General features: G+C 41.8%; 2 protein-coding genes across 2 annotated transcripts; both read left to right on the forward strand.

Moving 5' to 3' along the window:
• The first annotated feature begins 5,145 nt into the window (after positions 1-5,145).
• On the forward strand, positions 5,146-80,830 carry TEKT5 (tektin 5). Its single transcript, XM_043978465.1, has 7 exons — positions 5,146-5,712; positions 11,722-11,805; positions 15,122-15,192; positions 18,877-19,020; positions 27,745-27,967; positions 76,133-76,287; positions 80,614-80,830. Exons 1-7 carry the CDS (start codon positions 5,146-5,148, stop codon positions 80,828-80,830), a joined length of 1,461 nt encoding a protein of 486 aa, XP_043834400.1.
• Positions 69,929-70,561, forward strand: LOC122736325 (ER membrane protein complex subunit 8-like). Its single transcript, XM_043978467.1, has one exon. The coding sequence runs from the start codon at positions 69,929-69,931 to the stop codon at positions 70,559-70,561; it is 633 nt and encodes a 210-aa protein (XP_043834402.1).
• Positions 80,831-144,179: the final 63,349 nt, after the last annotated feature.

A 144,179-nucleotide genomic window follows, 5' to 3' on the forward strand; every position in this document is an offset into this window, starting at 1 on the left:
GAAAGAAAGGGAGGATGAATAATGAAAAGAATGAAAGAAATCCTTTTTGGAAAGGGGCACAAATCCATCAGATTCCATTTTTTTCTTTGATAGTTTTTTTATAGCTAGATTTCCTTTTCTGAGATAGGGTTATTTAAGGTTTCTATCTGGTCTTCTAATAATTTGGGTATGATATATTTTTGAAGGTATTCCTTTATTTTTGTTGTGTTCTCAGTTTTGTTAGCATGAACATGTGCATAATATATTCTGATTATTCTTTTTATGTATTCTGGTTTTTCTATTTACTATTTTATTTACTGGATTTTCTGCTCTTCCTTTTTATTAGGGTTTATCAGATTTGTTAGTCTAAGGGTTGGTGAACCTATATAGTCTAAGGCTTTATCAAATTTATTAGTCTTTTTTTAAAGAACCAGCTGTTAATTTTATTTATTATTTCTATAGGGTTTTTGTTTCCAACTTATCTATTTCCCCTCTAAATCTTAATATCTCCTCTTTTGTGCTAATTTTAGATTATTTTGTTGGCTTTCAAATTTATTTTTTTTTATTTTTTATTTTTTGTGAGGCAACTGGGGTTAAGTGACTTGCCCAGGGTCACACAGCTAGGAAGTGTCAAGTGTCTGAGGTTGGATCCAAACTCAGGTCCTCCTGACTCCAGGGCCAGTGCTCTATCCACTGCACCACCTAGCTGCCCCTTAAATTTTTAAAATGTATATTCAGTTCATTCATCTTCCCTTTTATTAATATTATGATAGGTAAAAGATGAAAAAATTGGGGAAAACAAAGGTTTTGTCTTCTGAGCATATTAATTTATTAAGCAATGTGTACCAATTGCTCAACAAACCAAGACATGATCTCCTCTGCTTTTAATTAGAGCCTCATCTCCATTTAATTAAAAAACATTTACATTACATCTTTGTCTAATTAATTTGTCTAATTCTTCATTTAACATTTACTGTCCCCACTCCCAACATGGAAAGTCCTAATTTTTCATCCAATTACCTAATGTATTGTTTTCTTTTTAATTAATTGGCCTTCTTTGATTAATTGCTTTTAATGTATAAAAGTCTGTCTCCCCCTGTATTCAGGGTCCAGCCTTAAGCTGAGGAGATCTGGTCCTGGTTTGTTGGACAATTGGCATGCATCGCTTTAATAAATCAATATTCTTGGAAGACCAAACCTTTGTTTTTGTTTCATTTCGTTTCATTTCGTTTCATTTCGTTTCATTTCGTTTCATTTCATTTCATTTCATTTCATTTCATTTCATTTCATTTCATTTCATTTCATTTCATTTCAACTTTCACCCATCACAATGTATGTTTATAAGACTATGATATTTTCCCCATGAGGACTAATTTCGTTGAATCCCAGAAATTTTGTTATGATGTTTTATTATAATTTTTCTTTTACATACTTATCAATTGTTTCTCTCATCTGTTCTTTGACCCCCTCATAATTTAGGATTTCAATGTTTGTCTCCGTTTGGGGCTATATATTTTCCTTGTAAAGGTTCCTAAACCAATTTTAATTTTACTGCATTGTGATGTGTAAATAATGTATTTACTGTTTCTTCCTGTTTACATTTGTTCCCAAGCACATGTTTAATTTTTGTAAAAGTTCCATGTGGTGCTGGAAATGTGCATATTCTTTGGCTGTCCCATTTGGAAGAGACCATATTTCTTTAAACTTTAGTTTCTCCAGCAATGTGTACAGTTACATATTTTTCCTTTTGTTTATCATTCTTTTAGACTTATCCAAAACTGAAAGAGGGATATTGAAGTCTCCTGTCACTATTGTGTAACTGCAACTGTCCACGTGTTCTTGAAGTTGAGGTAATATTTCCTCTATGAATTTGAATGCTATGGTATTTGAAACATATAAGTTTATTGTTGATATTGGTTTGCTATTGATGGTTCTATTGTTATTGTTGAGTTATTTCATTTGTGTCTGACTCTTCATGACCCCATTTGGGGTTTTCTTGGCAAAAATACTGTAGCAGTTTGGCATTTCCTTATCTAGCTCATTTTACAGATGAGGAAATGGAGGTAAAAGGGGTTAAGTGATTTTCCCAGGGTCACATAACTAGCAAGAGTCTGAGGCCAGATTTGAACTCAGGAAGACGAGTCTTCCTGATTCCAAGCCCCATGCTCTAGCCATTGTGCCACCTAGTTGCCCTATGGTTCCTTTAAGTATAATAGAATTTTAAAGTTTAGAATGTTTTTTGCTTTATCTGATAGAATGATGACAACATCTGGTTTTTTGGATTCACTTGGTGCATAGTAAATTTCCCCTCATCTCAGTTTTATTTTCTGTATGTCTTTGTTTTTAAAATGTGTTTCTTGTAAGCAATAGATTGTAGTTGTTTTTTCTTATCCAATCTCTCATTCTTTTTCATTTTATTGGATTGTTTAACACTTTTGCATTTAAAGTTATTAGAGTAAGGCTTATATTTTCCTCCATCTGTGTCTAATATTGGGGGTTTTTTCCAAGCTATGTTTTTCCTCTTCCACTGTAAACAAAAATAGTAAGTTCCTTAATTTACTTTATGTTAATCTTTTTTTAAGGTGGTCCTGTTTCCACCAGCTCTCATCACCTCATCCCTGATTCCTTTCTCTCATTTTTGACTTTTCCCTTTGGGGTTTTGATTATTAGTTCATTTTTTCCTCTTGCTTTTATAGGATTACATAATTCTTCCCCCCCCGCCCAAATAACTATGAAATTTATAAAATATCTGTGGATCAACCTCTCAAACCACACAAAAAACTATATGGATTCAATTGCAAAGTACTCCTTAAAGAAAATTTTTTAAAAACAGGTGGAGGAATACTTAGTGATCATGGTTAGGTCATGCCAACATAGTAAAATAACAATACTACCAAAATTAATTTACATTTTAATGCTATACCAATCACATTATCAAGGGGATACTTTATATAACTTGATAAAATAGTAGCAGAATTCATTTGTAAAAACAAAAGATTTAGAATATCAGGGGAAATGATGAAAAGAAATAGGATTGAAAGGGAATAACACTTTTAAACCTCAAACTATATTATAAAGTAGTAATCATTAAAACCCCTTGGGTATTGGTTAAAAAATAGAGAGATAGATCAATGGAACAGAATAGACATTGTAGAATCAAAAACAACAGAACTCAATAACTCTGTGTTTGATAAACTAGAAAACCTAAATCACCTGGGTAAAAACTCCTTATTTGATTAAAAAAAAACTGTTGGGAAAACTGGAAAGCAGTTTGATAGATATTAGATTTAGACCAGCACCTTACATAATACATTCCAAATGGATGTGACCTTAATGTTAAAGAGCATATTACCCCCCAAAATTAGAAGCAAAACAGATCATATATTTCCCATAGTAGGAAAAAATATTTTTAAACAAAGAAGAGATAGATGCAATTAGAAAAGATAAAATAGATAACTGATTATTTGAAACCCAATTTTGCATACAAAATTAAAATACTTAAGATAAAGGAAATGGTTAAATGGAAAAAATCTTTGTATAAAAATAAAAGATTTTTATCCAAAGGATATGAAAAAATAGTTCTCAAAAGAATTGTGAAATATTCACAACCACATAAAAGAATATTCCAAATCATTAATAAGAGAAATATGAATCAAGACAATCCTGAAGCTTTACCTCACATCCTACAAATTGGCAAAATGGACAAAAAATGAAAATAGTCAACGTTGAAGGGATTATGGAATGATAGTCACTCTAATATATTGTTGGTGGAACTGTGAAATGGTACAACCATTTTGTAAAGCCATTCAGAATTATGCAAATAAAGTTCATACTCCATTACTGGGCCCATATGCTAAGAAAGTCATTGATAAGAAAGTCCCTATATACTCCAAAATATTTATAGTGATAATTTTTGTGATAGCTAAGAATTGGAAATAAAATAGATAACCATAATTGGGGAAAAATTAATCAAATTGTGTTTCATGAATGTAAAGGGATATTACTATGCTGTAAGAAATGATATGTGTGATAAGTATAGAGAAGCATGGAAAGAGATATGTGAATGGATACAGAGTGACGTAAGCATAGCCAAGAAAACTATCTATATATGGATCTATATCTATATCTATATATCTATAGCTATATCATCTATAGCTATATCTATATATCTACATCTATACCTATACCTATATCTATATATACATACATATAGTAACTACAACAATGGAAATGGAAATAACAACTACACACCAAAAAAATCAAAAGTAAATGTAAATGTCATACATTGCATACATTTTTAGACTTTTTTCAATGTTGTGCTGTTGTGCTGACATTTTTTCCTCTCTAAAAAATATTGTTTGTCATATAGAATGACTCGATGGGAGGGGGAGGGAGAAGAGGTGGAACATATCGGGTATTATGCTAATGTCAGAAACAGAAAATATCAATTAAAATCTATTTTAAAAGTAAGCGTAGGGGGAAGCTAGGTGGTGCAATGGATAGAGCACCGGCCCTGGAATCAGGAGTACCTGAGTTCAAATCTGGCCTCAGACACTTAACACTAGCTGTGTGACCCTGGGCAAGTCACTTAACCCCAATTGCCTCACTAAATAAAAAAAAAAAAGTAAGTGTAACAAAATCATAAAAATCAAGCAGGATTTGAATGAAGAGATATGAAAGGACACTGACATGACAATCCATCCATTTATGGAAAAGGAGGTTCACAGGTGTTACACATTGCACATGTTTTCAGAATTTTTCAGATGCACTGAGTTTTTCTCTTTCTAAAAATGCTATTTGTCATATGGGATGGCTTTCTGGGAGGAGGAGGAAGAGAGATATTTGGGATAACTATTTAAGAAACAGAAGATATCAATAAAAAAAACCCCTTACTTTAAAAAAATACTTATTGACCAAATAAAATGGCTTGAAAGGTCTAGTCAGTCTTGTTCTTAAGTAGGGAAGTCATGGGGTTAGCCTGTTGAAAGCTCAATGAATGGAGAGGGTAAGCCTCCTCCACTAGGGCTTTATGACAACAGCTCTGAGTCATAGAGGTTCTTTCAGCTCCTACAATAGAAAAAACCCTTATCTTATGGAACCAAGCCCAATAATTCCAGATGCCTGTGACTTCTGCAGAGTTTGGTTGAGTGGAGCTGATGGAAGAAGATGGAGTTTCTTGGAACGACTCAGACTGCCAGTTACTGCGGCCCAAAAAAGTCTTGTGCTTTGTCTGAGTTGCCTCCTGCAACTATCACCCAGGAGAGTTACCAACCTTACTATCTGCCAGGATACCGATACCTTAACTCATGGCGGCCTAGCTTATTTTATAAAGTCTCCTCCAACCAGAGCTGTCCAGATGAAGGGTCTGTAGGCCGGAATCCCTTGAGGCCTCCCACTATCCTTCCTGCCCTGCGCACTGCCCTGTTCTCCCGGTATAGCCGCCATGACTGGGACCAGGCAACCATGGCCCAGATCCGGGGGGCTGAAACCTCCCGGCATTGGGCCAACAGGATGACAGCTGACTCTGTGAGGTTGATGCAGGACAAAGACCAGCTGACCCGACAGATGCAGGAGGGCACCTGCCGAAACCTTGGCCAGAGGCTGTCTGACATTGGCTTCTGGAAATCAGAGCTGACCTATGAACTAGACAGGCTATTGACTGAGAGCCATGCACTGGACACTGCCAAGAAGCGACTAGAGTGTGCAGCTGATGAGCTAGAATGTCCACTGCAGGTGAGTACATGGAAGTGTGTGGGGGTGACCAGACTATGCCAAACAGACATAAAATAGGGCATTTTTTCTTTGTATCCAATGCCAGCTGGTAGGTTTCTGAGCCAACTTAGTCACTGTCTTGGTAGGACAGAGGTAGAAGAGCTTTGAAAAGACAGTAGAGAATGTTATGAAATAATCAAAGACCCAGGCTGGTCTTTTTGCGTATAAAGTTCAATTCGAATCAGGAAACATTAATCGAGTGACTACTATTTACCAGACTTTAGACAAAAATGAAAAGGTGCCTTCCCTCCAGGAGTTTACATTCTGTCTAGGTTCCTGAAACTGTTCATTAATCTAGCACTGTTCATTGAGATTCCTACCTCTTCCAAAATGAACTGAACATCTCAAAAGAGAATTCACATAGCTGGCTAGCTAATTCCTTATGTGAAGTTTGGCATCTGAGAAGTGTGTCTGAGTGCTTTATAGGGTCAAAGTTTGGGTTGAGCCATATGAGTGTCGATCAGATCCACACTCTTCCTACAATTCTTTGTCCCATCTCCCCTTATTCTCTCCCCACTTCAAAGCCTTCACCTGAATGGTGAAGTCATATCACTAACATCTACCTTCTAGTAGTCCTTGTGACATCACAGGTAAGTGAACCAATCAGCAATTATTCTTTCAAAACCATTATTCTCTTTTGCCCCTTCTTTCAGAAACTTTTCTAATAGTCCCCATTCCCTTTTTTAGTCTTGTTACTAAAAAAAAAAAAAAAATCCTAGTTATTATTTTGGTGTTGGTAGAGAGAAACGTGATCATGAGTTTCACCGAGGTTTAAGTGAGCTCTGACTGAAAACAGGGTTTTCCTCCATGAAGAAGCACGTGTCAACAGTTTGCTGAGTGTAGCTTGGTGGTTAATTGTTTTCAGGAATGTTTCTTCAGTTTGGTAACTTCAAAGTCTGGCCTTCTTTCAGTGGGTGGTTGGCAGGCCTCTCTTTAAACCTACTGCACATGGCTGATCCCTGTCTGGCCTTCTAAGGCTTAATGAATGAATACCTCCTTCATCTCTCGTTCAGGGGCCTAGTCTTGTCCGCCTCTTCTCTGCAGCTCTTTCTGTCCAAGCAAACATTGTGGAGAGGACCATGTGGCCTTAATTCCAGGCATAGTCTTGTGAAGATTGCCTGGGAAGAGACTGGAAGGGTTTCTAGGTGTCTGCTTACACTACTTCTGACCGTCTCCTCCTTTGGGAAGCCTCTGGCATGGGGCTGAGTCTAAGGGTATCCAAATGAGGTGGCTGTCTATGTTATGACAAGCAGAGATGTGGGGAGGGATCAATAAGGAACACTTTTTAAAAGTTATTTTAATAAATGCATACGTTCTCAAATGTGCCATGTCATTAAGGCACACACATTTTGTGAGAGATCAGCATGTATTACAAGACTCAAGTCTTGGTCTCACAAAGGGAGCACAATTTCCAAACTTCCCTTAGGGTCCAAAGCTGCCTTATCCCATCTCTGAGATGCTCTGGAAATGTGTTCTTCTGTAAGCAGGAGAGACAGCCAATCAGGAAAATACCAAAGCATCAGACTGCATTTCTCCACAACTACTTCTTTTAAAAAAATATTATTTTATTATTTTCCAGTTACATATAAAGATAGTTTTCAACAATTGTTTTTATAATATTTTGAGTTCCATTTTTTTCCTCCTTCCCTTCCCAAGACAGCAAGCAATCTGATATAGGTTATATATGTACATTAAACATATTTCTGCATTAGTCATGCACAACCACTTCTAACCTCCTTCTTTGCCTCCTACCACAAACACTCTCTCATCACATCTCTTTTCTGAGACATTAAAAGCAATATTCATTCTTTGTCCACATTATACTGGATCAGGGGATCATGACTTTTTGGTATATCACGGACCCCTTTGACAGTCTAGTGAAATCTATGAACTTTTTCTCAAAATAATGTTTTGAAATGCATAAAACAACAAAATTCAAAACATTTTAAAGGAAACTGATTTTATTGAAATGCAGTTATCCATCCATCCATCTGTCTTTTTAGGGCAGGGTAATGAGGGTTAAGTGACTTGCCCAGGGTCACACAGCTAGTAAGTGTCAAGTGTCTGAGGCAGGATTTGAACTCAGGTCTTCCTGAATCCAGGGCTGATGCTTTATCCACTGCGCCACCTAGCTGCCCCCTATCTATTTTATTTTATTTTATTTTATTTATTTATTTATCTAGTGAGGTAATTGGGGTTAAGTGACTTGCCCAGGGTCACACGGCTAGTAAGTGTTAAGTGTCTAAGGCCGCATTTGAACTCAGGTACTCCTGACTCCAGGGCCGATGCTCTATCCACTGCGCCATCTCATCTAGCTGCCCCTCCCTATCTATTTTTTAAAAGCAAGTTTCAGACTCTAGGCCAAGTATGCCTGTTGATTGATCTCTGATACCATACTCAGTTCTTGCATTTCATGGTTCTGCACACAAACTCCTTCATAACACAGCTGTTGTAGGAATATGAATTTAATTCAGTCATGAACATATAAGGCCATTGCTCTAGGTGGTGGGGATACAAACAAAAATAGCTCCTCCCCTCAATGAGCTTATATTCTACTGGGGGGATAGAACATGTACAAAGATAAATATAATGGAAAAGCAGCATGATGCAGTGGAAAGAATCCTGGATCCAGAGTCATAGGACCTTGATTCAAATCCTTCCTCTGAGGTTTAATTATCTTTGTGACTTTGGGCAAGTCACTTAAAGTGCTAGAGCCTCAGTTGTCCTCTGAGGTGCCTTACAGCTTGTAAGTTCTCTATGACTCTATAGCGTGTGACAGGGACAAAGAAGTCAAGACACAAAATTCCTGGGAGAATTTTGAGGAAGAGAACAAAGGGAATATTGTCACTGGGCCATCAGAAAAGCCTTTTCAGAGGTCCCAGCTGCTAAACTAAGCCCTGGAGGAAGAGAATGAATTTCCAAAGGCAGAGGAGAGGGAGTGCATTCCAGGCGAGGGATTTATTCAGATGGAGAGAAGCAAAAGAGGGCAGAATGAAATTGGAAAATAGTTTTGCTAGAACACAGGATGCATGGAGATAAAATGGAATAAAGCAGGAGAGGGAAGTTGGGACCAGATTGTGGAGGGCCTTAGATGGAAGGCCAGAGATTTATATTTTATCCTAGAATCAGCGGGGTGTCACTGAAGATTTGTGTGTGTGTGAGAAAAAAACCTTATACACACAAAGGTATGTAATATATGTACACATATAGACATATCTATATTTCAAAAGTTTGGGATTTATGTTCTTACATATTATATATCATATGCATAATGCATATTATTATCCTCATTTTATAGATGGGGAAACTGAGGCATGTGGATTAATGACTTGCCCAGAGTCAGGCAGCTTCTGTCAGAGGCAGCATTTTAACTTGGACCTCTAGTTAACTAGTTAATTATGCCTCTAATTAACTATGAAACCCTGCTATTTTCAGCAAACATCCCCATGTCTTCCAACCCTCTCAGACATTTATTAGCTGTGTAACTCTGGCTAAGTCACTTAATCTATCTGCCTCAGTTGTGAGAATAAAAATGAGATAATATAAAGTTCTTTGCCAATCTTAAAGCACATATAAATGCATGTTATAATAGTTATCATTAATAATTAATGGAATGAGTAACAGAGAGGTCATGGAATTGTCCTTTCTGGACACCTTTCAAAGTAGTAGGGCCTTGGGGGCAGCTAGGTAGCAGTGGATAAAGCACCAGCTCTGGATTCAGGAGGACCTGAGTTCAAATCCAGCCTCAGACATTTGACACTTAATAGTTGTGTGACCCTGGGCAAGTCATTTAACCCTCATTACCCCACAAAACCAAATCAAAACAAACAAACAAAAAAAAACAACTGCCACCACCACCAACAAAAATAAACCCAAAGTAGTAGGGCCTTAATTTATTGAGGATGACTTAAGAGCTCCAAAGACAGAGGAACAAACTAAATGTCCTTTCAATATCCCTTCCAGCTTTAAAAGTCCTTCATTTCATGCAGAATTAAGTGGCCGGACTAGATGGTTAAAGACAATTCACAAGCAGTTGTTTTCCAAAGATCTTATATTTGTGTGTTCTCAAGTGATTGTTAGCATCACTAGTGGAAAATCAGGGTCTCTCAATGGAAGAAGGGCTCAGACACTCAATTTTCTTTCAAGGGGTTTTGTGATCAGGTCTAATTAATCTTAAAATTGGGAGGCTGAGGGGGCAGCTAGATGGCGCAGTGGTTAAAACACTGGCCCTGGATTCAGGAGTACCTGAGTTCAAAGCCGGCCTCAGACACTTGACACTTACTAGCTGTGTGACCCTGGGCAAGTCACTTAACCCCCATTGCCCCGCAAAAAAAAAAAAAAAGTCAAAAAAAAAATTGGGAGGATGGAGGGAAAGAGGGAAAAAAGAGAATTCTAGTTAGCAATCCTGCCTACCAGTGAGTTTAAGCAAGTCACTTGACCTGTTTGGCTCACAGTTTCCTTCCTTAGGTTTAACAGAGGAAGTCAGACTGGATGGTTTCTAAAGTCTCTTCTAGCTGTAAGTCCATCATCCTATGATTCATGTCTGGGCTGCTCTTGGGGATAGCTGGCCATTTGCCCATTTGACAACAATGACAACTGGATATCAAGCTGACACCTCAAATTCAACAAGTGCGAAACAGAACTTGTCTTCTCTTTTGTCTTCACACCCTTCCCTATTTTCATTCATCCAGTCACCTTCTCAGCCTTATCACAAGTTCTCTTCCCTTTCATGCATTCTACAATCCAGTCAAACTAGCTTTCTTATTGTTCTGCATACAAAGCGCTCTACCTCCTGTTTATAAGCCCTGTCATGGGCTGTCACCCCATCCCTGGAATGTACTTTCTCTTTACCACCATGTCATAGACCACCTCAAGGTTTTCTACCTGAAGACCTTTCAGATCCTTTCCTATGCTATAGCTTCTCTCCCAAGTTAGTTTGTAGCTATTTTTCTGTGTTTTATATATAGCCATATATACAAAAGCCACATTGTGCTTTTCCCCCCAATAGTGTATAAGCTCCTCAAAAGCAGGGACTATTTGATTCTTGTCTTTGTATTCTCAGCACATAAATGGTGCTTATCAAATGTTTATTGATTATAACTTTATACTTCAGCCACAGGGTCAATTATCTTGACAGAAAGGAGAACAAGATAAACAGGTAATGCCTCAACGTGGTAAGATTATGTGGCCATGGGGAGCCTGTTTTACTGGGTCTGTGACCATGATCCCCCCAGAGTTGTGTTTGTATCCCTAGGAGTTTTGTAAGCTATCTGGGGTATTATCATGCACAGAATGTTCCAAAGGGCTGGGAAATTGTGACTCAAGTCAAAATGCCAGGGACACAGCTGAACCCCTCACGATACTGTCTGAGTCCTTCCCTATTCCACTGAGTATACCTGTATTGGGGTCATGGGACCATAATGGTACTGGATCCTATGAGGGATACAAAGAAGTATAAGATACAGTCCCTGCCCTCAAGGAATTTGCAAGCTCATTGGGAATAAAAGATATACAACTAATGAAAAATAATATCAGAAGAACTATCGTTTGCATTTCGTAAGTGTCAAATGGAAATGGAAATGCAAAAAGGGAGGGATCTCAGGGTGAGCTGAGATGGTCAAGAAAGACTTCCTGAAAGAGGTGGAAGATAAGCTGGGCTTTGAAAGATGGAAAGGATCTGGTTAAAGAGATGGTCCTTAAATGCCCCAAGATATACATTCTATTTGGAGGAGTCAGATTGGGTAACAAGCTTCAAAGTGAGAAGGAGAAAGGGTAGTGTTCAAATCCAAAGGCACAGCTACAAAACCCAGTGAAGCCAAAGGTACAAACCCCCAACTCAAAGTACAACTTTCTAAGTGAAAAGAGCAAATGCCGGCAGAGGTAGATATGAGTCATCCCTGTGCAACACTGATCTAAATATAGCCAGAGAGAGAACACACTGTCTTATTTCTCCCTCTTCCTTCTTTTCAGGTGGCCCTTGAATGTTTGTACCATCGTGAAAAACGGATAGGTGTTGATTTAGTCCATGACAGTGTTGAAAAAAACCTTATCCAGGTATGAAGTCTCATCCATCCATCCACCCTCCCCAGAAGGTTATGTATGGGGTGACAGACAGCTCAGAGTAACTGGGGCTGGGCAATGTAGTTTCCTAGGATAGGGTGGACAATCTTGCTTGGTTAGGTGCAGCTGATGGGTTAAAGGAGAAGGCAGGAATAAAACAGAGGGATAGTTGAAAAAAAAGAAAATTCTGAGCACTTCTCTAGGAATAAAGGCATTGCATTTCTTCCTCAGGATATGCCGAGCTTAAGAAAGGCATAAGAAGGGGCAGCTAGGTGGTACAGTGGATAGAGCACCGGCCCTGGATTCAGGAGGACCTGAGTTCAAATATGGCCTCAGACATTTGACACTTACTAGCTGTGTGATCCTGTGCAAGTCACTTAACCCTCATTTCCCTGCAAAAAAAAAAAAGAGAGAGAGAGAGAGAGAGAAAGGCATAAGATAGTCATTCAGACTGCAGATCTGTGGCTGTGTGATATAGTTAAAACCCTAGATTGCTAACCAGAAATTCTGGCTTTTGAGATCTTGTAATACAACCAAATAACTGTGTGACTTTCAGAAAATTGCTTTGCCTCTCTGGGCCTCAATTTTCTCATCATTCCTAGATGAGATTGGGTGAAAAGAATGCTGGATTGAGAGTCAGAGGACTAACTTCCAATTCCTCACCTATGAAACAAAGGCGTTGGGTATAATAAGAAGAGCACTGACCCAGGAATCAGTTCAAAGGTTCAAAGGTCATCTGTGACCGTCCTTGCCTTTGTGACATTTTCAAGTCACTTTTTCATCCTCAAAATGAAGGGTTTTGACTAGAAGGCCTCTCAAGTCCCTTCCATGTCTGATCCTATGACCTATAAGATTTCTTTAGCTACAAATCCTTATCTAATGAATTCCATGATCTTTGAGAAAGATAGGTGGATAAAAAGTTCTTGTGTAAGCAGAATTTAAGACAAGGTTCAAAAGAAGTCTGTTGGGCTGCCAAAAAAAACAAAAAACAAAAAAAACCCCAAACCCAAAAAACTATGTCACTCAAGGGAAGCTGTAACAGATGGCAGGAACATCAGTTCTAACATTAAAAAGAAGAGTATGAAGGTAAGTTAGCTTGTTTTTGGTCTTTACTGAAATTCTCAATTGCCTTGCTTTCTTTTAGACTCAGTCTCATTTTCTTTCTGGCCTTCCCTCCATATATTCATAGAATGCATTCATATAATGAAGGCTTCCACAATTCCTTAGTCTTGTGTGACCTTACTGGGGTTAAGCACTGCCTGGAACATGTGGGAGGTGTGGAGAAAGAAGAGGGGAAATGTATAAGGCATGGATGGGCAAGAAAAAAGAGAAAATAGTCATAATAAGGCACATATTTTTACAATGCTTTTAAGATGCACAAAGTGCTCTCCTGAGAGTAAACTTGCGGGGTAGTATACTACTAGTATACTATTTTTTTTTTCTAATTTTTTTTTCGGGGCAATGAGGGTTAAGTGACTTGCCCAGGGTCACACAGCTAGTAAGTGTTGAGTGTCTGAGGCCGGACTGTACCACCTAGCTGCCCCTCGGGGTAGTATACTATTGAACCAGTTTTACAGATGAGAAAACCAAGACAAAGAGAAGGTAAAGAAGACTGCTTTAGAAGTTTACTAGCTATGTGACCCTGGGCAAGTCGCTTAACCTCTCTCAGCCTCAGTTTCTTCATCTTTAAAAATGAGAATATGTTTTTACATGTAATTAGAAAAAATATCAGATTAAAAACAAAAAAGATGAGCATAACAATTGCATCTACTTCTTAGGGTTGTTGGAAAAATCATGTAATATAATATACAGTAAATAAAGTGATTTGCAAGCCTATAAGTGCTATATAATTCTTGTTTGTTGTTCAGTCATGTCTGATTCTTTGTGACCCCATTTGGGGTTTTCTTGGCAAAGTTAGTGGAGTGGTTTGCCATTTCCTTCTCCAGCTCATTTTATAGATGAGGAAACTGAGGCAAACAGGGTTAAGCAACATATCCAGGGACACATAGCTAAGTAAGTATCTAAGGTGAAATTCGAACTCAAGTCTTCCTGAGTTTAGGCCCAGTGTTTTATCCACTGCATCACCTAGCTACCCATATATAAATGTTAGCTATGATTATTGTCATTTCTACTACTATGATTGGGAGACTTGCCCAGGGTCCAACAGTCAATAAACATCAGAGCTCGCAGCTCCTGACTCGAGTTCAGAATTCCTTTCACTATAATAGACTTGTATCAGAGGCTAGAGAGCATTTGGTGGGCAGGCACCAGACTGGGAGTCAGGAGACTGGGTTTTACTTACAGTTCTGCTATTGTCTTGCTCAGCAACACTGGACAAGTCACCAGACCTTTCTGGATCTCAGTTTCCTTTAAAATGGAGATAAGGGACAGTTAGGTGGCGCAGTGGATAAAGCACTGGCCCTGGATTCAGGAGTACCTGAGTTCAGATCCAGCCTCAGACACTTGACACTTACTAGCTGTATGACCCTGGGCAAGTCACTTAACCCCCACTGCCTTGCAAAAATAAATAAACAAACAAACAAATATATAAGTGAATGAATGAATGAATAAATGAATAAATAAATAAAAATCAAATAAATAAACAAATGAATAAATGAATGAATAGATAGATAGATAGATAGATAGATAGATAGATAGATAGATAGATAGATAGATAGATAGATAGATAGAATGGAGATAAGTATTCTTCTCAGCCCATCTCACAGTGTGATCATAGGAGCAAATGAATTCATGTAAGTGAAAGGGTTTAGTACACCAATAGAAGGGATTGTCTTGCTCAGTTTCCTACCATGTCATTGTTATATTTCTATGGTATGGATTCCTATGAGGTATATAGAAGACTTTATGCATATACAAAGAAATTGTTCTATTAAACACAGAAAAATATGCAAACACAGAAATGTACTAAAGTGAAAACCCAACAAGATAGAGTTTCTCCAGTCACTTCAATTTTGTGACAGTTCTATTTTCAGGTTCTTTGCAGGAATTTTATTTGGCTTGTGGGTAGGTCCATTTTTCCACTCATTCAAAAGGGAAATAGATCAGGTGGGTTTCCATGAACTCATCGGGCTCACATCATCTAATTGCTTTGCTGTTAATAAGCTTCCATTTGCTGGCCCACTAAAGGAAATAAAAGTGGATTTCAGATGCCAGTGTTCTCTGTTTCCTCTCTCAAGTTCTACCTCAAGGAAGCTCAGTGAGAGGGGCACTGAGACTAGACCAGGAAAGAGAATATTCAGTTTCTGAAAATTTGCTGCCCTTTCTGACTGGCAGACATTTTGCATTGCAGGAGGTTGATTTGCTAAAATGTTCTCAAGATCAAATGAAAAAACTGGCAGAGAGATGTGATGTTCAGCTTCGGTAAGTATTTGCTTTTTGTGTATTTGTTTCTCTCCCTGCTTTCCTTTTATGTTTTCTGGTTAGTATAATTTCCTCAGGTTGGACAAATCTGGCATGAATGACACCCTTTCTTTCCCCTACCCCACCCCTTTAATTTCTTTTTCTTTTCTTTTCTTTTCTTTTCTTTTCTTTTCTTTTCTTTTCTTTTTTTTTTGCAGGGCAATGGGGTTTAAGTGACTTGCCCAGGGTCACACAGCTAGTAAGTGTCTGAGGCTGGGTTTGAACTCAGGTCCTCCTGAATCCAAGGCTAGTGCCTTATCCATTGCGCCACCTAGCTGCCCCCCTTTAATTTCTTATGATTATCTAATTATTATTCTTTTTATAAAGAGATAAGGGGATGCTCTCTGTGGAGAGCATATATGAATTATAACTCTGCAGACGTGGCGAAATGGAATATTATGAAACAGGACTCCGTGATTTCTGGGAGGATTGACTGGAATGGTGCCAAGGGGTAGTCAGTAGAGGCCTGGAGTCAGGAGTCTGAAAAAGAAATCACCTTTTTGTTCTCTGATGCTCAGATGATTATATAACTGGCATCATGACAAGTTAGGAAGCTACTCATGACACAATTAAAGTGAGAATCAAGCTTTACAGGTCGCTGTAGCTGCAGTTGCTGCAGCCCTGTGTGGCTCCTACTCAGTGAAGTAGCCTGGCCCCATCCTTTATAGTGGGCAGTTGACATTCGACTATTTCAGGAAAAGTATTGAAATATTGAAAATATTGAAAAAAAAATTGAACATGGGGCCAGAAATTTCCATACTCAGAAGGAATGGCTATCAGCCCACGGAGCCTACACACTGTTTTTGTATATTTGGGTCTTAGCAGTGATAGCAGGCAGAACAAATATTACAGAAAGACCCAGAATCTTTAAAAGGACATGGACATGGTCTAGTGCCTTAGTCTCAAAGCCAGTATCATCCCTGGAAAACAAGGTTAGGATTCAGGGCCAGTTGTATTACATTTCCTCTACCATTTCTCCCTTACCCCAACATTTGTTTGTTTTGTTTTTTGTTTTTTGGCACGGGGCAATGAGGGTTAAGTGACTTGCCCAGGGTCACACAGCTAGTAAGTGTCAAGTGTCAAAGGCCAGATTTGAACTCAGGTCCTCCTGAATCCAGGGCTGGTGCTTTATCTACTGCGCCACCTTCAACATTTGGATTTAGGTCAAAGCAGATTAGAATGACCATGGCAGGCAACTTCAAAGGAGATAAAAGTCACAAAGGTTACAAGTATGCAGCCTGGGGTGAGATATAGGAAGGAGAGTGATATTCACTTTGCCTAGTTGTTAGCAGAGGTGAGGTATAGATGGACTAATTATACTGACATGCCATGACTATAAAGAGACTTACTTGTGAGTGGCTTAAGGGAGAGCAATCAGTAGGGGTAGGTGATTAGGACCTCAAGGTGCCAAACTTTAAAGGCTACTGAGAGATTTTGCCATACTTCAACAGATATAGAAACAATTGAATTTAGCACCTATAAAATAGGAAGCCTCAGGGGCGGCTAGGTGGCGCAGTGGATAAGCACTGGCTGTGGATTCAGGAGTTCCTGAGCTCAAATCCGGCCTCAGACACTTGACACTTACTAGCTGTGTGACCTTGGGCAAGTCACTTAACCCCCACTGCCCCGCAAAACCAAAAAAAAAAAAAAAAAATAGGAAGCCTCAGACGCTTCCTCTCCCTGGAGGCTACTCCCCAAGAGGCCCAGCCCTAATAACAACCTCCATGTCAGCAGTGGTCAGGAGTTCCCCTCCAACTTCTACCCCAACCAGTCCCCCAATCCCCTTCCACACACAGAACACAAGCTTCATCCCACTTTCTCTAGGTACAAAAATTGCAGATTATGGCTCTGGCTTGTGGAAGTAGCCTTACTACTGTATTATACCTTCGTTATAAACCTTAGGGAAAATGTTTTCTTAGCACCAGCTAATGGTGCCAACCCTTTTCCACGTTGCCCATTACTTCCATGAGTGTGAGAGTCCCTCAGAAGCATAAGGCCTAGATCACCCAAATTGCCATGCTTCTGATTTCATTTCTGAGTGTTGTTTTTGCATGTGCATCCTTCTGATGCAATTTGGAGACAGCCAGCAGGGGGAGAGAATAGACAGGAAAGGATCAGGCAGTCCCCACAATGCTTAATTCAATTATTCCAACTTGGATCTGGGGAGCTAGACAGATTGTGAAATGGGCTTCTAGAGGTCAGGGGGAAAGATGAGAGTGGGCCCCCCAAGAACGGAGGAATGGAAGAGTGGAAAGTGCCCCTGATTTTGGAGTAAATGGACCTGGGTTCAGGAATTCCGTTATTTAACACTTCTCTGTCCTTGGGGCCCATTTTATAACATCCCTGAAGCTCAGTTTCCACAACTTAAAACAAATGGGGTTGGATAAGGTGATCCCTAAGGTTCCTTTTGGTTCTAGATTATGTGGTTCTGGTGTGAAATATTGGGGAGGAGAGAGAACCTTTAAGGTCTCTTCTGATTCTAAATATATGAGCCATCTATCAGAAAGACAGTTCCTTGGGGGTTGGAGGTGGGAGGGATGACATTTCCCTCCATTTGAAATCTGAGGTAGATCCCCCTGAACAAAAGCAATTTAAATTTTCAGGTGAAAGCCCATGTGTCAGAAGAAGGTTGTCATCGTCAAGTGATTATCTCTTGCTTTCAGAGATATCTTGGGGGAACTTAATTAGTGCAGAGCCAGAGTCCAATTAAGGCAACAGAATGCAATCTTTCCTCATCCCCAGTGTGGGAAGCACTGCTGCCAACCCATTCTAGCCGTTGGCACGTGGAAGAGAGTGGGAACTTTGAAGGTATTTTCGGCAAATCCTGGGGCCTCCCATCTGGATGGGGAAGTGTCCCTACCAAAGGTTGACATTCCCTCATTTCTTCCAGTGGAGCAGAAAGTTCAGTTTGTGATTGTAGGAGAGTTAAATTTGGGTTTCCCCTGGTCAGCAGGACCCCAGAATGTGTTTTCTGGCCATCAATATAGGACTGAGTGGGAAGTTAGTTAAGGTCTTTCTCCATGTCCCCAAGAGCAAAGTGAAAAGGGCAGGATTGGTTGGCTAATAGAAGTGTTGCAGGCGTCTAGATGAATTTCCCTTTTCTCCCTTCTGTTAAATAGACTGGCCAAGGTCAAGGGTATCACTGAAGAATTAAGAATATAATGATGAAGATTCCATCCCCTGCAGAGATTCAGGGATAAGTTAGGTGAAAGGATTCTTTCAGGAATACCCTAATGAGGGCTATGATATAGGGGGTACCAAAGGTCTCCCCCATCCCCCATTATTTCTTATTATCCTGACTCTGATAATCAAAATTCTGCCATTAGAAATGTATTCCTTTGATTTGAGAGATTGTCTTCTATTGAAATGGAAACATCACTTGGAGAAGGAACACTTTAAACTCTTATCAGTCATATACACCTTAGCAAGAATTAGTATCAACATCTTTCTAAGCCAAGACTAACTAACTCGGAGTGGGTTCTAACAAGAAAAGAGGCGAGATAGTGTACCATTGTGAATGGTAGGGAGTTGCTACAATGGAGAAGTGAGGCTATTTGGAGAGATGGAAGACAGACCAGAGATTTCATCCTTTTGCCCAGGGCTGGCTGTAAGAAGCCCCTTGTGAGATAATCTTTGTTTCCCCAGGGATAACCGAGATGCCCAACATGCCCTGGAGAGAGATTTAGCTGACAAAAATTCTGCACAGTTTATTGATGAGAAGTGCTTCAACCTGAGAAATACATCAGACACCATCAACTTCTTCCATGGAGTGGAGAAAATAGATGGCACGTAAGTGTGTAACTCTTTCTTATCTGGCCAGGCATAGGAGATTTCCAATTTCCACAGAAAAGTATTTGTTTGGGGTGGGGGGCATGTCACAGTGGGATCAGAAGGATGTGGAAACCTGTGGTGAAGTTGTTTTATTGATGATGGTGAAATTGGCAATGGCAAGGTCCCCATGTCTCCCTTTCCCAACCTTCAACTTGCACTTAAAATCTCGTTTTCCACAGACCCTCTGCTCCAGTAAGGTCCTGGTTAAGTATAGGACTCTTTCCATACCACTCCCTTAGTAAGTAGTGTGGAAGTAGAAAATGTAAGTTGTGAGAGGAAGGACCGTTTCATTTGTGCTGTTGTATATACCAAGTGCCTAGCTTGGTACCTTGCACATAATAGGCACTTAATAAATGTTGCCCTGAATTGTTGTGAGCTGCCCAGGTATTAGTTCACTGAGCATAGTGTCCAAGGACTCAGGTCATTGCTCTGCCCTCTTCTTTCTCAGCAAGTGCACATACAAGTGCCTTTCACTGCTCTTGGCTCACCTAATGACCCTACTGATTGTAGGATTGAGTCTGTTGTGATCACAGAGCCCGGCCCAAGTTAGAACTTCTCTACTGCTCCGACATCCTCAGAGTATAGGAACGTGCACACACCATCTCTAGTTCATTGTCTCCAGATCTTTAAATACTTAAAGGAAATACAAGCCTTCCCATAGGCCCTCCCTCCCCTCGGGGTGGGGGTGGGTGGGTGGGGAACCTTATCTTCAGAAAGTTGTCATATAATCCAGGCTCTTCTTTTTAAAACTTTCCCTAAGGGCTCTGGGAAATCAGCTTCTCCCAGGATGTGGATTCAAAACCCCTATGTGCCAGTTACTTCCTGTGTGACTTTGGGCAAGTCTCTCTGGCCCTCACTTTCCTCCTATGTAGGGGAAAAGGGGAAGAAATTGAATATTTCTATATCACCTTTGTGCCAGGAACTTTGCTAAATGCTTTTACAAATATTGTCTCATTTGTAAAGTGAGAGGGTTGGATTGAGGTCCCTCCCAGCTCTAAATTTATAATTCTAAAATCCTAGGGCAAGAATTATGCTGTCTGTGGTCTGTGAATTTTTTTTTTAAGATTTTTTTTTTGTAACTATTTTAACTGGTTTCCTTTGAAATCCTGTGTGTTTTATTTTATGCATTTAAAAACATTATTCTGAGAAGGGGTCCATGAACCCCTTTATTATTGGTCCAATGACTGCCAATGGAGTTTCTCTCTCTCTCTCTCTCTCTCTCTCTCTCTCTCTCTCTCTCTCTCTCTCTCTCTCTGTCACACACACACACACACACACACACACACACACACACACAGATTAAGAACTGCTAACCAGGGATCTTTTATTTTTCTTTCTTTTTTCTTGTTCATTCCTATAGTGGATAAAAGAAAATACCAAAAAAGAAGGGAAAGGGGGGAAATACTGGTATAATGAAAACTGCCCTGGATTTAAAGTTGGAATATTTGGGTGGGTCACCAGCTCAGCTACCGCTAGCTGCGTGACCTTGAGCGGTCTGAACCACAATATGTAAAATGAAGATAATACTTTCTATGCTTAATACCTCATCTGTAAAATACAGCTTTAATACTTCTAAAAACTACATTACGAGGCTTAAGAAGTTCCTAAGAGATATTGTATGTAAAACATTTTGTGAGTGGTCAAGTATTATATGAATGAGAATCATTAACATCTGGGCCTCTCAATAAGGATAATAGAGTTAAGCTTAAAGTCAGCTCCTGAAAAACCAAGACCTGCGTTTTAAAAAGCCAAACTACAGCAATTCACTTGGGCTACAGAGGGCACTGTTTGCCGCTAGTCCTGGCAGGCGGGGTGGGAGCTGCCAGTTAGTTGGCTCCGGGGCTGCAAAGCTGTGGGTGATGGGTCGGAGAAGAAATGGGCAGCGCGAAGTGCTGAGGTCGGCACTCTGGGGGCCAGGGCTCGTGATTATGGCCCGCAGTCGTCAGTGAGCAGCCTAATGTCTGCTGCCGGACCTCGGAGGAGGCGTCCCAGGGGCGCCCCGAATTCCACGCTGCCGTGCAGGCTTGCTGGGCGGCCTGGTGGGAATCCCACTGCCTCCACCCAGTCCCGAGGCAGCCTCATAACTCTGAGGGACGGGAAATGGGCGATCGGGCTTAGGATGGGCAGCCTTCATCAAGACCCAGGGCTTGGGGGGGGGGGTGGGGGGTCGAGCAGGAGCAGTAATGGTGTTGGGCCCTCTCCTCTTCCCCAACGCCTGCAATTCACCACTGTCCCTGCGTCTTTAACTGCATAGGGCTGCCTCTGCCTTCCCCAAGACGGCCCCAGGGTGTTGGGGACCACAGGTCTAGGGTGATTGAACAAAGCGGGAAGAGGCGGCTGGGCCCTTAAGGAGGCGCTGGTCAAGCTCAAACTCCCAGGAGCCTGCGAAGAGCCCGGGGAGTTTCGGGTTAGGGAGCAGAGCCGGAGAACCAAAGGGCAGCCCGCTGCCATCTGTCCCGGTCCCACCAGGGAGAGCGCAGCCTGGGCGCTCCAGGCGCCCGGGCTCCGCAGGCGGGGTGGGCTGGGACGGGCAGAGACAGGGCAGGGCACGCCCTTCGCCCAGAGCCGCTGCCAGGCCTCAGCTCGCACCTGGGGATTCCCAGGACCTGCCCCCAAAGGCGGGCTGCCAGGGAGTTGGGAGTTTTGGAGGGAAACCGTGGCACCGCGGAAGGAGGATTCAATGACCTCCCGCAGCTCTGCAGTGTAGGAGTTCCCCGCAGTCCCAGATAGCAGGGCGAGGGGCTTGGGGGAAGGGCTAGGCCCTCCTAGGGAGCCCACATCGCAGGAGGACCCCTCCCTTTTCTTGGGACTTTGTAGTTCGACTTTTCCTGAGTTTGGTGGAAGAAAAGAAATTCCAAGACGAGTTTGAAATCCGCGTGACATGTTATAAACAGTTTTAAGGCAACCACAGAAGCCAGAGAATACTAGCATAACGGAAGAAGTGCTGGGGGGAATGTGACTTCTTCTAGTGGAAGATAGTGTGGCGAAAATAGTGCTGGCTGTAGGACCTGAGTTCCAATCTTGGTTTGCTATTTAGGCCATCCATTACAACTATGGAGAGCTGGAAAGGATCTTACGGGTCATTTAGTCCAGTCAACAAGCATTTATTAATCACCTACTGTATGCAAGGCACTAGGAATACAAGGAAAGGCCCCAAACGGTCCCTACTCTCAAAGAGCTCAAAGAGTCGGATACCTTCATTTTTTAGGCAAATAAACTGAAACCCAAAGAGATTGCCACAGGTCTGCTGACTAAATCCTCTGACTCTAAGCTCCTCTGATTGACCTTAGACAAGTCAATTATTCTCTGAGCCTCTGGTTTCCTTGTTCTGTAAAATGAGGAAGATCTATGATTCTAGCCTCTACCAGCTCCTGCTACCTGTTAGCTGTGTGATTTAGGACAAATCACATATCTTCTCTGGAGTTGCCTTTTTCCTCACTTGTGAAAGGAGAGACTAGGGGTAGATGTTTGCTGGGGACCTTTGTGGCTCTATCATTCTAATTACTGAGAAGTGGCCAGTGGGATGGGGCCTTTCAGTCCCTGGGAAGCCTCTGTGCAAACCTGCCATTGTGAGTTTCTGAATCACACAGTTAAAAAGCCTGTGTTAGAATGGCAGCTGGGGATTTATGGCAAAGACCATCTCGCAGGGACTTTGATAAGATTTCAAGATCTCTGGGAAAAATGTTCTCTTCCCCCCACACCCAGTTCGCCCAAGATCAAAGAGACCTTTGTTATCATTTCCCCATAGCAACCTTTCAAACTTCCCGGCCCCTTTGGGCTACTATTGACAAACAATCCCCCTCAAACAAGGGAAGAACAGAGGAGGGTAATTTGGTTACTAGTGAACAACTCTTGGGAAGACGTGCTTCGTAGAAATTGGTTGAACCTACTGTTATTTCCTTATTTCTCACCTGACAGAATCTGTACTTCAAGGATCTCTAATTTCATAGGTGTGGCTACTTCCCCCTCTATAATTCAAGTAGGCTTCCAACTAAATGTTGCTGTGGGGTCGGAAAGCATCACCTTGCTAGCAAAGTGGACAAGTTTCTTGTATCCTGCAGCCCAACCATCACTGGGTGAATCTTCAATGCTTCTCTACAAGGGTAGAGCCTTATCAGAATGTGAACTCCATTGGTCTAGCCTTTTTTTTAAAATCCAGGGTCACTTCCTCTCCACAATTAGGCATTAGAACAGGATTTCATTGAAGCACAGAAGAGATGTGTTCTGCAAAGATGATGTATCAAATTCAGTTTCAGTAATCCTGTTTTAAATGTACAGGGTAAGCTTGCCTGGAGGTTAAGTGACTTGCCCAGGGTCACACAGCTAGTAAATGTCAAGTAAATGTCAAATCTGGCTGAGGCCAGATTTGAACTTGGGTCCTCCTGAATCCAGGGCCAGTGCTTTATCCACTGGGCCACCTAGCTGTGGCACCCCCCTCCCCAGGATTAAAAAAATAAAATAAAATAAAATGACAATTTTGATGTGAATAATGGAAGTGGCCGTGTGGTGTGTGGATTTAGCATCAATATACTGGATTTAGCATCATGGGATCTGGGTTCAAATCCCAACTCTGCTACTTACTATGTGACCTTGAGTAAGTCACTTAACTTCTCTGGTCTGAGTTCTCTTACCTGTAAAATGAGTGAGCTAGATTATAGATGTCTTCAAATGGCATCTTTTAACCTGAGATCTATGACAATAGTTGTATTCAAATTTAGTGTGTACTTTGCAAACAACCTTATGAAAAAATATTAATTTTTATTAATTTAAAAAATCAATCAACAAGCATTTATAAAGTGCCTACTATGTGCCAGATGCTATATTACACTATAGTGCCAAACACTATACTAGAAAGTTTTTTAAAAAGAAAAAATCATCCTCAAAAGCTTATATTCTATGAGGAAACTGAAGCAGAGAGACTAATAATAATGATGGTTAATATTTATAAAGTAGCATTTTAAGGTTTGTAGAGTCCTTTACATATATTATCTCATTTGGTTTTCCCAACAACCTTGTTAAGTAGATACTATTTCCCCAATTTTGTGGATGAGGAAACTGAGGCTAGAGAGGGTTCAGTGCTTTGCCTACAATCACATAGGTTGTAAGTAACAGAGAAAATTTTGAAGGCTGGTCTTTTTTACTCCAAATCCAGCATGTTATCCACTATGTTACACAGCCTCTTTCCTGTTACCCACATTCACTTGCTTTATCTAAAGTTCAGATTTTTTTTTAATCATAAAAGTATTTTATTATTTCCCAGTTACATGTAAAGATAGTTTTCAACATTTGTTTTCATAGGATTTTTAGTTCCAAAATTTTCTCCCATCCTCCTTTCCCTCGCCCCTCCCCAAAACAGACAGCAATCTGATATAGGTTATATATGTACAATCACATTAAACATATTTCTGCATTAGTCAGATTGTAAAAGAAGAATCAGAACACAAAGTAAAAACCTAAAAAAAGAAAAGAAACAGCCAAAAAGTAGCAACAGTATGGTTCAATCTGCATTCAGAATCCACAGTTCTCTTTTTCTGGATGTGGAGAACATTTTCTGTCATGAGTTCTTTGAAATTGTTTTGGATCATTGCACTGCTGAGAAAAGACAAGTCTATCTAAAATTCGGATTTTTGTGTATTGGGTTTTCTCAAAATGAGGCACACCTATCCAGAGGATCATCAGATACCTTGAACTGCATTTTCTTTGTATTCACCCAGTTCCGAATTACCATTGATAATGAGAATTTATCTTCATCATTTCTTGTCTTGCAAACTTTTTGCCTGCCATCCTCTTTTCCATCTTTAGGGGACACATGCCCAGGAAGCAAATCAGGCTTTTGGAGCCTCTATGCTTTAAAAGGAAAACAAAAACAAAAACGCCAAAACCCTCATATTGAGTTCTGCATTCATAATAATAACAGGTACTTTATAGAGTTCTTCATGGTTTGCAAAATATTTTCCTTACAACAATCCTATATGACAGATGGAGCAAATATTATTTATTACCTTAGTCTTAGATGAGATGAGAAACGTTGAAAGGTACCTAAAAAGTGACTTGCCCAATGTTATGTAGCTAATAAATTCTGTAGCCAGGACTTCAAATCATATCTTCTAGGATTCCCAATTGAGTGTTGTTTCCACATTTTTTTTATTTTCTATGATACTGTGCCATATACAATGCCTCCAATTCCTGGGAACCCAATGGCAAAATGAAGTAATGGAAAGTTTTTTACCCAGAGATGGTCAGCTAATTTGGGCCAAGAGGAGAGGAAGATACACTCATTGCAATTTACTTCAGACCTTTATTAATAATTTTTACTGTGAGCAAGACATTATGTAAAGTGCTTGACATAAAGTTATAAGGGAGGAAAAATAAACCTTTTAGGAGCTTGTAGGCCAGGGGCGGGGATGGGTTGATGTGCGGAAGGGGGAAATGGAAGGTGCATAGACAAGTAAACAATCTAATCGGAGGGAGGTGAGAGTTATTAGTAGAATGTAAGTTGCTTGGGGGCAGAAACTTTTGCCTTTCACTTAAATTAATAAAGGCTTGTTGGTTGGTTGTTGATTGAATGTTAGTTCATTGATATCAGGTAAAGCTTCCAGTAGGAGGTGGAAAAATGAAAAAAAAAAAAAAAGGATTCTAGGGGCAGCTAGGTGGCAGTGAATAGAGAAGAACTTGGAATCTAGAAGACATCTTCCTGAGTTCAAATCTGTTCTCTGACATTTACTAGTTGTGTGACCCTGGGCAAGTCACTTAATCCTGCTTGCCTCAGTTTCCTCTAATGTAAAATGAGCTGGAGAAAGAAATGGCAAACCAGTCCAGCATCTTTGCCAAGAAAACCCCAAATGGGGTCATGAAGAGTCAGACATGACTGAAAAATGACTCAACAACAACAACAACAAAGGATTCTAAGAAGGAGAAGTAAAGAAAGAATACATTCCAGGAATGTGGAAGAGCAAAGGCAAGGAAATCTGGGGATGGAATGCTGCATTCAGGAAATAGCAAAGAAACCCTAGAGTGTGTGATGAGGAGAGATAAGAAATCAAGTTGGGGAAGTAAGGCTGGGGCCAGACTGTGAAGGACTTTCAATGCCAAGCTCAGGAGTTTCTGTTTTATCCTAGAAACAACATGGAGTCATAGAAGATTCTTGAACAGGACAGGAACATAGTCCGACCCGGTTTTGTCTGTCTGTCTGTCTGTTTGTTTGTTTGTTTGTTAGATTGGTTGGCTGGTTGGTTATTTTGGAAGCTCTGTGGAAGACAAATTAGAGAGGTGAGAGAGACTTGGAAGCAGGGAGGCCAATTAGGCGTCGGTTGCAATAACACTGCTGTTCATTGACCTTGTAAATGGCCCCAAAGCAACCACAAATTTATTAGTCTGTTCATCAGCCTTGAAGACAGATTAAAAAGAAATCCACCCTATAAACTTTTTGTCTGGCCCTTCACACTCCTTTCAATGGCATGGTGTCATTGCAGAGCTCTGTGGTCTAGGAGAAATGGCCTTATCTCTCTGGGCATCAGTTTTTCCTCATCAATAAAATATGATGGTGGGGCTACAAGATCTCTAAGGTCTCTTCTAAGTCACTGAGCAGCCTATAAGTGTCTCTTTAGAAGGCCAGTGACAGAGCGTGCTGCTACTCTATGATGACCACTGAATGAGCCTAACAATGCAATCCTGGGTATATTTCAATTTCTACTTGCTGAGAAACATAAATAAGCTCTAGGAACTCCGGAAAAACCAGCCTTCTCCTGCAATAGAGTTTCAGGAAATTAAATCCCCTTTCCTTTTCCTCCTTAGAATGGAAATCAGCTTTTATTTATGAACTAAAGACTCCTTGGGCTGAAAGGAAGCTTGGGAGGGCACCTAAATCAGCTTAAACATATGTGGGTCTGTCCCTTTCCTGAAGACCACTAGAGAAGGAAACTCCATTGCTGCTTCTGCCTATTTATTCATTCTGATTGCTGACTATTCTCTTTGTTAGCTAATTTGTATTTATGCTACCTTGGGTAGATCATCTAACCTCTCTGAGCCTAATTTATAACATGATCTGGGTAGGCTAAATAAGGGTTTCTTAAACTTTTTCCACTCCTGACCCCTTTTTGCCAGATAAATTTTTACGCAACCCTGTGATGGTATACTCAGTGTAAAGTGTGCAATGTTGTCTATTCAGAACCAAGGCTGCAGTGACTCCCCCGATTCAGTTTTACAATCCCATATGGGGTCACAACCCACATTTTAAGAAGTTAGGGGCTAGATTATTTCCAATATCCTTTCTACCTCTAAATTCTTGGAAGTTTAAAACCATTTTCTCTTGTTTTGCCTAATGTAGAGAGCATTTGTCACCTTTATGTCCTTAAAGGTTATATTTAAATTGTTCTAATTTTCCCCCTAATTTGAGGTATCCTAGTTTATTCCTTTTTTTCCTCATGGGTTAAGAAGAATAGAAGTTTTTAAAGAGTAATCATTCAATAAACATTTCTCAGTTTGAGCAAAATCATATAGTTGATGGTAAACCCTATCTTTGTGATTTCAGAAAGGCAGGCCCAAGATATCATGGTCATTTTCCTTCCATTCCTGAAAAACAAAACAAAACAAAACCAAAACCAAAAACAAGGTGAAAGGAAGACCCATAGTGACATGTGACTGTTCAACTTCATTTTAATTTCTTGTGTATTTTTCTTCCAGGGTCTCAGTGCCTGAGACATGGGCCAAGTTTAGTGATGATAATATTAGGCACTCTCAGAACATGAGAGCCAACTCTATCCGGCTCCGGGAAGAAGCTGAGAACCTACTGGATGGTTCATCAGATCAAATATGGAAGCAGTTTACTAATACCAACCTGGCCTTCAGTGCCCGAATTTCTGAGGTGACAGATGTGAAAAATAAAATTCAGTTGCAGCTGGCAAAGGTAAGCAAGCCACCATCAGGGCCATTAAGGAGTTCTTTCAGAATGGGACAAACCTTGCTCCCTATCTCTCTACTTCCATCTTGATCATTGAGTTAGGAGAAAGCCTGCCCAGAGGTAGGAGAATGTAGGAGATAACCCAACTAGCCCATGAGTCTGTGATTCTAGTCCAACATCTAGAACATGGTGGGTGGTAACCCAGAGCCAGATAAGAACTTCCTGGTGGGTACAGATCGGCTTACCCCCTAGGCCTAAGCCTTATTTGCAAATTTTTCATGGCTTCCTAATGTGCTTCATGTAAGGTAGCAAACTAGACACTGGCGTTTTGGGGCGAAGATATCAAAGAGATTGTTGGTGAGTTCCTAACTCTATTCTACTTCTTCATTTGATGTCCTCATTTGATGTTTATGAGGATAAAAGTGAAGAGATCTATGATCTCCCAAGCCATAGCTTCCATGATCTGGACTGAGCAGACCTACTTTGCCCATGTGGGTACCCTAGCAAACATAACTTTGTGGATTTAAAGGTTCCAGGAGATGACTATGATTCCCTGTTTTGGTTGATGGATTTTTGGGAAATTTTGAGATCAAGGAACAGGAGGGAAATTGGGAATCATGTTTTGTTTTTGTTTTTTACATTTATATATATATATATATATATACATACATACATTTATATATATATATATATATACATACATACATATATATATGTATGTATATATATGTATATATGTATATATGTGTATATATATATATATATATATATATATATTGGCAGGGCAATGGGGGTTAAGTGACTTGCCCAAGGTCACACAGCCAGTAAGTGTCAAGTGTCTGAGGCCGGATTTGAACTCAGGAACTCCTGAATCCAAGGCCGGTGCTTTATCTACTGCGCCACCTAGCCGCCCACATTTATACTTTTTAAAGACAACATGTTAATAAAAATAAAGGCAGCATGGCGTAGTGGGTAGGGAACATTCACAGAATAAGAAAGACTGTTTCAAATCACATCTTTGGTACAGACTGGCCCTGTGATCCCGGGCAGGTCACATAATTTCTTTGAAGCCTGAGACAACTTTAAATTTCATGGTTATTGAAGCTCTGCATTGGTAAAGGGGGTTTTCTCAGCAGAAATTCCTTACACCACTGAAATCACAGGTCTGGACCCCACCCTACCCCCTTGCCAAAGATGACAATAAAACCCCGGTGCTTTTTGTTTTAATAAGCATTTAGTTTGATACATCAAACGCGGTTTAATATATTATATTTATTACCACAGCACAAAGTTCATGGACTGGGTGGGGTTTTTAATGTCTAATCTATTTGACTTGGTTGGTTGTATAGCTGCAGTCAATCTTTAATGGAGAGAATAGAGATATTTTGAATCAAGCCTTTTTTTTTCTTCTTTAAGATTTCCACCAGTTCAATTCCAAATGCAATTTCAAATTCCCATCTCCCGCCACTCAGAGTTTCCCATTGCCTCATGGGTCTGATATTAATCTCAATTACTTAATCACCAGCTGTTTTGCTAATAAGTCAGTGCCTAGAGTGAATAAATTAAGCTCTAACAAGACCTGTTTGCCATTTACCAAAGAAAGAAACAAGATAAGGTTCAGGCCTCAGCTTGGCATTCTCTTGATGATTATCAGTTTTGTGCTCTTCTAGATAAGAAAATCAGATACTGAAGGAGGGTGGGTGGGCGGAGAATGCATCCAGTATTTCAACATCTCTACAATTCATTGTTATTGTGTCATTTTTAAGTGCCCCCTTTTAACATGTATCTTATTAAGGTTGGCACCTATTCCTTTCCCATTGATCTGAAATGCTGGCCACATTTTGAAAATAGAGACTCTCAAACCTCCACTGCCCTGGAAAGTAATTAATAGCTTCTAACTGGTCATGTGAACATTATTTTCAAGGCCATGTTATATAGAATGGAAACTATGAGTTTCTTAGGGATTTGGTGTTGTGTCAGATCTGGAACTAGCTGGGAGCAGGCAGGGCTTTGAACTAGGCTACAATTTAGGCAGCTAGGTAGCAAAGTGGATAGAGTGCTGGGCCTGACGACAGGAAGACTCATGTTCATTAGTTCAAATCCAGCCTCAGACACTTATTAGCTGTGTGACCCTAGGCAAGTCACTTAACCCTGTTTGCCTCAGTTCCTCTTCTATAAAATGATCGGAGAAGGAAATGGCAAACCACTCCAGTATCTTTGCCAAGAAAATCCCAAATGGGGTCACACACAGTCAGACATGACTGAACAACACAACTCAGGAGGAACTCCTAGACCACCCCCGACCCTCCCTAGTTCATTTCCTTGGGCTTTAACCCACAGCCCAGCATCAGTAATTAATCATATTCTTCTGGGGCTGCCTGTTTACAGATGGACTGCTCCTGATTTATCACCTGGCAAGGAAAAGGACACAGGATAGACAGGATACTGAGGATCAGAATGTGGGCAAGGGATTAACATTTGCTACCTGACAGCCTTGCATCCTCTTCCTGTTCTGTTTCCATAGTATACACAACCCTTGCGCTCCTCATTCCCCATTCTCCTCTTCCATCTTGCTGTCCTTTCTATTACACCCCCAGCCCCAGCCCCATCCTCAGTCCTCCTCTATTGCTAACAAACTCCATACATCTCACCTTAACCACTTCTTCTTACATCCCTTCCTCCTCAGGTGCTTATTGAAACCTAGCTTTCTTCAGATTATACCACACCCCTTGGTCCTCTCTCCAAGGCTGGCTGCTCCCTTTCTTATACTTCCTCACACATACTTTGCTACCATTATTCCACAGTCAACTCTCCTCTAAAAGTTCACTCAGTGCTGTCAGATCCTTGTTGTTGCTCTCTCTGCACATCTGGCTCATTACTCCTCTTTCCCAATAAGTCTGATCTCTGCTTCAAAGTCTTCTTCACCCTAACTCCCTGCTCCTTTTCAACATCCTGGCCTCTCAGTTGCACAACCTCATCAACTTGCATAACCCCAGTCCCCATTCTACCTCATATGTCCACAAAAGTGGTCATACTTTATTTAAATCACCCAATTACCTCCCTCAACTGAATTTGTGCCCCCCCCCCCCCAAACAGTGCTAGAATGACTGTTTACTGCACTGCCTGAATTGCATAGGCACCTACAGGGCACATTTAGAACTACACTTTTGGCTATCTAAGCAGGCCAGTGCTAGAAGACATTTGGCCTTTAACAATTCCTCTATCTGTGGTCTCTAGCAAAGCCAAGGCCAAGCAGTATTTCCCACTCCTAGAGCCTCTCTGCCTCAGATTTCAGAGTGTATTTTATTAATGTTAGAAAAGGACTGATAAGTGGCTAGGCTAAAATAGCCCAGAACTACAAAGTATGTAACCAGAGCTGCTGCCTTTGAGGAGAGTGGCTGACCTGAAAATCAGGGCTTGTGGGGACTACAGATGTACATCTGTGAGAGCTCCTTCCACATGCATCTAATTACCCGGTCTGGATCCTCTGCTGAAAGGCCCTTTGGCACAGAGGAGGGCATGTAAGGTTGGCATCCCCAACAACGTTCTAGTTATCCACACAGCCATTAGCCTGGGTTGGCATTAACCAACATTTGAACACAATGTAGAGTTTTCTCTAACCCTCCTGTCTCATATTCAGATTATTCAGAGAACAAAGTTCCCTCCAAGAGGCAAATCACAGTCATCTAATTCCAAAGATATTTTATCTAATTTGAGTTTGGTTTCCAAACTCACACGCCTAACAGGAAGCTTACTCCATATATGTGTATATATATATATATGCTTACTCCATATATGTATATATATATATACATATATGTAAAATATAAAACATTCCCGATCTCGGTAAATGCAAACTCTTTCCCCATTTCTGCTACAACTCAGCAGCTCTTACTTCTAAGCCTCAACATAATTTTCCTACCTTTGTTATTAGCAATATGAAGCCCTGACAGCATGCATAGGGGAATCATAACAAACCACACATTACTGAAATGTCGTTAACATCCTGTCATCAAATACATCAATCTAGTTTCTCCTCTTTGAAAATTCTCCACCTCCTAAGTGATTTGAGATTCCAAGTAGTCAGAAACAACAGAAGAGAGAAGATAGGATGCAGACAGAACTTATATCCATTTTCAAGAAGGACCACAGGGCTGCCAGGGAAAGGGCCAAAATGTTTTCCTTCTTTTATTCTTTATCATCCACAACTCATATTTGACTCACATCCATTCAGGGATTAGCATAGGCATTGGTTCTTCTAAAATGGAAGAAATCCTAGATTCTGCTCTTGAAACTCATTTTTCCCCCAGTGGTATTGGGAAAAGCTGGCTATGTTAAATACTTATTGATGGTTGTTTATATTACAAATAAAATGTCTATTAATTTATAGCTTTTTACTGTTGAGTTCTCTCACATTTAATCTTGTCACAATAACACTGTCAGACTAATAGCATAAATTCTGCTTTCTCCATCTTACAAGGAAGAAAACAATGGCTCGGAGAGGTGGTGACTTGCTGGAGATTACATAGGGAATCAGCAAATGATAGGATTGAATTTGAATCCATTTCCTCTGATTCCAGTGGTGAAGAGCATAGAGTGCTAGACTCGGTCAGAAAAACTTGAGTTCTAAGCCTGCCTTACACACTTACCAGCTGTGTAACCCTGGGCAGATCACATAACTTCTGTTTGCTTCAATTTCCTCATCTATAGAATGGGGATAATAATAGCACTTTTCCTCCCTGGTTTGTTGTGTATCAAGTAAGATAACAGATAAAAAGCACATTGGATACCTCAACACACTATATATGTAGAAGTTATTTCAAGTCTAGTGATATCACACAGTTGTGGTATCATAGATTGGGAGCCGGAAGATCCCTTAACTGAAAGCTAGAAGACTTCTTGAGTTCTAAAGTCTTATAGACACTCTCTCCACAGCATATCTCATGTCTGTCTCCAATAATTTGGGGCAAACTGTACTCTAGATAGCTTAGCATTGCACGGATGGATGCCACAGGAGCATGCAGAATATCCATTAAATTATCCCATCCTCTCACTACAGGATCAGCCCTTCTCTTTTTCTGGTCCTTCATCTCTCTGATGATATTCCTTTGACTCCTTCTCCTGGACAATTCTTCACTGGTAATACATTACAGCCTCCTCACACCCATTATCCACATCTCCACTGTCCTTTGAATGATTCGTGGTTTTGGTTTGCTGGAGATTGTGATATTGCATAACTTTACGGTATTGCTGGTCGAACACTGATGTTAAGACGATGGTTGGATTTTGTTTCTGGAGAAAGTTCAGGGCCATGAAAGCACCACTCAGTTCTAAATGTAATCCAGATCTCTTTCATTATCCAATTCTGGGTCAACCTTCTTACCTACCTGCAAGTCTATCCAAGATAGATATACTGATGGATGTTACAGTCTGTAGAATAGTCATTCTTCATGTACTTGTTTTTTCCCTTCTGGATCCCTGCCCTCCCATAAATCCTCCCTAGAGGATCCATCCACAAAATTGGAGACTCATAATATTTTATGGGTGCCACTGCAGCATATGGATTTTCTATATGTTATCCCTTGACCTTTCTATGTGACAAGTTCACTTTCTTCCCCTGTCATACATTTTTTTGGGGGGTGAGACAATTGGCGTTAAGTGGCTTGCCCACAGCCAGTAAGTGTTAAGTGTTTGAGGCCAGGTTTGAACTCGGGTCCTCCTGACTCCAGGGCTGGTGCTCTATCCACTGTACCACCTAGCTGCCCCCCTGTCATACATTTTTTGATGACGTATTGCTATTTCTTTTGCTCAAGTCACCACTGGTAATGTGCTGTAGGTAGCCTACTTATACATATCATGAGTCTCTCCATTGACATGAAATCTTGATTCTTTCTTGATTATGATGTTCCAAGATTGATAACCATATAGAATTGTATCTTGATATTCTAATGGACCTGTCATCTCACTGATGCAAGTCTTCCCTCCATTAGTACACATTACAGCCATCCATACCTTTTTATCCTATGTATCTCTTGTCCATGTTCCCACATAAATCCTTCCCACAATATCCAGATACATGATGAAGGTCTTCCTCTAGATCTCTCTCTTGATGTTGTGTAGATTCTAATGGAGAGTGCACTCTAAGATAATATCACTTTGCGTAGTGCTCCAAACATGGTAGATGCTTATAAATAATTGGTCCCTTCTTCCCACCGCTCCTCCCTCTACTTGGTCAATGATCTCTCACTCTTGCTATATGATTGACCCACCTTTCCCAATCATATATCTCTCTGGTGACTTTCTTTACACTTCTGTGCATTTTTTGTTTGTTTTTGTTTCTTTGCTGGGCAATGAGGGTTAAATGACTTGCCTAGGGTCACACAGGTAGTAAGTATCAAGTGTCTGAGGCTGGATTTGAATTCAGGTCCTCCTGAATCCAGGGCTGGTGCTTTATCCATTGCACCACCTAGCTGCCTGCTCTGTGCATGTTTTTGATGTGAGCAGGAAGATGGCCAAATAGTTGCTTTCTACAAACTTCAACTTCAAATCTTCAAAAGAAAAGGATGATGTAACAGATATAATTGCAGTTGTGTAATCCACAAGATAAGAATATAGGACCCACAGACAAGGTAAAAGTCTCATGAATTAATACTGGAAAACTTTTCATTCAGAGTTCCTACCCCTAAGCAACTTTGCACCTTTCCTCCCCCAGTTTTCACAAACAAACTCATAGGCTTATGACTCATGGTATGGCTATAGGACTGTCCCACAATAATGATTCCACCTGAACTCTGTGAGAGGTAGCAGATACTGATTCTTTCTAGCCACTATTAGCAAAGGAGAAGGGAGGGGATAGGCAGACAGAAGTTTCAGGGAAAGCAGAACATTAACAGCGATCAGTGGGGGCAGCTAGGTGGCGCAGTGGATAAAGCACCAGCCCTGGAGTCAGGAGGACCTGAGTTCAAATTTGGCCTCAGACACTTGACACTTACTAGCTGTGTGACCCTGGGCAAGTCACTTAACCCTAATTGCCCTGCAAAAAACAAAAACAAAAACAGTGAATGATGCCCAGAACTACCAGCTAATGAAGAACATTGTGATGGGCTGGATGAAAATGGGACTGGAAAGCTGATTGGGGACTGTCCTCTACCCTTGGAGGTTACTTGGGGTATAGATCCGGGCCCATCCAACCCCAATATCCCCTAAAATGGGGAAGATGACCCTGCCCAGGAGCACTTATGTGAGTCCATTTGGTGGAAGGAGGAAAGACAAAAGAATGAGGAGGATTGTCAATGGTGAGTGACTATCAGTGAATACAAGAAAAAAGCTGAAATTCCAAAAGCTCCAGAGAGAAAGCCTAAATAAAAAAACCAAAAACAGCGCAACAGCAGATAAACCAACAGAAAGGCTGATAGAGACAGAAGAGTGGATAAAGCCTCATAAGAAACCAGAGTATGTTGAACAAATATTATAATATTAACAAGGAAAGATTCAATATTACCCAATGAAAGAGATAAATCCTATGGACTTCCTTGAGATCAAGGGACAATAGCAAGAAATTTAAAAAATAGTTTTAAAGAGAAAGCTCTTAAAAGAAAAACCTACTGGCAGCTTGGTGGTGTAGTGGATAGAGCACTAGCCCTGGATTCAGGAGGACCTGAGTTCAAATCTGACCTCAGACATTTAACACTTACTAGCTGTGTGACCCTGGGCAAGTCACTTAACCCCAATTGCCTCACCAAAAAAAAAAAAAAAGAAAGAAAAAAAAAAAAGAAAAACCTAGAAGTGGATTTAAGAGAGAAATTAGAGCTCTTAATACTGAATTAAAAATAAACTAGCAGACATCAGGGTAGAAAAAAATTGAATACATGATGGAAAAGTAGGAACTCTAAAAGAAAGAATAATTGATTTAGAATTTAAAGATACTAAAGTGGAGGAAAATTTGACAAAAGACACACAACCTTAGTTTTTTAGAGACTGTAGTATTCCATAATTAGCAGACATATCAAATAACCAGGAGAATATTGGTGTTAAAAAGATCTTTTTTTTGAGTCAGCAGTAGCTTATTCTTTTTTTTTTTTTTTTTGGGCGGGGCAATGAGGGTTAAGTGACTTGGCCAGGATCACACAGCTAGTAAATGTCAATTGTCTGAGACCGGATTTGAACTCAGGTACTTCTGAATCCAGGGCCAGTGCTCCATCCACTGCGCCACCTAGCTGCCCCAGCAGTAGCTTATGATTCTTGTAAATCTAGAAATTCAACAAATGCAATACAATATGCTCTGCTTCTGCGCATTGATGGTTCCAGTTTATCATCCATCTATAGTGTTTGTACTGAAGGACTAAGGACTAATTCAGTAGGCTTCCCATTGAATTGCATACCATGATCTAGGCAATAGTCTTTTTTTTTTGGTGAGGCAAGTGACTTATCTAGGGTCACACAGCTAGTAAGTGTTAAGTGTCTGAGACCGGATTTGAACTCCAAGGCCAGGGCTCTATCCACTGCACCACCTAGCTGCCCGATAGTAATTTTTTATTAGGGCGAAAATAGTTCAATGTAAACAATGTTAAATCCTATGAAAAGAACCCAACAACTGTGAATGCTTTAATAGGTAAATTCCAACACCCACCCTTGACTAGTTCAGGAAATTTTCCTGGAAGAGGGAAAATAGATAAAATAATATTATTTAAAACTCGAGAACTCTTGGATCATCAAAGTCAAAATCTAAAAGTTATTGATGATTTTGATGAGCAAATTAAGACTAGGGTGTATAAAGAGATTGCAGGAGAACATAACGTTTTTTTTTCATTTAATAGTATTTTTTCCAATTACATGTAAAGATAGCTTTCAACATTCTTTTTTGTAAGATTTTGAGTTCCAAATTTTTCTTTTCCCCTCCCTTCCCTCCCCACTCCCCAAGACAGCAATCAATCTGTTATGGGTTATGTATGTACAATCATGTTAAACATATTTCCACATTAGTCATGTTGTGAAAGAAGGAAGAACAAAAGGGGAAAACCACAAGAAAGAAAAAACGAAAAATCAAAGTGAAAATAGGATGCTTCGATTTGCATTGAAACTCCATAGTTCTTTTTCTGGGTGTGGAGAGCATTTTCCACCATGAGTCTTTTGGAATTGTCTTGGATTGCTGAGAAGAGCTAAGTCTAATGCAGTTGATCATTGAACAATGTTTCTGTTACTGTGTACAATGTTCTCCTGGTTCTACACACCTCACTCAGCATCAATTCATGAAAGTCTTTTCAGGTTTTCTGAAATCTGCCTGCTCATCATTTCTTATAGCATAATAGTATTCTATTAATTCATATACCGCAACTTGTTCAGCCATTCCCCAATTGATGGACATCCCCTCAATTTCCAATTCTTTGCCACCACAAAAACAGCTGCTATAAATATTTTTGTTCTCTATAGATGTACAAAAATATTTATAGAGAACATAACATTTAAAATGAGGAGAGGAAAGAAAGTTATAAGAATTCCTAAATGAGATTCAGAGTTCAAAAGTGCATGAATTTTAACCTTAAAAGGAGTCACTTTGTTTTTATTTGGAGGTTCATTTTGGCTTTTGATTTTTAAATGACCATCAGCACCAGGAAAAACTTCACTTTCCCTTGAAGACCAAATTCCTCAGTAATTAACCAGGCAAACTGCCTGAGAAGGCAAGGGGCCCAAGTCCTCAGACTCAGTTTGCTCCCTCAAAGCCAACCCAGGCTATTTATTTAATTCAGTCTGGAACCCATTTCTGAATGAGGAATTCTTTTCTGATCTGCAAACAACCAGATCTCTTCCAGAACAACATGAGTATAGCCAATTCACTTCAACCAATCTTTCAAAAAATGAGGTATCCCCCCAGAGAAAGGCACAATAAATAACCCTTAGGAAAGAGGTTTGGGGAATATCCTGCTAGTAGGGTCCTTCATGTTGTCTCAAGTGTCAGACAGATTAATTTAGTCACGTGAGCATTCACTTTGACTTAGGAACAGTCACATCCTGAAAAAAACACAAAACTCTTCATCGAGCCTTTCTCCTGGCTAGATACTTTCCTCTTCCTTCAACATTCCTAGGCCTGCTTAGTGCTTGTTACCACACCATTTCCACTGAAAGAGTTCAGTTTCTACATCTGATGAGCTTTGCACAGTGCCATTGAGGATCTAGCTGGGTTTGCTTTGTAAAATGGTTGAACGTAGGAATTGTCCCATAGTTGGTTCTTCCCATGTTCAGTCATGTCCAACTCTTCATTATTCTATAGACCATACCGTCCATGGGGTTTTCTTGGCAAACATACTGGAATAGTTTGCCATTTCCTTCTCCAGGGAATGAATTAAGGCAGACAAAAGTTAAGTGACTTGCCTGGGTCTAGTAAGTGTCTGAGGCCACATTTGAACTCAGGCCTTTCTGACTCCAGGCCCAGTGCTCACTGAACCACCTAGCTACCTCCAGGCTATTCCCTACCACTATTTTTCTTTTTCATCGATAAATAAGACTAAATGTCCAAATTAGCATTGCTATCATGTGTATTTTTTCTTCCACTAAGGGGTATCCCCTTCCTGCCTTCTCCATCCCTATCTTGTCTCCAAGTATCTGCTACTATCCTCAGACTCTCCCTATCCTGCTCTGAGTACTCTTTCACTTTGTTGTCTCTCATTCATAATTAGGATGGTGTGGAGTCAGGAAGACCTGAGTTCGAATCCTACCTCAGATACTCATCTTCTGTGTGACCTTCAATATAGTATGAGTCCCATTTTCCTCATTTGTAAAACAGAGGTAGTAAAGCACTTACCTCATAGTATTATGGGAAAGGGGCAGCTAGGGAGCGCAGTAGACAAAGCACTAGCCTTGGATTCAGGACAACCTGAGTTCAAATCCGGTCTCAGACACTTGACATTTGCTAGCAGTGTGACCATGGGCAAGTCACTTAACCCTCATTGCCCCCCCCCAAAAAAAACAAAAACAAAAAAACAAAAAAAAAAACAAGAAAAAAGAACCCCCCCAAGTATTATGGGAAGACCAATGAGAGAATATATGTAAAGAGTTTAACACATTTAATTTTTTACTTTGTAAAAAACCATTTTTTTTTCTTTCTAAGTGTTCTTAAGCATGTGACCTATATGAAATTGAATTAGCTAGGTTCCCCAAATGATTTACCTTTTTAGGTACTTATTTCTCATCTACCAATTTACTTTTCTTCTTTTTCAAGGCAAATTAATTGGTATCCTCCATACAAAACTGGCTCCTTCTCTTTGCCTTTAAGACTCAGTCCCATGGGGCAGCTAGGTGGCACAGTGGATAGAGTACCAGCCCTGGACTCAGGAGTACCTGAGTTCAAATCTGGATTCAGACACTTGACATTTACTGGCTGTGTGGCCCTGGGCAAGTCACTTCACCCCAATTGCCTCTCAAAAAAAAAAAAAAAGACTCAGTCCCAGGGGCAGCTAGGTGGTGCAGCAGATAGAACACTGGCCCTAAAGTCAGGAGGACCTGAATTCAAATCTCACCTCAGATCCTTACTAGATGTGTGACCCTGGATAAATCACTTAACATCAATTGCTATAAACATCTGTGGCCATTTCCAATCATCCTAACATATATCTTGCCACTGGACCCAAATGGCTCTGGAGGAGAGATCCCTCACTTAAAATCCAGTTCAGTGCAGGTCATGGTCATGATCCTTTTTGAAAATGAAGGACAAACAACAATTCTGTCCCTGTTATACCTTACATCTATAATATCCTTTCCTTTTCTCCCATTTGGCACCCATACAGGAAGTATTCTCTGACTAACCCCACCTGAATCTATTTATAGGCTCACAGATGCCTAGAAAGGCAGCCTTGGGGTAGTGGTTACCAAGGTGACCTTGAAGGAATGACAAGCATGGGTTAAATCCTGCTTCTCTGGTTGTGTAACCTTGGATAAGTCACCCTCTCAGTGCTACCTGGCTGCCCCTAGGTGCCACATCTTAAAAAGGACAATGACAAGCTAGAGTGTGTTTAAGGATCAACAACTGTGTATCAGTGTTGTTGTTTAGTAATTTCAGTCACATTCTACTCTTTGGGACCCCACTTGGGGTTTTCTTGGCAGAGATACTGGAGTGATTTGCCATTTCCTTTTGTCAGATCTTTTTACAGATGAGTAAACTGAGGCCAACAAGGTTAAGTGACCTGTCCAAGGGTCATATAGCTACTAAGTGTCTGAGGCAGGATTTGAATTCAGGAAAATGAGTCTTTGAGGAGAGAAAAAAGGGAGAAGATACATATTTGCTGTAAGACCACACATCCCTGGTTCTGGCATATCACTACCCTTTACTAAATCTTTCTACCACGTCTTTGCCATATGGGAGGATGTAAACCACCCCCAATATCATCTGTGGTAGTTCCCAAAGCTGTTTCTGCCTCTATAGTCACTTTCTGACCTTACTTGCCATTATAGTAGTCTTCAGAAGAGTCATAGACTCCACTGCAGTTGCCATTGAGTCTACCACTTAACATCTCCTTATGAAGAAGCCATACCTAGGGTAGGACCACTAGGGCTCTTCCCCAAGATGGGGACATCTTGTGCTTCTTTGCCTCTATGATACTTTACACAGAAAAGGAGCGTGGGTGGTTATTGAGGTAGGGGAGAGAGAGAAAAGAGGGGAAAAAGGAAAGAAGGGAGAGGAAATATAAGTGTAATGAGGAAGGCCGGACAGTAGAGCCGTGAGAGCGGGAGGCAGAAGTAATTGCTGGCAATACTGAGAGGTATATAAGCTTCTCCAACATTGTCTCTAAAAGCTAAGAACTACTTTTTGTTTTACCTTGTTGTAAAGCTAATTTTCTTGCAAGAATTATAAGATTGTAAGTCAGATAAGACTTCTTCCTAGCAAAATAATTGCATCTATTTGAGGAATCTAGTTAACTGGGTGGTTTCACTTGTATTTCTTGCATTCCATGTGGTACTTGGAAGTCTTGTATGCTGTGTTGGCTGAGCTGCCCAAGATTCTGAGTGCAGCGAACCCTTAAAAGTGTGATGTGGCAAATTCATGTCACATGACCAGCGACACATAGGTTGTTGACAGCATCTTTTGAGTCTTTAGTAGTCGATCTTCTTGAGTGTACCTCCTCTGTTACAGGCTGGAGTATCTTAACAAAACAGTTTCAATACAGGATGAGGGTGATTTGGCCGGCATCAGTCAATGTGTAAAAGACCTGGGGTTGGGTTCCGTAGAAACACCAGGTTTACTATGAGTCAACAGTGTGATGTAGCAGCCAAGGAAAGCTAATGCCATTTTAGGCTACATGAATGGAAACAATGTACAGCTTGAAGGAGGCAATATTGTCACAGTCCTTTGTCTTAGTCAAATCCCGTCCAGGGAATTATGTCTGCTTTCTGGATGCCACATTTACAGAGGGCATTCACCAGCTGGAGGGTGTCCAGAAGAGGAGAACTATCCCATAGAAGAATCAGTTTAAGAACACAGGGATATTTAGCTTAGAGAAAAGAAGACAAGAGGAAGGACTGGAAATTACCACTGTCTTCAATTATTTGAAGGCCAGTTAAGTAGAAGGGTTGGGTTTGTTCTATATGGCCTTATAGGGCAGAACTAAAAGCAATACTGGGAGAGCAGGGTGGGTAGTAAAGTACATTTTAGTTCAATATAAGGAAAACCTTTCTTTCTTTCTTTTTGTTTGTTTTTATTTTTGGTGAGGCAATTGGGGTTAAGTGACTTGCCCAGGGTCACACAACTAGTAAGTGTTAAGTGTCTGAGGTTGGATTTGAACTCAGGTCCTCCTGAATCCAGGGCCTGTGCTCTATCCACTGCACCACTTAGCTGCCTAGGAAAACCTTTCTAACAATTGGAGCTAATCTAAAGTGGAATAAGAGCTGAGTTCCTATAGCTATAGACCTTCAGGAACAGACTACAAAGAAAGGTAGACTATGAAGGAAGGAAACAAACATTTATTAAATTCTTACTGTGTGCCAGACACTGCTAAGCACTTAACAAATACTATCTCATTTGATCCTCCCAACAACGGTGGGAAGGAGGTATTATTATTATTATACCCATTTTAGCAGTGAGGAAACTAAGGCCAACAGATGTTAAATGATTTGCACATGGTCACATAGCTACTAAGTGTCTTAGGCCTGATTTGAACCCAGGTGATCCTGACTCCAGGCCCATTGCTCTATCCACTATACTACCTAGCTACTATCTTTAGAGTGGTTGACTGTTTACTATGGATGCCATAAAAGGAATTCCCTGTTTAGGTATTGTTTGGACCAGATGACAATATTAATTTACATTTATGTAGAGTGCTTTAAAGTTTACAAAGTTTTTTTTTTCCCTCACAACAATGCTAAGATGCAGGTAGTTCAAGTATTATTACTCTCATTTTGCAAATGAGGGAACTAAAGTCTAGTCAATTGCATTGGATGACCTGCCTAAGATAATGAGTTGGCAGAGCTGGGATATAGGACTTTCAATTTCAAATCTAGTGTTTTCTTAAATATACCATGTCTTCATATATTAGGTGGCTTCTAATGTTCTTTCCATCTCTGAGATTCTGGGATTCTGTGGCAAAAAGATTGCCTTGAAGTTAAGATCTCTCCGGGACTGATGCCTTGAATATATTCATTCTCATTCTCTCTCTCTCTCTCTCTCTCTCTCTCTCTCTCTCTCTCTCTCTCTCTCTCTCTCTCTCTCTCTCTCTCTCTCTCTCTCCAGGGAAATGAGGGTTAAGTGACTTGCCCAGAGTCACACAGCTAGTAAGTGTCAAGTATCTGAGGCTGAATATATTCTCTTGCCCATTTTGCCCTATCCTTTCTCTTCTTGTATCTCCTGGTTCCTTATCCTCTTGACCAACCTTTTGACCATTGCCTATACCTTGTCTTTCTTCACTTGGATTATCTTCCTGTCCACTTTCCTGGTTTCTGATGCATTCATGGCCTGCCCAGTTATCCCATATATGTCCTCATTTTTATATGCTGCCTAGTTTCTGATTCCCCACTTCATCTTGCCATCTAGATTCATACCTGCCTGCCTGAGGTTGTCAACCTGCTCATTAGCCTCGAGTAGACCCTAACTTTGGCATGTTCAAAAGTTCTTCGGCTCTCAATGTCCTGTTATGGCTCTCTGCCCTATCATTATCCATGGCTCAGTGGTGGGGTTTTTTTTGTTTGTTTTTTGTTTTTTGTGGGGCAATGAGGTTTAAGTGACTTACCCAGGGTCACACAGCTAGTGTCAAGTGTCTGAGGACAGATTTGAACTCAGGTCCTTCTGAATCCAGGGCCAGTGCTTTATCCACTGTGCCACCTAGCTGCCCCCTGGCTCAGTGTTAATAACCTTATAGAAGGGCAAGCAAAGAGTATTCAGTTTGCTCCCTTAGCTTCCTTCCCTTCTCTACCTCTCTATCACAGCCAAGTGTAGCAGAAAGAACACTAGTCTTAGAGTCAGGGAACCTGGCTTCAAATCCTGGCTCTGCTTATTGGTTATGTGAGCCTGGGCTAATCTTTCTGCTTCCTTATCTATGAAATGAGTACCTTAATGACTTCTGAGGAGCCTCCCAAACTATGTTCCCAATGTCTGGGAAGGGAGAAGTCCCTTTCTTTCTTCCTTTCTTTCTCCCTTCTTTTCTTTCTTTCTTCCTTCCTTTCTTTCTTTCTTCCTTCCTTCCTTCCTTTTTGTGGGGCAATGAGGGTTAAGTGACTTTCCCAGGGTTACATAGCTAGTGTCAAGTGTCTGAGGCCAGATTTGAACTCAGGTCCTCCTGAATCCAGGGCCGATCCACTGTGCCACCTAGCTGCCCCTGAGAAGTCGCTTCTTTCAAATGCAGAGTAGATCCTTCCTACCCTAGACCAGGCTTCTCTAAACATTTTCTACTAGTGACTCCTTTTCACCCAAGAAATTTCTATGAGATCCTGGGTACATGGGTATATAAAATAGGTATACATAACCTTTTACTGTTGCCAAATTTTTCATGACCCCCACATTCAGTTATGCGACTCCATATGGGGTTGTGACCCACAGTATAAGATACTTTGCCCTAGACAGTTTTTCCATTTGAGAAGTCAGAGAGGGGAGTGAGAAAGTGTCTTCTCAAGCAACCATGGTCCTGAACATATCTCCCTCTGGAGATAGGTGGGGCATCTCTGAGGAGGAACCACCAAGATGATCTTGATGTCTCTTGGCATTTGACCAGAAGTTCCAACTTAGTGAGGTCTCTGGCTTTTGTTCCTCTTCTCTGAAGCTCTGTTTCCCAACCCTCCCTAGACCTACACCCACATTTACTGTTTCCTGATACTACACCATCCTCCAGCATTTGATCTACTGAAAAGAACTCAGACTTCCAAATTGGTCTTTTCCGGCATCAAAGAAGCTCCCGGGAAAGTGATGCTGAGCCAGGCATCTCCTTGGAAACCTCTTGGCATTAAGCATTTTTGGAAAACAATAAATATGCAAGATTGCACAAAGAATCCAGAAGTCTAAACCCTGCTGGCACCACTCTGTCCTTTTTTCCACATCAAAAATAATTCAGCGGCATTAAGGGCTCTCAATCTTTAGTCACAAGACAACACGTAGGCAGATTGTTTTACAGGGCACATAACTCTGCCAGCACATTTTTTCCTTATAAAACCTTTAGGCTAATTTCTATTCCATCCAGGCAATGATCTGGAATATCCAAAGATCTTTTCTGCTGAGCCGAGATCAATTTCATCTGAAGCAAATCTGGAAATTGCTTCCCTCTCTTTCCTTCCCCCTCCTTCCTTCCCCCGTATGTCAACGGGTACAGAGTAGACACTTCACAGCCCTGACTTTCTGGCTTACCCTTTCCCCAGGAGGTACAGGTTTGTTCTCTGTTAACCAGCTGCAGTAAGGACCATTGACTGAAAAAAGATTTTGACTTAGCCCCCTCCCCCAACTATGCAACCCACGGACACTTGAAGCAGCTTGCTAGACAGTCACCACCCAACCTGATTATACTACTAATGTGTGCAGAGTCTCGACTGGACACTGTTGATGGAGAGAGGAGGAGGAAGAGGAGGAAAAGGAGGTTACAGTACAAGGAGAAGTCCATGACAGCAGGGAGCTCCAATCCTAGAAAAAGAAACAAGAATTTCAGCCTCTCTAAGCTCCCAGGCATACTTCTCTTCAGAAAGTGAAATAAGTGAAATCAACCATCTGCCTACAATTTACCTTTAAGGTTCAGAAGAAAAGAAGTTGCCTTAATTCTTGGATGAGAGAATGATCTCTAAGCTTCCTTCTGTCTCTCTAACATTCTAGGAGTCTTTTTGTTTTTTTTTGCCATTGGGTTTTTTCTTTTCTTAATCTCCATCCATCCATCATCTATCTATCTATCTATCTATCTATCTATCTATCTATCTATCTATCTATCTATCTATCTATCTATCTATCATCATGTTGGGGCAGGTTTGTGGATAGAGTGCTAGCCCTGTAGTCAGGAAGACCTAAGTTCAAATTTGGCCTTGGACACTTACTAGCTGTATGACCCTGGGGAAGGCACTTGACCTTGTTTGCCTCAGTTTCCTCATTTGTAAAATGATCTGGAGAAGAAAATGGCAAACACTCCTGTATGTTTGCCAAGAAAACCCCATGGAGTCATGAAGAGTCTGAAACAACTAAACAATAAAAGCAAACTTTGAGATTTTATTACTGTAAAGATTCTGAGAGATGCCCTACCCAAAGCCCCAATAACTTTCCAGTAGACCAGGAGAATCTCCCTCTATCACTTGACTCTCTCAGTCTATGATCACCCACTAAAACCTCTCCTCTTTCCTCCTTCTTCAATGATTTTCTCATCTTCTACACCAAGGGTTTTCAACTTTGTGTCATGGTGGTTTGGTCTCTTCTCAGAAGAATATCTTTAAATACATAAGATAAAATATATTTATTTACAAAGAAAATCTATTATGTCAAAATAAAGATATAATTTTTTCCATTTAAGTTTAACAATGCTCTGAAACTCATCCACAGACTCCCTGGAGGCCTATGGACCCCAAGTTAAAAATCCCAACCCTTCTTTCTCTACATAGTTACCTCTTCCCTATGCTTCAGATCAAAGAGGAGCAGTTGGCTTGTGTGAGATGAGTCTGCCTCAGAGGAATTATAACTTTATCTCTTATTGTAATGGTCTCTTGCCTCTCTAAGAGCAAAACAATATTTTCCTGAAATGGAGAAAGAGAAGATGAGAGCTTTTACGAAATTGAAGATTCTTAGGTTGAAGGCCTTACAGGGGGAAAAAAATCTGTCTTCACTTCACTGGACGAAGGCAGAGGGTTTCTTACATTGGGAGTGAGTGGTGGAATGACCTCTGACATCTGTAGAATGCTTTTAACTCTTATTTCATTTGTCTCTCAAAGCATCCTTGTGATGTAGGGAAGACAGGCTTTATGATTAAGGAGTTATGGAAGAGTGCAAACAAGAGAGACCCAAATGGAGACTTTAAAGTGAAATCCTACATAATGACTGGGTTAAAGAACAATTCATAGACACAATTAACAATTATGTGAAAGAAAATGATAATGATTAAGCAAAATATCGAAATTTCTGGGATGCAGCTAAAGCAGTGCTCTGGAGAAAACTCATATGCTTACAAATGTATGTTAACAAAATGGAAAAGGAATTTATGAGAGAATATGCATTTTTAAAAATTAGAAAGCTAAGAAGTTGTGGAAGAACAAGGAGGGGGAGAAAAAGAAGGTGGAGGAAAAAAAGGTGGATGAGGAGAAGGAGGAGGAGCAGAAGAAGTTAGACTTACCAAGTTTGTCCCAGAAGAAGAGATGAGAAAAGATACTTCCTTCCTTTCTTTGCAATCATAAGGGACTACAAGTGTGGAATATTGATTGCCTATATCATCAGACTCCAGTGATATGTTAGTTTTGTTGAACTGATTTGTTTTACCCCTTCTCTTTAAAAATTTTTATTACAAATAATGGCTCATTGGGCAAGGAAAGGGGCAGGGATGTACTCAGAAACAAAGATGATGTGAAAGCAAAAGATATAGTTAAAATTAAGCATTTTTAAAAGCAGTCACAGTCACACAGAGTTTCAGAGCTAGAAGTGGAACTCGTGCCTTCTGATTCTCTGAAGGGGAATTTCTTCTGGGAAAAAGAAATTTCCTACTTCACTAAGTTACCTCTAGGATTAGATGCACAGGGTCTGGTCAGATGGGAAGCTGACAAAGGCCTCATTCTAACTCAGGACAGGGATGGTTGTCTGGTCAGGGACTAAGTGAGTTGCTGCTGCCAACTGTGCCAGATTTTGGAGGATAGGAAGAGGAAAATTAACTGTCTCTTCCAACCCTGGTCTCAACTCCCTTCAAGGAGAACCTCAAGTGTCATAAGTAAGTACTAACCCTACTAAGGGGACCTGTCAGGTCAAAAGGACAATAGAGTGGGGTCATAGAACAGATCTGGGCCCCATCTTTCACTTCAGCCCCGTTTTTTCGTTGGCCATCCTCCTTAATAGATCCAGTAGACAGTTGTAGACCATTTAAAAATGGTCCCAAATAATTTATAGGTATATAAAGTTACCTTTTAATGTTAGACTTGGAGTCAGGACAAATCTGGATTTAAGTACTCTCTCTGACACTTACTGCTTGATCCTTTTTAATTCACTTGACTTTTATGAACCCCAGTTTCCTAATCTATAAAAAGCAGGTAAAAGAATACACCACCTGCTTCACAAGGTTGTTTTGAGGAAAGGGCTTTGTAAGCCTTCAATTTCTATATAAGTGTGAGGTGTTATAATGACTACTGGTGTACCTCATTTTCTACAGCAGATGTCTTAAAAAGTTGGAGGGAGATCAGATTTTTATAATTCTCATAGTTTCAAGTTTCTTAGCTATCTAGTAAAGGGAATAATGAGATAATAAATGATAAATGAAATAATCTCTAATAGTTCCAGGAGGTACTCTTAAAATTATCCAACTATTACTTTAGATTATTTTCCCATTCATCTTGGTTCTCATTCCTAATATAATTTCAGTACTAGCATTGGGAGTCAAAGGACCTGGATTTAATCCCTGCCCCCAACACTTCCTAGCTGGATGATTCTGGGTAAGCCACCCAGCTCACATCTCTGAGCCTCAGAACCTTATCTGTAAAATGGGTTTATTATTTGTACACAGGGTTATTGTAAAAAAAAAAAAAAGCTTTTGAAGACTTTAAAGCATTACAGAGAGTATTATGATTCATTACTGACCAGTCTTCAATTGCCCCTGGCTCTTAATACTTGAACTTAAGGTTTCTCTGTCTCTGTCCCTTAGTAAAGAAATCCATCAACAGATATATATTGAGTGCTTAAGGCTCTATGGTACCTATTCTGCCAAGAAGTTAATGGTCTGTAGGAACACAGCTGTGGTGGGAAAATTGCTATTTGAAACTAAGTCATTTCCTGAAGAAGACTCTCTTTAATATGAATAATTGCTTGTGGTTTGTTTTTTTTAAAGTTTGGATTGTTTATATTTGGGTTTTCTCAAAATAATGTTCATTGTTAGCTGCTGACCCTGAAGGATTAACACAGAAAAAAATGATGGGAAGTTGAGATTCTCTGGGAGAGCAACCATGATGTTCTGCAGAGGGCACTGAGTTGCCACTTAATACTTATGTGATGTCGGACAAGTCATTTCATCTGTCTAGGCCTTGGTTTCTTCACTTGTAAAATTAGACAATTAGACCAGATTACGTCCAAGGTCCCTTCTGTGATCCTGTGATCTTTATCTGTACACAGAGTACATCCCAGCTCTGGAAGCCTCCCTATTAAGTCTATCCTAGGGGTGGCTGAGCCAATCAAGATGGACCAAATCTCACCAGTAGGCTCTAGGTGGGCCCAGCCCTAATGAACAGTCAGTAATACTCTTGTCCCCTTTAATTCTTTTTTTTTTTTTTTGGTGGGGCAATTGGGGTTATGTGACTTGCCCAAGGTCACACAGCTAGTAAGTGTTAAGTGTTTGAGGCCGGTGCTCTATCCACTGCACCACCTAGCTGCCCCTTGTCCCCTTTAATTCTAACAAACGTTTCCAAAGTCCTTTTCTTTTTCAAAGAATATTCATATCATCAGAACATTCCTGCATAAGGTAGGCCTCTTATAGTAGAAATAACTCTAAACTAAGAAGACCAGTGTTTCAGCATTGCTTTTATTAGCTGTGTGACCTCTGGGAAGTCACCGACCCTCTCTGTGTCTCAATTTCTCCATCTGTATGATAATAATAATATTGTACTACACAGCTCACAACAGGGTTGTGAAATACCATGTATACAGAAAACGTTTTGTAACCACAAGGCACTATACTCATATGAGTGATTGCTATGTTAGATGTCCCATTTTACAGAGAAGGGCACAGTTCTTAGAGAGTGACTTGCCCAGAGTTACTCAGTACATTAGTGACCTGTCCAAGCTTCATCATGCTTTTGGAACATGACATGTTAGATTATCTGTCAAAATCACAGCCCTCAGGTCACTGAAACAGAGGTGGCATCAGTCTTAGACACAGTTTATTAAAAGGTAGTGTAGGGGGGGGGCGGCTAGGTGGCGTAGTGGATGAAGCACCGGCCCTGGATTCAGGAGTACCTGAGTTCAAATCTGGTCTCAGACACTTAACACTTACTAGCTGTGTGACCCTGGGCAAGTCACTTAACCCTTATTGCCCTGAAAAAAAAAGTAGTGTGGTACAGGGGGAGGGGAGGAAGCACACTGTGTGGAGTCAGAGGACCTGAGTTTGAATCCCACCTTTGAAGTTTGCTACCTATGTTACCCTGGAAAAATTGCTTAACCTAGAAACTCACTTCTATAAAATGATGAGGTTAGATTAGATGGTCTCTGAGGTCTCTCCTAGCTCTAGGTTCATAATCCCATGATACTTTGATAGATCTGTGATCTGACTGAAAAGGATATTTCTTCCACTGTTGTAGATCCCATCTCAGACCTCAATTTTCTCATTTATAAAATGGGAATAATTATAAAACCTCCTTCACAAGGTTGTTAGGAGGATCAAATAAGATTAATGTAAGTTAGTATTTATATAGTGCTTTAAGATTTATAAAGTGCTTTACATTTATTATTTTATTGAGCCCACAGCAACTCTGTGAGATAGGCTTATTATCCCCATTTTGCAGATAAGGAAACTGAAGCTGGGAGAGTTAAGTGACTTGCTCAGGACTACTGGCTCTAGTAACTATCTGTGGCAGCATTTGAATTGAGGTCTTCTTGACTCCAAGTCCAATATTCTATACATTTTCCCACGTAGCTAGTTTTGAACATGTTGCCTTTGAGGTGTCTCCAGGACATTCAACTTGAGATGACCAGTAGGCAGTTGGTGATATGATGTTCCTGTGAATCTCATAGTACTATCTCTAAATGTAAGCTATTATTTTTGTGTCAGGGAACTGCCTGGGATAATTCCAAGTACTGCAAGATTCCCCAAAAGCCGTCTAGCCAGCTCGTTTCCTCTGAATCAATTCTGGACCTATATCATTGTCCATCTATATTGTCCATCTTCAAGATACATGTATACCTGACAGATTAACTCAGAAACTACCTGTCCAACTACATGCCATAGTCTGGGAAATAGACCTTTTTATGTGTCTCAGAATCAGTTGTAAGAGAACTTAGAGGCCATTTAGTCTAACCTAGGCCTGGGTAAAAATTCCTCCTAAAACATTCCTAATGAATGATCATCCATCCTTCTCTGAAGACCTGAAGCAAGGAGGAACATACTGCTTCTGGTCATAAGGTAATCTGCAACTAGGGATAATTTTTTTTGTCTTGTTTTTGCTAATGTTTATGCTTTTAATGTCTCTCTTTTAGCTAGCATTTGTAGAGTTATGTCAAGTAATAGTGGGAAGAAGATCTTCCTTCCTTTATCCCTATTTCTACTAGGAAAGCTTCCAGTGTTTCTTTATTGCAAATAGACAATAACTCTTAGTTTTAGATATTTTGAATGTATTAAATGTATTTGAATGTATTAAAGATAGGCTTTGGAAAAACATTAAAAAAATTTTTTTTCCTCTTTGACAATTCCTCAATCTGAAGTTTTGGAGGGTTTTTTTGACTGTTTTCTCTCACAACATAGCTAATGTGGGAATGTTTTCCATGACTACTCATGTATAACTTATTTTGAAATGCTTGAGTTCTAGTGGGTAGGGGTGGGAATGGAGGAGGAAGAGAAGTTGGAACACAAATTTTTTAAAAATTGATGTTAAAATTTGTTTTTACATACATTTTGGAAAATAAAATTCTATTCAATAAAAATTTTTTTTAAAAAAGATAGGCTTTTCTATGCCAATACCTTTTAGGGTTCTTTAATGTAAGTAAGTATTGTGTTTTGTCAAAGACTTTTGTGTATCTATTGACAAATGTGGGTTTTGTGGTTTATATAATTAATGAGGCAGCATAACAGTGGATATAGCAGTGATCTCAGAATTAAGACACCTCAAGTTCAAGTTCTGCCACATACTGTATGTGTGATCTTAGACAGCTCTCTAAGGTCATATATTATAGAGAAGATGCCATTTGGCTTTGGTAGAAGAATTCTTTCATTGGGTATTTCATATGCCATTGAAATCAGAGTTCTAATTACACCAGATGATTAATGGTGTTAATTATTTTCCTAATATTGAGCTGTTGCGTTCCTGGTATGAATCTACCTTGATTACAGTGATTTTTGTTTTTGTTTTTTTATTTTTTTCGGGGCAATGAGGGTTAAGTGACTTGCCCAGGATCACACAGCTAATAAGTATCAAGTGTCTGAGGTCAGATTTGAACTCAGGTCCTCCTGAGTTTATTTACTTTATCCACTGTGCCACCTAGCTACCCCAATTACAGTGATTTAAAAATATATAATTGTATTCTCTTTGCTAAGATCTTATTTTTAATTTTTTTTTTTTTTTTTTTGCTGAGCAATGGGGGTTAAGTGACTTGCCCAGGGTCACACAGCTAGTAAATGTCAAGTGTCTGAGGCTGGATTTGAACTCAGGTCCTCCTGAATCCAGGGCCGGTGCTTTATCCACTGCGCCACCTAGCTGCCCCCTAAAATGTTTTTTAATCAATATTCATTGGTAAAACTGGTCTACAGAAAACTGTGTTTTTCCCTCTCTAGACTGAGTATCAGGACCATAGTTGGCTCATAAAATGAGTTTGATAGTGTCTTCTTTCTCTATTTTTGAGATGTTTTGTGGCACAAGTATTAATAGCTCTTTAAATATTTCCCAGTATCCACTAGTATTCACATCTGTCCCAAGGATTTTTTATTTGGTAATTCCTTTATGGTTTACTTGATTTCCATTTCTTAAAAAATAATAAACATTTTTGTTTATAGTTTTGAGTTCCAAATTTTATTTGTCCTTCCCTCCTTCCCCTTCTCCCTCCCTGAGGTGGTAAGCAATCAGATATGGATTATACATGTGAAATGATGTGAAACATTACCATATTAGTCATTTTGTACAAAAAAATTGAATAAAAGAAAAAATGAAAGAAAGTGAAAAATAGCATGCTTCAGTCTGTATTCAATCAATATCAATTCTTTCTTTGGATGTGGATAGTATGTTTCATCAATAGTCCTTTGGGATTGTCTTGGATCATTATATTGCTGAGAATAGTTAAAGTCATTCACAGTTCTTCATCAAACAAAATTTCTGTCTCTGTGCACAATGTTCTTTTGGTTCTGCTCACTTCACTATACATCAGTTAATACAAGTCTTTCCAGGTCTTTCTGAAATCATCCTACTTGTCATTTCTTATAGCACAATAATATTCAATCTGTAAAAAAACCCTAATGATTAATAATCTAACCTGGAAAAATTATAATATTGAATTTATGAAAAATTATAAGTTTGGAAAAATTATAATTGGGCTGTAAGTCCCTTTGTGGTCGCCATTCAAATGTAAAAATATTTTATTAACTAGGCTTAATTTGGGGGGCTAAAGCTGACTGAGTGACTAATCTGGGGACTTTTGACTAAACTGCTTTCTGACTGCTATTAACTTAGCATGGGCCATTTATAAAGTTCCACCACACTGCTCCACTCCCAAATTGATAAGCAAAATATTAAGAAGCTTCTTGCCTAAATAATCAAAGCAGAGTTTATTTATGAGATACTATTTAAAATTAAGAATACAGGGAAATAAAATGTACAACCTGACTGCATTGCAGCACATCTCTTTCCCACCTGCTGTGCCTCGAACTTTTTTAATACAATAAGGGCCTTAGCCACCTCTGCCTCAGGGTATTTTCACTTGCTCAGCTACTTTCACTAACTCTGCCTGTACCCTTTCACTTTGTAAATCCCCCTGCTTCTAACTTTCCTCTCCTTACTGCCACCACTGAACCCCTGTGTTTCTCTCTCACCGACCTTCTGTCTGTCTGCTCCGTCAGTCTGCCCTTCGGCCTCTCTTTTCCCTGCTCCTAGTCCTTCTCATCTTCTCCTGCGTCCTTGTAGCCCTGTCTCTAGTCTGCAGCGCTCCAACCTTTCTAATCTTGTTAGCCGCTTGACCTCTTCTCTGACCATCTCCTTGACCGCCCTCCTGAGTCTAACTCCCAGGTCTATATATACCTTTTCTTCTCTCCACTCAAATCTCAGGGCTTCCTGCACCCACTCGCAGACCAAGCTAATCCGCCAGCCAGGGCTGCGGCTGGTGGGGGAGGGGGGGAAGTACGCTCGAGCCTCACCTGCCTCAAGCTAAACCAGAGCCCAGCATCTCTCAGATACCTCCGCTCAGGGCGAGGGAGCTGGGGGCTTCCCCCCCCCCCCAGCTGTCTGACCTAGGGTCTTGTACAGCTCACGGGGCTTTTGGGCTCAGCTGAAGCAGAGGGGGAGGGGCACCAGCACCTCCCACACAGAAGAGACCCTGAGGGCCTGAGGCTTTCTAATCTCAGCCTAAAGGTAGGGTCCCCAAATCAAAATAAATTTGCACACATCACCATCATATGCCACAGCTTGTTTAGCCATTCCCCAATTGATGGGCATTCCTTTGATTTCCAATTCTTAGACACCACAAAAAGAGCTGCTATAAATATTTTTGTACAAATAGGTCTTTTTCTCTTTTTGAGAATGTCTTTCAGATGTAAACCTTTCAGTGGTATTGCTGGATCAAAGGGTATGCACGATTCTATAACCCTTTGGGCATAGTTCCAAATTTCTCTCCAGAATGGTTGGATCTTTTCACAACTCCACAACAGTGGATTAGCACCCCAGCTTTTCCATATCCCCTCCAAGATCCAGTATTTTATGTTTTTGTTATATTTGCCACTCTGATAGGTGTGAGGTAATACCTCAGAGTTGTTTTAATTTTCCTTTCTCTGATCAATAGTGATCTAGTGAATTTTCCCATATGATTGTAGATAGCTTTGATTTCTATGTCTGAAAACTGCCTGTTCATGTCCTTTGACCATTTATCAATTGGGGAATGATTTGTATTTTTAGAAATTTGACTCAGTTCTCTATATATCTGAGAAATGAGGCCTTTATGAGAGAAATGTGTTTCAAAAATTCCCAGTTTTCTGATTCCCTTATAATCTTGGTTACATTATATTTGTCTGTACAAAAGCCTTTTAATTTCATATAATCAAAATTATCTATTTTACATTTTCTATTGCTCTCTGTATCTTCTTTGGTCCTAAATTTTTCTTCTGTTCATAAATCTGACAGATAAACTATTCATGCTCTCTTAATTTGCTTATGGTATCACCCTTTATGTATAAGTCATATACTTTTTTTACCTTATTTTAGTATATGTTGTGAGATGTTGGTTTATACCTATTTTCTGCTATACTGTTTTCCAGTTTTCCCAGCAATTTTTGTCAAATAATGTAATGATTGGAATGCCGCCACCTGCTGGAGACTTACTGTAGCAAAGTGCCACCATGAGGTAAAGGCCTCTGAGGGCACCACATGGTCAAGGTCCTTAGTATCAGGAAGTGACGATTGCTTGTGGGTACTGTCTATCAAGGCTACCAGCCAATCAACTTGAGGAGCCTGCGGTTTCTGGGAGGAGGACGCGAAGTAGGAAGCTGACACTGGTGGAGGGGTTCTGTCTCTTTTGGTTCCTGACCTCTCCATGGTGGGTTGGATGATAGGGTCTCAGAAATAGTTAGATTTTTACCTTTCTCTCTGATACTAATGCTCTTTAATAAATACTTAAACATTTAAATAGTCTTGCTAAAGCTTATAATTTATTGGTGACCACTCATTAGATTTTAGCTAGTTTAGCTAGAATTTTAGACCCTTACAATAATGAGTTTTTGGTTGCTTTACATTTTTCATATTGAATTTTTCTATCCTTGACTCTTCCCTCTCCCTCATTTCCCATCCCCAGTCAGTTCCAAGTCATCCATTCTATCTCCACAATATTTCTCCCATCTGTCTCCTTCTCTCCTCTCCCATCTCTCCCATCTCCCATGGTTTAGGCCTTCCTCACCTCTTTCCTGAACCATTGCAATAGCCTTCCAATTGTCTCTCTGATTCTAATCTCAGCTCTCTATAATCCATCTGTCACAAGATGCCAAATTATATTCCTAAAAAATACCATGTTAACTTCCTGTTAAAAAAACAAAACAAAACAAAACTTCAGTTGTAGGCCAATATTTTGCACCATATAACAAAATAGATTATTCAAATGGATATATTACCTAAACATTAAAGGTCATGCCATATACAAAAAATATTAGAGCAGATTGAACAAAGGTACAAGATAAACCACTGGACCTGGAGTCAGGAAAACCTGAGTTCAAATTTGACCTCAGGATCTTCCAGATTGTGTACCCATGGCAAATCACTTAACCTCTACTTGCCTCAGGCTCTTCAACTATAAAGTGGAGATAATAATAACACCTAACTTCCAGAATTGTTTTGAAGATCAAATGACATAATACAGTTGATCCTCCATTCACAGATTTCATATTTGTGAATTCACCTACTCACTAAAATTTATCTGTAACCCCATGCATGGTGCTTGGTGATTTCATAGTGATTCAGTAATGAGAAATGTGAGTCTCTTGATACACGCATTCCCAGTGGGAAACAAGTGTCCTTTTGGCAGTCTTCTTAGTGCCACATTTTTCACATTTTTGGGTTTTTTGTTGGTGTAGTGTGGTGTCATGCTGAAGTGCTACTTGGTGTTCCTAAGCCCAAGAAGGCAGAAAAACACTTGTTAGATAAGCTTCCTTCAGGCATGAGTTATAGTGCTGTTGGTCATGAGAGCAGTGTTAATCAATCTACAATATGTTACATCCAGAAAGAGAGAGAGGAAATCCACCTTTCTGTACAGAAAACCACTGCGGGAAGGGCCAAAGTAAATGTGACCAGAGGCCCACAAGAATCTAAGCCTGTATTTTCCTAAGGAGTTAGGGGTTCAGCATCCACTAATTCATTGTTCTTCAGACTTTATAGGATGCAACTACTGTGAATGACAAGAATCAACTGTAATTGTAAAGTATTTAGCACAGAGCCTAGCACATAGGAGAGGCTTAAGAAATGGTTATTTCCTTCATTCATTCCTATACAGCATTGGCTAAGGGGAAGAAATCTTAACTAAGAAAGGTATAAAATAGACAATTCCAATTAGATAAAATCTTTGGAATAAAAGAAAATCAACATTCCTAGAATAAGAAAAGAAGCTGTTAAGAGGAAAAATGTTCATAGCAAATATCTCTGATAAAGTTCTGATAACTAAGATTGATAGGAATGTGAAATAGGAATAAGAGCCATTCCTTTAAAAAATATGAACACTTTTCAGGAGAAGAAATACAAATAAGCAACAACCATATAAAAGAATCCTCTGAACTGCTAATACTTAGAAATAAGTGAAAACAACTTGAATTTTCACTTTCACATCCATCAAATTAACAAAGATGTCAAGAGATAAAAATGTTAAATGTTAGAGAAGCTGTCAGAATATAGGCTCAATAATGCTGTGTTCAATGAGAAGAAAATTGGCCCAGCCATTCCAAAAAAACTACAATTAAAATTAAAATTAAAAACTACAATTTAAAAAAATCAGCAAACTTTACATATTCTCTTTGACCTGTTGTTGCAACTATTGGCACATACACCAAGGAGGTCAAAGACATAAGGAAAGGTCCTGTATAAACAAAAATGTTTAGAGTGGTACTTTTTGTGTTAGAACTGTAAATAATGTAGGTACTCATTGACTGGGGAATGGCTGAACAAATTGCTGTGTATGAATGCAATGCAATATTATTTCATTAAAAACAATAACAATGGGGGGTGGGCAGCTAGGTGGTACAGTGGATAAAGCACCGACTCTGGATTCAGGAGGACCTGAGTTCAAATCCAGCCTCAGACACTTGACACTTACTAGCTGTGTGACCCTGGGCAAGTCACTTAACCCCCACTGCCCTACAAAACAAACAAACAAACAAACAAACAAAACCCCAATGGTTATGGAGAACCTGAATTCCATCTGTGTTCTGCCTCTTAACTAGCTGTGGGACCTTGGGCAAGTCACTAAGTGTCTTGGGCCTCAGTCTTCGTGTCTAAAATGAGGAGGTTGTACTAGATGACCTTTGAGGCCCCTTCCAACTTTAAGTCCTGTGACTATGAAGAATTTGGGGAGAGGAATCATCTGATGTGGAGTGAAGGCAACAAAACTAGGAGAACAATATGTACAATCAACCAAATAATGTGGAAAAAAAGCAATATTGAACAACATCATAACTCAGAGGAGGATGGAGACAAATCCTGACTTCAGGGAATAGACAGTGATGTATGCATGACTTTCTCCTTTTGGTGGAGAAGTGTTGGTCTCTAAGTGTAGAAATGAGGCATTGTCAGACAGGTCTGATATGTAGATTTGTTTTTGTTTTGCTTATCTGTACTTTATTGCCCAAAGTAGGACATCTCACCTTGTTGGAATCTGGCAGGAGGCCCATACAAAGCCTGTCAGGTCCCATCAAACCCCACCTATACATGACCCCCTACCACTTTTCAGCGGGACATGGAGAACCAGGACCTATGGTCCAGTCAGCCTTTTCTGACACTTGGGGTCAGAAATAGTACGGCACCAGGTTGGAGTAGAAACAGAAATCATTTGCCAACCTTTCATAGTAGTACTATACTGCCACACCTCTTATCTTTTGCAGATGAAGCGGTCGATCAGTTAATAAATATTTTTGAAGTGCCAGTAGGCATGTACCAGGCCATGGGCTAAGTGCTGGATAAGTTTCGGGCTTGGTAGGGAAGAATGCTAGACCAAGGAATAAAAGGGATACTTGCTTTGTGGAATTGGCGCATTCCAACAAAGTTGGATGCCTATTTGTTCTTCGGACATTTATTATAAAAAGGGGAAATAAGATCCTGTAGGAAAGAAAAAAACAACACATGAGCAAGAAAAAAACAACACATGAGCAAGAAAAATAGGTTAAAGTATTGTCCAGCTCCATGGTATTTTAAACGTTGTAGTATTAAAATGACTTTTGCAGCACTCCCAGGATTTAACTGTATCTTGCTACTGTTTTTTTTTTTTAGTGAGGCAATTGGGGTTAAGTGACTTGCCCAGGGTCACACAGCTAGTAAGTGTTAAGTGTCTGAGGCCGGATTTGAACTCAGGGACTCCTGAATCCAGGGCTGGTGCTTTATCCTCTGCGCCACCTAGCCGCCCATCTTGCTACTTTTGACTAAAGCTCTTGATCATCTCTGAGTTTCTGTGCCGATTCTCATAATTTTGCCATGTCATCACCTGGCACCCCTCATTGCCTCCTGTCCTTACCCCTCACTATAAGAATTTCTCCATGCTCACGGTTCTTAAAAATGAACTCCCCTGCTCCATCTGTTTATAATGTCTAATAGATCTGGGTTGCACTATCACATATAGCCATTACATTACTTATCTGTCACTGGGTTTGACAACCTTTAAAAAATGGCATTATCTTTACCTAAAATTCCTTTCTTCCTCTCTTTGCTTGTTGAATGTGTAGCCATGTCTTAAAACTGAACTCAAATGCTCTCTACTCACAGAAAGTCTTCTTTGATTCCCGCTCCCAGCCCATGGCCAGTGGTAAACCTCCCCCTCCAAGCTTCACATAATGTTTTGTATTTCACCTCTCCAATACATTTAGCATGTTTTATTATATATTACAGTTATCTGTGTTTGGGTTTTATTTCCTTACCAGACCGTAATTTCTTTGAAGGCAGGGACTATGTTTTGTCTAAATGTGTATTTTTTTTTTTGCTCTGTATGCAAGAAGCATTTAATAAATATTGGTTTAAAAGTCAAATGAAAGTGAAGGTTACAACCTTTTTACTTCCTATCAAATTTGGCACATAGGGAGGAAAGAAGCAGTAAGACACTTGCTGGTTATCCCTGATCTATATGTGAGGGACACTGCCGAACCTGTCCTGATTCTTAAAAGGGGGACTTGATGGCCCCCATAAAAGGGAGGGAGGTGTTTTCTCTCTCTTCTTCCAATCCATTCCCAGCACAGCTGTCAAATCAATGGCCTTAAAGCACAGCTCTAACCAATTACTCCCTTCCCCCAAAAGCTTCAGGAATACTCCATTGCCCTTAGGAGAAAACCCAGGCTCCTTTGGCTGACATTTCAAGCACTTCACAGTTTGGCTCCAGCCTATCTTTACAATCTGATGATGCATTAATTCATCTCACACTCTGCTATGCACCAGCCAAACTGGCCGACCTACTGCTATTCCCCGACAGGACCCTCTGCCTCCTGCCTTTGCCCAGGCCGTCTCCTAGGTGGGGAATGCTCTCCCTGTCCATCTCAGTTTCCTTCTAAGATCAGTTCAAGTGCCTCTGCCTCCTTCAATATGTCTTTCTTGATTTCCCCAGGTACTAGTACCTTCATTATTGTGTATTTTAAAAAAGATATTTTGCATAACTTTTCTGTGAACAAGTTGTATTTACACCCCCCGCCCCAACTCTCTCCTTCCATAGAATGTAAGGCTTTTAAAATTCTTACCACATAGCACAAAGCCTGGCACACAGTAGGTGCTTAATAACTGCTTACCAATCAGCAAGCATTTCTTTATTTAGGAGTTTAATCCAGGTATGGAGCTAAGAGCGAGGGATAGAAGGAAAGGTAAAGACACTGCTTATGCACTGATTTTGGTGACTGCACTGGCTTCTGACCCTTCGCTAGCACAAGAAATACAAGAAAATGCATTTACTTACAAGGGACAAGCTGGATGGATTGAAAAAAGGGAGAAACATGCCCTCTATACATAAACTTATTCCTAAAACACACTAGATCAAGGGTTCTTAACCTTTTTAGGGTCATGGAGCTCTTTGGGATTCTGGTGAAGCCTATGAACCACTTCTCAGAATGGTGCTTTAAAATACATAAAACAAAGTACATAGGATTACAAAGGAAACCTATTAGATTGAAAAGAACATTTATCAAATTACAGGTTCACAGACCCCAGTTTAAAGACCCCTGCCCTAGACCCTAGCTTCCTTTTTTTTTTTTTTAGTGAGGCATTTGGGGTTAAGTGACTTGCCCAGGGTCACACAGCTAGTAAGTGAGTAAGTGTTAAGTGTCTGAGGTACTCAGGTACTCCTGACTCCAGGGCCGGTGCTCTATCCACTGCACCACCTAGCTGCCCCGACCCTAGCTTCTTAAACTGGTTGTGTAAATGAATGTGGGGGTCATGAAAAATTTGGCAACAGTAAAAGGTCATGTATGCCTTTACATACCTACATAGCTGGGGTCGTGTAAAAAGTTCATGGGTGAAAAGGGGTGGCCAGTGGAAAAAGTTTAAGAAGCCCTGCCCTAGACTATGCTGCCGGTCAGTGGTTATGACCTTTTGCCGGATGCAGACTCTATAGCCTGCTGAGCTCAGAGATCTGCAGCCGTTTGAGGCTGAAGATTTGGGGAAGACGAACAGAAAACAAATTCCACACTCCTCAGTAGGAACAGACTGGTCTCCTAAGAGCTTTGGTGTCTGACCAACGGGGAAGGTCTTTCCTCCTCTCATAAATTATCACTGGGGCTGGAATGGAAGGTGGAGCTGTTTGTTTTAAGGCAGCCTGCCTATTTGCTAGGGGGAAAGAGCATCGTGCATGGGGAGAGAGGAAGTAAGATTAAAAAAAAATGGAAAAAAAATTAAGTCATTCCAGAGGTTTATTTTAACACAGTGTAACATAACCCTAGGAAAAGGGTTAAGGCTGGTGGGATACCCTCTCCCGGAGTTAGAGAGTATCCTCTCTGCTTGGGCAGGGCCAGGCAAATGGAGAAAAGCAGGTGGTACAAACTCCTGTCTGTTTCCTGGCAGGGCAGGGTGCCAATGTTGGCTAAGGGCCTCCCTTAGATGTCCCTGTCTCTCAGTTCCAGGAGCCCCGGGCCTTCACACCGCGTGTACTTCTCCCAGGCCAGCTCCTGGTCTCTGTCTGTGAGGGAGTCTGCTGTGGGTGAGGGCAGTGCTCCTCCCATCGGATGATCCCCTCTACCAATCCAGGCCCAACATCCCCAGCACGGGCCTGCCCCTGCCAGCCAGGAAGGAGCACGTGCCAGGGGCACGACTGACTTATAAAAAGGTTTCTGCTCTGCCTCCCCTGGAGGCTTTGCTTTCTTTCTTTTTTAAAAAATCCTCATCTTCTTTGTATGTCCCTGAAAGACAGTGTTTCAAAAGAAATGGGGACCTGAGCCAGGACGACAGAATTAGCTTAACCACATCCCTGGAAACACATCACCTGAGGTCTGGGGGAGGGTTGGGCAGTGTACTCCCAGGTGGAAACCTGCATTCAAGAGTGGACAGTAGGTTATCCAAAACAGAAGGGGTGTATTTGTGTGTGCGTGTGTGTACGCGCATGTGTATGTGAAGTCAACTAATAGTCATTAAGCTATTACTCTGTTCCATGAGCTGTGCTAAATGCTGAGCATACAAAGGCTAGAAACTTGGTCCCTGCCCATAAGGTCTAATGAGGCGCATGACAGGCAAACAGCTCTGGAAAAGTGAGATTTGCACGGCAAAAATGGGGAGGGAAGGACTAGCATTAAAGGGGGTGCCTGCTGTGTTGGGGTTGGGGCAGATGTCGTGGAGTCTGTGTGTGTGTGTGTGTGTGTGTGTGTGTGTGTGTGTGTGTGTGTGTGTGTGTGTGTATAAAGGGCACGTGAAATAGGCAAACAGCAACAGCTCTGAACCGGCTTGTGTGTATGCTGGGCGTGTGTGCACTTGTTTGGAACCACAGCCCTTCAGACCTCTCTGTGCACAACCTGGTGCAGCCAGGGCTGCTTCTGAGGCACAGAGCAGTGCCCTGGCTGGCCATCTTAGGAGTGGGAAGAGAAGGGGGTAGCTTTTGGCCTTGGAGCTGGAGCAATGGTGAAAGATTTCAACACTTTGAGAACCACAGCTTTCCCCTGACTCAAGGCTTTTTGACCAATACAATACCAAGACACCCCCCTACACACACACACACAGCTTTGCATTTTCTTCTCCCTTCTGAAGTTTCATGTTCTCTGATTTGAACTGTTTACTTGTGTTCCCCTCCCTGACCAAATCTAGTTCTTTCAAGTTATGTTGTCTCTCTCCCCACCCCCCAAGGCCAAGAGTATGTTCAGGATCAAAGATCTTGGAAAGGACCTCAGAGATAATCTACCCAGGGTCATAGACTTAGAGCTGGAAGGGACCCCAAAGATCATCTACCCAGGGTCGTAGGCTTAGAACTGGAAGAGATCCCAGGGGTCTAATCCCTTCATTATTTTATTTTATTTTATTTTATTATTTTTTGCGGGGCAACTGGGGTTAAGTGACTTGCCCAGGGTCACACAACTAGTAAGTGTTAAGTGTCTGAGGCCGGATTTGAACTCAGGTCCTCCTGACTCCAGGGCCGGTGCTCTATCCACTGCGCCACCTAGCTGCCCCTAATCCCTTCATTTTTACAGAAAAGGAAACTGAGGCCCAAGGGGTGAAATAACTTATCCAAGATCACTGAAATGTGAATTCAGGTCTTCTAACCCAGTGCTGTCAAACTCAAGATCTCTGCAGCCACATATCTGTGTTTTATTGTATTTTTATTTTAATTATAATTTCATTTCTATATTTCCCAATGACATTTTAATCTTGTTCCAGTGCACTAGGGAGTGTTGTGGGACGTATGCAGCTGTGGTTGATACCTCCGTTTTAATCCAAATCCAATTCTCTTTCCACTATAATATAATGTTTCCCATTGACTAAGACAAAGCCCCAAATATTTCTTGTTGTTTTTCAATTGTGTCCAACTGGGGCAGCTAGGTGGTGCAGTGGATAGAGCACCGGCCCTGGAGTCAGGAGGACCTGAGTTCAAATCTGACCTCAGACCCTTAACACTTACTAGCTGTGTGACCCTGGGCAAGTCACTTAACCCCAATTGCCTCACTAAAAAAACAAAACAAAACTGTGTTCAACTCTTTGTGACCCCATTTGGGGTTTTCTTGGCAAAGATACTGGAGTGGTTTGCCATTTCCTTCACCAGCTCATTTTACAGATGAGGAAACTGAGGCAAACAGGATTAAGTGACTTGCTCAGGGTCACTCAGCTAGTAAGTGTCTGAGACTGAATTTGAACTCAGGAAGATGAGTCTTTCTGATTTCAAGCCCAGTACTCTATCCCGTGGATAGAGCCACTTAGCTGCCCCCAAATCCTCAGCCTGGTTTTAACGGTCCTCCACAATCTAGGCCCAATCTATCTTTCCAACTTTATCTCCCCCTACTCCCCTCAACAAAGCACTTCACTAACAATGCCTGTAACATACCTTATATTTTGTCATTCCTGCTCCTATGCTATTCCTGTTTCCTTTGTCTGAAGAATGTTCTCCTTTCTTCACTTATTGAAATCCCACCCAGTTTTCACAACCATCTTAAAGTATTCCTTCTCTGTGAAGTCAGGTGATTCTAGCCTTGGAGTCAGGAAGATCTGAGTTCAGATCCAGTCCCAGACACTTACTAGCTGTGTGACCTTGGGCAAGTCATTTAACCCTGTTTGCCTCAGGTCCCTTATCTGTAAAATGAGCTGGAAAAGGAAATGGAAAACCACTCTAGTATTTTTACCAAGAAAATCCCACATGGCGTCATGTAGAGTTGGACATCACTGAAACGATTTAACGACAATTTTTTTTTTGTAACCTATCTCATTTGCCCATGTGTTGTAGCTGGAAGGAACTTCGGAGGCCGCTGACTCCAACCCCTCATTTTACACATGAGGAAGTTGAGGGATATAGCGATTAAGTGACTTGCTGTGCCCTCAATTTCCTCATTCATGAAATAGGAATAATAAATAGCCATTAGGGTTGTTGTAACTATGTAATGAAATAATATTTGTAAAGTGCTTTGCAAACCTCAAAGTGCTACATAAAATGTTAGCTATTATTATTAATGTTATTATCCTTATTACTCAGGGTCATCCAAGCTAATCAGTATTTGAGGCAGGATTTAAAACTTGTCCTTTCCCCCATTAGATTGTAATCTCCTTGAGGGCAGGGTCTGGATCATATTGATCTCTGTATCACCTAGTACTAGTAACTACTCAGCCTGACATGATGAGAAAAGCACTTAATTTGAAGCCAAATGACATAGACTGAGTCCTGGCTCTACTATTAGTGATCTGTGTGACCTTGGACATTTCAGTTTATCTCTCTGATTTCAGTTTCCTCATCTGTAAAATGAGAACATTGAGCATGACCTCTAAGGACCCTTCCAGTTCCAGATCTCTGATTCTGTTTGCTCTCCTGGCTCTATATTTCATGAGAATTCCCTATGAGAATTTTATTTTTGCTGTGTTTGCCATCAAAACATCAACGAAAGAGAGAGACATGTCACTTGGAGAGCCAGGTTGTTCTGGAAATCCAACGACAGTCCTCCTACCCTTAAAACTCGAACCTTTTGGACCCAAAAGACCCAGAGAAAAGGATTCCAGATAAGGGTTTGTTTGCCAAGATCAAAACTTGAGGTTGGCCAGATTGGAGCTTAGAATTTTTATGTTCTTTGAACTAATTATCTGCTCCTTCAAATTGAGATCAAATGCTAACCCGTTCTCCCAGGCCTTCCCATCCTGCCTATTATCAGTGGACAGCCCTTTGTGTTGGGCTCTGTGTGGCAAGCACTTGGGAATAGCATTCCACACACTTCCAGGGACTGAATCATAGTATTCATCGTCAAGGAGAACAAATAGGCTGGCAAAAGTTAGGGGGAGGAGAAAGTATGAGAAGGTGGAGTGAAGTTGGGCGTCAGGGGTATGGGCACCATGGTAACAGCCCTTGGAGTTGACTTGTTTAGTGTCCCGAGGTCTGAAAGTGAGTCATTCTGATAACCGCCCAAGCCAAGAGGGCATCTCATTGTGAGAGTCAGCATAGTGGAGTGAAAGGAGGGCAAGAAGAGACATCAGGAGACCTAGGTTTACTACTGGCTCCATCACTTACTAGTTGTGTGAGCCCGGGAAGGTCAATTTCATTCTCTGAGCCTCGGTTTCATCATCTGTGAAATGGAAAGGATCATGTTTCCTGTCCCAATATTTATAAGCTCTACTTGTTCTGAGCTTGCAGTCTGGTTGGGCGCTCTCTCTAAATATATATAATGTGTGTATGTATATATGCATGTATATGTGTACAAATATGTATATATGCATGTATATCTGTGCATACATACATATACTCATACATATATATTTTATTAGATAAATATAATCTATATTAGAAAATGGTGATTATATAAGAAGCATTCAGAGTGTGATGAGATCACATAATGGTTGGGAGGATGAGGTTCAATAAAGTTGTAATATACAATGCTTTGGAAACATCGAAGCCTTATCTAAAGGGTCAGGTGCTAATGAAAGAAAGAAAGGAAGGAAGGAAGGAAGGAAGGAAGGAAGGAAGAAGAAGAAGAAGGAGAAGGAGAAGAAGAAGAAGAAGAAGAAGAAGAAGAAGAAGGAACGAAGGAAGAAGGAAGAGAAAAAAGGGAGGGAGGGAGGAAGAAAGGCTGAACAAATGAATAAGTGCCATTTCTTTAGTTCCATATTTCCCATTGGGACATCTTGTCTGCCTTGTTCTCCAGTCCAGATGCTAGAAAGCTCCAGGTAATGAAGCCACCGACCCATCTAACCCTGAGAATTTCTGAGGGGACTGAGCAATCAGGAGAAGGCCTAAGGCTGGGTAAGCTAAGACAGAAAAAAGAAGGGAGTGAGAGAAGAAAGAGAAGGGAAAGGAGAGGTCATTCACCGTTACTAATTCCCTTCATGCCTATCCAACCTTTGCCCCCAAATTACTTTGCATTTATTCTGTATATGTTTTCTATTTATTTCTGTGCAAATAGGACAGTGCCTGGCAGATAGTGTTTAATAAGTATTTTTTTTTGTAAGATTGTTGAATTGAGAGAAGAGAGAATGGGCCACTGATAGTGGCACTACTGTAGTTGCTCAGGGCCCAGCTTCTGTGACATCCATCATTTATTAGAACTGGGGCTCACTGGATTTCCCCAGGTGGCCCTGCCCACTTCTGTGGGGAGAAGCAAACTTAGCCTTATCACAAGCCATGGCCTTAAGCAGCTCTTCAGGAGCGATTCTTTCCCCCAAAATGTCAATATCACTTTTTTCTGTCTTCCAGGTGGGGAACACTTTGGTGTCCCAGCCAAGGGTTTGCTCTCCTGTTGACAGAACAAACACTGGACAACAACACACAGACAGACACATATTTCTTCTATATTAGGGCTGTTGGGTAGGAGGGGTGCTTTCTGCTGACTGAGCCTCATGCCCCCTCCCCTCCCCTCGAGTTTTTTCTAGGGAGACTTCTTGGGGAATGTGAGGGTGTTCCCACTGAGTATTTGCCCATCCACCTAGCATCCTTGACACAGGCATTCTTGACTTAGAAATCTTTAACCATCAGACTGTGCTCCAAGTGGCATGAGTTCAGTCTTGTTTGTGCAAGGGTGGAATAATAGGAACTCAGTGGCCATCCTAATGGTCAGTTAATAATCTGAAAGGGCCTAAGAAAGATCTCTCCCATCTCTCAACCCCAAAGGAAAAAAATCTAGCCCACATACCTTCTACAGGACTCAGAATTTCCTTTGAGTTAAAATCTGTTCTCTTCAGATGCCTCTTTTTGAAAGAAATATTACATTAATTTAATTATTTAATCCAATTGATCAATTAATTTAGAAGCAGCTAGGTGGTACAGTTGATAACACTCTAATCCTGGAACCAGAAATACCTGAGTTCAACTAGTGCATCAGACACTTACTTAGCTGTGTGACTCTGGGTGAGTCACTTAACCTCTATCTGGCTCAGTTTCTTTAACTGTAAAACAGGGATAATAATAGCATCTAACTCCCAGGGTTATTTTTACCCTGGGGTATTGTTTCTAAATTGAGATTTTCTTTTCCTTTGTAAATAAGTCAGACCACCGGAAAGTTTTCTGATCCACTCTGGTGACCCACAGTATGTATTACACAGGGGTAAGGAGAGAAGGAGGGAGCAGATCTCTACCTCTTAGACTCCTTGACTTAACTCAGGTGCCAACTTTTCTATGTAGCTTGCACTAACATTTCCAGCTTTGGTGGCGCTTTCGCTCTCCTTGAAATACCTTGTATTTATTTATCTATGTGTATAACGTGTCTCCCAGCAGAGAATGTAAACTTCCTGAGTGCAAAGGCTGTCTCTCTTTTTTTTTTTTAACTTTGTTTCCTCAATGCCTTATATACAGTAAGTGCTTAATAAAGTTTTTATTTTATTTTATTGATTGCTTATGCCAGTCTCAGGCATCAAGTTACTATGGTGAAGGGGAAAAAAGACAAATGATTAGAGATCTCTTGTAGCGAATCATCAAACCCAGGAAGCCAAAGAAGCTGACGAATCAAGAAGGGCTTTGAATTGAAGTTCAGTCAGTGATCAGTGATTTGGAAAGTAATAAAAGATGACCAAAGATTAGTTCCAGGTCTCAGTGGCTGCCTGACAGAGATCAGTAATGCCTAGGGTCCAGGACTGAATTTTTCAGAGCATAAGCATTCCCCAGGAAGGGCTGGGTGATTGTTGTAGGACTGATAAGGCCTCTGGGAAGTGGGCAAGAGGCATAGAGGAAAAGAGAGGTACAAAAAGGTCTCAGGAGGGCCCCCGAAAATAAACTTTACTTAAAATAATATTAGTGGAAATATTAGCCTGGGAGTCAGGAGCTCTGAGTTATCTAGTCCTGGATCTTCCAATGACTTGGGATAAATCACATCCCCTCTCTAAGCCTCCCCAATCCTGTTTGCCATATCTATACTTTGGCAGAAGACTTGAATCTATACAGTTTCTAAAGTCTTCAACTGGAGGTTTCAGCCTTGATTGGGATGCTCCAGATTTCTGATTCCTTCCACTCCATGGTGGTCTTTCTCTTCGGATGCTAAGCTAGAGTAGAAGCATGTGGACAGATTTAGATGTCTTCATTACCGACTCTCTTCTACTTTCTTAAAAGAGAGTAAATGATCTTTCCCCCCAAACCTACCACACTAATGTAAACTTCTGTATTTCCATCAAGGGTAAAACCATCCTTCCAAGACATCGAGGTTCACAACCTTAGCATTATCCTTGACTTTTTATTTTTTTGTGGGGCAATGAGGGTTAAGTGACTTGCCCAGGGTCACACAGGGTCACTAAGTGTCAAGTGTCTGAGGCTGGATTTGAACTCAGGTCCTCCTGAATCCAGGGCCGGTGCTTTATCCACTGTGCCACCTAGCTGCCCCTATCCTTGACTCTTCATTCTCCTTCAGCTCAGGCATCCAAGTTGCCAATCTTATCTTTCCCAGTCCTCCCAAATTCTCTTGTATCCACCCCAGTTCAGGCTCTGATCACCTCTTGCCTGGATTATTGCAATAGCCTCCTAATTGGCTTTCCTACCTTCAGTCTTGCCTCATTCTAACCCATCCTCTGCACATGTGCCATTGTGCTTTTCCTAAAACTCGGTTCTTGACCATACCACTGTCTTTCTCAATAAACTCTGACTCCCTATTGACATTAGGATCAAATACAGACTCCCCTGTTTGGTTTTTAAAGCCTACCCAAACCAGGACTTGATCTATTTTTCCAACCTCATCATATATTGCTCCTCTTTCTGTACTCTACAGACCAGCTGGACTGGTTTTCTTGATGTTCCTCACAGTATACTACATGTCCCATCTCTGTGGCTGGCTACACGAGCTATTTCTCAAGTCAGTAATTCACTCTTTCCTCACATGTGCAATTTGGAATACCCAATTTCTTGCAAAATTTAGCTCAACTCCATCTTTGACATGAAACCTTTTCTCATCCCTCCATATTTCCATGGTATCTTTTTGTGTATACTAATATTTGTATAGGTTGTCTCCCCTAAATTCCCAATAGAATGTAAGCTTGGACTATTTCAGTTTTGCCTTTGTATCCCCAATACCTAATATAGTGCTTGGCACATGGTAGTCACTTACTAAATGCTTGTTGATTAACCGATTGATTGATTGATTGATTGATTCTCATTGTCCAAACTAGCATCTCCAGTGCCTCTCACCTCCCAAACTCTCACATTAGCAACAAAATACCTCCATCCTAGCTGGAAAGGATCTAGCTTCTGGACCATGTTGGGATGGATAGGTGGGGGAACATCTCCAGACTCCCTGTTGTCCTTCTCTGATGCTGGGATGAATTAGAGGTCTGTTTAATCTCATCGCCACCACCCTTCCCCGCAGTAGATTCTGGGACAGTCGTTTTGTGTTGTTCTTCAGCCAATACTGAACTATCATAGATTGTTCTCCATTCTTTCCATGGAGAGCCGCTGAGGCCCCATCAAAAAGCACCCATGGCCGAGCGCTTCCCCACCTCTGGACGGGAGCTGACAGCTCGAGGTCCGGCCGACGCCGGCAGACGAGAGGAGGCGGTGGGAGCGCCTCGGACGGGTGGGGGGGGGGGGCTGCGGGGCCGGAGCGGACCAACGCCGCCGCAGTGGGGGCTGAGCCGCGCCGGGCTTGGGACGCTGGCCGGCCGCCGTTGTAGCGGGCCTCGGGCCCGGGCCTCACCATGCTAGGCGTGAGGTTGACCACCCAGGCCTACTGCAAGAGGGTGCTGCACGGGGCCAAGTACCCCCACTTCGCCGTCAACGGGCTTCTGGTGGCCGAGAAGCAGAAGCCCCGCAAGGAGCAGCCCTCGCACAGCGGCCCCCACCCGCACCAGACCCTCTTAGTGGACTGCATCCCCCTGTTCCACGGCACCCTGGCGCTGGCCCCCATGCTGGAGGTGGCCCTCACCTTGATTGATTCATGGTGCAAAGATAATAGCTATGTGATTGCTGGTTATTATCAAGCTAATGAACGTGTAAAGGATGTCAGTCCAAACCAGGTTGCTGAGAAGGTAGCTTCCAGAATTGCCGAGGGCTTCAATGACGCTGCGCTCATCATGGTAGACAACACGAAGTTTACAATGGAGTGCATAGAACCCACCATCCATGTGTACGAGCATCCTGAAAATAAATGGCGGTGCAGAGACCCACACTATGATTATTTTGAAGACTGGCCAGAAGCCCAGAGGATCTCGCCATCTCTCTTGGACAACAAGTCCTATGAAACCCTTGTGGATTTTGATAACCACCTGGACGGCATCCGAAATGACTGGACAAATCTAGAGATCAATAAAGCTGTTCTACACCTATGTTAGGGAGGGATTTCACTGACTGATTTATGGGCATTTCCACTACACTGAAGAGGAAAAAAGAAATATTTTTAAATGTAAATAGAATAATTCTCCTACCTTACGTGGAAAGGCAACAGTTTTAAGAAATGGCACGTGGCTCAAAAGAGTCAGTGTGTCTAAGTGGTCACCTTTTTAAAACAAAGATCTCTAGGGGAGATATAAGCTGTCATGTCTAGCTGTCCGTATGGATTCTTTCCCACTTGTATGTTGCTCTAATCTTCAAAATCAAAGCAATTTCTGCTTGTCCAAGATTGTTCTATTAAATGATTTTGACCAAAAGAAAAAAAAAAAAGGGCACTCATATGCCTGAGGGTATTGGTGATGTATGAAGAGAAGACAGAAAGCAAGGAGCAGTGACCAGACTCATGTCTCACTGAGTCATCCTGCTCCTTTCTCTGCTATCCTTTCTTCTTTGTCTCATCCCTTATATGTGGGTATTCCTCCAAGGCTCTGTTCTGGGTCCTCTTTCCTTCTCTCACAACACTCTCTCTTGGCAATCTCATCAACTCTTGCAGCTTCATGTATCACCTCTATGTAGATGACTCCCAGCTTTCTGTTTCCAGCCTTAACCTTGGTCCTTTGCTCACAGAATCTTAGGACTGGAAGAGACCTCAGAGATGATCCTTCTTGATCAATAAATCATACCTGACAAATGGCCTGTGTAGCCAATGATAGGAAATACTATTGCACAAAGTAACCCTTTCCATTATGGGAACAATTCTCTTTGTTGGGATGTTCTTCCCTCATATTGAGCTGGAATCTGATTTGCTCTCATTTCCACCCACTGGTCCTGATTTCTTTCTCCTAGGGTCATGGTGATGATGATAGCTAGCATTTATGTAGTACTTTAAGGTTTTCAAAGCACTTTACCAGTATCTCATTTGATTTTCATAACAATCTTGAGAGATAGGTGCTGTTATTATTGCCATTTAACAGATGAGAAAATTGAGGCAGAGGTGAAGTGACTTGCCCAGGGTCACACAGCTGGTGTCTGAGGCCAGATCAGAACTCAAATCTTTCTGATTCCAGGTCCAGCACTCTATCCACTATATTCCCCAATTGCCTGAAGGGTCACAACAACCCTTCCATACAACGACCCTTACTATATTAGAATACATTTATCATGTCTTGTCTAAATCTTCTCCAGGCTAAATAATCCTAGTTTCTACAGATTACATGGTTTTGGATTTAACCTCTACTTTGGTCACCTTCCTCTGTATGTATTCCAGGCTGCCACTATTTTTAAGCCCATATTTCTACTTCCTTCTTGAGAATTTATGCCTGTATGTTCTGCCAGCATCTCAAACTTATTACATGTCCAAAATAGAACTATTCCTCATCGCTTCAAAAGTTGCTCCTTCTGCTAAATGTCCTTTTTCCATTAATGACCAGCCACTACCCTAGTCAAACTGTACTATTCTGTCATTCTACAAAGAAAATAAAAAAAGAGAGAAAGAAAAAAAAGAAATTCAATAAGTTGTTGTCCATCCTTTGTTTCAAAGAGGACCAATGACATCACAGGTGATGTTTTGACTTACAAGTGAATTGGATTTAGGTAAAGCAGAATTGTGCAAAGTCATCAGCCCCACTCTCTCTTCCAGAGTTGTTGAAGTCCAATGGCAAGATAAAAGTCAAGACAACTTGGCCTTGGATTCAGTGGATGATCTTGGCATCTTCAATGTCTTTTTGAGCTCTAAGCTCTCCACAGTGCCTGCTTCAGCAACCTTGGTGCCTGTTGAAACAAATGTTTCTTATCCACCCATCCTGCTAGTGAAAGTCAGTCAGGCAATAGGTACCTACCATGTTATGTGCCAAGCACTATGCTAAGTGCTACAAAGAAAGGCAGAAAACAGTCCCTGCTCTCAAGAAGGTCACAGTTTAATAGATGAGACAAGATGAAAACAACGATTTGCCAATAAAATACATACAGGATAAATTGGAGATAATCACAGAGGAAAGGTGCCAGCCTTATAGAAGATGGGGGAAAAGCTTCCTGTAGAAGGTGGAACTTTAGGTGGGACTTGAAGGAAGCTAGCTAGGGACATCAGGAAGTGAGGGAATGAGGAGGGAGAGTATTCCAGTTTTGGGAGACAAAGTGAAAATGTGTGGAGTTTAAAGATGGAGTGACTGCGTGAGGAACAGCAAGGAGTCAGTGTCTCTGGATCACAGAGTACTTGGAGGAGTAGTAAAGTGTGAGAAGACTGGAAAGACTGGTTTTTTGAAGGGCTTTGAATACCAGAGAGATGATTTTATATTTGATTTTGGAGGCGATAGGGACCACTAGAGTTTACTGCGTAGGGAGGAATGCCTCTCATTAACATTGAGTTGTTCAGTCATATCCAACTCTTTGTGACCCCCATGAACCATAGCACACCAGGTCCTTCTTCTGTACTCCACTATCTCTTGAAGTCTGTCCAAATTCATGTTCATTGTTTCCATGACACTGTCTATTCATCTCATCCTATGCCGTCCCCTTTTCCTTTTGCCTTCAATCTTTCCCAGCATCAGGGTCTTTTCCAATGAGTCCTGTCTTCTCCTTATGTGGCCAAAGCTTCAGTTTCAGCATTTGACCTTCTAGTGAATAGCCTGAATTAATTTAAGTATTGAGGAATGCCTCTCCTTGCCTTTGTTTGTCTGTTGATATCCTTCTAGCTATTCACGATGGTTCAGGAGACTTAGCACTGGCTCTGCAGTCAAAGGACCTGGGTTCAAATCCTTAACTCCCTGTGTAACTTTGGGCAAATTACCTAACCTCCCTTGGTCTCTGTTTCCACAACTATAAACTGAAAAGGTGGGACCAGATGAGGTCCTGACCAGCTCCACATCTGTAATCCTTTAGGACTTAATTAAAATGCTATCTCCTTCACGAAGCTTTCCATGGTGCCGCTAACAAGAAGGGACTTTTAAAAATCTCTCCTAGTATTTTGTACCTATCTTAAACACTTATCGCATTCTATCAAGTATTATAGTTATTTTTGTACATTGTCTTTCTCTCCAACTAGATTATAGGATCTTTGAGGGCAGGGATCTTGCCTTATTATTTATCTTAGCATCTGTCCCCTTCACAGACTGCTATTTGGTCTTACACCTAGTAGATTCTCAGTAAGTGCGAAGTGTTTTTGGACTCTTTTATTATTTTTTTCAGGGCAATGGGGGTTAAGTGACTTGCCCAGGGTCACACAGCTAATAAGTGTCTGAGGCTGGGTTTGAACTCAGGTTCTCCTGAATCCAAGGCTGGTGCCTTATCCACTGCGCCACCTAGCTTCCCCCATGTGAAGTGTTTTTAATTGCATGCAAATCCAGCTATATACCCAGGTATGATTTGAAGAAGACTAGAAAGGCCCCTTATCCAGAACATATTTTCCCTGCTGGCCTGAAATTCCATTATTAAAGATTCACTCATTTGAGATAAGGTATTAGGATTGTAAAAATGTAAATGCCCTAGAGAGGGGAAGTTTATTAGAATGCTTTGTGGTAAATGAATTTATTAGATTTTTTTGTGGCATCATAGTTTCTTAGATTTAGAGGTAGATGGGACCCAAGAGGCCACTGAGTCCAACACCCCCATTTTACAGATGAGGAAAATGAGGTGAAGGACATTTCAATGACTTGAACAAGATCTCACAGCTAGTAAGTATCTAAGCGGGGATTACATCCTGAGTCCTTCTGACTAAGTTCTTTGCCCTATCATTTATGGGAAAGGGACAGTAAAGGTTTTCTAGTCTAGTGATCCCTAACCATTTTGTGTCATGGACCCCTTTGGTAGTTTGATGAAGCCTATGGACCCCTTTTAGAATTATATTGCAATACAATTATAAAAGAAAAATGTTAAGTTCATAGATTCCACTTGCCCTAGTCTAACTCTTCAATTTATAGAAGAGAAAACTCAAGACCAGAGTTGGAAAACTAAGTGAAACCTAGAATAGGGCATTTTAATGGGCACAGGAAGGGGAAAGAAGTTGAGATATAGGGCATTGCCCAGGGAAAGGTATGGGCCTCATACAACCATCATCTTGGGAATCTATTGGTAGAATTCATAGAAAAAAGGGAAGAGAGAAAGGCAGGGATAACTGAAGATTAATTACACAAATTTGCCTTTTATGCTGGCAGGGCTTCGGCATCCCTGCTCCTCCTACTCATTGGTAAAACCAGTTCTTGCTTCTTTCTGGCCAGTTCTTCCCTGACAACCCCTTGTGTGAGATCCTCAACAGCACCACTTCTGGTTGGAAGCTATCATTTCAGTTTCCATTCATCACTCTCCTGAAATGGTGTTGGGAAACATTTTGGTTCCTCTCCCACACTGTCTCAGTGGCTGTTTGTTTCTAGGAAACTTCCTAATTTCTCCCCCAACTCCTCAGCATCGTCCTCACAAGGAAAGGTCCTGATCAGATGGGCAAGGCTTGTGACCAGGGAGAGAAAAATCTGAGGCCATTTCTAGAGGTCCCGGTCTGAACTGGGACAGGCCAAGGGGTTTTACTGCAGGATGAGACAATTCCTGGTGTGGATATAAATAATAGATTTTGTTTCTTTCCCTTACTTAAATGCTTCACATTTGCACAGTATTTTTACCTTTTCAAAAAACCTTCATGTCTATTATCTTGTTTTATTTTTAATGGATCTCAATGAGATCTGATTCATAGATAAAGGTCACGGAGGAATGCAATTGCCCCATGAAGTCTTTCTTTCTTTCCTGGGGTCTCATATGTCTTTCTCTGTGTAGTCACAGAAGATAATCCTATTATCACCTTCATATCAGTTGTGATATTGTTTCAAAATAGCAGAATGACTCACAAGTCAAATGTTTGGAGTAACTACTCCTAGGGGAGAAAATTAAATCAAAATTAGTTAACTGTTTCAAAAATAACTATGGAATGATTACAATAATGGAAACAAAAAAAGAAAAAATAAAACAAAGTTCAATGGTTGTTTAAGTATAATGGCTAATCTTAGCTCCAGGAAAAATAGGAAATGTATCACCCTCTTTTTGTTGGAAAGGTGGAGGCCCATGGGTGTGGAATGGGGCATATGTGGTCATACAGAAGTGAGGCGGCTGTTGCTTTTGTTACAAGTGAAGGAGCACTTGGGGAAAGAGGGGTATTGTTTGTCCCTCATTCTCAAAGAAGACCAATGATATCAGGAGGGTGATGTCTTGACTTGCAAGTAATTTGGATTTAAGTGAGGCAGATCTGTACAAAGTCATCAGCCTCTTTCTCACCTCCAGAGTCATCCGGGTCCAGTGGCAAGACATGGATCAGGACAACTGGCAATGGCCCTCAGAGAGTGGAGTAGGAGTGGGGAGATGGGTATATCCAGAAATTACCAGTGGGGGAAAAAGATATCAATAAAAACTTTAAAAATTAATTGCAGAGAAAACAAAAACCATTTAACAGTGAAATATGTTGTGAAAAAAAAAGACCTAAAGGTTTTTATTTATTATCCTCTCCATGTTTAGGGGCAAAGGAGAGGTGAAAGATGAGAAGTAAAATGAGGTGGGGGGAGGCTGCCGCTGCTAACCAGTTTTTGTTGGTTGTCCAGACACTGCAAGAAATCTTCCAGACTGAGAATACCATCATGCTTTTGGAGAGGGCCATCATGGCCAAGGAGTGTCCATTGAAGGTGGCTCAGACGAGGCTTGAGCATAGAACCCGGCGCCCCAACGTGGAGCTCTGCCGGGATATTGCTCATTTCAAGTGAGTAGCAGTGGGTGGCTGTGGGGACTGCCTGGATGGATGAGAAGAAGCAGTGTACATATGGGAAGAGGAGCATGGGCCAGCATTGGAAAAGACAGAGAACCGCTAGGTTTCCTGGGAACCCAAAGTCAGGTGATAACTTTCGTCAGGGGTGGTGAGTCCCTGGGGGGACTCCATAGAGAGTGAGATTCTTCAGGATGAGATCAGAGTATCTGTCTGCTGAACTTCTGATTTCTGCTGGCAATTTTCAGGCCCACAAAAATGTGAATGTTTATAATTGCGAGTGCTTCAAATAATCCAAATATTTCCCCAATGGGTGTGCCCCCCTCCCTGCTAGAGAAAGGCTATTTTTATTGATGGAAGGACTTTACAAGAAAGCTGCTACTAACCTGAAAAAAGGATTGAGAGAACTGGGTGGGGCGGAGGGCAGGAGTGCAGGTAGGGGACAAAGGAAATGAGAAGTCAGGCTTCTGGATCCTTCTCTCATTCCTCACCAGTGGAATCAATCCTGCTGACCCAACCTGGGGATAAAGTGTTGTGGCTTTAAAAGAACAAACGTTCTGTAGCACCTTAATTTCTTCGAGCTCTTGTGAGCTCTGTATAGACACCTTCTTTGGGCACATGGGAGAAATCGAGATCCAGAGAGGTGGAGAGCATTTCAGGGGAATGAGTGGGACTTTGGGATTCATGGGGTCTGGGTTCGGATCCCCACTGCCCTTGGGGGTACCTCCCTCCCTCTGACTGGAGAAGGTGGAGGATGGATAGTTAAGGAGCTCCCCCCAGATCTCCCATTTACCAAGGGTCGCCATGTTACCATCTCCCACTTCCTTGATTGTGCACCTCTAGACTTCATCACATCATCATCCCCTCACCACGGACCCTTGACCCCTGCATTTCAGCTTTTTTAATGCGTTGTAAAAAACCCACCATATTTGTATATGTTATAGTCTCACTAGACTGGGTGGTCTTTGAGGGTCTTAAGCCTTTCCTTTGCATTCTCAGGGCTTAGCACAGTGCTTGGCACAGAAAAGGTACTTGATAAACATTTGTTGATTGACTGATTACACCGGACCTTGGATCCCTCATGTGTAGAATGAGGGAGTTGGATCCTCTAAGGGCCCCTCCAGCTCTATGATCTGTGATCTGTGATTTATGATCTGGACTCTGGATCCTGCAGTACGGAGCCAGGATCAGACTTGGGCCAAGAGCTCAGAAGGACGGTTCCGTCTAGAACTCCACTTAGTAATTCTTTGTGCAGATTCCAGGCTCCTACACTCTGGGCCATTCTCATTCTAGACCGTTCTGCTCGTAAGCTCACAGATCCCAGGAGATCAAGTTCACGGTACTTCTTTTCCCCATCCTGTAGATTTCAGGACAGGAACAAGAATGGCAGGAATGAGGCAGGATGGGAGGGAGCCAGAGAACAGGGAGAGTCACAGAGGAGAGCTAAAGAGAAACAAATGAGGCCACGCAGAGAGACTCTGAAAGAAAATACTCTGTGCTGCCCTGATAGTGACGATGCCCAGAGAGATAACCCTTAGCAAAGTTTCTGCTATTTCCTGTCAAAGGTTTAATCACATTGGGAAATGGAAAAGTCTTGACATTTAAGGGGGTGGTGTGTACCTGCCCAGATGGGAAGCTGCAAAGCCTGTGAGGGAGAGGTCTCCCCGGGCCCTTTGGATTAGTGTCTGATCTGATCTTGCTGCTCTCCTCCCTCCCATGGCGCAGTCAGGGTGGGGCCAGTGGTCTGGCCTCCTGAGGGTAAGTGCCCAGGGCACCCCCTCTTAACTAGATGCACATAGAAGTAAAGTTGTGGGAGTGAAGAGCGGTCATCCCTCCCTGAGCTATCTTCCATTGCCCCATGATCTCAATTCCAGTCCCTGCAGTCCTCTGTGTTGCCTGCTGGCATAGTTCAATGCCTACTGTGCAAGAAAATGGAGAAGGTGGTCACAGTGATGTTGAGGACAAATTTCCCGGGGTAGAGCAGCCGGAAGCTTTTTCACAGAAATTTTATCAGAGTTTATTTGCTGTTTGTTCCAGAGGAAGTGCTGCTATTGGCTGAACTCCCCTGTGTCGGAAGCTTGCCAATTGTAGGGCCAAAAGGAAATGGGCAGAGGACATTTAGTTAAGCTTAGGGGTGGACTCACTTGGGACTGCAGAGAGAGACCTGGCAAGTGCAGTAATAGTTCATTCCCTGTGAGGGTAATTTATAGTGGGGTAGACAGAATTCAATTCAATTCAATTCAATAAACGTTTATTTAATACCTACCATGTGCTGGACACTACACTAAGTCCTGAGGATACAAAAAGAGGCAAAAGATAGTCCCTGCCCTCAAGGAGCTTACAATCTAATGAGAGAGATAACGTGCCAACAAATATATGCAAAGCAAGCTATATATAGGATAAATAGGAAATAATAGAAGTAAGGCAGTGGAGTGAAAAGGGGTTGACGAAGGCTCTCTGGAGGAGGTGGGTTTTAATTGGGACTTAAAGGAAGCCTGGGAGGTCAGTAGGTAGAAAGGAGGAGGGAGAGCATTTCAGGCCTGGAGGACAGCCAGAGAGAGTGCCAGGAGCCAAGAGATGGAGTGTCTAGTTCAAGGAACAGCCAGGAGGCCAATGTTACTGGATTGAAGATATCAAGGAGTAAGGTGTAAGAAGACTGGAAAGGTAGGAGGGGGCTAGGTTAGGAAGGGCTTTGAATGCTAAACAGAGCATTTTGTATTTGCTCCTAGAGGCAATAGGGAGCCACAGAAGTTTATTGGGGGAGAGGCATGATCAGAATTGTATTTTAGGAAAATCACTTTAGTGGCTGAATGAAGAATGGATTGGAGTGGGGAGAGATTGAAGGCAGGCTGACTCACCAGCAGGCCATTGTATGAATCTTGGTGTGAAGTGATGAGGGCTTGCACTAGAGTGGTAGCAGTGTCAGAGGAGTGAAGGGAGTGTATTTGAGAGATGTTGCAATGGTAAAAATCATCTGGCCTTGGCAATAGCTTGGATATGGGGCATGGGGCAGGAACAAGGGGAAGAGAGAAGCAAGGGTTGGGGAAAGGGAGAGGTTGGGAAACAAAGACCCAGCTTCAGGAATCCCTGATGGACTCTGTTCCAAGGCATAGGAATTCCTATGGAACATTCTTATTGGGGGGGAGGAGGGGTAAGGATGGGGAAGAACTTCTGCCATGACAGTGTCCTAATGGGACACTGAGGCAGGTGAGGTCAAGAGCTGAGATTATCCATCAGCTGAAATGTCCATTCTGGATATTATCTAGGCCTAAGGTTTGCTCTTCTCCCTTTAGTCATTTTTTGAATGGATGTCACAGGACCTTCTCTCTTCTCTTCCGCCCTGTCACCCCTCCTCAGTCAAAATGCTCAGACATCTGCATCACTTTTGCAGGGGGTCCAGTCGTGTAATTTCATTGATATAAAAGAAAACCCCCTCTACCGAGGCTGATTGGCTCCTACAGCTCTGAGGCTGGGGCACTGAGAGGTTAAATGCCTTGTCCGCTGTCACACAGCCACGATGTACCAAAGGTGGTACTTAGATGTAGGTCTTCCTTATTCTGAGCTCTATATCCATGCTGCCATGCCCCCCAGTCTCCAAGAGAGCCTTTGGACAAACCATTACTGGGCAGCTAGGTGGCACAGTGGATAGAACGCTGGCCCTGGAGTTGGGAGGCCCTGAGTTCAAATCTCACCTCAGACACTGATTAGCTGTGTGACCTTGGGCAAGTCACTTAACCCCAATTGCTATGAACATCTGGGGCATCTCCAGTTGTCCTAATGTATAACTTACCACTGGATCTAGATGTCTCTGTGGGAAAGAGTGAGGTTAGTAACCTTGCATGGCCCTCAATCACTTAAATCTAATTCACTGCAAATCATGACATCGCCCTGATGTCATGGTCCTCTTCAAGAGCAAATAACAAACAACAACAATAATAATTTCCAAGGATGAAGAGTCCCCAGCTTTAGTCACCTCATTCCAACAGAGATGCATGATGGGGGGAATTCCCTTTGATATCTAATTCAAATCCCCTAAACTACAGTCTATGTTGTTTTCCTCTTGTCTGGGGGAAGGAGAGTAGCAGATTTATAGGAGCATAGATTTAGAGGTAGAAAGGATTCTCAGAGACTCTAGTCAACTCCCTACCCCTACCCTCCTCTAATTTTCCAAATGGTGAAGCTTAATTAAGTTGCAGGGAGGTTGGGAGACATCCAAGGCTTCCAAAGTATCAGAGGCAAGAATAGAAGAATCCTGAGCCAGTGCCCCTTCTTACTACCTCTACATTGCCTGCCTCACTCCCTGTCCTCTATTCCTTGCCATAGGCTAGTGAATGAAGCATTCACCATCGATGACACCTTGCAGACTCTGAAGCTTCGACTGTGTGAGGCACAGGACACCCTGCAGCTTCTGGTCCTTACCAAGACTCGGTTGGAACATGATCTTTCTGTTAAAGCCAACTCTCTCTTCCTCGACAAGGAAAAATGTATGACAATGCGAAAGACCTTCCCCAGCACCCCTCGCCTAGTGGGCTATACTTGAATCTATGAGCCCAACTGCATTCAAACTTGCTCTTCCTTCTCCCTTCCTGACTGAACCTGGATAGTAGCAGTCCACTCCTTGATTCACCTGTTCAATATGTGACATAAAGTTGAAAATCAGAAAAAAAGAAATCTTCACTTACTCCCTTTTTTCCCATTATAAAAAATATTTATAAAGTCAAATAAATATACCAAAACCACATTTTTGGACCTTATTCCTTGCTAAAGGGCCAGCTTCCTGGCAGGCCATGAGAGAGGACAATGTCCCCACAAGGATTTTGGCAGGATTTTGCACAGTCCCAGGGAAAGAAGGGACCTCCCTCACTCATATAATCATAGTAGTTTGTAGAAGGGGACAAGGAGAGAGGAGATGATATGTGTGTCGAGGGGCAGGGTTTTGAAAAGTACAAGTTGGGTCTTTTGTGAGGATGTTGGGGGGGGTGGTAAGAGGACAAGTTTAGACTTGGAGTGGAAAATACAAGTTGGGAAATGGGGTCAGGGTGGGGGGGATTGAGCTGGAAAATTAAGTTGGGGCCAATTTGGGGCAGTAAATACTAATACTGTGGTGACCCAGAGAAAGGGTAATCAGCATGGGCTTCAGCTCTTGGAAGCCTCTGAGAGATGGTGAAAAGTTCAACTTGGAAAGACTTAAGAACCAATCACAATTCCTGAGGACCCGTGATGAAACATGCAAACCTCCCTAGCCCATGCCCCTCAGGGGAGGGACATATATTTTAGGACAGGGTCAGTGAGGGAATTTGTTCTGTTTGAGTATTCATATTTGTGGCAAAGTTTTGTTTCTCATTCCTTGTCTCCTTCCCCAAGGGGTTGGGAGGTAGGAGAGAGAGGAAATACATGCTGATCAATTGGAAAATGAAATTTAAAACCTCCCCAAAAACAGAATGTAAAAAATAATCCTGTCCATTCCACTGTCTCTAAGCAGGAGTTCACTTCAGCCACCTCATCAGATGGGATCTGTCTATGCCATCTTAGAAATTTCCAATTTAGGTAGTTCACAGACCCAGTAGATAATACTTCCCTGACCTCTGTATGGCTTTCTGGAGACACCTCAAAGAAAAAACCACCTATATCACAATTTTGCTAGAGTCTGGTCCTGTCCTTATCTATTGCAGCCATACGATGGATGCATTCTATATTCTGCCATGAATTACTAGGGAAAAGAAGCTTTGTGGTAAGCCTTTTCCAAAACTTATTAAAGATATTCACAGCGAGGTGGATAGTTGTTCCTGGTTAGGAAAACCTAAAATCTGAATCTTGCTTCAGATATTTACCAGTTCTATGACCTTGGGTGAGTTATTCCATGTCTCTCATCCTCAGTTTGTTCATTTGAAAAAAATGGGGATAATAATAGTATTTACTTCACAGGCTTGGTATGGGGATCAAATGAGATAACATGTAAAGTGTTTTGCAATAAATTGTGCTCAAAGTCTAGGTGCACTTTTAAGCTTTAATAGCTTAAACTAACTCTGTGTGTGCTAGCTTTATTTAGGCTTATTTATCCTATACTATGGGACTGGAAGTTGGCCCACTGGTGTGTCCTCACTGACCTAAGAGACATCATGACTTTTTGTGACTATTCAAGCTGGTTTGAGAAACTGATGGGGGACTGAGGTGGAGTATCGGGCCCTTTCCTACTAGCCTTTATTTTCTACAATATATCACCCACTCTGACACTTAATTTCCTTGTTTTATTCTTTTACTGTTTGATGTGTGTTAGTTTCGGTTCTCCAATTAGGATGTAAACTCTGGGGGGGCAAGGCCTCTGCTTTGTGTTTCTTCTGTATCCCACAATCTTTCCCCTGCCCTCAAAGGGGTTGAATGAGTACAAATTGAAGGGATCCTTTCTTTAGGGAATATTGGATTTACAATGATTTCCTGATCTTAGATGATAAGAAGTGGATGGGGAACAGAGGAAGAAAGGAACAGAGGTGGGAAAGTTATTCTGTACTTCTAACCTGGTGCATGCTCATCTTCTCCCCTCTGTCTTTGGGGATCCTTTGGGTATGGGATGCTCACCATATCCTCCTCTATCTATTCAGAGGGGGGAAAAAAGCTAGTTGATAAAAGGAAGTCCTAGAGACAATTCAGTTCTGGTGTCCTGCCAGGACAGAAAATAAATGGGGAGAAATTGGAGAATTTCCCAGCTGACCTGATTCCCCATTTGGCTCAACTAGGATTCTTTCTGTCCTGCCCTGGGGAACAAGCTGTTTCTTGGGTAAAGGGGGAAGTCTTTCTGGGACAGTTCTCCAATATCTCTACAATCCCTTCCTCTACATAGCGGCCCAAGCGACATTCCTAAAGCACAGGGCCTACCGTGTCACACTCTTGCTCAAAATGTTCCAGGGCTAAATAAAATACAAACTTTGGGATTTGACATTTTAAAAGATTCCTCTATGATCTGGCTCCAGCCTAACTTTCTGGGCTTAGCCTTTATTACCACCCTTCCCAAACTTTATGTGGCAGCAAATCTGGCCTACTAGCTTTTCCTCACACAAGACTTCCCATCTCCTGTCATATCTTTACACAGCATGGGCCTTCTACCTGGAATGCTCTTCCTCCCTACCTCTGACTCATAGGATTCCTGGCAAAGCTCATCTCAAGCGCCTTGAGGTCTTTCATCTGAGGTCTTTCATGAGCCCTCCTACTGTTAGTGACTCCCCTACTAAAGTTACCTTATATTTACTTTGGAGTGATTTTTTATTTGTTATTGTTCAGTCATTTCAGTCACGTCTGATTCTTCATGACCTCATTTGGGATTTTCTTGTCAAAGCTGCCAGAGTGGTTTGCCATTTTCTTCTCCAGCTCATTTTACAGATGAGGAAACTGAGGCAAACAGGGTTAAGTGCCTTACCCAGGGTCACTCAGCTAGTTAAGTATCTGAGGCCAGATTTTAACTCAGTAATATGAGTCTTTCTGATTCCAGGCCCAGCACTCTATCCACCACTGTACCACCTTGCTGCCTGATTTTTCATTTATTGAACCTTTTTCATCAAACCTATATTTTATTTATTGGAGTTCTGCTTCTGACACATAGTGGCTGTGTGACCCTGAAGACTCAATCCACTTAACCACTCATTGCTCTATACAACTCTCTAAGACTATAGGTTGCAAAGAAGGGACCCACCTGCACTGGGAGAGAGAATTTCCTCACCTGGAAGCTCTATATATGAGTACAATAACAGGGTCCAGTCCCTCTCACTTTCATCTGGTCTTGCCGCTAAGCTTCCCCTTCCCCCTGCACCCTGGAGCTCCATCCTCTGCCCCAGGGCCCTGCACTCCATTTCACCCCATCCAGCTAGCCTCAGACCCCCCAGGCTACACTCCAGTCATCTTCCTGCCAAGCCACAGGGGAGAAGTTGTACCTCACCTGAGCCCATGTCTGACTTTGGGAACAGTAATCAAATGAATGTGCCAATCAATTGCTCTTTGTCTCTATTTACCATCCCTGTGGTTTCCCAGACCCCAAACACCCAAACACCCCTCTCTGGCCATTATGCCATAGACTATTGGCCCCTTGAGGACTAATGCTGAGACCATCTCAATTTTGTATCTGTATCCCCCATGCTTAGCACAGTGTTTAATACTTATTTATTCCTTTGTTCACTTTTTTTTTTTAGTGAGGCAATTGGGGTTAAGTGACTTGCCCCGGGTCACACAGCTAGTAAGTGTTAAGTGTCTGAGGCTGGATTTGAACTCAGGTACTCCTGACTCCAGGGCTGGTGGTCTATTCACTGCACCACCTAGCTGCCCCACTTTGTTCACTTTTATGTGGATAGATTGCTTCTACAGGAGATAAGCTCCCTTGGTTAATGTCTTTGTTATCTCCTGTACCAGCAGAGTGCCTAGCACGGAGTAGGTGCCTAATGCTTGCTGGTTAATTGAATCTCCTTGGATGTCTGCCACCTCCCAGGTTTTGGCCCTTTTTTGCCCAAGAAAGAGATAATCTGTCACAATTCAACATAGCCCTCCCTCCTCCCCCAATATGCTGAATACTGTCTGGTAAGCAGGTCAGTCAGTCAGTCAGTTAGTCAGTATTTATTGAGCATCTAATATGTGGCAGGCACTGTGCTAAGTGCTGGGGATACAAAGAAAGACAAAAAATAAAACAAAAATTCCAGTCCCTGCCCTCAAGGAGCTCATAGCCTAATGGGAAAGACAACATGCAAACAGCTATACATATATATGTATGTGTGTGGATATATATATATATATGTATATGTGCAGTAAAAAATCTTAGTGCCTAGGCTTTTAAATTATGCCTAATTCATGAATATATTCATATCTATAGTGTATATGTGTGTGTATGTGTGTATACATATGTGTGTATGTATATACTGAGGGAGAGATTTCAGAGGGTAGGCACTAAGATGGAGGCCTGAGAAGGCTTTTGGCAGAAGATAAGACTTTTGCGGATGCTTGAAGAAGGTCAGAGAAGCCAAAAGGCAGAGTTTAGGGGGTAGAGTGTTCCATGCATGGGGACAGTCAGGAGGACTGTGAAGTAGTTGAGTCTAAGGAACTACAGGAAGGAAGAGATGCCTGGAGAATCTGGGAATGGTGATCAACAAGGAAATGAAGTTGGGATGGTGATTTCAATGACATTACTGCTGAGGTCTGATCCTTTTGAATCCTTTTAAATATTCATTCAACAAGCTTTTATTTAGCACCTACCAGTGGGCAGCCAGTGCTGGGCATGGTGTCAGGAAGGCTCTTCTTCCTGAGTTCAAATCTGACCTCAGATGCTTGCTGGCTGTGTGATCCTGGGCAAATCACTTAACTCTGTTTGCCCCAGTTTCCTCATCTATAAAATGAGTTGAAGAAGGAAATGGCAAAGCACTACAGTAGCTTTGCCAAGAAAACCCCAAATGGGATCATGAAGAGTTGGACACAACTGAAATGACTCAGCAACAATTCAGTAAAAATCATCCTAAGCTAAGATAGTCAAACCTTGATTAATGATAATGCTTAAGGAATTGGGAGTTGTCCTTGTTTCTAGTTAGTGAAGTGTTCAGACTGAGTTACCTCAAAGATCATTGTTGTTGGTGGTGATCTTTGAAATTAAATCCCAAAGAACAGAAGAATCGATACAAGACTATAAATGGGCAAACATACTAATTTTTTTTTTCAGAAAAGGGATGAGGTTAAAATCAGCAGACTATAGGATACTGATCTTGACTCTAATTCCTAGCAAAATTCTAACTGTATAATTAAAGGATGATTTGTGAGCAGTTAGAAAGGGAACTCGTAATTACTAAGAGCTGCCATGGTTTCACTGAGAAAAATCCATGGAAATTAAAACAACTCTGAGGTTTTACCTCTGTACCCTAGAAATTGGCAATGATAACAAAACAAAACAAAACCCAGGAACAATCAATATTGCAGAGGCTGTGGAAAAATAAGCATACTAATATGCTGTTGATGAAGTTGTGAATTGGTCCAACCAGTCTAGTAAGAAGTGACTAAGATCAACGACAGAAAAAGAGGCCTAATATGTACCAAAATATTCATAGAATCATTCTCTGTGGTAGCAAAGAATTAGAAACAAAGTTGGTGCCTATCACTTGGAAGATAGCTAGAGAAATTAAATATAAGGCCTTTTAAAAAAACTATGAATATGATGAAATATTACTATGCAGTAAAAGTAAATAAATATGAAAAGCTCAAAGAAACATGGGGAAATTTATATTAACTGATTCAGAGTGCAATAAGCACAAAAATATACACAGAAATTTTTTTAAAAGAATATACACAATGATGATAACATAAATGAAAAGATCACTCAAATGAAGTCAAACTCTGAATAACTGGGAAAAAACCAGTGAAGATGCTGTATAATGAAATGTACTTCCCTCTTTCCAGCATAAAAGCAGAGGGCTACTAGGACATAACACTGTATATAGGGTATTCCAAAAGTCTTGGTGCAGTTGTAAGCTTTATATTGTTAGATGTGATTGCCACATCATTTTTTTTTTGTCATGAGAGAGTTTAATTGGGGATTTGGGTAGAGAGGAGTGCTACAAAAAGGACTGTGATATTTTTTAAAAGGCATCAATAAGTATTTTTTAAAAGGAACCCCAGACTGACTTCCTTTCCTTGACTAATTAGACCTAGGAGATGAGGGTGTGAGAGGGAATGCTTTATGTTATATGTATGTACATACACGCCCCCATATAGACACATAATATACATACATGTATGCATACAAAAGTATATACCTAAGTATGTGTGTGTATATATGTATAGTGTGTATGCATTCATGGATTTCAGGAAGCATCTGGCATTTTTTATGATAACCTTGTGGGCGTAGATAGCAGCACTTTTAGGTGTTTTCAGAACTGTATGCAAGTATACAAGTGTAGCCCATTACAATATGTCAATAATATTAGTGCTATACTTTTATGCTTGTATATAGCTTTGAAAACAGATATAATTCCCAGATGCCTATCAACTGGGGAATGGTTGAATAAGTTGTGGTATATGATTTTGCTGGAAAGAATAAGAAATGACGGGGCAGCTAGGTGGCACAGTGGATACAGCACTGACCCTGGATTCAGGAGGACCTGAGTTCAAATCTGGCCTCAGGCACTTACACTTACTAGCTGTGTGACCCTGGGCAAGTCACTTAACCCCCATTGCCTCGCAAAAAAAAAAAAAAGAATAAGAAATGATGAGGAGGATGTCTTTTAGAAAAACCTGGGAAGACTTACTTGAACTGATGCAAAGTGAAATGAGCAGAACCAGGAGACCATTGTACACAGTAACAAATACTGTGCAATAATCAACTGCAAATGACTTAGCTATTCTTAGCAATACAATAGATGCCAAAGGACTTATGATAAAAAATGCTATCCATCTCCAGAGAAAGAACGGATGGAGTCTGAATGCAGATTGAAGCATACTTTTTTTAAACTTTATGATTCTTAGTTTTTTATGTCTGCTTTCTTTTGCAACATGGCTAATATATAAATAATCTATATCAAATTGCTTGCCTTTTCAAGGTGGGGAAGAGAAGGGGACAAAAAGAATGTGGAACTAAAGTTTTTAAAAAATAAATATTAAATTTTTTGTTTACAGGTAATTGAGAAAAAAAAATAAAAAATATAATTCCCATCAAAAATGATGGGAATTACAATTCTTCTGAGTTGCAAGGAGAAGCAAAGATCATGGGAGATGGAAACAGTTCTGACCAAAGATGGGGAACTTTGGAGCCGTGTAGGGCAGATGCCTTCAAGAAGTCAATGGAAGATTGCAATAAAAGGGACTGATACCCTGAACTGAGTGTAAACATAAGTAGTTGTAGCCTTGTTTGGCTCACTAATGCAATTAACACATGACCTGCCCGGACAGAATTTGCTGCCACACTGGGATCAGATGTAGTTTCTTTGTGTTTCTTTTCCTTTCTCATATCATCACTGCTTGGCAAATTGGAACTGCTTCCCCTTAAATCTGATTTGTATGCTGTCTTTATTTTTATGACAGGTTTTGTCTCCTGATGAAGATAACCTGATTTTCTTTGCATTTTAGGCCAGTGTTATTCCATAAAGGACTTGAGTGTGTAATTAAGGAAGGACAGAAAGAACACATGGACCCATAGCCCTAACCTAACTAAGATTATAATAAAGCTTTCTCTTTTTCTCTGGAGACACAAAGAGGGGCTTCATGAAAATACAAGACCGTTGTTAGGCCTGTGAATGGGAGCAGCCATTCTATCATACCACTTCTAAAAGCAATGCTAATATTGATTTGATTACTATTCCCAGAGCAAGAACAGGAGGTGGAAAGCTAGGAGTGAGGGAAGGTGCCGGTGTTGGTTGAAGCATGAAAATGACAAGATGCTTGCATTGGGTAGGCCCTGGTTTCCTGGGGGGTGGCTTGCTGGTATGTAATTGAAGCATGATTGGGAGATGACTACTTATAATGGGGTAGATGAGTTTCACTCATTCCTATACAAGGACCTGAAGGAATTGGAGATTTTTAGCCTGGAGAAAAGAATTCTTATTGATTGGTATCTTCAAGTATTTGTAGGGTTGTCATACAGAGGAGGGATTAGCTTTGTTCTTCTTGCCTCCTGAGGTCAGAATCAGGATCAATGACTAGAAACTACTAGGCAAGTTAAGGCACAATGTAAGGAAAGATTTCCTAGTAATTAAAGCCATCCAGAAGGCCCACAGTTGGCTTTTAGAAACTGTGAGTTCTACTTCCTGAAGAGATTCTACTCCCAGGAAGAGATTGGTCAACTACTTGCTTTAGATATTGAAAAAGGGGGGGGGGGGGTAGGCAGCTAGGTGGTACAGTGGATAAAGCACCGGCCCTTGAGTCAGGAGGACCTGAGTTCAAATCCGGTCTCAGACACTTAACACTTACTAGCTGTGTGACCCTGGGCAAGTCACTTAACCCCAATTGCCTCACTAAAAAAAAAAAGAAAGAAAGAAAAAAAGGGGGGTCAGCTAGGTGGCATCGTGGATAGAGCACCTGCCCTGGACTCAGGAGGACCTGAGTTCAAATCCAGCTTCAGACACATGACACTAACTAGCTGTGTGACCCTGGGCAAGTCACTTAACCCTTATTGCCCCGCAAAAAAGGGGGGAGGGTGCAAGGTGTACCTTCTCCCCTCTTTCCTGTCCCATAGAACCCCTCTATTCCTTTAGTATGCAGCTTAAACACCATTTTCTGCATGAAGTCTTTCCTGTTCCCCCTGACTGCTAGTGCCGTCTCTTTCAAACTACCTTGTATTTAACTATTGTATTTTGTATATTTTGTATTTATTAACTTGATATTTATTTTCTATAGGGTTTTTTTTTTTTTTGCGGGGCAATGGGGGTTAAGTGACTTGCCCAGGGTCACACAGCTAGTAAGTGTCAAGTGTCTGAGGCCGGATTTGAACTCAGGTACTCCTGAATCCAGGGCCGGTGCTTTATCCACTGCGCCACCTAGCCGCCCCCTATTTTTCTATAGGTTTTTAAAAGTCCCTGTTAGTGGATAGAGTGTCAGATTTGGAGTCAGGATGACCTGATTTTGAATTCTGCCTCAGATACTGAGTAGCTGTCTCCAACTGCCTCTATTTCCTCATCTGTAAAATGAAGGTAATAGCAGCACCTACCTCCCAGGGTTTTTGTGAGGATCAAATGAGATAATGCCTGTAAAAATCTTTGTGAATCTTCAGGTGTTACATGAATGTCAGCTGTAGTAACTGTTGTTGTTTCCTCCATTCGATTGTATGCTTCTTAGAAGTGTGAATTGTTAACATTCTTTGTACTTGTTTTATCCCCACCTTGAAAACCTTACAGCTCGATATGTTAGCTATTTTTATTGTGATTATGAGAGTTGGGCAGCAAAGTGGCACAGTGGATAGAGTGCCGGACTTGGGAGTCAGGAATATTGGGATTCAAATCCTTCCTCAGACCCATACTAACTGTGTGACCCTGGGACAAACCACTTAACCTCACGGTGCCTCAGTTTCCTCATCTGTTGTTATAAGAACTAAATGAGATGATGCATATGAAGCCATTTGCAAGTCTCCACCCCCCGCAATGAGGGTTAAGTGACTTGCCCAGGGTCACACAGCTGGTAAGTGTCAAGTGTCTGAGGGTAGATTTGAACTCAGGTCCTCCTGAATCCAGGGCGGGTGCTTTATCCACTGTGCCACCTAGCTAGCCCCCAGCTATTGTTATTGTTGACATTATTGTCTCTTCTGTTAGAATGAATGCTTTTTGCAGGTAGGGATTGTTCCATTCTTTGTACTTGTAGCCCCAGCACATAACACAGTGTCTGGCACATAGTAGTCACTCAATAAATGCTTGTTGATTGACTGATTCAGACACAAGTTGGACTGGATAACCTAGGAGGTCCTTTTAACTTTGAGATTCTGTTCTATGAAACTCCTTTTTAGTTTTGATACTTGTTGAAAAGGCTTCAGAAATCTCAGCACTAAAACTGGAAGAACTTATATGTTCAACAATTGGAAAATGGCTCATAAAAACATAATATATTAATGGAACAGAATATTATAGTGCCATATGTGGAAATATGGGGGGAATCTATATGAAATGATGTGAAGTGAAATCATCAGAACCAGAATGATGTTCTCATTGACTATAATGCTATTAGAGGGAGGGGGAGGGGAAAGACAGAGGCAGAGAAACAGAGAAAGGAAAGGGGAAGGGAAGGGAGGGAAAGGCAGGGGAGGAAGGAGATGGGAGAGGAAGGGAGAAGAGGAGAGAAGAAATAAGGGAAGGAAAGGGAAAAAGAAGGGAGAGAAGGAGAGAAGAGAGAAAGGAATGGAGGGAAGGGTTGGGGAAGAAAGAGATCTGAGGGGGAAGGGAGGGGAGGAGAATAGAGGAGAAGGAAGGAGAGGGAAGAGAAAAGAAAGGAGTCCTGTGTGAACTAGTACAAGTCACTTCCTGTCGCTGGGCTTCCATTTCCTCATCGATAGGACTGAATTAAATTATCGCTAAAATTTCTTCTAAATCTCTCATTCTCCATCTCTCAGGATCCAAGTGTCCGGAGCCAGTAGAGTGATGGGCCAGCCTGAGCTTTCTAGCAGCCACAGAGCACCTCAGCTCAAAGGAGAAGGTTGAGTTCTCACTGAAAATAGCCTGGCGGGGTTTGCTAGGGTGGGTCACTAACACAGGCTAATGGAAAACACATTTGGGATTGGGGCTCAGCCCATGTCTTTATGGTTCCTTTGGCTGCTGCTTCTTGGCTAAGGGAGAAGGTCCAGGTCCAGGTCCAGGTCCAGGTCTAAGGCCTGGGCATCATTCCCTGCTTGGGGCACATATATTTACATTCAGTCTTTTCTTTCTCTAAGTACCATGGTTGTCAAGAGCAACAGTAATGGAATAGAATATTAGAGCTAGAAGGGACCCTAAAGATCATTTGCTCTAGGATCTAGAGCTGGGGTCTATAAACAGTGGATAGAGTACTGGGTCTGGAGTCAGGAAGACCCAAGTTCAAATCTAGCTTCAGGCATTTGCTAGCTGTGTGACCCTGGGCAAGTCACTTAAGCCTCAGTTCCCTCATCTGTAAAACAGGAATCATAATAGCACCTACCTGGAAGGGTTATTGTGAGGATCTAATGAGATAATAATTTTAAAGCACTTAGCAAAGGGCCTGGCACATAGTAGGTCCTACATAAAGGTTAGCTATCATCATCACCACCACCACCACCACCATCATCATTACTGAACCTTTTTGCCTCAGATTCCTCAATTGTGAAACAGGGATAATAATAGTACTTACCTTGAAAGTAATTGTAAAGATCAAATGAGATGATATTTTTAAGGGGAAAAAAAAAGCCCTTAGCACAGGGCCTGGCACATAATAGGCCCTATATAAATGCTTCCCCTTAAATATATTTTGATAACCATATTTTAATATGCTTGGCTTCCTTTTTATAATCCTATTTATTTTGTACGTTCAAAAACATTATTCTGAGAAGAGTTTTATAGGCTTCATCAGACTGACACATGCATCCATCTCTCTCTCTCTCACACACACACACACACACACACACACACACACACACACACACACACACGAAGTTAAGAAGCTTTGATCTGATTTCATCATTTTACAGATGAGAAACCTAGGTCCAGAGAGGGACAAGGGATTTATTTATTCAAGGTCACACAGCAAACGTAGGCCCAGAGTTCCCTCCTGTTCTCCAGGCAGCTGCTCCAACCTCTTTCATTATGCCCCTTTGTCCTTTTCAAAGTTCTATCAAATATAATATTTTGGGGGGGAGGGGCAGTGAGAGTTAAGTGACTTGCTCAGGGTCACACAGCTAGTAAGTGTCAAGTGCCTGAGGTCAAATTTGAACAGGTCCTCCCGAATCCAAGGCTGGTGCTTTATCCACTGCGCCACCTAGCTGCCCCCTATCAAATTCAATATGAACCAAGGTTCATCTCAAGTGCCATCTCCCACAATCCATCGATCAACAAACATTTATTAATCATCTACAATTTGCCAGGTACAGTTAGGTGCTAGAGATACAAATACAAAGAATGAAATGATCTCTATTCTTATTCTAAGATGAATGTATAAATGTGTATATTATATGCATATATGTGTTTATATAGGTATAACAATATGTGTATATTATATACATTATTATATATGTGTATATATAATGCATGTTTTCTATATGTATATATTATAAATGTGTATAAATGCATGATTAATGTATAAATGGGTATATTATGTATATTATCATATATAATACATATTACATACACACCTATATATACTCATAGTATGTCTATAATATGTATATATACATACACATAGTATATACACACGCACACATAGTATTCATATATACAGTAGGCCTTTCCTGATTCTGCCTGTCATTAATTTAATTCAATTTAATAAATATTTATTAATTGCCTCCTGTGGGCCAGACACTGTGCTAAGTGCTGTGGATTCAAAAAGAAGGAAAATACAGTCCCTGCCCTCAAGGAGCTTACAATCTAATGGGGGTGGGGGGGAAGAACATGACAACAAATATAGACAAAGCAGGCTATATGCAGGATTAATAGGAAATCATTTTAAAAGGGAAAGCACTGGAATTAAGTGGGGTCAGAGAAGGCTTCCTGTAGAAGCTGAGCTTTTAGATGAGACTTAAAGGAAGCCAGGGAGGTCAGTAGGTTGGAAAGGAAGAGAAAGAACATTCCAGGAATGGGGGACAGCCAGAGAGCCTGCTTGGAGCTGAGAGATGGAATGTCTGCTTCGTGGAACAGTCAAGGGGCCAGTGTCACTGAATAGTAGAGCACCTATTTGGGAGTCAAGTGTAAGAAAAATGGAAAGGTAGGAGGGGACTGGTTATGAAAGGTTTTGAAAGCCAAACAGAGCATTTTGGATTTGCTCCTGGCTGACATTTGTGTGTGTGTGTGTGTGTGTGTGTGTGTGTGTGTGTGTGTGTGTGTGTGTGTGTGTGTGAGATGATCAGACTTGCATAAATCACTTTAGTGACTCAATGGAGGATGGGTTAGAGTGTGAGAGACTTGAGACAGGTAGACCCACCAGCAGGCTATTGCAATAATCGAGGCATGAGATGAGGAGGACCTGCACTGATGTGGTAGCAGTGTTAGAGAAGGAGCTACAAGGCCTTGACAATAGCTTGGATATATGGGGTTAGAGATAGTGGGGAGTCCAGGATGACTCCTAGGTTGTGAGCCCAGGGAACTGGGAGGATGTTGTGCCCATCCCATCCAGTTAGGAGCCAGAGGGTCCTTTGGGACCCCACTGCAATGGGGTTACAAAATGGTCCCCCTTGGGGGCCCACTTCAAGGGCCCAGGACAAAGGTCCATTGTTTATACTTTCTCCATGGGATGCTCCCCACAGGTCCACAGCAGCTTGAGGGGGGTCTTGATGACCTCTGTTTCCCTGGTCCAGTGAGAAGAGCATTGAACTTGGCAGCACAACACATGGTTTAAATCCTAGCTCTGCTACTTACAACCTATGTGACTTTTAATTTTTTTTGTTTTGTTTTGTTTTGTTTTTGTTTTTGTTTTTGTTTTGGGGCAGGGCAATGGGGGTTAAGTGACTTGTCCAGGGTCACACAGCTAGTAAGTGTCAAGTGTCTGAGGCCAGATTTGAACTCAGGTCCTCCTGAATCCAGGGCCTGTGCTTTATCCACTGTGCCACCTAGCTGCCCCCTCTATGTGACTTTTGAAAGCCACCTCCAGATCTGTTCCCCATCTGTAAAATAAAGGCATTGGAGCGGATGACCTTGAAGTTCCCTTCCAGCTGAAGACCTTCGACCCTACTTTGTGCTTTATTTGTATTTCCTTATCTTTTCACATGTCATCTAATCCTCTACCTCCCCTGAGCTGCTACAGAGCAGAAAGGGTTTATCTTTATGTCCCTAGTGCCTCTCTGTATCTGGCACATAGTAGGTACTTAACACATTTTTATCCAAATGAGTTCCACTAAAGAATCCTAGGGAGGAAAATAAGGCAGTTGTGGAAAGAACCTAAGAAAATTGTGGCCTGGGGAGTCAGGAGAATTTGTTTAGATGGCACCTCGGAAGGACTACAGCTGCATGACTGTGCCAAGACTTAGGCTGCCCTTGCTCAGAGTAATTCTTTCCACCTCTCTACCCCCATCCTCCACCACTTCCCCACTTCCAAGTTAGCTCAGAGATGGGTGGGAGGGGGGGAGGTCTCTTTCCCACTGATTTTTGGATGCTGACTGAAATGGCTCTGGGGGAGGGGGGGGAGGAGGAGGGGGAAATGGGTGGGTGGGGTGGGGGTATTTGCCTCATTGAGCTAAAATAACTCCTCCCTCTCCAGCCCAGCCAGGACAGGGCGACAGAAAGTCCAGCATGAGACGGCTGCATTTTTGGCCTTGCCCAGAAATGTCAGCCCATCCACAGCAAACAAAGTACTGGCTGTTTGTTCTCGTGCGTTCTCCCAAGTATGCTGAACAACTCTCCCCTCACACACAGAGGCAGAAGAGAGGGGAAGGGTTGAGGGGAGGGGGGCAGGAGGGGGAGAAGACTTGAGGATGGGAGAGTCGGGTGCAAAACATGCAATTAAAATTCCTAATTGACTATTTTGGGGCCTTGCCCCCCCAACATACAGAACATTCTTTGACCTTGGCTGAGTTGGTATCTCTCTATATTGGGCTCTATGGGACCCTCCCACAAGCACTCCTGTTTCTCGCCTGCCCCCACCTCCCTCTGGGTCATGTGTCCCAGAATGTGATGGAAGAACGGAATCCTCTGTGTACCATCAGAGCTCTCCCCAACAAAGTTGCTTGGAATTCCCTCCCCTCCCAAAGGAACGACATAGGGCGTTGGCACTGGCTGGCACTCACTCGTGAGCTCCTTGTCTGCCCGAAAGCTGAGTGGGGTATGAAAGGGGAGGTACCATCTGGAAAACATGTTGTCTGCCTAGCGTTACCCCATCCAGGCTGCACCCAGGCTGGACTTTGGGCCTGGAGTCCTATTCCCTGGGGCTAGATTCATTCGACCAGGGTTAGTATTTCTAAGGGTACTGAGCCTTGGGCATCTTCAGAGATGGGAATGGGGGAATGCTGTCAGAAAAGTAGAAAAGGGCTTTTCTAATCTGTCTGGTCATTGTTCTCTGACTGTACCTCACCCATCTCTAAGAAACTGGGCTCTGAGATGTTGTTCAGTCTTGTCCGATTTCATAAGTCCATTTGGGTCACCCTATTTTTCTTGGCAAAACTACTGGAGTGATTTACCATTTCCTTCTCCAGCTCATTTTACAGATAAGGAAACTGAGACAGAGAGTCGAACAGCTAGTAAGTGTCTGAAGCCAGACTTGAACTCTGGAAGATGAGTCTTCCTGACTCCAGGCCTCACACTCTATTCACTATGCTACTCTATCCACCTAGCTACTTTGAGGTCTGAGATACAGACTCCTTCAAAAGTCAGTAACAGGGCAGCTAGGTGGCACAGTGGATAGAGCACCTGTCCTGGATTCAGGAGGACTTGAGTTCAAATATGGCCTCAGACAGTTAACACTTACTAGCTATGTGACCCTGGGCAAGTCACTTAACCCCAATTGCCTCACCAAAAAAAAAAAGTCAGTAATTACTATCAATCAATCCATTAACAAACATTTCTATGTACACAGGATAGAAAGAAAGTCAAATATAGTCTATATGCTGAAGAAACTTACTTTCTAATGGGAGGGAGAAGGGTAGAGGGAGACATGTATTTAAATAGGTTCATACAAAATTTATCCAGAGTTGATGACTGGTAACTTTAGAGAGGAAAGCTCATCAGTCCCTTATTTGTAAAATTAGAATATTATGCTAATCTCTAAAGGGTCCTTTAAACCCTTCAACTCCATTCTGTCCTGTCTTTATCCTTCTTGCTCTACTGAGGTGGGGCAAGTGACCAAGGCAGGAAGGGTTGTAAGATGGACCCAGGAGCTTCTAGGATAAACTTGGTGAGGGATGGAACCAGGAAAGCTATGAAATTGATCTCTTTGGAGAGGGTGATGGTGGTAGGGAGGTCCTTAAAAATGCGAGGGAAAAATGTCTAACTTGGCTAATGTGTTGGTTAGTTTGAATTGAGTCTTCCCTCTTTTCTATTTCTTTGTTATTATCTGTTGTGGGATGACTCTCTGACTGGAGGAAGAGGGAGAGATACATCACAAAATAAAGAAAGAATATAAATTCCCAGATGGTAGCAATTGTTTCTTTTTCTTTTCTTCCTTCCTTCCTTTTTTTTTTTTTAAATCTCTGTGCCTACCAAGGTGCTTGCCACAGAGTAAGTGCTGAATAAAGGGACCCTTTAGAGACTTTTTTTTTTTGGTGAGGCAATTGGGGTTAAGTGACTTGCCCAGGGTCACACAGCTGGTAAGTGTCAAGTGTCTGAGGCTGGATTTGAACTCAGGTCCTTCTGACTCCAGGGCCAGTGCTCTATCCACTGTGCCACCTAGCTGCCCCCAAGACTTTTAATTTATATACAAACAAAAGATAGCAATTAAAATTGAATTTGGAAGTAAGAACTATTAGTCGTGGAAGGGAGGCTTGTGATCCTGCCTGATGAAAGGAAACAGAATATATTGACCTAGTCTTCTACATCCCAAGTACCTTCTTGCTTCAAGATTCAGTTATTGCATGGCATCCATTTAGAAAGAGCAAATCAACTTCTCATTCTACCTCCTGTCTCTTGTGGTGGAGGAGGATAAGTAAATCTCACAATAATACCAACTCTGAGAAGATGCCTCTCCCCACTCCTTTGAAGACGATGGGCAGTCCACAGGCGTGGAGCATTACCTATATCAGTTATTTTCACTGTATTAATCAGTTTTGCTGGATTTTTTACTCTTCTCTTAAAAAAATATTTGTTTAAAAATAATTTTAAAAATTATTTGTTATAGGGATGGCTTTCTGGGGGGAAGGGGTGAGATTGATACAGGGGAAAATTTAGGTGATATAAAAACCTATTTTTAAAAAATCACCCCAGGAGATGAGAAGCTTGTGTTGACACATGGGTCTGTCTGGAAACCAAGGTTCTTGCGTCCACTCCTGACATCCACATTTCTCATAAATCCCAGGTCAGGTTACTATTCCCAGAAAGGGCCTCCCAGAAGGCATCTTTTTTCCCTTTCTGCAGTTCCCCCCAGGGAGAAAATAATTGTGCTTCCTACCTCCCACTTTCTCTGCCTCCAGATTCCAGGAAGAGTCCTCCCTTCCTTACTCCCCCACAATTCCTTGTTGTACTAGGCTTATGCACACCTAGAGTCCTGCCCAGGAGTTGTAAAGGTAAGCAAAGAGGAAATTCATTTTGTGGAAGGATCTTAAGTGTAACCCTGGAAAGTCAGCCAGTCAATAGGTATTTATTTATCAAGTGCATATATACTATTTGCCAAGCACTTGAGATACAAAGAAAGGCAAAAGACAATCCCTGTTCTCAAGGAGCTCACAGCCTAAGGGAGCAGATGCTAAGCAAATGACTATGTACAAACAGGGTAGCTAAGTGGTGAAATGGATAGAGTGCTGGGCCTGGAGTCAGGAAGAACTGAGTTCAAATCTGCTCTCAGACTAGTTGTGTGATCCTGGGCAAGTCACTTAACCCTATTTGCCTCAGTTTTCACATCTGTAAAATGAGTTCGAAGAGGAAATGGTAAACCGCTCCAGTACCTTTGCCAAAAAAAAAAACCCCAACCAAATAGGATCAGGAAAAGTAGGAAAGGATTGAAGAAAAATGTACAAAAATTGGAAAAAATCACAGAAGGAAAGCAGTGGCATTAAGGGGGATTGGGAAAAGCTTTATGTTGAAGGTGGGATTTTAGCTAGGACTTGAAGGAAGTCAAGGAAGGCAGGAGGTGGAGAGCAGGGGTGTCTTCTTGTATGAGGAACACCAAAGACGCCAGCAGCACTGGATCACAGAGTAAGTGAGGGGGGGGGCGGAGTAAGCAGGTGCCAATAGAGGTTGGGGTTCCGTCCGGTCCAATGGGAGGATCCCAGCTGTTTGGAGTAAATCAGAAGACTCCTCGCGTCTGTCCCCCTATGAAAAGGAAACCCAAGCCTCCCTAATGGACAGCTGTGTGACTAGGGCAAGGGGGGGGATGTGGGGGAGGGGGAAGGGGGCGGGGAGTGGAGCCGAGCAGGGTCCGTCAGCTAAACTGATCCCTAAACAAACAAGGGACCCTAGAGGCAGCTTGTGAGAACAGCTGAGTTGGTCCTTTAGGTAAATATGCGCCATCTCATCCTCCCTTTCCTTAGGGGATCACAGATCCTATAATGCTGCAAAGCTCAGACCTCAGAAACACCTAGTCTCCCCCCACCTCCACATTTTTACAGATGAGGAAACTGAGGCTCAGGGATTTGCCCGGGATTTCACAAACAATGAGTGTCATAGTTGGGATCTGAAGCCGGGTCTTCTGACTCAGTGCTCTTTCCACTGTACAATATATAACTGAGTCCCTTCTATTGAGGGCACTGACGTAGAGGAGACTACCAGTCCCCAGAGCTCCATGGCCTATACTACCTCTCTCCTCCATCTAGAATTACAGGATGTTAAAACTCCACCGGACTTAATAAATCATATATTCTAATCCTTTTTTAACATAAAAAAAGAAAGTGATGGGGGCAGCTAGGTAGTGCAGTGGATAAAGCACCAGCCCTGGATTCAGGAGGACCTGAGTTCAAATCCAGCCTCAGACACTTGACACTTACTAGCTGTGTGACCTTGGGCAAGTCACTTAACCCCCATTGCCCCGTAAAAACGAAAGGAAGGAAGGAAGGAAGGAAGGAAGGAAGGAAGGAAGGAAGGAAGGAAGAAAGAAAGAAAGAAAGAAAGAAAGAAAGAAAGAAAGAAAGAAAGAAAGAAAGAAAGAAAGAAAGGAAGAAAGGAAGAAAGAAAGAAAGGAAGAAAGAAAGAAAGTGGGGGGGGGCAGCTAGGTGGTACAGTGGATAAAGCACTGGCCCTGGAGTCAGGAGGACCTGAGTTCAAATCAGGACTCAGACACTTGACAATTGGGCAAGTCACTTAACCCTCATTGCACTGCAAAAAAAACCCGAAAAAAACCCCCAACCCCCCCCAAAACCACCACCAACAAAAAAACCTCAAAAACCACAAAAACAAAAACAACCAAAAAAGCCCTCAAACAAACAAAAACAAAAGAAAGTGAGGCCCAGAGAGCAGATATAGCTGAGGGAGTGTGTCTTCTTTGGGAGGGGGGGCCGAAGAGGGGTGCACAGGGGAGAAGGGAAGGTTTTGGACCTGTGATTTTATGGGTGTAGGGAACTCCCCGTGTGGAGTTGCTTTTCTGTTGGCACTTCCAGGACAATTCGTTTTAGAGTGTGGCCTAGGGCACTGCAGTGGAGGTTGAAAGACTTACTCATAGCACAAGATTAGGGAAGAGCTAATACTTTCCTCATCTGAAATAAAGGAATTGGATTAGGTCATCTCTTCCAGGTCTAAAAAATGTTATGATGCTTGTAAGCAGCAGGACCACAACTCAAACCCAGGTCTTCTGACCCCCATTCAAATGCTTTTTATTACACAGATTTTTCCCTACTCCTACAACTTGAAAAGGGCTTAGCATAGAGAAAATACCCATCAGTCCCCTGCCCGTGCCCTTGTGGCTCAGGGCTCAATGCTGTCTTGTCATGCCGATAACATTGGCCAGGTGTCCAGGATTGGCATCCCTCTGTTCTGTTGGCTCCGATGACCAGTTCCAATTGACCACAAGGCTACTAACTCAGGGGTAACTCTGAAGAGTCCAGTGTTGTGTCCCTTCCCAACCCCTGCTAAAATAAAAGGTGGGGTTTGCTTATTTTAGACCAAGGATCATTCCCCTTCCCCTAATATACACACCCTCCTTTCCCCAGTGCTGAGAGAGTGTGGAAAAAGTAGGTCTAAATCTGGTAAAGAAATTAGGTCGAGAGGCAGACGTGAGGGGCCTGGAATTTCTGGCAGTCCTCATGTCCCTGGCTGGCAGCAGCACATGCCAGGATTGGTCACAGGTGACTGGGTGGGCTGGAGCCTGTCTGGTTTCAGGGAGGGGGGAAGGAATTGGGGAAATGAAAAGAAGAAGATGGGGTGAGAGGGGAATTCCCCTCGAGGTTTTCTGGAGTGGCCCATAGGCTGGACATCAGGTCTGGGTTTGGCAATAGAGATCTTTGCCATCCTGCTCCTGTTCCCAGCCCTCTGCAGTCCCTGCTATGAGTTATGAGGTGTTGAAGATGGTGATCTCAGCATAGAAGAAGGAAAACACAACAAAACCATGCCCAGTGTTTCCTGTCTAAGCCTTGGGGTGGAGGGGGGGGCGGGGGGGGGGGGGGGGACATGTGCACTCCTCAGAGCTTGCAAACCCAGTTCAGCTGTGTTCCACCTTGGCCCAAACATCTCCCCTACTCCACCCCCAGAGGATCTTGAGCTACTATTTATTGTATGCACTGTGCTAGGCACTGTGAGACTGCTGATGGGATATAGAACTGTAAGAGATGATTCCTGACCTCGAAGAGTTTAAAATCCTATTTAGAGAAGAAAACAAACACCCATAGAACCATGTCAGACACTAGGAGACAGAACATTATTGAGTGCCAAACTGTGGGGTCGGGTATAGTTAAGGAAGCCTTTCTGGAAGCGGTGGCACTCACTCTGGACCTTGAAGGATGACTATGCCTTAACATATCAGTCAATCAACCAAACAAGCATTTATTAAACACCTACTATATGCCGGGCACCTGGGAATGCAAAGACAAAAATGACACAGTCCTTACCTTTAAAGAGCTTGCATTCTATAAGGGAAGACAAGATAAATATGTGCAAAATAGATTAAAATATGAGGAAATTTCATAGGGAAGGCAATAGCAGCTAAAGGGACATGTTTTGTTTTATTTATTTATTTATTATTATTTTTTTTTGTGAGGCAATTGGGGTTAAGTGACTTGCCCAGGGTCACACAGCTAGTAAATGTCAAGTGTCTGAGGCTGGATCCAGACTCAGGTCCTCCTGACTCCAGGGCTGGTGCTCCACCTAGCCGCCCCTTGTTTTATTTTTTACATAGCTAGTAAGCAATCAGGACAGGGAACATTAAGCCCAGTAAATTTATAGGGCTGTTGGGGACTTATTCAGGGCATCCTGAAGAAAGGGGAAAGGTAATACTCAGAAACTGCTAGGCGGTACAATGAATAGAGTGAAGGGACTGGAGGGAAGATGACCTGAGTTCAAATACAGCCTCAGATTTTTACTAGTTGTTTGACCTTGGGCAAATCTCTTAACTACTGGTTGCCTCAGTTTCCTCAACTGTAAAATGCATTTAATAATAACACCTACCTCCCAGGGTGGTTGTTATCTAATGAGATATAAAGTGCTTAGCATGGAGCCAGACACGTAGTAAGCACTATATAAATGCTAGTTGTTGTTGTTGTTGTGGGTATCATCTTGTATTCCCCCTCTGGAGACCTATCAATGAGGAATTTATCTCCTCTGAGGGCACTCTGAATTTTTTTGTTGTTGTTTTTGTTTTTTTGTCGGGGCAATGAGGGTTAAGTGACTTGCCCAGGGTCACACAGCTAGTAAGTGTCAAGTGTCTGAGGTCAGATTTGAACTCGGGTCCTCCTGAATCCAGGGCTGGTGCTTTATCCACTGCATAACCTAGCTGCCCCTCACTCTGAGGAGTTATGATCAGCCTCTTCACGGCCCCCACTAGCCTCCCACCCAAAATACTAAATGATCTGTGTGATATATACTAGGTTTTCTCCTGGTTGAATTTGTAGGATCAAAATCTGGAAGGTTCAAACAGAAGGGACCCTTTTTTTTTTTTTTTTTTTTTTTAGTGAGGCAATTGGGGTTAAGTGACTTGCCCAGGGTCACACAGCTAGTAAGTGTTAAGTGTCTGAGGCTGGATTTGAACTCAGGTACTCCTGACTCCAGGGCCGGTGCTCTCTCCACTGCGCCACCTAGCTGCCCCAGAAGGGACGCTCTTAATGGCAGAGAAACATGTTCAAAGCAGGGGAGAAGTTCGTCCCCTTTTCATGTCATGGACCCCTTTGGGAGTCTAGTGAGGCCTAGGGAGCCCTTGTCAAAATAATATTTTTAAATGTATAAATAAAATACCTAAAATTACAAAAAAACCCAATTATATTGAAATATGGGTGTTTTTTTTTTAAGGTTCACAGACCCCCTCCCCCAGGTTAAAAACTTATATTCTAAAGTATCCAAATTCCATCCTCCCTCCCCTGATCTTTATGCCTATGCAAAAAAAGCAGGCAACAGATATCTATTAAGCACTTACTGTATGTTAGGAGCTTTGCTAAGCTTGGTGGGTATGGCTCTGAGTTAAAGGAGGGGAAGATTGCATAGATCTCCAGTCTCTTGTTTTTTGGGTTTTTTTTTGTTTTTTGTTTTTTGTTTTTTCCCCCCAGGACCTGGTCTAGAGAACTCCTGATGAGGAACTCCCTCTGCCAATGCAGAGCAACATGGTTTGGTCGTGAAAGTCACCTGGGGCACTGAAAGGTTAAGTGATTTGCCCAAGGTCACCCAGTCACTAAACTGGCAGATTTGGGACCCATCTTCCTGATCAGAGGCCAGCGGTCTAACACTGTCACACTGCTTCTCTGTCTTGTCTCTACTCAAGAGGAAAACAAAGCCCAGAACCAAAGCGGGAAGAGGGGGGAGGGGGAAGGATAGTTGAGTAACTCTGAGGACTCTGCCAAGACTATTCTCCCACAGCACCAAGTATACTCAACCCTATACTCCAGGTCCTCATCCTTCTTCCCTTCCCACCTCGGGAGTTCTTCCCTCTGTTCTTGCCATGGAACTGGAGAAGAGGATGCAGAAGGCACAGAGAGATAAAGGCGTGTCCCAAAGTGAAGCAGTTCTTGCCCAAAGCCAATCCCGATCCCTAGGATCACTCCACCTTGGATCCAAGACAGGCTGCTACTTGTTTCTCAGGATTCTGAACTTGGCAAGAGTCCTGAGCTTCTCATAAAAGAGGGGAAGGGGGAAGGAGGAGAAAAGGCTGGGGGAGTGAAGTTGTCTTAACCCCCTCCCAGCACCAGGGCCCCATGTATCTCTCAGATCATAAACTAACACAGCTCACATGCTGAGGCCTGAACCGGCAGCCCTGGCCAAACCCCAGGCAGCCCCCTATTCACTCCCCCAAACCACCCTGAAAGTTTATCACTTCCAGCTGCAAAATGTAGTCTGCCCTACTCAGGCCCAGGGCTCTGTGCCACCCCTTCACACCCCACCATATCCTTAACGCTTCACGGAGAAAAGAGGAACGCAGGGAAGAATCCTGCTGCCCCAACATTGACTCCTAGTCTCAACCCCTTATTTTGCTCGTCTGTGGAATGGGCTGCGGGGAAAAAGATGGGAAAGTTCTATTGGAGGCAGAGTGGAACCTTAAGGGGTTAATCGCTTTTCAGGGAGACAGACCAGGCCCTGTTCTGAGGACAGATTGAGTGGGAAGGGGGGGGGTGAGGGCTGCAGCCCACAGTGACAGGATTGTTCACTGGGCTCCCACACCAAAATTTCCTCCCCACCAGGCTGTTGTTTAGCTATAGGATCTGTCAACAAAGGCTAGGGCATCATGGAGACTCTACACTCCTCATCTTCCCTCCTCTAGGGCTTCCCCCCTAGGGGAACCCCCAAGTGCCCTCAGAGGACAATGGAACCACGGTCCTAGGCGGGAACTATGCTCATAATCTGTTCTTTTCTACGGATACTGACCTCCATACTTTTCTATCTTTCTTTTCCAACCTCACCCCACCCCAATATCTACCTGATCCACACCACAGATAGGATACATTTTCAGCAGTTATGGAAAAGACCACAGACTCATGGAGGGAAGAAACAAATATTAAGTGCCTACTATGTGCTAGGTACTATGCTAGAGGTTTTAAAAATATCTTATTTGAGGATACCAAAAGATATTGGACACAGGCTCATAACTAGGAATGGACAACATCATTTGGGAGTGGGGCATCAGTATCCCAAGAGATAGTACTGCTATAGCTACGGTTGTGCTGAGATGGCAGGGAGAAGGTAGGTCTCAGTAAAAGGGTTCCATGACAACTGTGTTACAGGTACGTAGATCACCATAAGAGGCTATTGGTTGTCACAGGGAAGAAATGCTCCCTCTAGATGTTGACACCCTGGAGCAAAGCCTGGTCGGCTCAGTACTCATTTTAGCTCCTTTCCCTCTCCTGAGTCACTTACCTGAGGGAGGGATCAGTTTCTAAAGTTCAGATCTGATTATTTCCCTTTCCTGCTCAATAAGTAGCAATGACTCCCTATTGCCTCTAGTATCAAAGATAAACTCAGTTTAGCTATTACATCTCTTCACAAGCTTGCCATAGTATAGCTTTTCAACCTTCCAACATTCTTGGCTCTGCTTCCCACACTCTACAATCCAGCCAAAGTGGCCTTCTTGCTCTTCCTCACATATTTCCGAACCTTTACACTCAACTTTGGTTGTCCTTTAGGCTTGGAATGCATTCTCCCTCACCCCAACCTCTCAACATCCCTTATTTCCTTCCTAACTCTGCTTAAGTGACACCTTCTATGGGAATCTTTCTTTTCTGATCCTCCTCAATTGCTAAAGCCTCCCTCCCTGGAAAAAATTACCTTGCATTTATTATGTATATAGTTTGTATAAACTTGCTCTTAGACAGGCTAAACCAGGTTGTGGGTAGCTGATAGGCCTCAAACCTGTCTAGGAGTTAGTGGGGTGTCTAGGCCAAGCATTCCACCCCCAGCGGGATGGGCAGATGAGAGCAATTTGTTCCAAGGGCTGTGAAAGCAGCTGAGGCAGGTGCTCTGGGGCATTAGAGCTTGGTCAGACATGAAAGAAGCCAAGGTTATCCATTGCACCCTGTGCTATCACTAGTCATCCCCGACTTTTGTACTGCCACTGGACTTCAATAACTCTAGCACTTTGTACAACTCTGCCCTCACTTAAATCCAATTCATGTGTGAGTCAAGAAATCCCCTTGTGATGTCATTGGTCCTCTTCAAAAACGAAGGACAAACAACAATTTGCTCTTAGTAGTCTTTGAATGTTCAGGCACTAAAAATCAAGAGACGTATGGGGTAGGGGTACTTTTCCCTATGGAGTTAATTCCTGCTAGACATTCAAAATGTCCTGACTTCTCTCTTGCCCCATCTTCCTTGAGTTCCGATTCTCTTCAGTCTCTCCAGTTTCCCCACAAATACTCAGTGTCATAGGCTCAGAGGTCTCTCAGTCAGGAATCACATCTGCCTTCTGGTTAAGCAGCACTCAGTTATCAATGCGTACTTCAGGGAACTTTCCCAGACCTTCCTCCCTCCCTCCCTTCTTTCCATCCTCCCTCCCTCCCTTCTCTCCTTCCTTCTTTCCTCCCTCCCTTCTTCTCCCTCCCTCCGTTCCATCCTTCCACTTTTTTAATGAACTTGTTTGTTTTTTGGCAGAATAGAAACTCCCTGAGGCCAAGAACCACTATGTTTTTTTACTTTACATCCCCAGCACAGAGTCCTGATACTCAGAATGTGCTTAATAAATGCTTTTGATCAGCTAATTTGCCCCTTTACCCCTTAATTCTCAGTAGCTTCCTCTGAACCCTGGGTCTGACAGAAATAATTGGGTGTTTGATACAGCATGGAAAGGGTGGTGGGGCCACATCTGTATGACCCAAAGCTAAAGGATTTCTGAAATTCCTTTGGACAGCTGGTTTAAGGGCCTTGAAATACCCCATTTCAAAGGCTTCTCTGACCCTTGTGAGACTCAAACAGAAAATGGTGCAGAGTCCAACCTGAAAGAAGAATATAGGCCACAATGACGTGGCCTCATGCATATGTACTCAAAACCTCAGTGGCTGCCTTGCCAAAGTCAACAGACTTTCAACAGCTACCAAACTTTGATAGAACAACTTCCCTGACCCTGCACCCCTTCATAGTGTGCTTTCTGCCTGCTCTGTGGCAAGGACAGAGCGGGCTCGGGGTTATTTGTGGGCACTGAGAGAAAATCAGGAAAGGCCCTTCTGGGACCGTGCTTGGCTGCCCTACAGCTTTTCCTAACTTAGGTCCTGTGGAATCTACTTTAAGGAATGATTTCACCCTTTTGGAAAGGACTTTAGATGCCAAGGAAGGAGATACTTTTGTTTGTAAACAGCCATTTGAGTCTGAAATGTCTACTCCCGGTTGGCATCCTTCCTTCCTTCTTCCCTCCCTCCCTTCCTCTTTTGGTAGAAAGCCAATTTGGGCTTCTAGGATGCAGTGTGGCAAATTGTCCAGAGTTGATGGGAAGAGGGGAGGAAGAGGAGGAAGTCTGCTCTCTTAGTCGGATCTTTCCAGTTGATGGTGGGGCAGGGAGGAGGGGAAAGGTGGAGCCTTGGTCTGAGGTAGCCTGTCCAGTGACCTGATATCCTAGCTCTGGGCCAAGAAAACACAAACTCTGTGCCTCATTGACCCCAGGGCCAAGAAATGGGATTAAAGTGGAGGGCAGAGTTCAACAATCTCTCTCCACCTCATCTAGGGCCCAGAGACCCGATAGATGTGGGCAAAGAGGAAGATAACTGAGTGTCTAGGGAAAGAATAGCACAGTGTTGTGCCTAAATATTTTTGTGATATTTTGTGTTTTTAAAAATTCTGACACTAATAAATTCCTACTAAAAGGAACATTTCTTTGTGTATAACAAAAGAAAAAAAAGTTACTGCGCATGAAGTTTCAAATCTATTCTGTACAGTTAGCTTTTTTCTTTTTTCAATTTCCTTTTTATTTGTGGAATAAAACAAGCATTTCTATAACACAGTGCAATAAAAAAGATGATTATACATGAAACTGCAAATCTACTATGCAAAACTTGTTATTTCTTTCAAATATACAACAAAATTATCATGCAAATTTCTTTTTTCTTCCCTCCCTCCTAGAGGTAGCCCTAGAGATGACTACCATTAGGTACAAATAGGTACATATATGTAAAATTATTCTATAAATACTTTTATTTGTCAGTTATTTCTCTGGTGGCAGATAGTATCTATCTTCATATGTCCTTTATAGCTAATTTAGGTATTTATAATAGACAAATAACTTATTCACTCAAAATTGTTTTTAAAATAATATTGCTGCTACTATAAACAATGTTCGCTCGGTTCTGCTCATTTCACTCTTCACTATTTCATGCAAGTTTTTCCATGTTTTTTTTTAAATCATTGAGCTCATCACTTCTTAGAGCACAGTAGTATTCCATCATAATTATATACCACAACTTGTTCAGCCATTCCCCAATTGATGGGCATCCCTACAATTTCCAGTTCTTTGTCACCACAAACAGAGCTGCTGTAAACATTATAGAACATATAGGTTCTTTTCCTTTTCCCCTAATCATCTTTGGAAAAAGGCCAAGTAATGATATCTCTGAGTCAAAGAGTATAAGTAATTTAATTAATCTTTAGATATAATTGCCTTCCAAAATGGTTAGATCATTTCACAAGTCCACCAACAATGAATGTATCCCAATTTTTCTACATCCTCTCCAACATTTGTTACTATCCCCTTCTATCATTTTAGCCAATCTGGTAGGTATAAAATTATATTTCAAAGTTGTTTTAATCTGCATTTCTCCAATGAATGATTTATAGTATTTTATATGACTATAAATTGTTTTAATTTATTCATTAGAAATGGCTTGTTCCTATCTGTTGACCATTTATCGATTGAGGAATGACTCATATTATTATTAATTTGGCAAAGTTCTTTATATGTTTTAGATAGAAGACACTTTTTAAATAAAGTGTTTTATAAAACCAACTTGTAACTTTTAAAGCTGCTCTGTTGTCTTTGATTCCTTCTGGATGCCTGGATATTTTTAGTTCAGAGACAGCCTCAAGCATAGACATATTGAATAGCTCCCTATCTTATATGAATTGAAGGATTATGGAAGGTCCCTTTCCCTGAAACAGAGACTCCATTAGGCTCCCATAGAGCCTGAAATTTTATCATTAGAATCACTTGTTCAAGAGGGGAATGAAAGTCTCAATTATAAGGCATCTTTTTTTTTTTTCTGGGCGGGGCAATGGGGGTTAAATGACTTGCCCAGGGTCACACAGCTAGTAAGTGTCAAGTGTCTGAGGATGAATTTCAACTCAGGTCCTCCTGAATCCAGGGCCAGTGCTTTATCCACTGCATCACCTAGCTGCCCCCTATAAGGCATCTCAAATACCACAACTCTAGAACAGAACTCAATCTCTTCTTCCAAAATCTTTTTTCCTAATTTCTTTATTTCTGTGGAGAGCATCCAAATCATCCTTCAGCCCTTTCCTCTCACTCATCCTCTTTATACAATCGATATTTAAGTCCCATTGCTCCTGCCGGAACATCTCTTATATGCATTCCCTCTTCTCCACTCACAGAATCTCCTAACTCTCATCTGGACTAATGTAATAGTCTTCTAATTGGCTTCCCTGTCTCAAACCTCTCTCCTTTTCAATTTATCCTCCTCATAGCTGCCAAAGGCATTTGGGGGGGGCAGGGCAATGGGGGTTAAGTGACTTCCCCAGGGTCACACAGCTAGTAAGTGTCAAGTGTCTGAGGCTGGATTTGAACTCAGGTACTCCTGAATCCAGGGCCGGTGTTTTATCCACTGCGCCACCTAGCTGCTCCCTGCCAAAAGCATTTTTGTCTGGTCGTGCTCTAACCATGTCACCCTCTCCCCCCATCACTTAGTAAACTCCAGTGGCTCTCCATCTGCTTTAGGATAAAATGCAAACTTCTCTCTGGCATTTAAAGCCCTTCACAATTTGGCTCCAATCTATGTTTTTAGATTGATTACACACTGATTGCTCCCTACCCCCAACCTCCCCAAGCTTCGCTTTCCTCCTCTGTAAAATGGGCGGCGGGAACCAAAGGTCCTTTCTCGCTCTCAATCTGTGAACATCTAACCATGTGTATATAACTCATCATCCCTCCTCTCCTCTGACACTGACACCATCCTGGTGCAATTTCTCATTGTCTCATTACCAGACTATAGCCATAGCCAGTTAGTTGGTGGGTCTCCCTGCAACAAGCCTCTTCCCACTGCTGTCCAATGCCCTCCTCAGCTGCTAAATCAATCTTCCTGAAGTACAAGTCTGACCATGCCGCCCAATCTGGTAGTCCATTCCAATGGCTCCCAATGACCTTCAAGATCCCATAGAAAATCCTCAGTTTGGTTTTTTGTTTTTTTGTTTTTTGGTGAGGCAATTGGGGTTAAGTGACTTGCCCAGGGTCACACAGCTAGTAAGTGTCAAGTGTCTGAGGTCGGATTTGAACTCAGCTCCTCCTGACTCCAGGGCCAGTGCTCTATCCACTGATCCACCTAACTGCCCCTCAGTTTGGCTTTTTAAGTCCTTCATAACCATGCTCCTTCCTACCTTTCCAATGCTCTTCTCCTTTACTCCCCTTCTCTTTCCCCACAACATACTCTGTGATCCAACGACATTGGCCTCAAAAATGTTGTTCCCTCTCACAACTTTGGGTATTTTCACTGACTGTCGCCTATACTCAAAAAACTCTCTTTCCCCATCCCAGGCTTCCTCCAAGTCTCAGCCAAAGTCTAATCTTCTCCCAGAAGCCTTTCCCAGGCCCTCTTCTCTCTGAGATTAGCTCCCACCAATTTGTCCTGTCTATAGCTTGTTTGTACATAGTTGTTTGCATATTGTATTCCCCAGTAAACCATGAGCTCATACTCTACGAATAGGAATTGTTTGGGGGGTAAGGGGGAAGGAAGGGTTGGTTTTTCCTTTCTTTGTATCTAACATTTAGGACAGTGCCCAGCATATAGTAGGCATTAAATAAATGCTTACTGAGTTGAAATGACTTGATGTGACCCCATTCTTCAGCCTTTGTGTATGCTGTGATACCACTGCCCAAGTGGTCCCTTAGGAAACCTAGCTTCTGGCAGAGATTTCTTTGTCTCCACCTACATGCATTCAAATTTGGATTTCAAGGGTCTTGGGCAACGATTTCCTCTGGAAGTGGTTTTGAATGGGGATCCTCCCAGCACAACTTTCAGAAAGTGCTTCTTTTGCCCTGTGCCAATAACAAAGCAAAGAGGTTGCCGGGCCCTCTGTATGGTAGGGACTAGTCGGCCACACAGGCAGCTGTGAGGAGAGGAAAGAGGGATATTTTAAACACATTCTGTGGACAGTCAAGTAGTATTAATAATAATAGCTAATGGGGCAGCTAGGTGGCACAGTGGATAGAGCATCGGCCCTGGAGTCAGGAGTACCTGAGTTCAAATCCGGCCTCAGACCCTTGATACTTACTAGCTGTGTGACCCTGGGCAAGTCACTTAATTCCAATTGCCTCACCAAAATAATAATAATAATAATAACAATAACAATAATAATAGCTAATGTAGCACTTTAAAGTTATGATATACTCTATAGATAATATCTCATTTAGTGCTCACGTTAGCCCTGTGAGGTAGGTAATATTTTTATTCTCATTTTATATGAAACAGAGAGGTTAAGTGATTTGGCCAGTCACACAGCTAACAAGCACCTGAAGACGTGTCTTTCTGAACCCAAGTCTTATCCACCAGGGCAGGGGTGTCAAATGCAAATAGAAACAGGGGCTGCTAACCCATAAAAACTACAATATTTTATCTATGTTTTCTTCCATTGTTATTTATTGTATTCAACATTTCCCCAATTGTGGTTTAATCTGGTTTGGGCAACACTTGGGAGTGTTGTGTGCCATGTGTTTGACATCTTGGTACCAGATCACACTGACTCCTCATTAACCCTCTGAGGATCTTAATCTGCAAATTCAGGCAGTTTGGTCAAAAGGATTGTTATATATGAAAACAGATAGTTCATAGGATCTAGAATTGTAAGGGACCTTAGAGGTTGTCTAACAGGGGTTCTTAATCTTGACTCTGGTTATTTTCTTTTTTTCAAGTATTATATTTTTATTTATTTCATTAAATATTTCCCAATTACATTTAACTTTTTTTTTGTATTTTTTTTTTAGTGAGGCAATTGGGGTTAAGTGACTTGCCCAGGGTCACACAGCTAGTAAGTGTTAAGCGTTTGAGGTCGGATTTGAACTCAGGTCCTCCTGACTCCAGGGCCAGTGCTCTCTCCACTGTACCACCTAGCTGCCCCAAATCTTTTCTTTTTAAAGAAAATCAAAGAATGTTTAAAAAATGTTAAATGTGGGGCAGCTAGATGGTACAGTGGAGAGAGCACTGGCCCTGGAGTCAGGAGGACCTGAGTTCAAATCCGACCTCAAACGCTTAACACTTACTAGCTGTGTGACCCTGGGCAAGTCACTTAACCCCAATTGCCTCACTTAAAAAAAAAAGGAAAAGAAAAGATTTTATTGTTTTTGTTTGTTTTTACACTATCTTCATTTCAGTTCAGCAAAATTAGCCGACACATCAACTGAGTCTGACATGACATGCAATGCTCCATACCCATAATCCCCCACCTCTGTAAAGAAGTTCCATTTTCTCATCTCTTTTTAAATGCCACGCCATACAACACTTGGGTTCAGTTGTGAACACAGATATGTATAAACTATATGTTACATATATATTTTATTACTATATTTCAATCTAATTGGTTTCCTTTGCAATATGTTTTATTTCCATGCATTTAAAAGCATTATTCTGAAAAGGGGTCTATAGTTTTCACCAGAGTTCCAACAAGGTTACACAAGACAAAAAAGGTTAAGAACCTTTAATCCTAGTATACCTGAGGCCTAGCTAGATCAATTGATTTATAGCTGGAAAAGGCCTTGGAGCTCATCTAGTTTAACCCCATGATTTTTAAAATGAGGAACTAAGGCCCAGGGACTTGCCCACAGTCACATAAAAGCTAGGGTTCAGTACTCTCTGCAATGCTTCTCTTGTCCATGGGCACACAGGTAGAAAGTAGCTGAGACCCTATTGAATGAGAGCACCTTTAAATCCAGATCCCCAAACTAACTTCAGGACCATTCCCTTAGGGCTCTCTTCAGCTCCAGCCCATCTCCTTCCCCTCTTCCCTTACCCTTCTTGCAGGATGAGGGCTCTTAGCTACTGCTGAGGCAATAGTCACAGTTACAGCTCTGAAACTTCCCTGAGTGGTTGACTGTGTGCCAGCAAGGAGATGAAGAGCAGTCCCTCCATCCCACACAGCTGGGATCCAGACGCTAGAAATGAAACACAACAATCTCTTCATCAGCGGTCCAGCTGGTGGTGATACATTGCTCAGTGTGGGCCCTTGGCAGAGGGGAGGGAGAGGTCTGTTCCCTTCCTCTCTCTCCTGCCTCTTTCCAACACAGATAGGTTGTCCAACTCCAGAATTCTTCTTTCTTCAGTCACCCCCCCAAAACTCTGCCATGCCCCCCGAAGAAGTCCTCAGTCCAACCAACAGTAGCTGAACAGAGGCAGTGGGAGGAAAGGAAGTGAGTAAGAGCCAGCCATTGGCCCCACACATGTAAAAGTTTGAAGCATTCCTGCCCCCTCCTTTCCCTAGAGCTGGGTCTCATCTCGGCTCTTCTAGAAAGAGCAAGCAAAGGGGAAGATCTGTTATGTCTGGTCCAACTTCCTAGAGAAGGGCTTCTGGGGATGGAACACATGCTGGGGAAATGCAAAAAAAAAAAAATGCCTCATAATGAGAAAAACAAAACAAAACAAACTCCACCAGCTTCTATAGTGGGAGAATTATGGAACAGAGTCAAGAAGAATGGGCTCTATTCCCAGGTCTGCCACTAACATGCTGAGCGACCCTAGAGAAGTCATGGAACCTATGGGCACTCAGCTTTTCCTCATTTGTAAATGCTTGAGGGAGGAGGGAGGAAGAAGTCTTGCTTTTCCCTATCTGAGAGACCAATAGGCGAGGATCCCAGCAGATATAGAGTCTGGGAGAAGGAACATAAATTTATAGCTGACAAAGACATTAGAAGCCATCAAGTGGAAGCTTTCCAGAGGCCATTTACAAGCATTAAAATCCTCCCAATCTTTCAGGGACCCTTTGAAGTTCCACCCTATCCATGAACCTTCCTTGACCACCCTAGACCAACTCCTACTTTTCTTATCATCCCCTAGATGCTTGGCAAATTCATTTATTCAATGGACATCAAAGACTTATAATGAAGGGGGCAGCTAGGTAGCGCCGTAGATAAAACGCCAGCCCTGGATTCAGGAGGACCTGAGTTCAAATCCAGCCTTAGACACTTCACACTTACTAGCTGCGTGACCCTGGGCATGTCACTTAACCCCAGTTGCCTAACCAAAAAAAAAAAAGACTTATGATGAGCAAGGTTATAGGGGGCACAGTGATGTATAAGGCACAGTCCCTGCCCTCTAGGAGTTTGTAGTCTAGAAGGGAAAGTAAATATACAGTTATCCCTTCCACATTTTGACTGTCCCCATCACAGTTTTGATATATCTCAGATCAGCAATAAGAAATTAAATAGGAATTTTGGGGCAGTTTTGTGGAAGCCATATATGACACATGAAGGCCAGCAGACAACACAGAAAAAGTTTAGAAAGTCAGAAATACATAAAATATATGTATAGTATTGTATGATATTCACCCAAATTTTACAATAAGGTACTGTAAACACCCTAACAAGGAAAAAGAAAAAAAAATCCAGTCTTCTTCTCTGATATTAAGGGAAAGTCAAAAAATTTTACACCATGCCCCTAACCCCCAATTTGTGGAAGGGATGACTGTAAAGCCCAGCATTTCAATTAAAAAAAAAAATCTTCGGGGCAGCTAGGTGGCTCAGTGGATAAAGCACCAGACTTGGATTCAGGAGGACCTGAGTTCAAATCCGGCCTCAGACCCTTGACACTTACTAGCTGTGTGACCCTGGGCAAGTCACTTAACCCTCATTGCCCCCCCCCCAAAAAAAATCTTCATACCAAGAAGAAAGCATTTTCTTTTTCTTCATGGTCACTTCTAGGCCCTCCCCCTACCTCTCTCCTCTGAGGTTTGCTCCTTCTCAATATAATCTCTACTTAGATCTTCTTGGCTGTTATCTATCAGTTCCCAGGTTTTTCTCCAGTTTTTCTTTTCTCTTTTTCCTTTCTTCTTTCTTAAGGAGTGCAGGCTCAGAATTTTCCTTTCTAACCCAATTCTTATATGTAGGGATAGGAGCGGGAGCTGGACCTGTGATTTCACTGGGCCAGGGGACTCCCTTTATCAATTTGGGTTGGCCCTTTCTTTGCAAATTACAACCTTAAAGAGTTGGCAAATTCGTAGCCTATAAAACTGCCAAGTGGGGCCAGAGCCAGATTAAAATGTAACTGGGAAATGTATAACAAAATAAATAAAAACACAATGTAACAGATAATGTGGTTTTCTGACTCAGTTTGGGCCTGCAATAATCCTTTTCTATTTGAGTTTGATACCACTAGACAAGAGTACTGAGAGATTGAGACTTACCTAGGTGTTACACAGCCAACGTGTGTCAGAGGCAAGATTTGAACACAGGTCCTCCTGGCTTGGAGGTCAGCTCTCTAGATGCTAAACCATGCTGCCTTTCTTTCTTTCTTTCTTTCTTTCTTTCTTTCTTTCTTTCTTTCTTTCTTTCTTTCTTTCTTTCTTTCTTTCTTTCTTTCTTTCTTTCTTTCTTTCTTGGTGAGGCAATTGGGGTTAAGTGACTTGCCCAGGGTCACACAGCTAGTAAGTGTTAAGTGTCTGAGGCCAGATTTGAACTCAGGTCCTCCTGAATCCAGGGCTGGTGCTCTATCCACTGTGCCACCTAGCTGCCCCCATGCTGCCTTTCTTATTCTGGGGGACTAGGTACTTTTACATACTGCTCTCATACCTGAGGATTTTAAGGTACTTATTGATGTCCTCTCAAACTTGCTTCTCAGTTCATCAACCTCCTCAGTTCCTAGGATCTATACCTACATTTCAGCCACATACAGAGCTAGAATTAAAAGGGATTTAAAAAATCATGTGGTTGGAAGCCCAAAGGAACTAGTTCTACTTTAGGATTAATAAAAATATTGACTAGTGTAAAGGAGGTAATAGTTCATCTGTACCATGACTTGGTCAGATCACATTTGAAGTTCTTGTATCTAATTTTGGATGGCCTTCAAGTTAAAAAGACTTGTGGTCCAGTCCTGCCCCTGACATATAGGACTATTTAATGATGGACATGTTACTTAACCTTTCCCATTGTCTCAGGTAATTCTATGAATATAAGTTACAGGTGAGTTGCTACTCTGTAGGGACTGAGGGAATTTTCATACCTTGTAATCATAAAATCACAGGTCTGGAACCCTGCCCTACCCCCAAAATGACCCCCAGTGACTTGCATACAGTGAGTAGGTATTTAATACAATTCAGCTGTAGTTGAATTGTTGAATTGAATTCAGAGGAAGCTGAAACCATGTTGTCTCATGATCAACCAAAGGAAATGAAGACTTTTAAGTTAGAGAAGACATAGAGGCCACATGATCATCCTAAAATATATGACGTGTTGTCATGTGGAAAAGATATTAGACTTGTTCCACTCAGCCTAGCAGGCAGAAATGGGATGAATGAGTGGAATTTACAGGGAAGGAGGCTGAGCACAAGAAAAAAGACTTTTGAACAGTTTTGTTTAGTTGTTTTAGGTCATAGCAGAGATACTGGAGAGGTTTGCCATTTCTTTCTCCAAATCATTTTACAGATGAGGAAACTGAGGCAAACAGGGTTAAGTGACTTGCCTAGGGTCACACAGCTAGTAAATGTCTGAGGTCAGATTTAAGCTCAGGAAGATGAGTTTTCCTGATTCCAGGCCTCACACTCCATCCACTGTGCTACCTAGCTGTCTCTCTCTTTTTTTTTTTTTTTTAAGAACTAGAGCTGTTCAAAAGTATCCTTGACTGCCTGGGAGACAGGTGAGTTATCTGTCATTTGAGGATGCAATAGAGACTAAATGACTACTTGTCAAGGATGACAGGACTTGGGTAAGGGTTCAAGTAAATGAAATTCTGAGCTCCCTTCCAACTTTGAAATCCTATGGTTCTATAAACCACAGATTTTTAGAGTTGGAAGGTAGTTAACTGCTGGATTTCATACCTCCTACATACATTTCACTGCTCACTTTACTTGATTTTTAATTCTGTGATTTAAAAATGCTCATTACTGTAAGGAAATGTGCAAAAGGTATAACTTTTGAAGAACACACATCAAGAGCTGTTACAGATTGCAGCAGATATTGGTGTGGACAAGTCATGTATTTCAGGGTTCATTCAAGCCCCTAGTGAAGTAGGATTAATTTCAAGAAAGTACAAAGAGAAGTGTGGTCAAAATTTTTTTTAATGTTAAGAGCTGACAAATGATTGCTACAAAAGTCTAAATAATCTTCAGAAAATATAGAAAAACTTTCAGAGGGACCTGGCAGTCAGAGATGTTGTTATTGATTTCTCTACAAGGAGATGTAGACTTCTTCAAGTTGGAGGAACAGTGAGGAGTAAAACAACAACAACAACAACCCAACTGCTAATGTATTCTATGAGGGAAAAAAAAGGCTTGTCATGTGCAAGACAATACAAAGACTGGAGTTCTGAAGATTGGAACTTCATTTTCAGAAGTTCAGCTTACCCATTAATATCTAGGCATCTTCATTAGTTTGCAAAATATCCACTGAAAAAATTTAGGTAATGTTTTTACTTCTGAAAGGCCTGGGCATCTTGTCTCCATTGAGGTAATGATAAACTTTGATAAATTTATTGAAATAGTAACAGAAAAATACTTTTCCAGAATTGTAGAAATCCTGCAAAATGGAATGCTTCAACATTATCTCAAACTGTACAACTGATTACAAAAGGCTAAGGAATTTACCCAAGAGATGGAAATAAACATGTTTCAATGGCCTGGAAACTCAGTTGATTTTAATCCCATGGAGGAAAATGTTCTGTTCTTCAAATATCCTCTTCATATCCAATGTGATAAAACTTTATCAGTTTCATGATGAAGAATCAAAAAATAATGTGTGAAAATCTTGCACACTCAAAACAAAACAAAGGAAATCTTGCAAACTCTGTCAAATAAGTATAGCAAAAGAATTGCATATTTTATATTGAAATAATTGAAATATTTATATTGTATTCAATATTGTATATTGAAAACATGGAAAAATATTGTATATTGGAAGTTTTCAAAAATGGAAAATGTTTTAAGATTTATTGCATGTCAATACATTTAGTTATTTTGCTTCATAACAAGTAATTCACTTACCACAGTATGTATGGAAGTTGCATTACCTCTCACCTAACTTTCCTCTGGAAAGAGAAAGGAGGAGGAGAAAACTGAAATATGAAGAATTCTGATATCACCATCTGGGATATAGGTCAGGAGATCAGTATAAGTAGGAAGACAGAAATTTCTGCTAGGAGTCCCAATAAGAGTACCAGTCATTCTCTCATTCTGAGACTTATAAAATTAGAGATAACCTCTGCCCCTGGGTTGTCACTCTTAAAGCTAGACATACTATGACTATAAAACTAAGTATGATGAGAAGAAGGAGAGCAAGAAAGGCAGGCAAAAACATTTCATGGCAGATGAGTGCCACTGAGGAATCAGCTTCATTGCATTGTTGTCCCTTCATGCCTGTGTCTGTATGCTTCCTAGGGAAAGCTTCATGATCAGGGCTGAACTGCAGCTGCATGGGGGCTTAGGCGCAGAACACGATAAGAAACCTGGCCCTGATGCTCTTATGTAACAAGATCAGCAACAGCTACCTTCCGAAGCCTATTTTCTGGGTGTTCCTATTTCAGAAGTTAGGTCACCCATGGCAGTCAGTGATCCCCAGGCCTTGACACAGAGAGACAATATCGAAAACTCTATGGATATGGGAGGTCTCTCAAAGACAAACCCATGTATTACAAAATGTCAAATGACTCACAGGTAGTGTTGTAGGAGTTCCAAGGAGATTACCAGAGCTGAAGGGAGGACTTGAAGGATGGATAGGATTTGAACGTCTGTAGTTTGGGGAGAGGACATTCCAACCAGAAAGTCTAATAACTGAAGGTAAAAGTGGAGGTGGGAAGGTATACTGTGTGTTCCAGAGACTCTTGAATTTGGAATTAATAAGTAACTGATTCTATTGTACTGAGTCCATCTGTCTACAGAGGACACAGAGCCAGGCCAGTCCTGGGCTTATGAATGGAATGTCCAAGGATTAAGGCCTTGCTACTAGGAAGTAAACATTAGAAATTCCCTTGTAAAAATGGAATAAGCAGATCCAGGAAAACAATGTACACAATGTCTACAACAATGTAAATGGGGGGAAAAATAAACAGCCACAAACTATTTGAAAATCAATGTTGGGGGGCAGCTAGGTGGCACAGTGGATAGCGCACCAGCCCTGGAGTCAGGAGGACCTAAGTTCAAATCTGTCCTCAGACACTTGACACTTACTAGCTGTGTGACCCTGAGCAAGTCACTTAACCCTCATTGCCCAGCAAAAAAAGAAAGAAAGAAAGAAAGAAAGAAAGAAAGAAAGAAAGAAGGAAGGAAAGAAGGAAGGAAAGAAGGAAAAAAGAAAATGAATGTTGTGAAACTGCTAAAAAACAAAAAAAACCCATCTTGCCACCTCACCCAGCTCCTTTGTAGGGGTACAATGCTATTTGGGGTGCCTGATATTGTGTAAAATATCGGGTTTTTTCAACATATTGATTAGTTTCACTGAATTTTTTCTATTCTTCTCCCTCTTTTTCTTTTCTTTTTGAAAAAAGTCTTCATTGGGGGCAGCTAGGTGGCATGGTGGATAAAACATGGCCCTGGATTCAGGAGGACCTGAGTTCAAATCCAGCCTCACACACTTGACACTTACTAGCTGTGTGACCTTGGGCAAGTCACTTAACCCTCATTGCCCCACCCCTTCCCCCCAAAAAAAATCTTTGTTATAATTGACATCTCTCTGGAATGGGGTTGGGGTGGGGAGAGATACAGTGGGAAATCTAGGCAATGTATAAACAAAAATATGAGCAATAAAATCATTTTTTTAAAAAAGAAATTTCCATGAATAGAGTCAGTCAGCGGCTGAATCAAAATAGTCTACCAGCTATATGAGTTAATAGAATTTCTGAGTTTAAAGAGATCTAGCATTATTTAATCCAGCTCCTTTTTTGGGGGCGGGGCTGGGCAATGAGGGTTAAGTGACTTGCCCAGAGTCACACAGCTAGTAAGTGTCAAGTGTCCAAGGTCAGTTTTGAACTCAGGTCCTTCTGAATCCAGGGCTGATGCTCAATCCGCTGCGCCAACTACCTGACCCCAGCTCCCTCATTTTAAAGAAAATGAAAGCCACAGAGGGAAAGTGACTGGTCTAAGGTCATATGATTGTACATCATAGAGTCAAGATTAGAATCCATCTATGTAGGCAGTGCTGTTTCCAGTATAACATGATGAAAAGAAGGAATACTGTTGTTTGGGAAGGTCAGGGAAGGCTCAATGGAGGAAGATTTAAGATGGACCTTAAAGGGAGAGGTAGAAGAAAAGAAGGGGGATTGTGATATGTAAGGGGAAGAAGGTGAATGTGTGGGGGGTAAGTAGATGGGTGGAGGCTGGAGAGGCGGTTTGTTAAAGTGCTAATGGAAACAAAGGTACAGACATGGGGATAGAGGAGGGAGTTTAGAGAAGGCAGGTGTATGTCCTCTCCTTACCACAACAGTAAAATAATCAAACAGGCCATTTAAGGGAATGTCTGTGACATTCTTCCTCTTCACTAGGCACTAGATACATAGCTTTAGAAGCTGCAAAAGTGAGTAGTTTAATTTGTTTTCATTAAGGTTGGGGGCAGGTTTGTATCTTTGCTGAGCCTGGAGAAACTGCTGTCCAGGATTTGCTGTTTCCTGGTCTGGATTCTGCTCTGTTTGCTCTCTGAGGGGTTGCAGGCCAGGGAAAGTTTCAACATCTTTCTAAGGCACAAAGCCAGTTAAAGAGGGAAGCCGGGCCTCAGAAACATTTGGTTTCAAAAAAACAATCCACAGACAGGAAGGGGGAGTAAGGTCATAAGTGTTCTTAACCAAGGAGCAAAACATTTTTATATCATTCATGTCCAAGAAAAGCAGATGACTTTGCTGATCTCTTTTCTTTCTTCAGGGGCAAGCTTAAATTTGGCATCTTCTGGCCTCCTCCCCCCCCCACTTTCTTTCACTTCATTCTCTTCATCGCTGACATCTTTCTGTCCCCACCACCTACAATGGCTGACCCCGGCACTCCTTTAGCCCCATGCCTGCAACCCCTCTGCCCCGACAAAATCGACTCTTAGGAAAGATTCTAATATCAGTTATTTACATCTTAGTACAAATTCAAGTCATTGTGTTCCTTCTTCCAGTTGGGGAATTTGTATTTTAAACATGATCTCTAATTACAGCTTTGTCCCTTATTGAGGACTTGCTTCAGACTTCTAGGCTAGCTCTGATATTACAGAGTAGGAGAGAGACTGGTACTCTCCCCAGGATTCCTGACAGTAGCTGCTGTCTTCCTACTTTCACTGCTCAAGGTCTTTGAGAGTAAGTGGAAGCATTTGGGGAAAGAATAGGCCTACAGATGTGACCCTGGGCAAGTCATTTAACCCTCATTGCCCCACCCCCAAAAAACAAAAATTAAAATTAAAAAAATAAAATAATAGGCCTAGGGAACTTCCCAGTCCCTCTGAAGTCACAGTGTGAATATAGGTGGTTACTCACCTCTAGGGCCAGCCCTGCCCCTACTCTGCATACATTGGTTCCCCCTAGTTAAACTTGCTGTTACTAATAATGGATTTCTAGCTGTTCCATATGCTAAATAAGAATAATTCCTCTTAAACCCCGAGGTTCCACATTACCCAGTGACTCAGCAGAGCTTACTTAATTCAGTAGAAAGATCTGAAGGAGTGCTTCTATCCAAGGCATTTCTCACTGCCCCCATAAATTTATCTGTTTCAAGAGCTATGTCTGTTGGTGTCCACTGGCTCCTTGAAGGCATTTTTGCACCCCTTAAAAGGCCTTGGAATTGAATCAAATGTAGGCCTAAAAGGCAACATCATATAGTGGTCAGAGAATTGGGCTTGGAGCCAGAAGACCTGGGTTTGAGTCTCAGATCTGTCCCTTATTCAGTGTGGAAGCTTGGATATGTCATTTCCATGTCTGGCCCTCATTTTCCTCATTGGTAAAATGTAGGGTTCAATGATGTCTAAGGCCCTTTCTAGCTCTCACAGTCTGTGTTTCCCTTTTCCTCCATAATCCTTGCAATTTATATGTACTTGTGACTCACTGAAGCTAGGTGACCCTTTGTACTTTGTGAAGGAAAAATGAAGAAAGGCATAATGTCCAAGATTAGGGGAATAAGTTCCTCTGTACTCTTCCTGAATCAGACCACATCAAAAGCGTCATACTCAGTTCTGAGTGCCACTTTTGCGGAAAGATACTTATAAATGGCAGATTGCTCAGAGTTGGGCAAAGCAGTATGGTAAAGGACCTCAAGAGATCCTTCCATAAGAGGACTAATTAGAAGAACTAGACATGTTTATCCCAAAGAAAAGAAGATATGCAGGCAAAAGATGGTTATCTTCAAGAATTTAGGGGCAGCTAGGTGGCGCAGTGGATAGAGCACCGGCCCTGGAGTCAGGAGTACCTGAGTTCAAATCCAGCCTTAAACACTTGATACTTACTAGCTGTGTGACCCTAGGCAAGTCACTTAACCCCAATTGCCTGACCAAAAAAAAAAAAAAAGAATTTAAAGGTCTGTCCACCAAAAGAGGGATGACTGGTTTGGTTTTTTTAATTTTTGTTTGTTTGGGTTTTTTGCCTTTAAGCCAAAAACAGTGAGTAGAAGTCACAAAGAAGCAAAATTATGCTCATTTTATGAAACGCTTCCAACTAAATAGAAATATCCCAAAGTTGAATAGGTTAAGTCCATGGGGAGTAGGTTTCTCCTCTCCAGAAGTCTTCAGGTAGAAGCTTGGTGACCATTCATACGGTATCTTGGAGAAGAAAGGAATTCATATCCAGATATATATTGGACTGATTGGCCTCTGAGGTTTCTTTCAATTCAAATTCTGTGATTAAATGTCTCCTAATTGTCGAATAAGAGAGTGAATTTTGGTTTGAGCAAAGATGGAGGTGGATGGGGAAAAGAAATGGAGTAGAAAACAGGATGCAGTTTGGGGTGAGATAGCAGGGCACCACATAACTGGACATCCTATCTATTGCATGGTAGCATGTCTTGGGGAACCTGGAAGCGCAACCCTGAGTTCATGCTACCTACACCACGGTGTCGATAACCCTTAACATGATAACCTGCTTAGAAATTCAATCACCAGGGCAGCTAGGTGCCACAGTGGATAGAGCACCAGCCCTGGAGTCAGGAGGACCTGAGTTCAAATCTGGCCTCAGACACTTAACACTTACTAGCTGTGTGACCCTGGGCAAGTCACTTAACCCCAATTGCCTCACTAAAAAAAAAGAATTAAAAAAAAGAAGAAGAAGAAGTTTGATCACCATTATCTTTGGACATGGCAGGCAATTAGCTGAGCTCATGTTACTTCCCTTCCCTCGAAAGCAGGGCATTCCAAACATCCAAATGTGATCTTGATTAGCAATGCCAAAGTGTTGTTCTGTCCCCCCTGAGATATGTCTTAGACATCACTCACTTCTGAATATTCTGTGTATTTGAGTCCTCCTATTTTCTAGTCTAGTTCCTTCTCTCTTTGGTTCTCTAAGTAATCTGTCTTCTCCTCCAATTGTCACCTGACTTCCATCCAACTGAAACAGAGCTTTCCCTGAGTCCTTTGACTCTTCAAGAAGCAGGAGGTTTCTGTGTGACCCTGGGCAAGTCACTTAACCCTCATTGTCCCGCAAAAAAAAAAAAAAAAAGCAGTAGGTTTTGTCTGGTCTGGGACTTTGTCCCAACTGTACCTTTGACCTAGTTCCCCTGGCCTTTCTCTCTCCCCTAGCTCTCTCCTCATCCCCAGCTCCTATAGACCTACTCTCCCCCTCCACTCTTATCTCTTAGTCTTCTCCCTCCCACCTGGATGCCTGGATTCTCCTTTTATCTGTTGTGCACCTGGAACTTGGAGCCATTTGGTCTCTCCAGCAGGCACTTACCTATTACCCCTTAACAATTACTTTGCAAACAGTTGTTTAGCACAGACATTTCAGAGGGCAACAACATCCTGCCCACACCAAAGAGAGACCATAATGCCTTCTTTTCATGTGTCCCCTGGGTGTTTCCTTCCCATCTCCACCCTCATGCACATATGTACACACACACACACACACACACACACACACACACAGAGAAGTGTAACTAGGCTGAAAGATTCCCTCCTATTTCTTTCTTTAAAGATGGGATACTTGGAGAAGCTATATCTTTCATTTCATTCTATACTATCTTAGTCCTGAATTTACCTTGGGTGAGTAAACATCATATAGTAGAAAGAGCCTAAGATTTAAAATCAGGAGTTGGGTTCAAATGTCAGATTTTGTTCTTCCCAGCTTCAGGACCCTGGACAAGTAACTGAACCTGGTGGGCCTCTATTTCCTCACCCATAAAATGAGGTTGATTTTAGTGATCTCAAAGGACCCTGTTTAGCTTTATAATTCTGTGGTGGTATTTGCACAGGCTACCCACCCCACCTCACCCCATTGCCTGACATTTGCTCCCTCTTCATCTCCACCCCTCTGAATTCCTATTTTTCTTTGAGGCTCACTTCAAGTATATCCTCTTCCACAAGCCTTTTCTAATGACCCCATTTAGTTTTCTCTCTATCCTTAAATTATTTTGTATCTATTTATTCATGTGTACACTGTGCCGTTAAGCCCCCCCACCCCCACCCCTCGCAATAGAATGTGAACTCCTTGATGGAAAGGTCTTGACCATTTTTGGTTTTGAATCTCCTGTGTCTAGCACCACACCTTCTACTTAGTTGACATAGTGAGCATGGGTTAAATTGAGTTGAACCTGCTATAGCCTAAGTATGGCTGGCTAAGCAGTTAAAGGTCAGAGTGATACTCAAGCCCAGCTGAGGACTGCTGGTGGATTCCCTAAAACTGTAATTATCTATAGGACATTGTTTAGAAACTGCTGAAGTACATTTTGTCCAGTGGCATGTTATAAACAGAGTCATATGAACTCAGAAGTGGAAGCTTATCATAATGCAGAGATCATCTAGTCATTTCATTTCATTTTACTGATAGGAAACTGAGGCTCACATAGGTGAAGGGGATGGCCCAAATTCACTCAGTTTAAAAAGCCAAATTTAGTTCTTTTTAGTTACTATAATGAGAGGTATTGGGATATAAAGGATAGAGAGCTGGTCTCAGGGTAGTAAAACCTTGTTGTTGTTGTTGAAGTTTTTGGCCATTTTATGATGTTTTATTTTAACTGACATTTAATAGACTTTTTTTTGGTTTGGTTTTTTTTTCCCTTTTGCAGGACAATGAGGGTTAAGTGACTTGCCCAGGGTCACACAGCTAGTAAGTGTCAAGTGTCTGAGGCTGGATTTGAACTCAGGTCCTCCTGAATCCAGGGCCAGTGCTTTATCCACTGCACCACCTAGCTGCCCCCTAATAGACTTTTATTATAAATGGCCATGTAGGGAATATAACTTAGCCAGTTATATGCTCAGGGGAAGACTACTTAGCATACTCATAGCTTACACACTTATCTATAAATATATATACATATTCACATGTGTGTATACCCACATTCATGTATGTAAAAACACAAACATTTTGCTTCATTGTTTTTTTTTTTCCCTTCCCTAAGTTCAAGTCAACAATTTAGTTGTGGAGGAAGGCTGCCTCTAATACAAGTCTTGCCTCTGACACAAAATGGCTGTGTGACCCTGGGCAAATTACAAACCTCTCCATGCCCCCAAGCAAAGAAGGTGCTGACCTGCATTGGTAAAGAGATTTCTTCACTAGGGATTTCCTTTTATCAATGAAATCACAGGTCTAGTCCCTATCTCTAATTACTATAAAACCAGGAGAAATCATTACATACGGAACATTTAATTCTTTCCTGGTGCTTGCAGCTAATGCTGACATATGTTGGACCTCTCCAGAGTCCCCAGATATCTGTAGCAGGTACCTAGAGCCCCCAGGATTTGACTTCCAATTGAAAGCCCTCTTCCCTGCAGGCAGTCCTATTTGGATGATCCTCAAGCTGCCACTGCCCATCCAACTTCTCTGCTCCACCCTTTCCTTCCAGTCCTCACTGGCCCCACCCTCCACCTGCAGCTACAGGCGATCTTTGGTGAGGAACCTGTTTCCACACCTGCCAGACAGGTTTGGGTGAGGCAAGGTTGGTGGGTGGGGGAGCAGCTGTCCACAGACAGATCTTTCTTTTAACTTTGGGGATTCTATTTGAAGTCTCTCTCTCTCTCTCTCTCTCTCTCTCTCTCTCTCTCTCTCTCTCTCTCTCTCTCTCTCTCTCTCACACACACACACACACACACACACACACACACACACACACACACACACACTCCTGCCAGCCAGGTCCCCCATTTACATCAAGTGGCTCCTTTCCTATTCTATCTTTCTCAGTAATATTTCTTTCTCCTCAAAGGCAAGCCAGGGCATCTCCTTCCAGAACCCTTCTCTTCTCATGGAAAGCCACTGAATTTGTGATTTCATAATACAGCCTTGCAGATAGTCAGTTAATTTACCAGCGTGCCCCAATCCTGAATAGGGGAGACAAGACAAGCAAACATATCATCAATACCTGGACAAGATATGCAGAATTTACAAAGAAGAGTTGTCAGGTAAACCTGACAATGATGATGACAATCCATGGATTGGAAATTCCTGGAGGGGTGGGGATATGTCTCACCCAAACCTCAAACTCTCTGGTGTGCTTAGTCCAACATTCAACTGACAACTGATGGTAATCCCCAAACATGAACAATACCAGTTATTAGGCAGATAGATGCTCGCTGACTGATTCACTGAGAGGTCCGGAGTCAATGTGAGGTGGATGTGATCTCTCTCATGCCAAAGAATCACTCCCTTTCACATAACAATGAAGGGGAAGAAGATGTGAAGGTGTCAATAAGGTTGACTCTCTTAAACCCAATTTTACCCTCAGCTCTTCCTCTCTCTTTTTTCCTAGGTTTATGTATGCATCTCACCAAAGCAGTCTTATAATAGAGATTGAGAGGGGCAGTAGCTATAGAGAATCAACAGCCATTTATTTTCCAATTAAAGGGAATAGAAACTCCTTTTGGAAATGTTGGTCCAGAATCAAAAGTTTGTTTCTTTGTCCCATCTCTGCATTTTGGCATTGACCATCTCCCATTCCTGGAATGCATTCTCTCCTCTCCTCCACCTACTAGAATCACTGATTTCCTCCAAAACCCAGTTCAAGTACCATCTTCTACATGAAGCATTTCTTGATTTGCCCCTTCTCAGTTGCTACTGTCCTCCCCCATCAATGAAAAAAATGTGTATTAACTATATATAAGTTTTATATATTTATGTGTATACATATATTGTATATATTTACATATACATGTATAAATATATACAAGATTTGTGTATTTATAGACATATAAATTATATATTTATGTATCTATAGCTGTTGTCTCAGCTAAACTCCCAAGAGAATGTAAACTCCCTGAGGCCAGGAACTATGTTTTTGTTTGCTGGGTTTTGTAGCCCCAGCACCATGCACATTGCCTGGCATACACTGTATACCTGATGAACATTTTTTAATCAATTGATTGATTGTCAAGACATGACTCCTGAAGACCTAGAGGAAATTCCTCTCTGTCACAACCCAATGGTCATTTCTAACATACTAAGAATCACCCCAAGGGAGCATAGAACTATCTAGGGACTCGAAGCATGTTAAAACTAGGACAGAGACAGAGAGAGAGAGAGAGAGAGAGAGAGAGAGAGAGAGAGAGAGAGATCCCCTCATTCTACAGACAAAGAAATGGATGTCCAGAAAAGCACAATAAATTGGACGGCTTACATTACATATGTGGAGGAGTTGGAACTGGGACCCAGGAATTTAGACCCCAAGTATAGTGTTCTTTTTCTTTAAAAAAAAAAAAAATTCTGAGCTCCACATCTCTTTCCAGGACACCACACTGACTCTTCCCACACAGAACCCATCTGGTCCCTCTTCTCCCCCACCCACTAACTCTCCATCTCTTTGTTTAACTGCCTCTAAATAGGGTGGGGCAGCCTTCTTAAACCAAGCCAGCCACAGGTCCAGGAACAGATTAGGGACCAGGAATAAACAAGCAGTTAGAGCACAGAACATGGGCAGATGCCACACAGGACACATCTAAATATGACTTTTTATAAATGTAGATGTTTTCAGTGCCAGAAAATGTTGCCCTTCTTGGCCCACAGGTATTTTTATTGTGACACATCAGAAATGTGTTACATCAACTGCTCAAAGTCTCCTGTAGACAGTGACACAGGGACTTGGTTTTGAACCCTTTACTAAGTTACACAAAGGCCTAGTTGCAGTGCCCTGGTGTCCTGGATTAAGTGGTTAGGAGCTAAGGGCCTGCTTGTTACTCTTTCCCCCTCTTCCAGGGAGGGTGGACTGGGCAAATCTCCCTATCACAATCAGAGTCCCCTAGTCATCATGCAGGAGGGCCCAGCCTGGCCTCCTACAGTCTAGAGGATTCTCTTTTCTCAAGTCCCTCCCCTAATTCCCACAAATTCTGGGCTCCCCAGAGATTTTGTAGAACAACATCTGGCCTTGAAGATAATAGGTACCATTTATGTATCACTTTATGGTTTGCAAAGTGCGTTACATACATTATCACACTTTATCCTCACAACAGTTCTGGGAGATAGGTGATATTATCCCTATCCCCATTTTATGGATGAAGATACGAAGTTGAGAAGGTGAGTAACTTACTCAGGGACACACAGCCTTTAAATGTCTCAGGCAGAACTAGCACTTAAGTCTTCCTGACTTCAAGTCTAGTGTCCATCCAGATGCTGGGGTTCCCTTCATCCCACCCCTCTACTCCTGATATCCCAGAGAGAAATGGCTTGATATTTTAGAGGGAGCTGGTAGTTTCCAAGTCCTGTGTAAGATTAAGTTCCAGTGGCCAACCTCTCTACCCTGGCTTCCAGAATTCAAAGGGGTCTTTCCAACCCATCCCAACTCCTCCCTTCCTGCCAGTCTGAAGGATCAAAGGTACCAACGTCTGAAACTGGAGCATGTGCCAATGCAGTGTGCAGATGGCAGATGCAGGTGAGGAACTGAGATCCCTGGCAGATGTTGCAGATGAGTAGGACTGTCTGTGGGTGTTGGCAATAGGAAAGAAAGCCAACCCTTCCTCGAACTTGCTGGTCTGTTTGTAAGAAGCCATCCCAGGAGAAAGAGATCTGCTCAAGATACATCGCTGCTCCGTCCTCTTCTGGCATGCATCCAAGGCAACAATTTCTTCCCATGTACTTACCTTTCTACTTTCTAAAGGTGCCTCCCCTGCCACCTCCCTTGTGTGATTGTTTTCTGTACAGCCAACCCAGCCCAATATTCTGCCAATAACTCAAATTCAATGCATTCTTCTGTCACCTCCACCTACATATCCTTGGCAGTCCAACCCAAATATTACCTCCTCCACGAAACCTTCCTTGAGTTTCCCCACCCCAAGGAGAAATGAACTGTTCTTCCTAGAATCTCACATTGCACTTTGTTCTGTTCTTATTAGGTTCTAATTTATATCATGTGTGTATATATATATATTTTTTTCCATTTCCCACCCCCCCCCAGACTATAAATTCAATGAGGACAATGGCCATATTGAGCCCTGGGTTTTGGAATAATAAATGCTACCTTGGTTCAAATCCCTGACAGTTGTTAACTTGTTTGACTTTGAAAAGGTCACCTAAACTCTGTGTCTTCATTTCCTCATCTGTCACACAAGGGGGCTAGATTCGATGGCTTTGAACATGCTTTCTAGTACTAAATCTATGACCTATCATGCTAGCATGACATGCTAGCATAGTGAAAAAAACAAAAAGATATGATGGTTGAATAAATCATCGATCTTAATACCTTTCAAATGCCTTGGCACTTAGCAAGTACTAGGTACACAGTAAGTGCTTAATAAATGCTTGTTGACTGATTAAATGACTGACTTCTCTGCACTTAGTAATATTTAACAAGTGTTTTATTGAATTAAACATATCTCTCATTTCCTGACATCTCCTCAAAACTTACCAGAGAGAAACATGTGCTGCAGGCCCGCAGAATGCAGCTCCAAATGGGTAGGAATTGAAGACCTTTCTCTTCCCAGGGAGTTTCTGCAGACTTGTTAGTGGCTAATGGGTCTGCCACATTCCAGGCTTGGGAGATGTGGACAATTCTAACTCCAGGTGCCTAGTCTTTGGGAAATTTCCTTTACCAAACCCTATTCCATTTGGACACTGTGATGATAGCCAAGTACCCCATTTTCTCTATCCCAAGTCCCCACTGTGGAAGACATTGAATATGGGGCTATAGAACATGGATACTCCCCATTCTTCTCACCTCTGTTGTCTTCTCACTTAGCTCCAGCCCAGCAGCCTCTCTCAGGAGTTGCTCAGATCTGAGCCCCTACCCCAGCACAGATAGTAAACAGAGTGTTAAGAGTAAACACATTCCTAATGGAGGTATTCCAAGACTCCTAGGTATTGTAACAATGCAGTCATGGAGCTGAAGTCTGGGGCCAGACTGGATGGCAGGCTATTTGGTGTTGCAATAGAGGCTGTCAGTAGACCCTCAGTTCTGTGTGGTTGGGACAAGGAAGACAGGTGCCTGTCAAAGGAAGGAAAAAGCAACAGAACTCTGTCCTGTGTAGGCTAAGTGTCTCAGGGACACTGATCATTCATTCATGATTTACCTAGTGCCTGTTATGTGATAGACACTATAGGAGACAGATCATGCAATAGGCATTCCTGAGTTCCCTGCCCAGACACCACTTGTTATCCATACCCTTGCGTTCCAATCTAGCCACCTCTTCAGATAAATATTTGAACTCAGCTTTCGAGTTTACTCCTGGCCCTTCAGGGGAGGGGCTGGGAAGAGGAGTTAAGAGTTAAGAAGGTATAGATACCAGTTGCTACCTTCTTGGAACTTTGCCTACCAACAGAAAATTTCCCTGACATTCCATGAAGATCTTTACCACACCCCACTGCCTCCAGATGCCAACCAGTTGGAGAAGATACCATAATCTGAGACCCTATAGTTATCAGAATTCTGTCCAGGGTGTGAGTACAGCTATAGAACAGTCCCCAAACTAGGCTGACATTCAAAAGGGAGTAAGAGATCCAGATTTCTTGCCCCAACAAGCAGGTATTGAGACAGAAGATTTTGACTTGACAATAGATAAAAAGATAGCAAGAGAACATCTAGCTGCCTTTAATGAGTTCAAATCACCCAGCTCTGACAAACTGGGTACTAAAAGAACAGGGTAGGGAAAAAACAAATAGATGTGATGGTTGAACCAATCATTGATCTTGATGTCTTTCAAGGCATCTAGTTGGTCCAGTGGATAGAGCGATGATCCTGGAGTCAGGAAAACTTAAGCTCAAATCCAGCCTCAGATATTTCCTAGCTGTGTGACCCTATTAAAGTCACTCAATCTCTGCCTTCCTCAGTTTCCTCAGATGTAAAATGGGGATAATATAAGCCTCATAGGGTTCTAATGAGAATTAAATGAAATAATATTGTAAACTGCTTAGCATAGAGTACACTTAAGAAATGCTTGTTTCTTCTTTCCTTTGAAAGATCATAATAAATGCATAAATTGAGAAGCAACAAATATTGGAAGAGAGAAAATTTTTTTCTGATCTTCAAAAAACGAATAGGACTAAATATGCAAACTATAGACCAGTGAGTTTGACTTATTATTAATGGGATGGCTAGTGAACAACAAAATTTGGTGAGTTCTCAAAGAGATGGGTGTACCAGATTATCTTACTCGTCTTCTGAGGAACCTGTATGCTGGTCAGGAAGCAAGAGTTACAATCAAACGTGCAACAAGTGATTGGTTTAAGATTGGAAAAGGAGCATGACAAGGTTGTATATTGTCACTTTATATATTTAACTTATATGCAGAGCACATCATGCAAAACACCAAGCTATATGAATCAAAAAGTGGAATTCAAGTTTCTGGGAGAAATATCAACAATCTCATATATGCAGATGATACCACTGATGGCCAAAAGTGAAGAGGAATTAAGAAGTCTCTTGATGACAGTGAAAGAAGATAGTGTAAAAGCTGGCTTGAAGATTAACATAAAAAAACTAATACCTCTGTAACTGTTCTTGTCTCTCCCTGGTAAATAAAGGGAGAAGAAATGGAAGCAGTATCTGATTTTATATTCTTAGCTTCAAAGATCACTGCAGATGGTGACTACGACCATGAAATTAAAAGATGCTTGCTCATTGGAAGGAAAGTTATGGCAAATCTGGACAGCATACTAAAATGCAGAGACATCACCTTGCTGACAAAGGTCTGGATAGTCAAAGCTTTGGTTTTTCCAGGAGAAAAGTATAGCTGTGAGAGTTGGACTCTAAGAAAAGCTGAGTATCACAGAATCAAGACTTTCAAATTGTGGGGCTGGAGAACATTTTTGAGAGTCCTTTGGACAACAAGGAGATCAAACCAGTCAATACTTAAAGAAATAAATTCAGGCTATTCACCAGAAGGTCAAATACCAAAGCTGAAGCTTAAATATTTTGGCCACATAACAAGAAGACAGAACTCATTAGAAAAGACCCTGATATTGGGAAAGATTGAAGACAAAGGGGAAGGGGGATGGCACAGGATGAGATGGATAAATGGTGTCATGGAAACAATGAATATGAACTTGGACAGACTTTGAGAGATAGTGGAGGAAAGAAGGGCCTGATTTATTGTGGTCTGTGGGGTCATGAAGAGTCAGACTTGATTGAATGACTGAAAAACAACAATAAAAATGAACAACTAGAGAAGGAAGAGGTGATAACCAGCATGTCTTCATCAACAACAGATCCAGATGATTTGACTATTCTCAACAATACAATGATCCAAGACAATCCCAAAGGATTATTGATGAAACATACTATCCACCGCCAAAGAAAGAACTTATATTGATGGAACAGACTGAAGCATGCTATTTTTCATTTTCTTTCATTTTTTTCTTTAAATAAAGTTTTCTTGTACAAAATGACAAATATAGTAATGTTTTACATAATCATACATGTATAACCCGTATCTGATTGCTTACTGTCTCAGGGAGGGGGAAGGGAAAAGAGGGAAGGAGAGATAAAAATTGGAACCCAAAACTCTAAATAAAAATGTTTATTACTGGGGCAGCTAGGTGGCACAGTGGATAAAGCACTGGCCCTGGATTCAGGAGGACCTGAGTTCAAATCCAGACTCAGACACTTGACATTAGCTGTGTGACCCTGGGCAAGTCACTTAACCCTCATTGCCCAGTCCCCTCAAAAATGTTAATTACATTAAAAATAAATAAATAAATGAATGAATGAATGAATGAATGAATGAATGAATAAATAAATAAATAAATAAATAAATAAATAAATAAATAAATAAATAAATAAATAAATAAATAAATAGACATTAAAAAACATCCAGGCGGACTAGCTTTCTTTCCTCTTTTGACAATGACATTAGACTGGTAGATAGAGCAATCCTGTAGATACAGTCTACCAAGGTTTTATCGATTCATTTGACAGAATCCCTTATAGTATTCTTGTGGGCAAGATGGAGAGGTATGGGCTGGACAACAGTATAATTAAGTGGATCTGGAACTGCTTGAAAAACTAAATCCAAAGAACCATCTTTAATAGATTGATGTCAACGGACAGAAAGTCTCTAGTGAAGTGTTTCAGCTTCTGCGCTTGACTCTATGCTATTTAACATTTTTTTTTATCTTTGATATGGATAAAGGCATAGATGGCATGATTATCTAATCTTCAGGTGACACAGAGCTTAAAGGATACTTGAAGACAGGATTCAAAAAGTTGGACTAATCTAACAAGATGAAATGAAATTGGAAGAAAAAAATAAAATCTTACACTTGAGTTAAAAAGAAAACAGCCTTACAAATGCAAGATGAGGGAGGCATGGACTGAAATTCACCTAGAGATTTTAGTGGAATGCAAGCTCATCATGCATCAACAGTATGATATCATGGCCAAGAGAGCCAATTGGATATTAGGTTGCATTAAGGAGAAACGCAGTATCTAGGGTTTTTTGGGACACTGCTCTCTTGTAGCTCTCTTCCTGCCCACCTGCCCACTCCTTTTGAGTTTCTTTTGATGGTTCCACAACATGCTCATTAGCTGTGGTTGTTCTCCAAGTCCTTGTCCTAGGCCATCTTCTTTCTTAACGCTCTCTTGCTTGGTGACCTAATCAGATCCTGTGGGCTCAATTATCTGTCATTTCTATGCAGATGGCTCTAAGATCTATATATACAGCACTAGTCTTTCTGCTGAGTTTCATTTCTAAATCATGAACTATTAAGTAGACATTTCAACACAGATGTCTCATAGGTAGCCTCAAACTCACTATATCCAAAATAAGACTCATGATCTTTTTCCCCAAAACTTACCTCTCTTCCAAACTCTTCAATTACTGTTGAAAGCACTATAATCCTTCTAGTTACCCATGTTCAAAACCTTGGTGCCAGTCTAGATTTCTCACTCTCTGTCACCTCACATATTAAATCATTTGCCATATCTTATCATTTCTACCTCCAGAACATCTCCAATGTCTCTTCACATACATAGCCATAACTTTGGTTTTTCACAACCTGGTTCCTTCCTACCTATCTAGTCTTACACATTACTCCTTTCAACACTCTCTCCAGTCTATTCATACTGGCCTACTTGTTGCTCCTCATATATAATGCTCCATAGAGCACCTTGGTTGCTAGCAGTGGAGAGACCTCTAGTGAAGTGGCCCTGCTTCTGTGCTTGGCCAGTCTAATGATATTGTCAGAAGAAGAAATAAAGCTAGGCTGGCTTGACCCATCTTTGATGAAGGCATGCTGGTTCTTTATGATAATTGCTTTCTTTTTCAGTGGTTCACTAGCATACCTTTAATAATAATAAGTCAAGTTCATTGGCCTAAAGTTTGCAAAGTTAGGTCTCTTCCTGGTTTTGGAAATCAGTAAGGCACTAGCCTTTCTCCATGTGTGGAATTTTCTTCTGTCATGTCCCACCTTCTGGAAGCCTTGTCTTCCTGCAAAGTCTCTGCTCAAGCATCATCTTTTACATTAGATTGTCCCTGATTCCCCAGCTCCTAGTGTCATCTTCTCTAAGGCGACATAGTATTTCATTATACTATATACAGATAAGTTCTTGCTTTACTTAAGTGGACTGTTCCAAAGATTTCTGCATAAAGCAATTTTTAAGTAATTGGAATTTGCTCATGGATATGGTGAAGGGAGGGGGAAAGGGAGTCAGGAAGATCTCCTCTCCTCTCCCCTCACCCCAACCATGGAGTGAAGGGGCTGGCACACAGTTCAAAGACATGTGGGGGCTGGGGACAGAAAAGCAAGAGCAGGAGGAGGACTATGAAGGGGCCAGGGCCTGGTCTAAACTGAGAGAAAGAGCACACAGTGGGAGGGGGAGGAGGGAGGCAGACATGTGGAGATTGGATATGGACATGGACAGAAGAGGACAAGCTTGGGGATAGACACTCATTACTGGAGGGGACAGATGGAAGACATGGGGCCAGTCTTGTGGGAGGGTGGGCAGAGTGGGACAAAGGTCTCCTCTCTCAAGGTAGGAGGTCTCAAGCCAAGCCTCCAATCTTGTGGTCTGTGTTTGGGGGCATAGGAAAGGGGAGAGACCAGAGAGCAAGGGGCAGGAGTATGGAGAGAGAGAGAGAGAGAGAGAGAGAGAGAGAGAGAGAGAGAGACAGAGACAGAGACAGAGACAGAGACAGAGAGACAGAGACAGAGACAGAGACAGAGACAGAGACAGACAGACAGACAGACACAGACACAGACACAGAAAGAGAGACAGAGAGGAGAGAGAGAAAGAGAGACAGAGAGAGACAGAGAGAGACGGAGAGAGAGAAAGAGAGAGACAGAGAAAAAGAGACAGAGAGAGACAGAGAGCCCAATACTGTATAATACACTTAACACAGGTGATTTTTAGAATGCAAAATTCTTTCAGAATTCTTGTAAAGTAGTATTTGCAGTAATGTGAATTTATGTAAAGTGAGAACTCTCTGAACTTAATATCTTTCCTATTAGAATGTAAGTTCTTGGAAGTCATTGTATTTTCAGAATTTATCACACTGCTGTGTATAGCAAGTGCTTCTTGAGCCCCTAGCCTCAACTGCTGGAGAAGGTGAAGCTGGTGAGATCACTTGAATTTGGGAATTCTAAGGTGCAGTAGGGCTAAAGTCAATTTGGTGTCTGAACTAATCCATCACTAACACGATAAATCCCTGCCAATGGGGGCCCCATCACACTGTCTAAAGATCTGGGCAAACGGACCCAGGACGAAAAATAGACCAGATGAAAGTTTTTGCGCTAATCAGTATTGGGATCAGGCTGCTACACTTCCATCCTGGGTGAGATAGGGAGACCCAGTCTCAAAACAAGCAACAGCAACAAAATAAATTCTTGCTGACTGATAGATTGAATGCTATACTCTGCCTTGGCTCAACTGTGTGTGGAATATTGTATTCAATTTGGGATGCCCCATTTTAGGAAGGATGAGCTGGAGTGTCTATCTAGAGGAGAGTGAAGGGCTTTGAAATCATGCCATATGAAAGTTGTAGAAGCTGGGGTGTTGACCCCAGAAAGGAGGAAACTTAGAAAGAACATGGTAGCTGTCTGAATATTTGAAGGGCTGTCATGTGGAGGATGAATTAGACTTGTTCTTTCTGGCCCCAGAGGGCAGGATGAGGAGCAGTGAGTGGAATTAGATTTAGTCTTGAAGGCAGGAAATAATTCCTAACAATTAGGGTTTTCTCAAAGTTGGATGGGCTGCCTTAGGAGGTAGTAGGTCACTAGAGATCTTCAAGCAAAACAAATAAACCAAAAAACCAAAAAAAACCAAAAAACCCCAGCTATTGGGTAGATTTGCTTTAGAGGGGATTCTTTCCAGAGTTTAAGTTGGAATATATCAATCAATAACTCAACAAGTGTTTATTTTGTTCCTCCAATATGTCAAGATTTACACATTGTACATGGCCTCTGAGGTCCCTTGCAGATCTAAGATTCTATGTAATTAGAATGAAGACCTCCCTCCCTCCCTCCCTCCCCACTTAAGTCCCTAGCAGCCATTCTCTTTGGGTCTAGGTCTCAGCAATAGGATTCCTCTTCCAAGCCCAGCTTCCTGACCACTAATCATTTTGGTGTCCCTTAGAAACCTCCAACTACTTCCTGTCTCTTATTTCTTCCCTTTTCCACTGTCCCTACTACTCTTTGGCCACCTCTTAGAGACGTATCTGGAGTGCACTCTGCTCTACACTCTTCCTCCTACATTCAGGGCTCCTGGAGACTCTCCTGAAGATGAGAGGCCACTGTAGTGTGGTATAAAGAACACAGCTTGCAGGAATTATAGATCTTCTAGAAGAACACAAGTTAAAAGCCCCAAGTGCTGGGGCAGCTAGGTGGCATAGTGGATAGAGCACCAGCCTTGGATTCAGGAGGACCTGAGTTCAAATCTGGCCTCAGACACTTAACACTTACTAGCTGTGTGACCCCGGGCAAGTCACTTAACCCCAATTGCCTTGCCAAAAACAAAAAACAAAAAAACCCCCAAACAACCCCCCCAAAAAAAACCCAAGTGCCATAAAGTAAGAAATAATACAAAGAAAATGCCCAGAACTTCTAATCATAAAAACAACAAAAAAGTGCCAGTGGAAAAACTCCATGTATTGCCTTCAGGAACCCCCCCCCCCAAAAAAAAAACAAACCAAACCCTATGGTGCAAATTCCAAGACACTGTGGTTACATTGAACAATTCTAAAGAAAACCCACAACTTTTAGCTAGAAGACCTAGCTCTATCAAGTACTAGCTATGTTACCCTATAACTCAGTTTCCTTATCTGTAAAATGAGGGGAAGGGGGGGCAGCTAGGTGGTGCAGTGAATAAAGCACCAGCCCTGGATTTAAGAGGACCTGAGTTCAAATTCTACCTCAGATACTTGACACTTACTAGCTATGTGACCCTGGGCAAGTCACTTAACCCTCATTACCCTGAAAAAAAAATTAGGGGAAGGGAGGGAATTTATTAAGCACTTACTATATGTCAGATGCTGTGCATACAAATTTATCCCATCTGACCCTCACAACAACTCTGGGAGGTAGGTGCTATTAATATCCCTATTTTACAGATGAGGGAACTGAGGCAGACAGAAGTTAAGTGACTTACCTAGAGTCAGACAGCCAGGAAGTTTTTGAGGCTGGATTGGAGGTCAGGTACTCCGGACGACAGAGCTACTCCTCTATCCACTACTACGCCTAGATGTATGGAAGTGGTTGAAACTAGATGCAATGGTTCTTAACTTGTGATCCATGAACTTTTCAATTAAACCATTTTGAAAATTATTTCATTGCCACTGGTTTCCTTTATAATTCTATTTTATGTATTTAAAAACATTCGTTTGAGAAAAAAGAAGTGAAGAACTCATGGGTCGGAGAATCTCTTAGGTCCCTTGCCTTTCTACCACATTTTGTGAATTTATGGTTCTATAAGAGAGGGATATCTGCAATTTTCCAAGTGCCTGCTTACATTCCTAGGGGATTAAGGGAAAGCTGCCACCTAGGATGATCCCCTTTACTCCCTTCCACTTAAAATGCAGAAGGATGAAAGAGAAAGTCTCTTCTGGAAATTGCCAAGCAATTTCGCCCCCTCTTCTTTCTCTGGATTTGGCATGGGTCTCTCTCGGAACTCTACATCCTATCATGAGTCACGTTGGAACCTGGAGACCCCACTGGTTGGTCGCTCGGGGAGACCAGAGCAGTGGAAAGAAGGAAGGAGGAAAGATGGTAAAAATGAATGAACTAGGGGCAGCTAGATGGCGCAGTGGATAGAGCACTGGCCCTGGATTCAGGAGTACCTGAGTTCAAATCCGGCCTCAGACACTTAACACTTACTAGCTGTGTGACGCTGGGCAAGTCACTTAACCCCAATTGCCCCTCAAAACAAAACAAAACAAAACAAAACAAAACAAACAAAAAAAAATGAATGAACTGCTGCAGTCAGGCTTATCTGTGAAACCCCAGGGGGAGATACAGAGCAGAAATACATTCATTCCCTATCTCTAAGACCAGCATGCTAATTTGGGATGGGGACTGGGGGTTCAGTGGGACAATGCAAGATTTAGAGTTATTGGACCTGGGTTGGAATAGCAGTTCTGTTTATGACATTGGGCAGGTCAACTGACCTCTCTAGGCTTCAGTTTCCTCATCTGTAAAATTAGAGAATTAGACCATATGAGTGGTTTTTTGAGCATGAGGAATCCTTATCGACAAAAAACTTTTTTTAATTAAAAGCGGTTGTGTTTTAGTACCTGTTGGTTGTGAAAATACATGGAAACAAAAAGAAATTCAGAAGGGAGGAACAAATAAGCAGGGCAATTTTGTTATTACCTTTTTTTTTAACTCTTAAAGGTAAAACTTTTACTAAATGACAAGGCAAAAGCAATTTATTTGCTAGAAGAGAAAAGCATGCAAATCAACATTTTCTCAACAGAAAGCAAGATAACGTTTACTCAATAAAAGCAGGAGCATAAATGATGGCAATGTAGCAGCCCACTCATAAACTTGGGCCATACTTTTCCACCATTGCATAGCACTAGTTGGGGAGAGTGGGCAGATACAAAAACTTCTTCAGGAAGGCAAATGAGTAGGGAGACACATGTGCTCAGGACAATGCATGACTGAAAGGCAAGCACTGATGTCCTTGGTTTCTTTAGAAATGTGCTCTCTGCACCTTCAAGGCAAAATTACTAGTTATTACCTTTTAAAATACACAGAAGTCATGGTTACTTTCTAAGAGGCAGCATGACTTAGTGGATAGCATGCTTTCCTTGGAGTCAGGATTTGGGTTCCAGCCTTGCCTTGATCCATTCTAGTCATGTGACAACTTGGAATCAGGAAGAACTAGGTTCAAATCCTGATTCAAACACTTCCTAGCTTTGTGACCTTGGGCAAGTCACATAACTTCTATCAGTCTCTATTTCCACATCTGTAAAATGAACATAATGATAGTACCTACCTCAAAGGGTTGTGGTAGAGGGGTGAGAATGGAAAAGGACTTGGCTGGGATATGGGAAAAATAAAAGGGAATATGCATGGTGTTTTCACAGGGTGTGGTACCTTTCTTCAAAGGTCTCCCATCCCTGGGTTTATGGCTCCTTTAAAAAGAACACATTATCTCCCTGTCTATAGAGAGGTCCAGGAAGGAATTGAGCACAATTCATTTCCTTTCCGGAGTCTCTAAAAACAATTTCCCATATGTGCTCTCACATACTTCCATTCCTAAATGTATAGACTGAGGACACATTCTTTGTTCTGTAAGTCTCAGAACAAACTTTGGCCAAAGGCAATATAATTCTGACCCGAAATGTATGCACAATAGATATATAAATCTTAATGCAATATAGCCATAAAATAATAATCATTATTTTGTAGTCGCAAACCTATGATGTCTTTAGCCTGGGAAATTCCCAGGATGGAAATTTCTTACACCTATACAATTCATCTGCTACTTATAGCTTTAGAAAGTTGGCCAGGGTATAGAGAATTTAATAATTATAGTCACAATTATGGTATCTAACATTTATAGAAACCTCTAAAGTTTACAAAGGGTTTTATATGCACTATACACAATTTCTGATAGATTTAAATGATTATGGTTTTTTGGTTGATTGCATTTTTATTCTCAGACCCTACCCTTATCTTCTAATACCTTTATTATTTTTTTTCGTTTTGTTTTTGTTTTTGTTTTTTGTGGGGGCAATAAAGGTTAAGTGACTTGCCCAGGGTCACACAACTAGTGTCATGTGTCTGAGGCTGGATTTGAACTCAGGTCCTCCTGAATCCAGGGCCAGTGTTTCATCCATTTTCCCACCTAGCTGGCCCCAATACCTTTATTATTAATGCACTCATACTACCATCTGTTCCACCCACCCTTGTTCCTATTTCCCCATCCTTTGGTCTCAAAGAAAACCCATTTCTCCTTGCAGTAAATATTCTGACTTCAAATATGTGGTAGAGGGATTAGATATTCTGCCTGGCCCCAGAAGGAAGAATTTGGATGGGTTGGTGAAAATTGCAGGCAGCCTCATTTTGGCTCAATACAAGAAAGAATTTCCTAGTAGAGTGACCCAGAAATGGAATTAACTTCCATGTCAGATCATAAGTGCTATGTCACTGGAAGTGTTTCAAAAAAGGCAGATGACCATTTAATAGGAGTACTATCAAAGAGATTAATACATTAAGAATGGGGTTGGGGGTACAGCTAGGTGGCACAGTGGATAAAGCACTGGCCTTGGATTCAGGAGGACCTGAGTTCAAATCCAGCCTCAGACACTTGACACTTACTAGCTGTGTGACCCTGGGCAAGTCACTTAACCCTCATTGCCCCACAAAAAAAAAAAAAAGAATGGGGTTGGGCTGGGTAATTTTTAGGGCCCCTTCCACCTCCAAGATCTTATGCTTCTAAAGTGTTAGGAGTTTAATGTGTTATCATCCTGTGGACATTTGTATTAGTAGTAGAAGAAGGAGGAAGAGGAGGAGGAGGGATCAGGAAGAGGAGGAGGAAATGTTTAACCCAAGAAATCAATTTCTAATAGTGGAATTTCAAGCATCTTAAAGGAAGGGAAACAAAACTGATTGAAGTATTTCCCTTTCCTAGTCACAATAGCACCAAGCACTCCTAATATTCCCTCTTTGGAGTGCATCCACAGCTCTTGTTATTTTTGTTGTTGGGTTTTTGGGGTTTTTTTTGGTGAGGCAATTGGGATTGAGTGACTTGCTCAGGGTCACACAGCTAGTAAGTGTTAAGTGTCTGTGGTCGGATTTGAACTCAGGTCCTCCTGAATTGAGGGCCAGCACTTTATCCACTGCGACACCTAGCTGCCCCTCATCCACAGCTCTTGAGCCCCCATTTCCAATGACCCTTGCCTCACCAAGCCAAAATTAATCACATGCATAATAGTAAGGTGAAGGACTAATACTTGAAGTAGAATGTCAACTAAATATCAAGGAGTTCAATTAAGAAGAGAATACTCTCACCACCCATTTTCCAAAGTTGACACCTTCCCACAAATGTCTGCCAGGGAATACTGACTTCATTTAGTTCTTGTTCAACAACTCTGGGCTTATTCTGCTGTCTCCCCAATGCAAGAGGAGAAATATTCAAGTAATTCATGGCAGGATGTTAGGTTCATATTCCCAGTAGCAGCAGCACTGGGTGAGACAGGCTTCTTGGCATAGCACTGCAGGCTGGAACATTCACAGCAAGGTGTCAACATGGGAACTATGAGAGTTACAGGGATTGATGTTGCCTCCCCACAGAGAAGGCAGATGAATAGGAATATCAACCTGTCATTTCTTCCCTATCTCCTCCCAGCGATCCTATCTTAGTACGCTATGCTATCTCATTGCTCTGTAAAGTTCTTATAGAACTTAAAACAACAACAGAAACAAACAACTGGGTGAAACATCAGCTGCTAGCCTGCATACAGGCATGGACATGGTCAGACCCATTCCCATCACACTAACCAAAATTACAGAATATGTAGCATTATCTTACTCCCTTGGATCGTTATTACTATCATCAATAAGCATTTATCACGCATCCCCTGTGTGCTAAGGGTTGGGGATACAAAGAAAGGTAAAGAACAGTCCCTGCCTTCAAGGGGCTCACAGTCTAATGGGGGAGAAAACATGCAAACAACCATGTACATACATGATACACACAGATACATGTGTGTATATACATATATACATATACCCATATACAGTATAAATGGGAGATAATTTTAGAAGGAAGGCACCGAGACATGAGGGGGCAGAAGGAGCAACTTCTGCCTCTTGCAGAAGGTGGAATTGAATGGAGTTTTAAAGGAAGGCAAAAATGCTAGGAGGCAGAGGTGAGGAAAGAGCATTTCAGGCACTGGGGACAGCTACAGAGGGCAAGGTGAACTCCCTTAGGGTCACGGGTCAAGGTGAGTGCTCGGTGAATGTCTGGACAATGTCCAGCACTCTTCCCATCCTCCAGGGAAACTAGATCCATCAATATTTGACAGAAAATCCCTGCTCTTAGGAAGTTTATAATCCAAAAGATTCCCAGGGCTCTAGTTTGCAAGCGAGCACAATTGAGGACTCAGATATCCCATCATCCAGATTGCCAAGATCCCTTTTCTGCCTCTTCTCCAATTCAAACAACGGGAGATTTGCTGGCACCAGACCAGTTTCTCTCTTTCTCTTTGAGCTACGTGCCCTAAACCAGTTCCAAGACGTTCTATAATGTTCAGGTTAAAAGGAGTGGGGGAACATAACTCCTCCCAGTGCTGAGGCTGGCTTTGCCTCCCGCTCCCTGAACCTCCTCAAGCACAATGGAGAGGAAAGAGAGACAATGTCTAAGTTAAGTGCTTCTTGGCATCTGACTCCAGCCAAGAAGGTTATCGATTCTCCCTCTCTTAGCCTGACTCCTCCCCCATCTTTCACCCCAAGCCCATTGAATTTGGTTTTTGAAGCTTTGTTTGGAATTATTTCTCCTGCCTTATTTCATCTCCTTAGTATTTCCCAGCAGTGGAGGACCAGCACCACTAGCCCAACACAGGCCAGCTACTTTGGAAAGGACTGCAAGAAAGGAAAGATGGAGTGGTGGTTTCCAAATTCGCAGCTTGCTATTTTGAACCCCAAAGTCCCTGCATGAAGCCTGCTTACTCCTCCAAGATAATCAACCCACCCATGGGCATTCATTTAAGTAGTTCCAGTCTGTGTCCACTGTGGTAAATATATATAGGATATAGATTTGGAGTGGGAAGGGATTTTAGAAGCCATTGAGTCTAACTACCTCATTTTAAAGTGGAAGAAATTGACACACAGAGAGGGTAAGTAATTTACTCAGGGTTACACAGTCAGTAAGTGTCTAGCTTTGAGACAGCATTTGGAGGCACGTTCCCCAGACTCCAAGCCCAGGGCCCCATGCCATGCTGCCTTCTCAGGACAACTGACTTCCCACACATATGATAGGTTGTCCCACCACAGATCTGATGTGCCCTGGGTGAAGATGCTCCTGGGGTACTCCCATCCCACAACCATTCTACTCTCCTCTTCCTCTTCCTCTTCCTCTCCTCTCCTCACCTCTCTTTTCCTCTCCTCTCCTCTCCTCACCTCTCTTTTCCTCTCCTCTCTTCTTCTCCCTTCCCCTCCCTGCCTCTCTGCTCTCCTAGAAGAGCCAAAAAGTGGCAAACAAAGAAGCAGGAAATCACAATGGGGCCTCAAA

This window comes from Dromiciops gliroides, chromosome 1 (genome assembly GCF_019393635.1).
Source record: "Dromiciops gliroides isolate mDroGli1 chromosome 1, mDroGli1.pri, whole genome shotgun sequence".
Lineage (NCBI taxonomy): Eukaryota > Metazoa > Chordata > Mammalia > Microbiotheria > Microbiotheriidae > Dromiciops > Dromiciops gliroides.

Excerpts from the sequence above, each read along its gene's own strand:
- TEKT5 (XM_043978465.1), top strand. The coding sequence starts at position 5,146 with ATGGAGTTTCTTGGAACGACTCAGACTGCCAGTTACTGCGGCCCAAAA. Across the intron at positions 11,806-15,121 it reads TTGAAAAAAACCTTATCCAG|GAGGTTGATTTGCTAAAATG; the intron begins GTATGAAGTCTC and ends TTTGCATTGCAG. Across the intron at positions 76,288-80,613 it reads CGGGATATTGCTCATTTCAA|GCTAGTGAATGAAGCATTCA; the intron begins GTGAGTAGCAGT and ends TCCTTGCCATAG.
- LOC122736325 (XM_043978467.1), top strand. The coding sequence starts at position 69,929 with ATGCTAGGCGTGAGGTTGACCACCCAGGCCTACTGCAAGAGGGTGCTG.